Below are 144,179 nucleotides of genomic sequence, written 5' to 3'. Positions count from 1 at the left end.
GAAATGTGAAAAAGTAAACAGTCACTATATTCTGTTGTTACTTTGATGGGATTTCTGATATACCTTCAGCATTGCCAAAACGTGAATACTTGAACAGTTTTTCCAGACCAAGCTCCACTACTTGCTCCAAATCCGTTCCATGAACCTCTGCCTCAACATATTGTACATTTACGTATGCCACCTCATCATAATTCTGAAATGAGAGTAAAAATGTCACTGTATGGTATAAACTGTACTCCCACCAAAGTACATCAATGCTGAGAGAACTGTCCCAAGTGTCCAGGTGTGGAAGAGCTTTCATGTTCTGGAGGGACTGAGTCTGAAACAGAGTTTGGAGTTTTTAATGGGATTCCTGACAGCAGCACTTCCTGATTCATTCCCTTTCTCTTTCACTGTTGGAACCTGGGTTGAAACCCATCAGGGCAGATGATAGAATTTAAATTCAAGGTGGCACGGTGGCTCAATGGTTAGCACTGCTGCCTCACAACACCAGGATCCCAGGTTCGATTCCAGCATCGGGAAACTGTCTGTGTGGAGTATGTACATTCTCCCCATGTCTGCGTGGGTTTCCTCCAAGTGTTCCGGTTTCCTGCCACAGTCCAAAAATGTGCAGGTTAGGTGAATTGGCCATGCTAAATTGACCAAAATGTTAGGGGTAAATGTAGGGGGGTGGGTTGCTCTTCGGAGGGTTGGTGTGGATTTGTTGGGCTGGAAGGGCCTGTTTCCACACTGTCGGGTATCCAATCTATTCTTTAAAAAAAATATGGAGTTGAGGGGATTCCACTCACAACCAGACTTGGCCTCTTCCACATTGAACACAGAGATCTTCAGCCTGTGATCAGCTGCCTTTCAGAAACAGGGTTAGATTGAGTGAAGACAGGAGCAGTAGGAGAGCTCCCTGACTCTACACTCCTTGTGTTGATCCCCACCAGCCCCCTCTCTGTGAGCACACTGACCCCTCCCTTCACCTGCTGCTGGAGATGGAAGAACTGATATTCTTCTTACTGCACAAGCTGACAGTGGGAGCCAGGCAGTGATGGCAGCTCATGTAGAAAGTGTTAATGAGGCCCGAGGAGTAATTTCAGTCCAGCCTCATGGTTCAGGGTTGGGATGTGCACTGTCGGTGCACTGCAGGTTAGGGACTAAAAAAAACATCGAATAATTTCCACTGGTACAAACACAACAGAACAGAGGAAACTCTCAGCTATACTGACCGTGTCCTCGATGACTTGTTCTGGCTCGGGACAGTCAACACCCTCACAAAAGTCGATCACCTCCTGCTCTGGGTCCTGAGCAGCAATTTGATGCCCTAAGAGGACAGACATAGTTAAGAAGATTCTCAGCATCTTGGTGTTCTCTCAGATCACTGGTGAACGCACTGACTGACTCTCAGCACCTTCAGGTGGATCTGCAGTTTGAGCACAGAGTTATACTCGTTATATACTCTTTGATAAAGATGGTTTTGAATACAGCTTATCCTTAGGTAGGAACGTCATGGTGGAGGAACATTCCAGCTAATTAATTATGGAAATTTCTCTTAGCTCTGACTTTACAATGGATTCAGAAATCCTTAACTCTCTGTGTGCTGGCTCCTGGGAACACTGAACACTTGGGAAAGCTGTTTTTGTAATTGCTACCCACTCACATGGTCAGGGTTGTCACTCTTCCCGGTTTGGGAATGCACTGGATTGGAAGATTGATCTCCCAGTCACTGGTGATGAGGAGAAAACAATTTCACCTTTGGGGTTCAATTTTGTACATCTTCATTTCCTGGGTTTCCTGCAGCTTTCCCTGCAGTCAGTTTGAACACGGGGGCTATTCTGCTCCCTGACCATGGACTGACCACGTTTACTCACAGTAGCAGGGTAAGGCCGGTGGGCTGTTCACTGCTCAATGATTGCAACATCTCAGAAAGAAGGAGAAAGTGAGGACTGCAGAAACTGGAGATCAGAGCTGCAAAATGTGTTGCTGGAAAAGCGCAGCAGGTCAGGCAGCAGCTAAGGAGCAGGAGAATCGACATTTCGGGCATAAGCCCTTCTTCAGGAATAAGGAGGGTGTGCCAAGCAGGCTAAGATTAAAGGTAGGGAGGAGGGTCTTGGGGGAGGGGCATTGGGAATGCGATAGGTGGAAGCAGATTATACAGGCCAGATTCGAGACTGCACTGACTCACCCTCTGGACAAACAAATCTCAATAAACATCACAATTCTGCTGTGTAATGGAATATTCCCAATTTCCTGGGTGTGTGTTCCCACTCCAGAAAGTTGACACAACAGACCTCAATAAATCAATCCCCTTGACCCCAGAATCCCATCCATTATCTTCAGTACTCCATTTTCTCCTCTGTTGGTATATTGCATGTCAGTCTGTTCTTGCTACAGGATGGACTGCAGTGAGTTACTGCAGCTTCGTCAGTTGCTCATTCTCATTCCATAATGTTCACACTCAAAGGACAAATGCAGCAGGTAGATGGGAACGCCATCACCTCCAAGTCCCCCTCTGAGACATTACTCTCCATTGTGTCACCATCACTGGCTTCATAGCCTGGAACTGCCACCTTATCAATGCTGGTGTGCAGACCCCAGATAGAATCATGGAGATGTACAGCATGGAAACTGTCCCTTCGGTCCCTTCGGTCCACCTTGCCCATGCCCACCAGATATCCCATTCCGGTCTAGTCCCACCTGCCAGCAACCTGCCTAGATTGCTCCAAACCCTTCCAATTCATGTACCCATCCAGATGCCTTTTAAATGTTGCGACTGTACTAGCCTCCACTACTTCCTCTGGCTGCTCATTCCATACACGTACCACCCTCTACATGAAAACTTTGCCCCTTAGGTCCCTTTTATATCTTTCCCCTCTCACCCTCAACCTATGCCCTCTAGTTCTGGACTCCCCCACCCTACGGAAAAGACTGTGTCTATTTATTCTATCCATACCCCTCATGATTTTATAAACCTTTATAAGGTTGCCCCCCAGCTTCTGACTCTCCACGGAAAATAGCCCCAGCCTGTTCAATCTCTCGTTTTAGCTCAAATCCTCAAATCCTGGCAACATCCTTGTTAATCTTTTCTAACTCCTTTCAAGTTTCACAACATCCTTCCGATAGGAAGGAGACAAGAATTGCATGCGATATTCCAAAAATGCCAAAGCAGCCGTACAGCTGTAACATGATCTCCCAACTACGGCACTCAATATCCTACCTGCGACTCTACTTTCAAGGAGCTATGAACCTGCACTCTAAGGTCTCTTTGTTCAGCAACACTCTCTAGGACATTACCATGAAGTATATAAGTCCTGCTTCGATTTGCTTTCCCAAAATGCAGCACCTCACATTTATCTAAATTAAATTCCATCTGCCACTCTGATACTCAGTGCTCTGATCAACAAAGGAAAGCATACCAAATGCCTTCTTCACTATCCTATCTACCTGTGACTCTATTTTCAAGGAGCTATGAACCTGCACTTCAAGGTCTCTTTGTTCAGCAACACTCCCTAGTACCACTCAGTGTGTAAGACCTGCTAAGATTTGCTTTCCCAAAATGCAGAGCCTCACATTTATCTGAATTAAACTCCATCTGCCACTCCTCAGCCCATTGGCCCATCTGATCAAGATCCTGTTGTAATCTGAGGTAACCTTCTTTGCTGTGCACTACACTTCCAATTTTGGTGTTAATTGCAAACTTACTAACTATACCTCCTATGTTCATATCCAAATGACGAAACATGGTGAACTCAGCACGACTCCTTGTGGTACTCCTCTAGTCAAAGGCCTCCAGTCTGAAAAACAACCTTCTACCTTTGAGCAAAAAAATAACTAGTTCTCCCTCTTTTCCATGGGATCTAACCTTGTTAACCAGTCTCCCATAAGAAACCTTGTCGAATGCCTTCCTGAAGTCCATATAGACCATGTCTACCGTTCTGCCCTCATCAATCCTCTTTGTTACTTTTTCAAGAAACTCAATAAGTTGGTGAGACATGATTTCCAATGCACAAAGCCATGTTGACTATCCCTAATCAGTCCTTGTCTTTCCAAATATATGTAAATCCTGTCCCTCTGGATTCACTCGAACAACTTGCCCACCACCGCCATCAGGCTCACGGATCTATCGTTTTTTCGCTTGTCTTTACTACCTGTCTTAAATAATGGCACCACGTTAGCCAGCCTCCAGTCTTCTGGCACCTCACCTGTGACTATCGATGTTACAGATATGTCAGCAAGACGCCCAGCAATCACTTCCCATCTTCCCACAGAGTTCTAGGGTGCACCTTATCAGGTCCTGGGGATTTATCTACCTTTATGCATTTCAAGGCACCCAGCACTTCCTCCTCTGTAATATGGACATTTTTCAAGATGTGACCATCTCTGTCCCCACATTCTATATCTTCCATGTCCTTCTCCACAGTAACCACTGCTGCACAATACTCGTTTAGTATCTCCCCCATCTCATGCAGCTTATCACAATGGCCACCTTGCTGATCTTTGAGGGGCTGCATTCACTCTCTAGTTACCCTTTTGTCCTTAATGTATTTGTAAAGACCCTTTGGATTCTCCTTAACCCTATTTGCCAAAGCTATTTCTTGTCCCTTTTTGCTCTCCTGATTTCCTTCTTTTTCTTAACCAAAACCTCAATTTCTCCAGTCATCCAGTATTCCCTACACCTACCAGCCTTTTCCTCTCAACCTTATAGAAATACACTGTCTCCGGACTCTCGTTATCTCATTTCTGAAGCCTTCCTATTTTCCAGTGGTCCCTTTACCCGTGAACATCTGCCCCCAATTATCTTTTGAAAGTTATTTCCGATTGAGGTCAAAATTAACCTTCCTCCAATTTAGAACTTCGACTGTTAGACCTTGTCTATCCTTTTCCATCACTATTTTAAAGCGAATAGAATTATGGTCGCTGACCCCAAAGTTTCCCCCACTGACACCTCAGCCCCCTTCATGCCTTATTTCCCAAGAGTAGGTCAAGCTTTGCACCTTCTCTAGTTGGTACATCCACACACTGACTCAGAACATTTACTTGGACACTCTTAACAAACTCTCTCCATCGAAACCCTGAACACTATGGCAGTCCCAGACTTTGTTTGGAAAGTTAAAATCCACTTCCATAACCACCCTATTATTCTTACAGATAATTGAAATCTCCTCACAAATTTGTTTTTCAATTTCCCACTGACTATTAGGGGGTCTATAATACAATCCCAATAAGATAGCCATGCCTTTCTTATTTCTCAGTTCCACTCAAATAATTTCCCTGGATGTATTTCCAGGAATATCTTCCTTAAGCACAGCTGTCATGCTATCCTTTTTCAAAAATGCCACTCCCTCTTCTCTCTTGCCTCCCTTTCTATCCTCCCTATAGTATTTGTATTCTGGAACATTAAGCTGCTCGTCCTGTCCATCCCTGAGCCACGTTTCTGTAATTGCTATGATATCCTAGTCCCATGTTCCTAACCATGCCCTGAGTTCATCTGCCTGCCCTGTTAGGCCTCTTGCATTGAAATAAATGCAGTTTAATTTATCAGTCTTACCTTGTTCTCTGCTTTGTTCCTGCCTGCCCTGACTGTTTGACTCACTTCTTTTCTCCACTGTACCAGTCTCAGACTGATCTCTTCCCTCGCTATCTCCCTGAGTCTCACCCCTCTTCCCCCCATTACTGATTTAAATCCTCCTGAGCAGCTCTAACAAATCTCCCTGCCAGTATATTAGTCCCCTTCCAATTCAGGCACAATCCAGCCTTCTTGCACAGGTCACTTCTACCCCAGAAGAGATTCCAATGATCCAAAACTGTGAATTCTTTTCTCATACACCAGCTCCTGAGCCACGCATTCACCTGCTCTATCCTCCTATTCCTACCCTCATTAGCTCATAGTACCGAGAGTATTCCCGATAGTACTACCCTCGAGGATCAACATGAATATAAGCCAGTACCAATGAAAAATATTGCCAACTTGATTAGAAACAAAGTTACAACAACCTTTAATACTAAACACACAACATCAAATCCTATTTGGCTCCTAAGGTTCCAATACTTCCTGAGTTTCTTGGAGATTTACACAATTGCTCTCCCTCTCTGGGTGTGTGAAGCTGCTTTCTTCCTCTCTCTCTCTCTCTCTCTCTCTGGATGGTCAGTTGGTCTTTGCCTCTTACCATGCTGGTCTCCTCAAGAGGCCTCCAGAAGATTCCAAGAACAACGTCTATAGGTGAAGCCTGTTTTTATATCTTTTAGATGGTTTTCTGGAACTTTCTATTGTTCTGGCCAATCAGGGAGATACCCTTAGTGGTTTGAAACAGAGTCAATCATTTGGATGGATTGCTGGTGTTAGTTTATTTTTGTGTAGAAGGGCCCAGCACTGTACCTTGCTGTCAGGGCCCTCCTTTGTTCAGTAAATAAGTTGTTGGGAGTACGTCTGTTCTGCATAAATGTTGTCTTTTACATTAGTAAATGTCATGAGCACCTGACTCCTGTGTTTGTACTGTGTTTAGTGTGTGGACTTTGTGATTTTAGAGCTTTACTTTGCCAATGTATCCAGCATCCCTTGCTGTTTGGACAAGTTAGCAATCTCTCTGCGTTTTAGCAGCAGGAGGCTGCTGAGGTACACACTGTATTAATCTAGAGTACTGTGCATATTTCTGATCTCTTTAAAAGAAAGATATACCCTTATACCTACCTTCCAGTAATACAATGACTGTTCATGAGTTTGGTTATGTATACGTGCCCATATTGGAAATTTGAACAATTCCATCAAAGTCCCATTTTAGGAATTCTGTGATCCTGTTTATAAACACTGCTCTCTACTAGCAGTCAATAATTTTAACTCCAACCAAGAATACTGTACAGCATTTATTCTCAGTTGAACATTATTCAGCTGCATTAACATCAGCAGGAAGCATTTCATTCCCATTTACACTCACTGTTCCCACTGGTTTATTAGTTCAATGAGTCTGATCAATGGCTTTATCCAAGTTTCTCACTTCATTGGCCTTGGAATTCTGATCAGGAGTCAGTCATTGTCACCGACACACTTCCCCCGTTCCCCCTGACCTGACACCGTCCCCGTAATGACCATGTCAGACCGGACAGACCCCCCTCAACCTGACAACCATGACCTGGATTGACCCAAAACTCCCTCACTTTCCCACCAACCCCAGGAGCCTACAGATCCCTCATCACTGACCCACTACTCCCCTTCTCCCCAAATACACCCCCATTGGAACGGTCACCTCCCCCCACCCTATCACCAGCAAAACAACAACCCCGTCTTTTCATTAGACTTGATACCTATTTGACCCAAAAGTGACCCCTGCTCCTGCCAATGGGATTGGAACTACAACCACCCGCATCACCCATCCTCACCCAATACCCACCCAACCCCACCGTCACGAACCTGAAACCCAACCCAAAGTGACCCAGGTGGTACTGACCCCACCTTCCAGACCTGGTAGCACCACTCCCCATCCCTAAAGCCTCTGGAGCTGACACTGCCCCTTCAACAGATAGAATCAAAGAGTCATACAGTATAGAAACAGACCCTTTGTTCCAACTATAATCCCAAACTAACCCGTCCCACCTGCCTGCTCCTGACCCATATCCCTCCCAACCTTTCCTGTTCGTGTACTTATCCAAATGTCTTTTAAACACTGTAATTGTTCCCACATCCACCACTTGCTCCGGAAGTTCAGTCCACACACACAAACCACCCTCTATGTGAAAAAGTTTTTAAAGCTCTTTTCTCTAACTTTAAAAATGTACCTCCTTGTCTTGAAATCCTCCATCATAGGGAAAAGACAACTATTTATTCCTCTCATTATTTTCTAAACGTCTATCAGATCACTGCTCAACCTTCTACGCTTCAGTGAAAAACATCCCAGTTTATCTCACCTTTCTTTATAACTCAAACCGTCCATACCCAGCACCATCCTGGTCAATCTCTTCTGAGCCCTCTCCAGCTTGATAATAACCTTCCTATAACAGGGCAACCAGAACTGCTCACAGTTTCCCAGAAGAGGTCTCACCAATGTCCTGCACAACCTCAACATGAGGTTCCCAACTCCTATACTCAAAGGACTGAGCAATGAAGGCAAGCGTCCCAAATGCCTTTTTAACCACCCTGTCTTTATGTGACACAAACTTCAAAGAATTATGTACCTGCAGCTGTAGTCCCTCTACTCTACAACACTACCTAAGGCCCTTCCAATTGAATTGAATAAGCCCTACCCTTGTTTGTTGGACCAAAATGCAATGCCTCACATTTTTCCAAATTGAACTCCATTTGCCAGTTTTCAGCACATTGGCCCATCTGATCAAGATCTCTTTGTGATCTTCGAAAACCTTCTTCACTGTCTGCTATGTCACCACTAATCATGCCTTCTACATGCTCATCCAAATCATTTCTAATAATGACAAACAAAAGAGGACCCACAACCAATCCTGTGGCAACACCGCTGGTCACAGGCCTCCAGTCTGAAAAGCATTACTCTCCACCATTACTCTCTGTGTCCTGCCATTAAGCCAATTCTGTATCCAATTGGCAAGCCAATTGGCAATCCCATGTGACCTAACTTTACTCATTAATCTACCATGGAGAAGCTTGTCATAGGCTTTACTAAAACCCAAATAAACAACGCTTAACACTCTGCCATTATCAATCATGACAATATTGGACCAAGTTTGTGAGACACAATTTTCTTCACACACCATGCCAACTATCTTTAATCAATTTGTCCCTCTCTAAATGTCCATAAATCCTATCTTTTATAATCAGTTCCAACAATTTACCCACAACCACAGTCAGACTCACAGGTCTACCATTACCCAGTTTCTCTTTAAACCCTTTGTTAATCCAAGGTACAACATCAGCCACTCTCCAGTCATCAGGCACCTCGCCCATAGTTACAGATGTTGCAAATATTTCTGCAAGGGGTCTTGTAATTTCCTCTCTTCCTCCCTCCAACTGTCTGAGATTCGTTAGATCAGTCCCCAGAGATTTATCCACCTTTATGTTCTCTAAGACCTCCCAAACTATCTCCTCGAACATAGAACATAGAACGTTACAGTGCAGTACAGGCCCTTCGGCCCTCAATGTTGCACCAACCTGTGAAATTAATCTGATGTCCATCTAACCTACACCATTCCATTATTATCCATATGTATGTCCAATGCCCATCTAAATGCCCTTAATGTCGGTGAGTCTACTACAGTTGCAGGCAGGCTATTCCATGCGCTTACTACTCTCTGAGTGAAGAGACTACCCCAATATCTGTCCTAAATCTATCACTCCTCAATTTAAAGCTATGACCCCTCGTGTTAGTCTTCATCATCTAAAGAAACAGGCTCTCCCTGTCCACCCTATCTAACCCTCTGATAATTTTCTATGTCTCGATTAAGTCACCTCTCAACCTTCTTCTCTCCAATGAAAGCAGCCTCAGTTCCCTCGAACCTTCCTCATAAAACCTTTCCTCCATACCAGACAACATCCTAGTAAATCTTCTCCGAACCCTTTCCAAAGCTTCCACATCCTTCCTGTAACGTGGTGACCAGAACTGCATGCAATACTCCAGGTGCAGCCTTACCAGTGGCTTGTACAGCTGAAGCATGGCTCTGAAACTCAATCCCCCTGCCAATAAATACCAATACACCATATGTCTTCTTAACAACCCTATCAACTTGGATGACAACTTTGAAGGATTTATGCACCTGGACACCGAGATCATGTTGCAGTTGTATAAGACTCTGGTGCGGCCACATCTGGAGTATTGTGTGCAGTTTTGGTCGCCATACTATAGGAAGGATGTGGAGGCACTGGAACGGGTGCAGAGGAGGTTTACCAGGATGTTGCCTGGTATGGTAGAAAGATCGTATCAGGAAAGACTGAGGCACTTGGGGTTGTTTTCATTGGAGAAAAGAAGGTTTAGGGGTGACTTGATAGAGGTGTATAAGATGATTAGGGGTTTAGATAGGGTCGACAGTGAGAATCTTTTTCCAAGTATGGAGTCAGCTATTACAAGGGGGCATAGCTTTAAATTAAGGGGGGGTAGGTATAGGACAGATGTTAGGGGTAGGTTCTTTACTCAGCGAGTCGTGAGTTCATGGAATGCCCTGCCAGTAGCAGTGGTGGACTCTCCCTCACTATGGGCACTTAAGCGGGCATTGGATAGGCATATGGAGGATAGTGGGCTAGTGTAGGTTAGGTGGGCTTGGATCGGCGCAACATCGAGGGCCGAAGGGCCTTTACTGCGCTGTATTCTTCTATGTTCTATGTTCTATCTCTCTGTTTATCTACACTGCCAATAATTTTACCATAATCCCAGCGCTGTATTCCTGTTACTTCTTCCAAAGTGAAGTACTTCACACTTTTCTGCATTTAACTCCATTTGCCACTTCTCAGCCCAACTCTGCATGTTATCTGTGTCCCTCAGTAACCCATAACATCCTTCGGTATGATCCATATCTCTGTCTACCCTCATGTGTCTGCAAATTTACTCACCCATCCTTCTACATCCTCCTCCAGATCATGTATAAAATGACAAACAGCAGTTGCCCCAAAACAGATCCTTGCGGCACACCACTGATAGCTGATCTCCAGAATGAACATTTCCCATCAACCACCACCCTCTGTCTTCTTTCAGTGAGCCAATTTCTGATCCAAACCGCTAAATCACCTCCAATCCTGACACTTCGTATTTTGTGCAATAGCCTACCGTGTAGAACCTTATCAAAGCCTTACTGAAGTCCAGATACACCTTACCTTCATCCACCTGTGCCACTTTCTTGAAGAATTCAATAAGGTTAGTGAGGCACGACCTACCCTTCACAAAACCTAATCAAATGAATCCTTTCCAGATGACTATAAATCCGATCTCTTTTAATCTTTTCCAATATCTTACCCACCACTGAAGTAATGCTCATGGCCTATAATTATCAGGGTTGTCCCGACTCCCCTTCTTAAACAAGGGAACAGCATTTGCTATCCTCCAATCTTCGGGCACTACCCCTGATGACAACGATGACATAAAGATCAAAGCCAAAGGCTCAGCAATCTCCTCCCTGGCTTCCCGGAGAATGTGAGGATAAATCCCATCCGGCCCAGGGGTCTTAAGTATTTTCAGATTTTCCAAAATTGCTAAAACCTCCTCTTTGTCAACCGCAATCCCATCGAATCTTATAGCCTATATCCCTATGTTCCCATTAACATTGCCCTTTTCCAATGTGGATACTGCCAAAACTTATTCATTAAGTGCTTCCACTATGTCATCAGATTCCACACACAACTTTCCACTACTATCTTTGATTGGCCATAATCTTACTCTAGTCATTCTTTTATTCTTGATATACCTGTAGAAGACCTTAGGGTTTCCTTGATCCTATCTGCCAATGACTTCTCATGTTCCCTCTTGGCTCTTCTTAGCCCTCTCTTTAGATCTGTTCTGGCTAACTTGTAACTCTCAAGCCCCCTAACTGAGCCCTCTCGCTTCCTCCTCACATAAGCTGCCTTCTACCTCTTGACAAGAGATTCAACTTCTTTGATAAACCATGGCTCCCTCTCTCGACAACTACCTCCCTGCCTGACAGGGATATACTTATCAGGGATCCGCAGTTGCTGTTCCTTGAATAAGCTCCACATTTCAACACTGTCTATCCCCTGCAGTTTCCTTCTCCATCCTATGCATCCTAAATCTTGCCTCATCACATCATACTTGCCTTTCCCCCAGTCATACCTCTTTCCCTGCAGTATGTACCTGTCTCTGCCCGTTGTTATTGTAAACATAACCGAATTATGGTCACTATCACCAAACTGCTCAACTGCCTCCAAATCCAACACCTGGCCATGTTCATTCCCCAGTACCAAATCCAATATGGCATCGCCCCTTGTTGGCCTGTCTACACACTGTGTCAGAAAACCCTCCTGCACACAATGAACAAAAACTGGCCCATCTAAACAACTCGAATTATAGCATTCCCAGTCAATATTGGGGAGTTAAAGTCCCCCAAACCGACTACCCATTTACTCTCGCTCCTATTGAGAATCATCTTTGTTATCCTTTTCTCTACATCCCTGGAACAATTCAGAGACCTATAGAAAACTCCCAAAGGGGTGACCTCTCCTCTCCTGTTTCTAACCTCAGCCCAAACTACCGCAGTGGATGAGTCCTCGAACGTTATCTCAGCTGCTGTAATCCTACCCTTGATTAACAATGCCACACCCCCGCCTCTTTTACCATCTTCTCTGATCTTGCTGAAACATCTAAATCCCGGAATCTGCACCAACCATTCCTGTTCCTCCTCTAGCCATGTCTCTGAAATGGCCACAACATTGAAATCCCAGGTACCAACCCATGCTGCAAGGTCATCCACCTTAATCTGGATGCTCCTGGCATTGAAGTTCATACATTTCAACCCAACACCCTGCTTGCCGGTGCCCTCCGCGACTTTGTAAACCCATCCCTGACCTCACTACCCTTAATCTCCTGTATTCTGTAACTATAATTCAGGTTCCCATCTCTCTGCTATATTAGTTTAAACCCCCCCTCCCCCCAGAGAGAATTAGCAAATTTTCTCCCCCAGGATATTGGTACCCCTCTGGTTTAGGTGGAGACCATCGTGTGTGTACAGGACCCACCTTCCCCAGAAAAAGCTCCAATTATCCAAGAATCCAAAACCCTCCCTCCTGCACCATTCCTGCAGCCAAGTATTCAGCTCCACTCTCTCCCTGTTCCTCCCTTCACTAGCACGTGGCACAGGCAACAAACCAGAGCTAACAACTCTGTTTGTTCTAGTTCTGAGCTTCCACCCTCGCTCCCTGAATTTCTGACTTAGATCCCCACCTTTCCTCCTACCTATGTCGCTGGTGCCTATGTGGATCACAACTTGGGGCTGTGCCCCCTCTCCCTCAAGAATCCCAAAAGCAAAGACATCACAATCCCTGGCACCTGGGAAGCAACACACCAATCATGAATCGCTCTTGTTCCCACCAAACCTCCTCTCTGTACCCCTAGCTATGGAGTCCCTAATGACTAAAGCTCTGCTCTTCTACCTGCTTCCCCTCTGAGCAACAGGGACAGACTTTGGGCCAGAGACCTGTGCCCCATTGCTCATCCATAGTAAGTAGTCCCCCCTCAACAGTATCCAAAACGGTATATTGTTGTTGAGGGAAACCATCACAGGAGATCCCTGCACTGCTTACCGGCTCCCTTCCTGCTCCTGACAGTAACCCCTTTACCTTCTTCTCACAGCTGTGGAGTAACTATCTCTCTGTAACAACTGGTGATGGAGAGGGATAAGTGCGCACTGCAGGGCAAGAGTTATAGCTGGGGGCAGGGAAATTATGATGCGGTGAGGCATGACTTAGGATGCGTGGCTTGGAAAAGTAGGCTTCAAGGCAAGGGCGTAATTGATATGTGGAGCTTGTTCAAGGAGCAACTATTGAGTGTCCTTGATAAGTATGTACCTGTCAGGCAGGGAGGAAAAGGTCATGTGAGGGAGCCGTGGGTTAAGGAATTGGAATCCCATGTTAAACGGAAGAGGGCGGCCTATGTAAAGATGAGGCATGAAGGTTCAATTGGGGCGATTGAGAGTTATAAGGTAGCCAGGAAGGATCTGAAGAGAGAGCTAAGAGCAGCAAGGAGGGGACATGAAAAGTCCTTAGTTGGTAGGATTAGGGAAAACCCAAAGGCTTTCTATAGGTATGTCAGGAATAAAAGAATGACTAGGGTAGGAATAGGTCCAGTCAAGGATAATAGTGGGAAGTTGCGTGTGGAGGCTGAAGAGATTGGAGAGATACTAAATGAATACTTTTCGTCAGTATTCACTCAGGAACAGGACATTGTTGCAGATGTGAATACTGAGTCACAATTAATTAGAATGGACGGCTTTGAGGTATGTAGGGAAGAGGTGTTGGAAATTCTGGAAAGGATGAAAATAGGTAAGTCCCCTGGGCCTGATGGCATTTATCCTAGGATTCTCTGGGAAGCAAGGGAGGAGATTGCAGAGCCACTGGCCTTGAGTTTTATGTCCTCGTTGTCTACAGGAGTAGTGCCAGAAGACTGGAGGCGAGCAAATGTGGTTCCCTTGTTCAAGAAGGGGAGTAGGTATAACCCTAGTAATTATAGGCCGGTGAGTCTCACTTCTGTTGTGGGCAAAGTCTCAGAGACAATTGTAAGGGATACGATTTATGAACATCTGGATAGGAATAATGTGATCAAGGATAGTCAGCATGGTTTTGTGAAGGGCAGGTTGTGCCTCACAAACCTTATTGAATTCTTCGCGAAGGTGACTAAGGAGGTGGACGAGGGGAAAGCGGTAGATGTGGTGTATATGGATTTTAGTAAGGCATTTGATAAGGTTCCCCATGGTAGGCTACTGCAAAATGGCATTGAGGGGGCGTTGGAGGTTTGGAATAGGAATTGGCTGGCTGGAAGAAGACAGAGGGTAGTAGTTGATGGTAAAGGTCATCTTGGAGTGCCGTTACTAGCAGTTTTCCGCAGGATCTGTTTTGGGACCATTGCTGTTTGTCATTTTTATAAATGACCTGGAGGAGGGGCTAGAAGGATGGGTGAGCAAGTTTGCGGATGATACGAAAGTCGTTGGAGTTGTTGACAGTGAGGAAGGATGTGTCAGGTTACAGCGGGATATAGATAAGCTGCAGAACTGGGCAGAAAGGTGGCAAATGGAGTTCAATGTAGATAAGTGTGAGGTGATTCACTTTGGTAAGAGTAACAAAAAGATGGGGTACTGGGCTAATGGTCGGATACTTGGTAGTGTGGATGAGCAGAGGGATCTTGGTGTCCATGTACACAGATCTTTGAAAGTTGCCACCCAGGTAAATAGTGCGGTGAAGAAGGCATATGGCGTACTGGCTTTTATTGGTAGAGGAATTGAGTTCCGGAGTCCTGAGGTCATGTTGCAGTTGTATAAGACTCTGGTGCGGCCACATCTGGAGTATTGTGTGCAGTTTTGGTCGCCATACTATAGGAAGGATGTGGAGGCACTGGAACGGGTGCAGAGGAGGCTTACCAGGATGTTGCCTGGTATGGTAGGAAAATCGTATGAGGAAAGGCTGAGGCACTTGGGGCTGTTTTCATTGGAGAAAAGAAGGTTTAGGGGTGACTTGATAGAGGTGTACAAGATGATTAGGGGTTTAGATAGGGTTGACCATGAGAACCTTTTTCCACGTATGGAGTCAGCTATTACGAGGGGGCATAGCTTTAAATTAAGGGGTGGTAGGTATAGGACAGATGTTAGGGGTAGATTCTTTACTCAGCGAGTCGTGAGTTCATGGAATGCCCTGCCAGTAGCAGTGGTGGACTCTCCCTCTTTATGGGCATTTAAGCGGGCATTGGATAGGCATATGGAGGATAATGGGCTAGTGAAGCTTAGGTGGGCTTGGATCGGCGCAACATCGAGGGCCAAAGGGCCTGTACTGCGCTGTATTCTTCTATGTTCTATGTTCTAACTCTCAATAACCATCTTTGCGAATGATCCAAAGTTTCTCCAGCTTCAGTTCCCTAACACAGTTCGCGAGGAGCTGGTGTTGGGTGCACTTCCCACAATTGAAGTCAGCGGAGACACTAGAGGTGACCCTTACCTCCCACATACTGCAGGAGGAATGTTCAACTGCCCTAACCTCCATTCCCGCTATTCTAAATTCGCAAATAGGCCGCTGAAAAAAACATGTAACATGACCGAAAACACTTATCACCATACACAGTGACGTACAGAACTATTTTTTTGGTTAGAGGAGAAGGATGGGTGGGAGACACTACCCGGGTAGTGTTTCGGGTTAGGCAACGGCCCAAATATGTAACCTCGTGACCTCTCTGACTGCCTCCAGGAACTGAAGAAAACCGGAACTAAAAGCTAATTTAAACTGTACACTCACGTATCCCAACAGGCTCTGCTGTTCCCTGGTGACCTCGTGACCTCTCCAATTACCTCCAGACCTTTATCACTGTGGTAGCCCCCATCAATGTTTGGAAAATTAAAATTCCCCATTATTACAACCTTATTGTGCATTTATATATGAGATCTCCCATATATTTGTTTTTCATTTTCTCTCTTAATATTGGGAGTCCTACAGTACAATCCCATCAAAGTGATCTTTCCATTTTTATTTTCAATTTCTATCCATATATTTTCGCTTGATGATTTTTCAGAAATATCTTCCCCAGTTCCATGTTATTGATGGTTATGTCTGCAGGAAGTGGATTTGGTTGTGAATCCTATCAGATCGCATGGATCAGTTGTAGCAGCAGTTAGAGGCAATGAGGAATTTACAGGAGTTAAGGGTGTGATGGATGGCAGTTATAGGCAGGGAGAAAAAACCGCAGATACAGTCAGGTAGATGGGTTAGTTCCAAGAAAGGTAGGAGAAGGAGGCAGGTGATGCAGGAGTCTCCTGTAGCTAGTCCTATCTCAAACATGTATGCTGTTGTTGAAAAGGTCGGGGGTGACAGACTCTCAGTAGAATGTAGCATGAACAGCCAGGTTTCTGGTACCGAGACTGGCTTGCATGTAATGAGGGGTACGTCAGGTTCCAAGTGATCGATTGTGATCGGGGACACTTCAGTCAGAGGCATAGCCAGACATTTCTGTGGCCAAGATAGAGACATCAGTTGCCTCCCTGGTGCCAGGATCAAGGATATCTCAGAGAAGGGGCAGAATATTCTCAAAGGAGAGAGAGAGAGAGAGACCAGCAGGGGGTCATTGGACACATTGGGACTAACGACATAGGAAGACAAGTAGATGAAATTCTGAGAAGAGAATATAGGAAATGAGGCAGGAATTTAAAACATAGGCCCTTAAGGGTAATATTAGCTGGATAGTCCTAGTGAGAGAAGGAATAGAATGGCTGAGGAGCTGGTACGGGGAGAAGGGTTCACATTTTTGGATCATTGTAATTTTTTCTGGGATAGAGGTTACTGTGTAAGAAGGACAGATTGCACCTGAATTAGAAGGGGACTAATATATTGGCGGGGAGACTTGCTGAAGCTGCCCGGGAGGAGTAAAGTGGGGTCACATGGGACCAAGGGAGACAGTGAGAAAGCAGATCAGTCTGAAACTGGTACAGTTGAGCAAAGGAGTGAGTCAAACAGACAGGGCAGGCAGGAACAAAACAGAAAATGAGGTAGGACTGATAAATTAAACTGCATTTATTTCAATGCAAGAGGCCTAAGGCTGATGAACTCAGGGTGTGGTTAGGAACATGGGACTGGGATACCATAGCAATTACAGAGATGTGGCTGAGGGATGGACAGGACTGACAGCTTAATGTTCCTGGATACAAATCCAATGGGAAGGATAGCAAGGGGGGCCAAGAGAGGAGGGGGAGTGGCATTTTTGGTTAGGGATAATGTTACGGCTGTACTTTGGGAGGATATTCCTGGGAGTACGTCCAGGGAAGTTATTTGGGTGGAACTGAGAAATAAGAAAGGGATGATCACCTTAGACCCTCCAATAATTGGCGGAAAATTGAGGAACAAATTTGTAAGGAGATCTCAGTTATCTGTAAGAATAATGGAGTGGTAATGGAAGGGGAATTTAACTTTCCAAATATAGACTGGGACTGCCATAGTGTTAAGGGCTTGGATGGAGAGGAATCTGTTGAGTGTGAACAAAAAAAGTTTCTGATTCAGTATGAGAATGTACCCACTAGAGAAGGAGCAAAACATGACCTACTCTTGGGATATAAGGCAGGGCAGGTCACTGAGGTGTCAGTGGGGTAGTATTTTGATTTGATTTGACTTATTTATTATCACATGTACCTAAGTACAATGAAATGCTTTGAGTACAAGTAATACAAACAGAGGAGAAAGTGAGGTCTGCAGATGCTGGAGATCAGAGCTGAAAATGTGTTGCTGGAAAAGCGCAGCAGGTCAGGCAGCATCCAGGGAACAGGAGAATCGACGTTTCGGGCATAAGCCCTTCTTCAGGATTCCTGAAGAAGGGCTTATGCCCGAAACGTCGATTCTCTTGTTCCCTGGATGCTGCCTGACCTGCTGCGCTAATACAGACAGATCACAGTAAGCAAAGACATACAGATCATAGCGATAAAAAAAACTTGAATAGAAGCATACAGGTTAAATGACACAGGGCGTATACCAGGCAAGATTAACATTAGCAAGCTCAGCATGATTTGAAGGTAGTGAGTCCATTCATCAGTCTAATAACAGCAGTGCAGATGCTGTTCCTGGTCCGGTGGTGCCTGTGTTTAAGCTTCTGTATCTTCTGCCTGATGGAAGAGGTTGGAGGAGAGCATTGCTGGGGTGTGATGGGTCTTTGATGATGTTGGAAGCCTTTCCGTGGCAACAAGCCGTGTAAATGGATGGAAGATTGGTTTCTGTTTTCGGGCCAGTGACCATAATCCTATCAGTTTTAAACCACTGATGGAAAAGAATAAAGTGGATCTAAAAGAATTGGAGGAAGGCCAATTTTGATGACATTGAGCAAGTACTTTTAAAAGTTGATTGGAAGCGGATGTTTGCAGGTAAAGTGGCTGGAAAATAGAAATCCTTCAAAGATGAGAAAACAAGGGTCCAGAGACAGTATGTTCCTGTTCGGGTGAAGGGCAAGGCTGGTATGTGCAGGGAATGCTGGATAACTAGAGAAATTGAGGCTCTGGTCAAGAAAAAAAGGAAGCATATATCAGGTAAAGGCAGCAGGGATTGAGTGAATCCCTAAGGGAGTATAAAGGCAGTACAACTATACACAAGGGGTCAATCAGGAGGGCAAAAAGAGGGTTTGAGACAGCAACTAGGGTAAAGGAGAATCCAAAGGGATTCTACAAACACAGTTAATGGTAAGGTACTGGGGAGTGTTGCTGAACAAAGAGACCTTGGAGTGTAGGTTCATAATTCCTTGAAAATGAAGTCGCAGGTAGATAGGATAGTGAAGAAGGTGTTTGCTATGCTTGCTTTTCTTGGTCAGTGCGTTGAGAACAGGAGTTGGGAAGTCATGTTGTGGCTGTACAGGACATTAGTTCGGCCACTATTGGAATGTTGCATGCAATTCTGATCTCCCTGCTATAGGAACGATTGTGTGAAACGTAAACGGGTTCAGAAAAGATTAACAAGGACGTTGCCAAGGTTGGAGGCTTTGAGCTATAGGGAGACGCTGACTAGGCTGGGGCTGTTTTCCCTGGAGCGTCAGCGGCTGAGGGGTGACCTTAGAGAGGTTTATAAAATCATGAGGGGCATGGTTGGGTGAATAGCCATGGTCTTTTACTGGAGTCAAAAACAGAGGGCATAGGTTTAAGGTGAGAGGAGGAAGATTTAAAAGGGCCCCAAGGGGCAACTTTTTCACACAGAGTGGTGCATGTGTGGAATGAGCTGCCAAAGGAAGTGGTGGAGGCTGGTACAATTACAGCAATTAAAAGGCATCTGGATGGATATATAAATGGGAAGGGTTTAGAGGGTGTTCTGTACGAGGCGTCTTGCAAAATTCAACTACATCCTTGTGTAGTCCAGGCCAGTAAAAATATCTTAGTCTGTGTTTCCCTCACCCCGAAATGGGCCTCCAAGTGGTAACTCATGCGCCACTTGCAGCATTTCCTTCCTATACCCTGCTGGCAAAACAATTTGATGAATGTCTGCCCACTTCTCATCTGCTTGAATGTGTGATGGTCTGCATTTCCTTCATTAAGACGTCATTTGTTAAGTAATAACACACAGTGATGCATTCATTCTCCTCTGTAAATGTCTTTTGACATAACTGTTTTAAGTTCTCATCTTTCTGCTGAAACTTGATCAGCCTAGCAGGGCAAAAGATACTTGCATGTTTACCTATTTGTCCTGCTCTGTCCCACTTATCTAATCAAAAAAGGTCTCAGATAAAGCTATGTCAGCGTCCTTAGCTGTGCCTTTTGATCTCTCCTGTTTCCAAACATGTGCCTCCGTGACCTCGTTAAGACACAATCTGGGACATTTCCAAATAAGACTCCTGCAGGGCTTCAGTTGCTTGAGTCTCCACTGGTTTTTCAATGAGAGTATGCAGCACACCTACCGGTGAATCAGTTATGTCAGTTGCAAGGACAAATTGTATTCCTGGAGCTGAGAGTTTGCCCAGTACTCCTACCACAAATTCTCCACCCTTCTCTGGACTCTCTCGCCTCACTTTACATAACTGAGCACTTTTTCTCTCAACATGAATTCCTGCAACCAGTACCTTTTCTGGCAATAGTCTCTCAGGAGTACATTTCTCCTCATCCTTCAGCATTACACACTGAAAGCATCCTGTGTCCCTTAATATTGTAACCTCCTGACCGAGTTCTCCTGTCCAATGTGAATAAACTTTACCCTTGCATGTATATTTTTTAAGCAGATCTGGCACTTCCTCCTTAATCAATCTCTGATCATCTTGTCCACTCTGAGGCAGTTGTCTAACTTCCCTTGTGCTTTTTGTTACTAGTCCAACAAAACTCCCAGGCTTGTCTGGTTTTCCTGCATCTGGCTTTCTCCTCGCCCACCAACTCTGTGATTTTGTGTGGCCCACTTTATTACAATGAAAACACCAGAGCTTTTATACTTCTTTGTCCCCCTCAAGGGTTTCTTTTTTACCCTGTGGTAAGTTATCCTTATAACCTTCACGGAGATCTACCTTTCCCTTTCCACGTGTGGATTTCTTTTTGTCCCAGTTTCTATCCTTCATGGACTGAAATTGATTCTGGAAACCAAACTGAGTTTTATGAAGCAGCTCATAATCATCAGCCACTTCAGCTGCTAACCTTACCATTTTAACTCTCTGCTCTTTCTCATGAGTTCGCACTACTTCAGGTAATGAATTTTTGAATTCCTCCAAAATAATTACCTCTCTCAGGGCACCATAGATTTGCTTCATATTTAAAGCTCTTACCAATCTATTAAAATTACTCTGTTTGAGCCTTTCAAACTCAATATAGGTTTGACCAGGGTCCCTCCTTAGATTCCTGAAACGTTGTCTATCGGCTTCTGGTACAAGCTCAGATGCACTTAAAATGGTTTTTTTCACCTCCTCATACTCCCCAGATCCCTCCTCTGATCGTGATGTGAATACCTCACATGCTCTACTTACATGTTTCATTTGGATCAACAAAACCCACATTGCCACTGGCCACTGCATTTGTTTAGCCATTTTTTCAATTGAGGTGAAAAAGGCTTCCACATCCTTCTCATCAAATTTAAGCAATGCTTGAACATACTTAAACGTTTTCTCACTAGGCTTCTGACCACCAGGGGCTTGCTCCTCCTCACTCTCTTCCTCACTGAGCCTACCCTCAGCCTTTATCTCCAGCCTTTTAAGCTGACTTCCCTTTTTAAGTGTCAGGTTTTGAAGTTCAAAATTTCTCTCTTTTTCTCTCTGTTCTGCTGCTCTCTCTTCTTCCCTCTCTTCTCCTTTTAATCATAACTCAAACTGTCCCATTTCTGCTGCCCTTTCCTTATCTCTTGCCTCTCGCTCAAGCTGCTTCAATTGCAATTGAATTCTGGCCATCTCTGTAGATTCTGATGGTCTCTCCAGCAAGTTTAAATTCTGAGCTACTGCTGTAATTCTCGCTCCTTTCCTCACAGAAGCAGGCAGTTCCAATTCCAGCTTGTCTGCAAATTCCTGCAGCTTGGTCTTATTCACCTTTTGCAAAAACTTCCAAAGTCACCACATTCACATCCAGAAAACCTTTGGTGACTGAACGAGCCATTACTATCCCAAGCTGTGTCTCCCCAACCAAACCACCACCAGGAATAAAGACACTAGTGCTGACCACTCGCTGTTTAAAATCCCACAAAGAGCCCCTAATCTGTTATGGACTAGACCAGACCACTCAAAACATTCTTAAGCAGGCAGCCCAGACCACAACTTTACAATTTGTTTTGGTAGGTGTACAGTGAAAATTACCCAGAGTGAGGTAGCTAGGTTGACTACCAGGTTTTAAAACAGATAAAAATTCATTCACAAGATTATACAATGAAACACAAAGAACAGAGTAAAGGACCCCTACAGAACTCAGTCTATCCAAAATAGACTTAATTATGTGGCTCCGAATATTCACAACAGTCCTAATAAACAAACCCCCTTAAAACACTGTACAAAAATGAAACAAGTGATTACAGGTTGAAGTTAGAAGGGCAGAAAAAGAGAGAGAGCCTGTTCACACAGTCCCCTGCTGAACTCCCAACTAGTTCTGGACTGATCTCAACTGCTCAGTGAGAGGAAGCCCATTCCTGATGAAGGCGATTTGCCTGAAATGTCAATTTCCCTGCTGCTCAGATGCTGCCTGAGGACCTATTGTACATGTCCAGCACCACACTCTCGACTCTGCTCAGTTCGAGAGCTGACCACTCCCCTTCCATTATACAGGTCACTTCTGAAACATGACCACTTTGGCCTAAAGTCTCATCTGTTTGTATATAAACAAAAAGGCCTCGCAATACCACTTGATCACTGTACCAAACCAGTTTAATCAGCACCGGAAGCGTTTAAAAAACCAAAAACATAGTATCCTTGAGAAAAGGAACAGCTTTTAACAAAAGGGAACCAGCTTTGTGACAAGGGATATGGGCCAAATGTTGGCAAATGGGACGAGATTAGTTTAGGATATCTGGTTGGCATGGAAGGGTCTATTTCTACACTGTACAGCTCTGTGACTATAATAGTGGCCCCTCCAGCTGTGAAGTCATCCAGGGGGCTCACTATTATTTTTGTCACTGATCTGACTGTCTTTGAGCAATTTATTGCTGCGTTTTCATAAGATATGAGGTCTGTGTGAAGCAGGATAAACTGTTTATCATGTCCATTGCCTTCAAACCTGTTGACTGCCTTGAATGGCTGACCTCTTTACAGAGTTCTGTTATTGTGAACTGTTCAGATTTCTTTCAGTGGTTTTGAGTTAGCTTCACTTGGCCATTCTCCTTCCCAGCATGCATCAGAAACTTCCCTGACCAGCCATTTTAGGCTATGAACAGTTCAAGAAGGAAGTCCACCTTCTCAACAGCAACAAGGAATGGGCAATGAACAGTCTCCCAGCCAGCCACACCCACATCCTGGGAGTGAACTAAAAATAACTCCTGATGTAACCACAGGATTCTCACTGTTTGTGTAAAGCAAACTCTGTCCCTGTCAATCTCACTTTAATGCAGCACTTCTCAATGGTTTAATCTGCTCTCCCAGTCTTTCCAGTACAACGGCACCCCCTGGTGTTTGTACTGCTTCAGATAAAAATTCCAATCACAAGAACCAGACATTAACCACAGCTTGTATCTCAAGACCATGACCTTATTAACATTGAACCCTTTTGTGACTGTGTTCCCTCCTCTGTCACCAGGGCCTGGGCAGCATCCTTCTCATTTGTAAAGACAGATGCAAAGTGTTCATTTCACACCTCAGCCATACCTCCTGCCTCTGTGTAAATCCCCTTGTAGGTCCCTAATCAGTCCTGCTCCTCTGTTAATCACTCAATTATTATTTATATGTCTACAGAAGACTTTGGGATTCCCTTTCATGTTAGATTAGATTAGATTACCTACAGTGTGGAAACAGGCCCTTCGGCCCAACAAGTCCACACCGACCCTCCGAAGAGCAACCCATCCAGATCCATCCCCCTACACCTAACACTATGGGCAATTTAGCATGGCCAATTCACCTAACCTACACATTTTTGGACTGTGGGAGGAAACCGGAGTACCCGGAGGAAATCCACGCAGACATGGGGAGAATGTGCAAACTCCACACAGACAATTGCCTGAGGCGGGAATTGAACCTGGGCCTCTGGCGCAGTGAGGCAGCAGTGCTACCCACTGTGTCACCGTGCTGCCTGTTGCTGGTCTGTTCTCATAATTCCTCTTCACTTCAGTTATTTACTTATTCCCCTCACATCTGAACCTTCAATATTCATACAGGTTCACAATTGTATTTTCTGCCTTGCACCTTGTCAGCGTGCAGTCCATATACACATCCATTCCCCACAGGAAAGGCCTGAGGCCCTCTGCTTCTTCCTCTCCCACAGACACAACCAGTCTCCCTTCACCAACACCCTCCTCCGCCTCACTGAGCCAGTCCTCACCCTCAACAACTTTTCCGTTAACTCTCCTATTTCCTCCAAACCCCAGGGGGTGGCCATGAGCACCCAGATGGGCCCCAGCTATGCCTGCCTCTTTGTTGGCAATGTCAAACAGTCCGTCTTCAGTACGTACTCAGACACTGTGCACCAACTCTTCCGCCGTTACATCGATGACTGAATTGGTGCAGCATCGTGCTCCCAGGATGAACAGGAGCAGTTCATCAACTTCACCCACAACTTCCACCCCGCTCTCAAATTCACTTGGTCCATCTCGGACACCTCCCTCTTCATTTTTGACCCAACTATTTCCATCTCCGGTGACAGTCTCCAGACAGATGTTTACAACAAACCCACACACTCCCATAACGACCTGGACGACACCTCCTCCCACCCAGTATCCTGCAAGAACTCCATCCCATTCTCCCAACTCCTCCACCTCCACCGCATCTGCTTGGACGAGGAGATATTCCACTCATGAGCATCTCAGACGTCCACCTATTCCAAACCCGGTGCCTTTCCTCCTTCTGTCATCCAGACAGCCCTCCACCACACCACCCCCATTCCCCACTACACTGCTCTAAACCACCCCCTCAACACAATAAAGACAGAGGCCCCCTTGTCCTCACCTACCACCCCGCCAGTCTCTGCATCCAATGCATCATCCTTAAATATTTCTGCCAACTTCAACTAGACCCCGTCACCAAGAACACCTTCCCCTCCCCCATCCCTCTCTGCCTTCTGCAAGGACTGTTCCCTTCGACAATTCTTGGTTTACGCCACTTTCCCCACCAACACTCCCCCGCACCCCCAGGTACCTTCCCATCCAACCGGAAAAGATGCAAAAACTGTCGGCACACCACTCCCCTCACGTCCATCCAAGGTCCCAAACAGTCCTTCCAGGTGAGACAGAGGTTCACCTGCCTCTCCTCCAGCCTAGTTTACTACATCAGGTGCTCCCGGTGTGGTCCTCTCTCCATTGGGGCGACCGAGCGTAAACTGAGGGTACATTCACCGAGCATCGCAGCTGGCCCTGCAGGGGCTGACTGGACTTCCCAGTAACCTCCTATTTCACTTCGTCCTAACCACTCCCTTTCTGACATGACCATCCTTGGCCTCCTCCATTGTCACAATGAACCACACCGCAAATTGGAGGAACAGCACCTTATCTTCCGCTTGGTCAGCCTACAGCCCAGAGTTCTCCAATTTCAAATAACCCCACTTCCCATTCCCCAACTCTCTTCCCAGCCCCTTCCCGTCCCTTCCACTGCTCCCCAGCCACCAACCAGATTCATTCCTCCCATTGACCAACCAGGTCGTACCCTCTGCCTGCCTTCACCTCTCCCCACTTCACCACCCTGCCCCTCGCCACCCCCTTTATCTGCAGCTCCCCTTACACCCACCCCCTGTCCTGAAGAAGGGATACACCCGAAACGTCGTCATCTCCATTTCCTGATGCTGCCTGGTTTGCTGTGTTCCTCCAGCCTCCTGCCTGTCTCCTTTAGCTCCTCCCATGGGGGCAACTGTCTGTGTGGAGTTTATGCATTCTCCCTGTATTTGTGTGAATTTCCTCTGGGTTACCCAGTTTCCTCCCACAGTCCAAAGGTGAATAGTTTAAATTGCCCAGAGTGCCCAGGGATGTGCAGGTGAGGTAGATGAGCCATGTTAAATGGAGGGTTACAGGGGTAGGTAGGGGGTGTGTCTGGGTGGGATACTGTTCAGGGGGTTGTTGTGGTCTCAGTGGGCTAAAAGGCCTGCTTCCACACTGTAGGGATTCTGTGGTACTTCTGATAGACAACTTGTCACAGTATCCTCTCACCTGTTTCATTTATTACCTCCACCTTTATGGATTCTACATCTTCTGATTCCAGATCATTTTGTACTATCCTTACTATTCTATCACACGCCAACAATGCTACCCCATCATATTCCCCCTCACCCCTTGCCTGAGGCCTGCTGACCCTCCGGTATAACTCTGCACCAGCAGCCACCTCTGTCTAATGGGAGAGAACAGCCTCTGGGACGATGGTGACTTTCCCTGTAACTACAATACCATGGGAAATAGGAACAGGAGTGGGCCATTCAGCCCATCGAGCCTGCTCTCCCATTCCAAAGGATCAGGGATTTGTCGATGACATGACAATTGATGGGAAAGTAGGCTGTAATGAAAAAAAATAGAAATTTACAAATGAATGGCTAAAATTTCACAGATTGGAATTTACCTTGGATTAGTGAGAGGTTACTCACCGTGATTGGATGAATAGAAAGGCAAGTCATCGACTAAATGGGAAGAAAGATCAGTGAGCTTCATTGCAGAGGGATCTGGGTGTCCTAATGCATGAATTACAGGAACGAGTGTGTAGATACAAGAAAAGGAATTTTGGCATTAATTCCAGGAGAAAGGCAGGATGAAAGGAGGTGATGAAACTTTACGAGGCATCAGGGAGACTGCACCTGGAGTGTTGTGAAACTGAAAGCCATTCCACACACATTAATCATTGAACCACACATGTAACTCCATGATTTTATATCCCCAATCTCACCTTGCCCATGGCTCATGCACACAGTGGGCCAAATGCCCTCCATTAATGTGGGCTCATTTTCTGAAATAGAATTATTACTTTTAATCTTCAATACTTTGACACATTCATTTCACTGAAATGTGGAAGGCTGTATCTAATGTTAAAATTGTGATGTGAGCAGTGACCCTGATTTCCCTCAGAGTGAGAATTGAACAGGAGACTGAGTGTTGTGATGCATCACCCTCTTTATTTCACAGTGAGAATACATTCCCAGCAGTTAGAAATACACAGACGAACTTAACTCGAAGACAATGGCTTCTTCATTCCACACGAGAAGCCTGTGAATGAACGGCCTGTTAACAGGAATCATATTGGAATAGATCATTTCTCCAATCACACATTCAGTCAGTCTATATATGGGTGGGAGCTCCCAGTGTGGGGTGAGGAGATCTGAAGCTGAATTTTATTATCTCATTGGTCTCTGGATTCTGATTTCACTTGGGATTCTTTCTCCTTTTTAGGGACCAGTTTGAAGCTGCTTCATTCTTTCCTCCAGGCTCCACTCTACATCCCGTTTCCTCCTCTCACTGAACCCTCCTAGACCTGAGCCTCAATGAAAGCTCCCACTCTCCTGCCCCCTTCCCTTGTGCTGCAGAGTTCAACAAGTGAAACTTCTGACCCCAGACACCATAGCACAAAGCTGACTGATTCTCATGTGTCACTAACTTTCAGATGAAGGTGGGACATCATTCCAAAAGGGTCACAACAATGAGTATTGATGGAATACAAATCCATTCCATGTAGGAATACTCCACAGGGCAGTTCCAGCACTGACCAACCTCAAACAACCAGGCTCTGTAATCCCTCCCACTGTCAATGAGCTCTGACCACATCAACGTGAAACATTCTGACCCAGCATGACTGAGATTAAACAGAAGTATAATCCATCACCAGGACCATCCCTGTCTCAGGCTGTACACGATTCATTCATTTCAAACAAGATTAGAGAAAAGAACATTTAATCCCTGCTTCCCAGTGAAGGACCCAGCTCCCCATCTACAATTGAATTTAACCCTCTGTATGTGCTGGAAGAAGTCTTTAAACTGATGTCACCAATGCCCAAATGAATCTGAAACATGGAGCAATAATTTAGTTTTGAAGAGAAATCCTCACTATAAAGGATATTAAAAGGAACATGAGCATCCAGGACAGCTCTGTCAGGGACAGTCAGAGCGACCAGAGCTGGAACCTGATGTCTGGTTAATGTGTGGCAGGAAGACCACATGGTTCCTCCAAATGGGTTTGAGGGAGGGGGCAGGAACTGGGCAGATGGGATAGAATTTGGGGAAATGTGATGGTAGCCAAATATGGAAAAAATATCCCAGGGCAATGTTTAGAATTGGTGAGTGACTGGAAAATGGTAGCATTCAGAATGACCTGGATGTTCTTCAAACATCAAACACAGAGCGTTAACGGACAGGTTCAGCAAGCTACTGGAGAAACAAACAGTATCTTATCCTTTATTACAAAGGGAGTGAAGAGTACAAAAATCTCACTTCAGTTGTAGCAGTGGATGACGTCAGTTGTTTTACTCTCCGTACCCAAGAGTGAATTACAGTGAGTGCAATGACATCTTTGGACAGATTATCCAATCGAGGGACAGTGTGGGAAAGTGGGTTTGAAGGAGAAGATCAGCAATGATCTCATTGAATGGTGGATCTTCTTTTTTATGACCCGGGGGAAAGACAAGATGGTACAGCCCCCAGGACAGCTGAAAACCATCGTGCGGAGGTGAGAGTGGACGGAAGTGTGGAGGGTGAATGATGGGCAGGAGGGGGTGGGGCTGCAGGTGGGTGAGGAAGGTAGAGGACCAGGGTAGTGGGAAAGAATGGTGCCAGGGTGGAGGGGTATATTGTCAGGTAAGTGAGAGAACCTTTGGGGTCTGACAAGAGATCAGGTTGGTGTAGAGGGGGCATGTTGGTTTTGCTGGGATCAGAATGGAGTGGAATGGGATTAATGGATCTGCTGGGATTGTATGGAGGGTGGGGATATGCCAGGTCCTGATGGTTTAGGGATGGGGTGCGGGGCTACCTGGTCAGGACGGAGGGTCGCTTCCACCTGGGTCACTTTGGGTGGGGTTTGAGGTTCGTGAGGCAGGGGCTGGGTGGGTGTTGGGTGGTGATGGGTGATTGCAGTTGGCTGTCAGTCCCAATCCCATTGGCAGGAGCAGGGGGTGTCTGTTCAGGGGCAGCTTTCCAGTCCAGTGTGGTTGGGCTGAATGGGGTGTGAAGGCTGGTGAAAGGGAGGGGCTGTTGTTTTGCTGGTAATGGGGTGGTTGGGGCGAAGGGGAGTAGTGGGTCAGTGATGGGGTTCTGTAGAATCCCGGGGTTGGTGAGGAGGTGAGGGAGTTTCGGGACCAACTGGGTCATGGGTGTCAGGTGGAGGGGGTTTGTCCAGTCTGACACGGTCATGTCGGGTGTGTTGTCGGGTCAGGGGGAATGGGGGAAGTGTGTCGGTGACGACGACTGAACCTGATCAGAACTCCGGGGCCAATGAAGTGTAACTTGGATAATTCCATTGATTGGAATCATTGGACTAAAGAACCATTGGAAACAGTGACTGTAAATGGGGAACAAAATACTCCCTTTTGATGTTAATGCAGCTGAATAATTTTGAATTAAGAATAAATGCTTGTATTCTTAATTGGAAATACAATAACTGACTGCCAGTAGAGGGCAGTATTTATAAACAGGACACCGGGATTTCTGAGATAGGACATTGGTGGAATTGATCAAATTCCCAATGTGGGCACATGTCCATAATATGTCTAAGGAACAGTCACTACATTCACTGGAAGTGAGGGAGAAGGGTATATCTTTCTCGAGATACGGAGACCAGAGTTATGCACAGCAGTCTAGGTTAATGCAATGTGTAGTTTGGGGAAGACAAAACAGTTTTAGAATTAAGCACATCTCACTGTTCAGAATGTATAAAGGTAACAGAACCTTCTAGAAAAGTTTCATTTCAATTCCTTTTCTAAAGCTATTTGTGTTAGTCCATCTTTCTTATACCAAACAATAACAAATTTCCCATTAAGTATTCTCTTGTCTTCTTCCAAGTCTCTCAGGAAATCAAGGATCAGTTCTTCATATTGTTTCCCATCAGTTATGTTGGGAATAGTCCTGCAATGGAATTAAGAATATAAACAAAACCTGTCTGAATCAGAGTAGGTTACAGGGCAATAGCAACAGGAGTCAGGCTTTCAGCCCATTGGGAACCCTCCATCATTCCGTTCCATCATGATTACAGGAACAGAATCGAAAAGCAATCAGAATGGACAGTCCCGTGGCCGATAAGGGGATACAGTTTTGGTGAGGAATTCTGAGAGTCAACATAAACTTAACAGCACTGTTCAAAACATTGCATGGCAGAGGGACAGGGAAATCTTGGTGCACTGATCTTTTTTGAGAGAGTGAATAGCAAAGCAAACAGGGCCTTGAGTTTATAACGAGATGATTGATTCCTCAATCGAGGAAGTTTTGCTGAACCCCTATGAAATTCTGTTATGACCATTGTGGCCATTGATGATCACATTTTAGGGAATACATGAGTCTCCTTAAGAGGTTGCAGAGAGTCCTCACTAGAATGGTTCCACAAAGGAGGACCATGAAACTTGTAAGGAACAGGAGAATTGAATATGAATGTAATCCATAAAAATCAAAATCGGACTGCAAAAGCTTCCACTGGTGACGATTTGGCTAAAATGGATGTGGGTCCATTCCAGACAGAGTGGGACGGATTTATTTTCAGGAATAGAGAAGTGGTCGAGAAGCTGAATGAATATGTTGTGTCTGTTTTCACTGAAGTGGTGGATCCAGTGACTGTGATGCCATTGAATGTCAGTGGGTGATGTTTACCTTCTCTCTTGTTGGAGATGGTCAGTGCCTGACAGTTATGTGGTGCAAACCAAATTGGTGCAGTTATGGACAGTGAGGAAGGTTGTCAACGGATACAGCAACAAATAGAGATCGCTTGGAAAGATGGGCAATGAAATGGCATGTGGTGTTTAATCCAGGCTATGATGCACTTTGGAAGGTCAAATGGAAGAATTCAAAATTATACAATAAATGGCAAGAATTGATCTGCAGAGGGATCTTGGTTCAAGTCAATAGCTCCCTGAAAGTGGCAATACAAGTGGAGAAGGTTGTAAAGAAGACATGTGGCATGTTTGCCTTCATCAATCTGGGGCTTGAGAATAAAAGTTGCAATGTCGAGCTGCAGATTACAGGAAGGATGTGGGGGCCTCGGACATGGTGCTAAAGAGATTTATCAGGATGTTGCCTGGATTGGCATGTATTCACTATAAGGAGAGTTTGGGCACACTCGGATTGTTTTCACGAGAACATCAGAGGCTGAGGGGGGGCCTGATGGAAGGATATTAAACAATGAGATGCATGGAGAGGGTGGATAGTCAGAGTCTTTATCCCAGGGTGGAAATCTCAAACACTAATGGGCATAGGTTTATGGTGAGAGGAGAGTGTGCGAGGGGAGGTTTTTATACACAGTGTGGTCGGTGCCTGGAATGTGCTACCCAGGGCACTGGAAAAGTAGATAAGGGAGTAAAGTTTAAGAGACGTTTAAGGGAACAGAGGCATATTGACCTTGTGCAGACATATAGGATTAGTTTAGAATGGCAGCATGGTCAGCACAGCTATGTTGGGCTGAAGGGCCTGTTTCTGTGCTGCACTCTTGTATGTTCTATGTTCTCCATTCTAAATGTCACCTACCACCTGTCAGCCCAATCCCAGATATTGTCCAGGTCTTGCTGAATCTCTGGAGACAGAAGCAGAGTTAGTGATTCATGTTCAGTGGGACTCTTCTTCAGAGATTTATTTGGGCTGGTGTTCCTTAACACCTGAAAGGGACAGAAAATATTTCTCAGGAGGGGTCAATTGAGATGAAGAATGAAATGAAACTGATAACAGAGACAGCTTCGAGACGGATTCAGTTAGTCCCATTGAAGAGGGAGGTGGTTCGTGAGCATGTGCCAGGTATGACTCCAACCAGTGGAAATTCTTCCCAGTTCCCATTGATTCCAGTTTTGCTGGAACTCCTTAATATCACATTTGTTCAGACACAGCCTCGATGACAGGGTGGTCTCTCCCACCTCAGCCCCGGAAATCAGCTCCTTTGGAAATATCTCCTCCCACCATCAACACACAAAGTTAACAATGTGTACCATCTACAAGATACACTGCAGTATCTCACTGAACCCTGTCCACCATCGACAAGGCACGGGTCAGGAGTGGGATAGACTATACACCATTTGCCTGTATAGGGAAGGCTGGAAAATCCCTCAGATTGTATTGCTGTCTTCCTGTTTGTCCTATATAGTGTTTTGTGCAGTCCTTACATGGGATTTTGTGCACTACATTAGTTTTGCTCATGCTGGGTATCAGGTCCTTCGTTCTGGTGAGTTGTTGTCTGAGTGTGGCTGTTGGTTTGTGTGCTGTTATAAGTCCTAATGGTCGCAGTAGTCTGGCTGTCAGTTCAGAGATGTTCTTGATGTATGGTAGTGTGGCTAGTCCTTTGGGACCCAATATACCGGCCACTACAGTGGACAGCTGAAACTGACAACCAGAAGCGGCAGGGACAGGCCACTATAAATGCCGGAGGAAACACCACAGAAGCGCTTCACAGGAGGCTCCCAAGCACTGAAGATGTCACCTAGACAGGGGACGAAACGTTTGCAACAAAAACTTCCAGCTCGGCGAACAGAACCACAGCAATCCATATCAGGATTTTTGATTAGGTTAAGACAACTGGTAACATTGGTTTAACCTTTAATGAGATGCTGAGACACTCATTAATGATGATGTAACTATGCAAAAACACCTACTATTTAAAGCCCAATTGGACTTCAAACAGGGACTACAACTGGCTTTATCGTTGGCAAATGTGGTGAGTGGAGCATATAAGTTGCGGGATATTCCGATGGAAGTGGACATCCTCACCAGTCTAAGTGAGTTTGGGGAACACCACTTGAGTGAAGGCAATTGCAAAGTCTCACTCAGGACATACACTGAACAGAGAGCCACCAGGTCAGATCACATCAAAACCCCAACACATAGACAAGCCTTGACCAAAGGGTTAAAATTTTCTTCGGGATCCGGGCCAGCAAGCAATTGTAGTTGCTTCCGGTATTAGGACTTGTGACAGCAAAAGTATCCCACTCGACCGAAATTGAATAAGGAAAATTATCGGTCAGTATCCAGGCGAGTGCACACCCTGGAAAGTCCACTCACATCTGGTTTGGAACAGTTACATTTTTTAACAACTTCCAAATTCGAAGGAATTAAAATAAACATGCAGTTAAATGGGCACCTGGTTCTAATGGAGGTTGAAACCAGCCTGGCCATTTCAGTGATCACAGATCGCAAAATTGACTCAGAACTCCAACACTTGTTTACTCAAGACCTCGGCTAGATTGAGGACCCACAGCACAGAACATTTACAGATTACCGATCCAACTTTGGTTGTGTCTCTTATAAGCTGGTTCAGGTACCGCTGATTGTGCTAAAAGGCTTGGGCCCAAGCTTGATGGGGCAAACCTTTTTGACTAGAAAATGGCTACCTGAGTGAAGTTCTAATTAAATACCTAGAAGTTTTTCAGGAAGGTCTAGGGATTATCAAGGGATAGTTGGCCAGGAAGCAATTCCACAATCTTGGAAAGCTCTCCCACAGCCATTTGCCTTACGGGCAAAAGTCGAGGCAGAAATCAGGAGGCTGGAATGTGATGGAATCATCAGAGCGGTCCAGTTTGGGAAATTGGCAGCACCAATCGGGCTGATTGTGAAACTAGATTGTGAAACTAGATGGGTTGGTTCACCTTTGTGGGGATTTTAAACAAATGGTAAACCGCTTCTTGCGGCTGGATAAATACCCAATCCCTCACCCAGGTGGTTTATATGCAAAGCTGGCAGGAGCCAGTCCTTCACAAAGCTGGGCATGAGCCACCTATACTTGCAATTGGAGTTAGATGAGCATTCCCAGAAGTATACTACAGTCAATACCCATTTGGGATTGTACCAGTATATGGGACTGCCATTTGGGTATTGTCAGCCTGTGTAACTTTTCAGCGGATGATGGAGAACATTTTCCACCATGGCACGCTAATAGCAGGGAAGACCAATACAGAACTCTTCGAGAACTTTAGCATATTCTTTAGACATTTCTCCCAGGTGGGTATACAACTTAGAGTGGAAACAAAAGTGTGTTCAGGCACCCCCAAGTGACCTACTTGGGACACAGCGTTGACAAGACCAGGTTACACCTGTTGGAAGATAAAATGAGGGCGATCAAAGGTGCCCCGGCTCCCATGTCTGTATGGGAGCTTAGGTCCTTGCTTGAGCTGGTGAATTATTACGGAATGCTCGTGTATAACCGAGCCTCCTTCCCAGCACTTTGCATCAATTCTTAGAAAAGGGTTAGCTTGGAAATGAGAATGTAGCCAAGGCACAGTTTTCAGGGAAGTGAAGAAACAGCTATCATCCCAAGTGAGATTTGCTATTGACATGTGATAGCAATCAGGCTCCCATTGGCTGGTAGGTGGCACAATGGAGAGCAACGCCCAATAGCGTACGCATCCAGGACACTGGCTAATGTAAGGCGTAAACATGCCCAGATAGAGAAGGAAGGTTTGATGGTCATAGTTTGGAGTCAGGAAGTTCCACCAATACCTTTCTGGATGTAAATGTGTAATAAGAATAGACCCCCAAACCCCTTCTGGTCTCCTTAAAGAGGACAAGGCAGTGCCGGCCCTAGCTTCAGGCTGACTCCCATGGTGGGCTATGATACTAAGTGTGTATAATTACAAGTTGGAACACCATCAGGAAGGCCAAGTAACAAATGCAGATAGATTGAGCCGCCTCCTAATGGCAGATACACCACTGGTGGTAGTACCACTGGAAGAGTCCGTCGTGGTTTGAAATGTTATGGACACACTTCACAGCTGATCATATTAGACTTTAGACACAGAAAAATCTGGTCCTGGCAGAACTAAAACAGCTGGTGGTGATGGGTGAAACCAAAGGACCATCACAACCAGACCTGAAACCTTTGTGGACCTGGCCGGACCAGATCACAGTAGACAATGGCGATTTGTTATGGGGAGCAAAGGTCACCACCAGATACTGGCTGAACTCCATCAGGGTCATCCAGGGGTTTTCAAAATGAAGATTTTGGCAAGAACTTACATCGGATGGCCAGGATTAGATGCAGACATCACCACATTTGTGGGGCAGTGCCCAGAGTGCCAAAAAGGGCAACAATTACAACCAGCAGCTCCCCCACATTCTTGGGAATGGCCGGTATACCCTGGACTCGGTTACACATTGATTCTGCAGGCTCCTTTCACAGGCTCAATGTTCTTAGTCATTGTAGGCGCCCACAAAAAGTGGATGGATGTGCATAGAGTACATTCATCAAACATGGGGACGACAATAGAAAAGCTGCATCTTTTGCACTACACGCCCTCCCAGTACTGTTGGTCACAGATAAAGGGCCATCAGTTACCAGCAGAGAATTGGAGAATTACTTAAAGTCAAATGGCATTTTACATCATGACAGCTCCACACCATCCACCATCCAATAGTGTGGCAGAAAGAACAGTACAAGCTTTGAAGACATGCTTAACGAACAGCCAATGGCTTCATTAGTTACCAAACTGTTATGGCTCCTATTTGAGTACAGGACCACCCCGCTTACAACTATAGGGATACATCCAACAGAGTTACTAATGGGGAGAAGATGCCACACCAGGTTAAACCTGATCTTCCCAGACCTGCATGGGGTGGCGTGGCGTGGGGTGGGGGTGAGGGGGGGATGTCAGTGGCATTGGGATCGTCAATGCCGGACACAAGACTCTGCTCAACAAAAGACACTTTACTTCAGGGGACAATGTTTAGTGTAGGAACCACAGGATGAGCCCTGAATGGGTAAGAGGCATGGTCAGTGCAAGGTCAGGTCCAGTGATGTATAATGTTCATGTTGGTCCGACATTCCTGAACAAGCACATGGTCCACATGAAAGCTGCAAATACGCAAACAGTGCGGAATCCAAACTGACCCGAGAAACCAGACACATCAGAAGGGCTGACAGAGGCCGTGGGTTCTCCCTGTCCATCAAGCGATGAAGAGACCTCGGAATCTGAGATGGACATGGCGGGTGTCACCACCTTGATGCCATTGTCACCTGAAGATCAGAATGAACGTCTTCAGAGATGCTCCAGGGGTAAGAGGCAAGTTACTGCCAATCACAAGCTGCCCCTCTCAGGGGCAGTGTTAAAGGTACCTGACCCGATGCTCAAACACCCCAGGAGCAGCTACAAAAGAAAAAGGCCAGGCCTCTGGTCTCGGATTCAGAGAGGGCAGGATGCAGTGATTGTAATGAGGTCAGCCAGGTAGACCTCATATGAGTTATGCAATATACGTGCGGCATGGTGGCTCAGTGGTTAGCACTGCAGCCTCACAGCACCAGGGATCCGCGTTCGATTCCAGCCTCGGGTGACTGTCTGTATGAGTTTGCACATTCTCCCCCTGTCTGCATGGGTTTCCCCCCACAATCCAAAGATATGCAGGTCAGGTGAATTGACCATGCTAAATTACACCATAGTGTTAGGTGCTTTAGTCAGAGGGAAATGGGTCTGGGTGGGTTACTCTTAGGAGGGGCAGTGTGGACTTGTTGGGCCGAAGGGCCTGTTTTCACTCTGTAGGGAATTTAATCAATTAAAAGTAGAGTCTTTTGTAATGTTGTACAACAGGGTGACCCAATGGTTCAGATACATAATTCCTTGAAGTTTGCATCAAATGTAGACAGAGTGGTTAAGAAGGCGTTGAGCACACTTGCCTTCATTGCTCAGATGTTTGAGTATCAGAGTTGGGACACTGTTTTGAGGTTGCACAGGAGATTGGTGAGGCCTCTTCTAGAGTAATGTGTCCAGTTCTGGTCACTCTGTTATAGGATGGGCATTTTTAAAGCTGGAGAGAAGTTTCAGAAGAGATTGCCGAGGATGTTTCTGGGAATGAAGGATTTGAGCGAAAAGGAGAGGTTGGATAGGCTGGGATGTCTTTCACTGGAGCAGAGGAGGTTGAAGGGTGACCTTACAGAGGTTTATAAAATCGTGAGGGATATAAATATGGTGAATGGCAGGTGTCTCTTCCCTCGATTGGGGAATTAAGACAAGGGGGAATATGTTGAAGGCGAAAGGAGAAAGATTTAAAAAAGACATGAGGGGCGACTTTTCGACACAGACTGATTTGTGTGTGGAATGAACATCCAAAGAAAGTGGTGAATATGGGTACAGTTACAATGTTTAAGGGACATTTGGATAAGAACATGAATAAGAAATGTTTGGAGGGACATGGGCCAAGCCCAAGCAGGTGGAACTAGTTTAGTGTGGGATTATGGTCAGCATGGACTGGTTGGACCGAACAGTCTGTTCCCGTGCTGTGTGACTCTATGACTCGACCATAACAGCATCAATAGGAATGGGAATATTGTGGGAATATTTCATTAAAGTGGATAATCTGCCATGACCTAGAAGGGTGAAGCTGACGAAAGGGTCTGCTTCAAAGACCCTTTGTTCAAATGAAGTGAAAGCCTTCTGTGAAAAATGTGAACCATGCTGCAGATGAGAATTTCAGAATCCAGAGCCAGCTCTGTGTGAACTGGAGTAATGTGAATGTGGAGGACTGGCTGTGTTCTCAGGAGGTGGAGCTGCAGATTGTGAGATATGAACCACTCCACAACACCATTCATATTGACCAATGTCCCAGTGTAACTGGATGGACCTGTTAATCTCAGTCTTACCCTGACTAGAATGATTTGGAGATGCCGGTGTTGGACTGGGGTGTACAAAGTTACAAATCACACAACACCAGGATATAGTCCCACAGGTTTAATTGCAAGCACTCGCTTTCGGAGCACCGTTCCTTCATCAGGTGGTTGTGGAGTACACAATTGTCAGACACAGAATTTATAGCAAAAGTTTACAGTGTGATGTAACCGAAATTATATATGGAAAAATACCTTGATTCTTTTTTAAGTCTCTCATCTGTTAGAATGACCATGATAGTTTCACTTCTTTCATATGCAAATCACAAATTTTTTTTAACAAGTTACATTCTCAGGTTAACTGTAACAATTGGTGTCAGCCCAAATAAGATGTTGAGATATTGAAGGTGTTAGCCCCCTGTGGTCCCTGTCTGTGTCGTCGTGTTTAGACTGATTCGATCCTAAAAAGTGAGCTAACAGAGTCTTACATGGATTCATGCAGTTTTTTTAGCAAAGTACAATGTAACTCTGCAAGTACAAATTCACCCCCAAACGTGTATGTGTGCATGTGTGTGTCTGTGTGTGTGTCTGTGTGTGTGTATATAAAGTGGTCTAAGTCTGTAAGAGGGTGCATGTGTGAGTGTGGGAGTGTGTGTGTGTGTGTCTGTGCGTGTCTTCTCCTGATGAAGGAGCGGTGCTCCGAAAGCTAGTGCTTCCAATTAAACCTGTTGGACTATTACCTGGTGTTGTGTGATTTGTAATGTTGTACACCCCACACTGGAATGATGGTGACATAAAGTCATAGAGTTGTAGAGATATACTGCATGTAAACAGACCCTTCGATCCAACCCGTCCATTCCGACCAGATATCCCAACCCAATCTAGTCCCACCTGCCAGCACCCATATCCCTCCGAACCCTTCCTATTCATATACCCATCCAGATGCCTCTTAAATATTGCCCCCACCACTTCCTCTGCCAGCTCATTCCATACACGTACCACCCTCTGTGTCAAAAAGTTGCCCCTCAGGTCTCTTTTACATCATTCCACTCTCACCCTAAACCTATGCCCTCTAGTTCTGGACTCCCCGACCCCAGGGAAAAGACTTTGTCTATTTATCCAATCCATGCCCCTCATAATTTTGTAAACCTCTATAAGGTCACCTCTCAGCCTCCGAAGCTATAGGGAAAACAGCCCCAGCCTGTTCAGCCTCTCCCTATAGCTCAAATCCTCCAACCCTGGCAACATCCTTGTAACTCTTTTCTGAACCCTTTCAAGTTTCACAACATCTTTCTGATAGAAAGGAGACCAGAATTGCATGCAATATTCCAACAGTGGCCTAACCAATGTCCTGTACAGCCACAATATGACCTCCCAACACCTGTACTCAATACTCTGACCAATAAAGGAAAGCATACCAAATGCCTTCTTCACTATCATATCTACTTGCGACTCCACTTTCAAGGAGCTATGAACCTGTACTCCAAGGTCTCTTTGTTCAGCAACACTCCCCAGGACCTTACCATAAAGTGAATAAGTCCTGCTAAGATTTGCTTTCCCAAAATGTAGCACCTCACATTTATCTGATTAAACTCCATCTGCCACTTCTCAGCCCATTGGCCCATCTGGTCAAGATCCTGTTGCAATCTGAGGTAACCCTTTTCGCTGTCCACTACACCTCCAATTTTGGAGTCATCTGCAAACTTGCTAACGTACCTCTTATGCTCGCATCCAAATCATTTATATAAATGACAAAAAGTAGAGTGCCCAACACCGATCCTTGTAGCACTCCACTGGTCACAGGCCTCCATCTGAAAAACAATGCTCTGCCACTACCCTCTGTCTTCTACCTTTGAGCCAGTTCTGTATCCAAATGGTTAGCTCTCCCTGTATTCCATGAGATCGAACCTTGCTAATCAGTCTCCCATGGGGAACCTTGTCGACCGCCTTACTGAAGTCCATATAGATCACATCTACTGTTCTGCCCTCATCAATCCTCTTTGTTACTTCCTCAAAAAACTCAATCAGGCTGTGAGACATGATTTCCAATACAAAAAGCCATGTTGACTATCCCTAATGAGTGTTTGCCTTTCCAAATACATGTACATCCTGTCCCTCAGGATTCCCTCCAACAACTTGCCCACCACCGATGTCAGGCTCATTGGTCTATAGTTCCCTGGCTTGTCCTTACTGCCCTTCTTAAACAGTGGCACCACATTAGCCAACCTCCAGCCTTCTGGCACCTCACCTGTGACTATCGATGGTACAGATATCTCAGCAAGAGGCCCAGCAATCACTTCTCTAGCTTCCCACAGAGTTCTAGGGTACACCTGATCAGGTCCTGGGGATTTATCCACCTTTATCCATTTCAAGACATCCAGCACTTCCTCCTCTGCAACATGGACATTTCGCAAGATGTCACCATCTATTTCCCTACAATCTATACCTTCCATAACCTTTTCCACAGTAAATACTGATGCAAAATATTCATTCAGTATCTCCCCCTTTTTCAGCAGCTCCACACAAAGGCTGCCCTGCTGATCTTTGAGGGGCCCTATTCTCTCCCTAGTTAGCCTTTTGTCCTGTATGTATTTGCAAAAACTCTTTGGATTCTCTTTAATTCTATTTGCCAAAGCTTTCTCATGTCTCCTTTTTTCCCTCCTGATTTCCCTCTTAAGTACACTCCTACTTCCTTTATACTCTTCTAAGGATTCACTCGATCTATCCTGTCTATACCTTACATATGGTTCCTTCTTTTTCTTAACCAAACACTCAATTTCTTTAGTCATCCAGCATTCCCTATACCTACCAGTCTTTCCTTTCACCCGAACAGGAATATACATAAAGAAACATTAATCACAATATTGCAACATCAAAACTCACCTCACAAAGAACCGACCCAAAAAGAACGATCTTGGTTTAATTGTTTGATCTGTAGGTGTGGGCGGACTGTTAACTTCAGGAACAATGGCCACACCTACATTGAATCTCTGTGGAAATGTTCCATTTACCAAGTATCCAGTGAGGACCCAAGGTGCAGTGATAGGAACTATTGTTTCTGTAGAAAGGGAAAAACTCTGTTATAACATTTTACTCGGTGATCATTTGTGGTGTCACTGACAGTGAGTCAGAGGTTACAGGTGAGGGGTCAGGGTGACATTGCTGAAGTGGGGCAGACACTGATGTGACAGATTGAATAATAGCCTCACAGAGTGATACAGCGCTGGGGGAGGGGACTCCTGTGCTGGCTGTTTGGTTGATGTAACCAGCTCATTACACTGACCTGCTCTCTTTCCAAACATCCACATCTTTTCTCTCATTATTTAGATGTTCATCTTTGAATGCTGTGATTGAAGTTGCTTCCTTCCCTATTCCAGGCAGTGAATTCCACATCACACAGGAACACACGTGGACACAAACATACAAACGGAGAGCAGGAAAAGGCCATTCAACTCCTCACACCTGAACCACTGATCCCACAGCATTTCCTTCTCTTTTGCAAATTTGACAATTTTTAATTAGGGGCTCTGCTGACGCCTCAGCTAAAAAATGTAATTGTACAGACCTGTAAATAGGAATGATTACTTTGTTTCGGTATGCAAAGAAATGGAATGTTTACATATGTATGGCATGTCCAACTGTACAGGCCACCAAATTATTTTATGAATAAAGTATATTTTTGAAATTAAAAAAATTAGGTTTCTTCCTTGCGATCCTAAATGTTAATTGCGAAGCTTCAGGAACAATCTCCTAAATATTGAGCACTGTGTCTTTGACTGTGTTGTACTCTGCAGTTCTACTCCGCTTGTCCCTCTGACAATCTGACACACTCAGTCAGAGCTGTACCTGCCAAAACACACTTTCCTGTTCAGGTCCAGATCTCTTGAAGCCACATCCTCTGTTCAACAACCTTTTCAGATGAGGCACAAGACCTTTTGACTCCATTGTCAGTAAATGTAAGGATTCTGAGTAGATCCTTTAAGGAAATCCCTGATTGGAACCAGAATCATCCTCCAAGCTCCTCCCTCTTTCTTTCTTCATTTTCCCACTGAAGCTTTTCTTTCACTCCTCCAGTTCTCAGAGTTCCTGGCTCTTTAGAATTCAAGTTATCTTTCTTTCAGATTCCTTGGTTTCACCTTGCTTCCATTTTAATTTTTCTTACCTTTTCCTCCCATTCTATTACAACTTTCTCTGAACTCTCTTTCCCTTATTTCTGTTCGTCTCCAAACTGAAAGCCTGTCATTTCTATCTCTAGCTGAGTTACTTTCACCTGTGACATCATACTTTCATTTTCCTTTCTTCACCTGGGGGGACGTCATGGTCTCATGGTATTATTGCTCATGTATTAATCCAGAGAGCTCGGTAATGTCCTGGGGACGCTGGTTCAGATCCTGTCAGGATAGAATTTGAGTTCAAAGGTGAACAAAAATCTGGAATTAAGTATCCGCTGATAGCCATGTAACCATTGTTAGGGATAAAGCACCATTCTGGTTCAGTAACATCCCTTTGGAGACAGAAACTGCTGCCCTTGCCTGGACTGGTCTATATGTGACACTAAAACTGCAGAAAAGTGGTTGACTTTTAACAGCCGTCTAGACAGGGAGGGATGGGTAATAAAGGCTGGTGTAGCCAGCAATGCCAACACCCCAGGAATGAATGAAACACATTCTCATTGTTGGATCATTACTTGAACAATCTCATCTGCATGAGATCCTACTTTGCATTGTACCTTCCATTTATCTGATAATTCCCTAGTTTTAATTTTGATCAAATAACCCACTGTTATTACTTTAACTCCCACAAAGCTGTCAGCAACATTAAACTGTGCAACAAACATCACCACAATGCTGCTGTTTTAGGTCCCGAGGCACCGCCAAGTTGTGACTTTAAAAAGAAAGACATAGATCTTTCTTAAATGCAGTAATTTTTTAAAAAATTATGTCCAGAAATCCAAACATTATGATCTCAGCTGATGGTATTACAGCCCAAATCAGATCCCAGATGGGACTGTGACTTGATCGATCATATTTTGAAATGTTCTTATTTCAGAGAGAGACCAGTCACAAAAACCACAAGCACTCAAACGTGCAGATTGCTTTGAACAATAAAGCAGACAATGTTTATAAGGAGTGAAAATAAAACAGATTGAAGTGAATTATTTTCATAGATCGTACATTTAAAGATTTCAAAACACAACCCAAAAGTATTTGTATTCCAAAAACACCTTTGACATTCTCTATCATCTCCTACAGAGCTTCAGCAAACTTTAGTTTCTCTTTCTATCTTGAGCAACTGTTTTACACATCTGCCATCAGTGAAGGACACTGCAGAAAATCCCCAAATAGAAGCTAAATCATAAGACCATAAACCAACCCCATTTTTTCCCAAATGACAGGGGTTTTGGCCCACCAGCAAAATCCATCCTTGATCTTCTAAGCGAGAGCACAATACACATCTGTTTCCCCTGTTCACTCATAAAAGTTTCCCAATGTGACCAAAAACTCATTTGTGCAGAAATTAAATTCGATGCTGAAAGGGGAGAATGTGCTGAGCTATGAGGAGAAGGTGGAGAAGTGGCATTTTGTGAGTGGTCCTTCAGAGAGCTGGCACAGGCATGATGGGCTGAATGGCCTCTTACAATGTAGTAAACAGGTTTTCTCTCTGTTCGATTTCCCCACCGTCAAATAGATCACATTGTGAGAGGCAGAACAAAGAAATTATGTTTTACACTTTGGTTCACAACAGCTGTTTCAGGAAAGAATTAGGCCTTCCCTAAATGGTGAAATAATCGATTTGCAGTGGTTACAATGCTGAGATTACTTTTGTCATCTTTAGAAGGAGAGCCCAGAGACCACAAGGAAACTGTTCACAAGACAAATACCGTACCAACAGGACAGCAGTATAGTTTTGGACAGTGTCCAAGCCATCAGAGCTGGAAAGAGGACCTCAGCTGTTTTAATTGTCTTAAAACATTCAATGTTAAAGACATGTCAGTGAGTGACGCTGTTTGTGGGTCTTTGGGAGATTTGGAGGGAATCGCAGATGGTGAATGTGCAGTGTGTCACCTTCCACAAGGACTCCAACAGTGGGTTTCATGCCTGGCAGGGAGCCTTTATTTGTGTGAGGACAATTCAGCGATCATGGCTGAAGTCAGACAGTGAGATTGAAATCCCACTCCCACCACAAGAGGGAAACCTTCCCAGATTCTGGGATCATAAAGTCAAATATCAAAAGAGGGTGACACTTTGACTAAATAGCAGCATGTGACCAAGGGATCCCCAGGGATTGACAATTGTGGAATGTTTTGTCAATGTGTTTGTCAATGTAGAAAGTATTAAGCAAGAAATGTGAAAGAGTGAACAGTCACTATATTCTGTTGTTACTTTGATGGGATATCTGACATACCTTCAGTATTGCCAAAATGTGAATAATTGAACAGTTTGTCCAGACCGAGCTCCACTACTTGCTCCAAATCCGTTCCATGAACCTCTGTTTCAACCCATTGTGCGTTTACGTATGTCACCTCATCATAATTCTGAAATGAGAGTAAAAAATGTCACTGTATGATATAAACTGAACTCCCACCAAAGTACATCAATGCTGAGAGAACTGTCCCAAGTGTCCAGGTGTGGAAGAGCCTTCATGTTCTGGAGGGACTGAGTCTGAAACAGAGTTTGGAGTTTTTAATGGGATTCCTGACAGCAGCACTTCCTGATTCATTCCCTTTCTCTCTCACTCTCTCATCTTTCGTGTTGTCCTGTTCTGTCCCTTTGGGTTATCAATAACAACATTGAGATAATGTTATTGAAATGCTTCTACATTGAGCCAATGTTAATGCCCACATGTCCCGGTGTTGTGCATCTCTCTGTATGTCTTAACACATTATTGAAACAGAGAAATTCTTTGAGGTATGAGGAATGATCACCAAATGGGATTTATCACAAGAGTATTAATCCAGAGACCCAGGTCATGTTCTGGAGACCTGGACTGAACCCCACCAGGGCAGATGATAGAATTTGAATTCATTGAAACAAATATGTGGAATTAAGGGGCAATCCAGGGTTGGGGTTGAGGGGATTCCACTCACAACCAGACTTGGCCTCTTCCACATTGAACACAGAGACCTTCAGCCTGTGATCAGCTGCCTTTCAGAAACAGGGTTAGATTGAGTGAAGACAGGAGCAGTAGGAGAGCTCCCTGACTCTACAGTCCTTGTGTTGTCCCCCACCAGCCCCCTCTCTGTGAGCACACTGACCCCTCCCTTCACCTGCTGCTGGAGATGGAAGCCCTGATATTCTTCTTACTGCACAAGCTGGCAGTGGAAGCCAGGCAGGCGATGGCAGCTCATGTAGAAAGTGTTAATGAGGCCCGAGGAGTAATTTCAGTCCAGCCTCATGGTTCAGGGTTGGGATGTGCACTGTCGATGCACTGCAGGTTAGGGGTTAAAAACAACATGGAATAATTTCCACTGGTTCAAACATGACAGAACAGAGGAAACTCTCAGCTGTACTGACCTTGTCCTGGGTGACTTGATCTGGCCCGACACAGTCAACACCCTTACAGAGGTCGATCACCTCCTGCTCTGGGTCCTGTGCAGCAATTTGATGCCCTAAGAGGACAGACACAGTGAAGAAGATTCTCAGCATCTTGGTGTTCTCTCAGATCACTGGTGAAAGCACTGACTGACTCTCAGCACCTTCAGGTGGATCTGCAGTTTGAGCACAGAGTTACACTCGTTATATATTCTTTGATGAAGATGGTTTTGAATACAGCGTATCCTTAGGTAGGAACGTCATGGTGGAGAAACATGCCAGCTGATTTTTTATGGAAATTTCTCTTAGCTCTGACATTACAATGGATTCACAAATAATTAACTCTCTGTGTGCTGGCTCCTGGGAACACTGTTTTTGTAATTGCTACCCACTCACATGGTCAGGGTTGTCACTCTACCCGGTTTGGGAATGCACTGGATTGGAAGATTGATCTCCCAGTCACTGGTGATGAGGAGAAAACAATTTCACCTTCGGGGTTCAGTTTTGTACATCTTCATTTCCTGGGTTTCCTGCAGCTTTCCCTGCAGTCAGTTTGAACACGGGGGCTATTCTGCTCCCTGACCATGGACAGACCACTGTTTACTCACAGTAGCAGGGTAAGGCCGGTGGGGTGTTCACTGCCCTATGATTGCAGCATCTCATAAAGATCCTGTTTGTGTCTTTCCCTCCTTCCCTGAGATATACTGAGACTGGCTGAATGATTCCCACACCCCCTTCAAAACTACTCCCACTGATATCCAGCTCCTGACACAACCTGTCACTGGAGTACACCTCCCCTGGCACTGTTTATCACTGCATTAGTGTTCACATGGCATTGGCTCCGGTGGGGTCACTCTTTCATTGACATTGTCTCTCACTGAATCAGCATTTTCCTGGCACTGACATTCATTGCATTACCATTTCCCTGACACTGACTCGCACTGGATTACCATTTCCCTGGCATGGAATCTCACTGGATCACTGTTGTCCTGGCACTGACTGTGATTGGAAGAATGCTTCCCAGGCACTGACTGTCACTGGGTCACCACTGCCATGGCATTTACTCTCCAATGTTTCCTGATTCTGGCAAATGGCCTAATTATGATCTTAATTCATATGTTTGTAAATAATTGTTTACAAGTAATCAAGGGCTACAGGGAAAAGGCAGGAGGATGGTGTTGAGAAACTTATCAGCCATGATGGAATAGCAGAATAAACTCAATGGGCTGAATGGACAAATTCTGCTCCAATGCATTATGGACTTACAATTTAATTCCTTGGAAGAAGGGGTAGAATGTGTTGTATCTGTACTGGCTGATGGCCCGAAAGATAGTCGGAAAAGCAAATGAGGTGGAAGTCATAGCCACGTGAATGCAGCTGTAAAATTCAGTGATGGAGAAACAGAATTTGGTCACATTCTTCCAATATCTCACTTTTCAAATATCCATAAAACCAGCTGCTTTCAGCAACTTGAGGTTATGCAGTAAAGCCCTCTGTATTCCTGAACAGCTCCCGAGGGGATCAGAACACTGCTCACAGACTAGATCACTGAACTGCTTCTTAAACATCATGTAATTTCACCATTGAGTGCTTAAAGTAGCACTGATTATCAATGCATTTATCAATTTATTCCAGAAGAGGTTTACCAGGATGTTCCCAGGAATGGAGAATTTGGGTTATAATGAAATGCTAGACAGGCTGAGAATGTTTTCACTGGGGTGTCGGAGGGTGAGAGAGGACCTTATAGAAGTTTATAAAATCATGAGGGGTATAGACAAGGTGAATGGCAGGTGCCTGTTCCTTCGGGTGGGTGATTTCAAGACAAGAGGACATATGTTTCGGATGAGAGGAGAAAAAATTAATGACGACATGAGATGCAAGTTTTTTACACAGAGTGGTTCATGTGTGGAATGAACTTCCAAAGGAAGTGGTGGATGCAGCTACAGTTACAACATTTAAAAGACGTTGTGATAACCACATGAATAAGAATTGTTTGGAGGGATATGGGCCAAGCGCAGTCAGGTGGGATGAGTTTAGTTTGGGATGATGGTCAGCATGAACTGGTTTGACCAAAGGGTCTGTTTCCGTGCTGCATGACTTGATGACTCTCATCCCAGTTTCAGAAACAACTATCCAGGTTTGGTGGTGTGAAACAGTTTTCTTCAAGATCAGACACCCAAGAGATTGGAGTCAGTTTCAGGTTCTCCCATTTACAAACACTTTGTCTCAGAAGATAACACATGTCTTGGCTGGTCAAGGCCAAGTCTCTAACAGGCAAATCCCAATGGGACGTCTGTAAATTTCCATTAATACACATTTAGAGATATGGAAGGTGTCTGGGGGAATTGAAAGGAAGCTGCCAGCAGAAAGAGTTAACTCACTGTGGGTCTGAGACAGGGGGGTGGGGCCAACTCACTGAGTGATGTTGTTGTAATTATACTTTGTTCAGGAAAACTGCTGCAATCTGCTGTTCATTAACTTTTTCAAAAGCTGAGTTCAGTTTGATATTTGCCAAATGATAGTTTATCGAGATTGTGAGAACAACCTGAGGGTGTAAAGCACAAAATCTTGTTTTTAATTAGAATCAAAAACATACACTTCACTCTATTCCCAAAGATTTGAAATTCATTATTAATCCAATTTTGAATCTTTGATGTTGTGCATGAACAACAGCCTAATTTTCAGTGAGCCCTCTTTAACTATGGGGTGAGTTCCCACCTCCGTGCAGTGTAGTGAGGTACACAGCTGTGATTCAGTATACGGGGTGTCCCTGTCTACTGCCCATTTTTCAGCTGTTTCTACCTTATCCTCATCGACACCTGCTGCAGCCACTGACTCACCGTTTCTTCTTGTTTCAGTATTAACTCATCTACACAACTGTAAATATCAAGTGGTGATGATCACTTCCCCTTTCTGATCTTTATCATTCTTCAAACCATCCATGAGCATTTTCCCCTGGGGTGGGGATGGCCCGATGGGTTGAACCCATCTCTCAGCATTCCCTTCATCAATTTTGACTGTTGTTCTGCTGTAAACCCGGTGACGGAGCCCTCTGACATTCAATCAAAGTTTACAGCCTTTTCCTCATTCCCCTCCCTGACTGCATTTTTCAATCTACACCAACGAAATGTTTTTCCTCCCTACAGATGTGATTATAACCACTGACACAGGCAGTGAGACTGTGACTCCTCTTGTGAGATCTGTCAGCTCAAACCTGATGTATTTTCACATTTTGGTGAGTGAAGCCCAGCTAAAGGTTAGGATTTAATGTTTGAAATTTATTTCCTGAGTAAAGATGGCAGAATAGGATATTCAACCCCTCGAGACTGTCCCTCCATTCCCACCCTCTGGTCTGTCCAAGTGTCACTCCAGCTCCCACTCCCATCTCTTCACCATTCCGTGCTCCAGGCTTCTCTTCCCCTTCCCCAGTTGTAATCTCTCCCAGACCTTTTCCTGGACCACTTTCCCAATGCCAGGGATCATTCCCTCCAGTCTCAGGTGGTGTCCCCGTGCCGTGTGGTATCACTCTCCCACCCACCACCCACCTCCTCGTTCCTGCTTGGTTCAGGTTTTACCACAAGGTTTGTCACTGTTCCAGGGAGTAAAGAGCCTGCGAGAATTACAGGTACATTTTGTGTCTCATATTGTCCAATTTGCAGTTCGTCAAATTCAGGGATTTGGATGGTCCTGGTGTGGGTGAAGTCACTTTATGTCTCGTAACAATATTTCTTTGCATGTCTCATGGTTCAATGTTAAAATGTTGTATCGCCATGGAGACATTATTGTGAAATGGGCCAAATGGTGACTTGCGTGTCTGTTTATGCAAAGTAATAAAATTAGCTCAGTATCTCACTCATGAACAGCAATGGTGTAAATGTTGGTCAAATCAGGACCACACAATATTCACTGAAAGAAAGACAGACCCAAACGGCAGACCTGAGGCGAAGTTTCAATTGTCCATCTGTACATTTACAGGGTCTGTATTTCAGAGCAATGGGTGAAGCTGGCATTTATCTTTATATGAGTGGTTCAAGTGCTCTTCATTCACATTAAGAAATAAAAAATGTCAAACAAAGTCAGAACCCGCAACAGTACTTCAGTTCAGTCATTTCACTTTGCAGACACACAGTATTTCCTGTTGCCTCCCGGTGTGCAGGAGATTCTGACAAGGTGGGTTTTTATTGCTCATTCCTTCTTGCCCGAAGATGGTGGTGAGCCCTGTTTTTGAGTTGCTACAGTCCATGTCTTTTATCTAGTAATGTGTGTTTCTAAGAGCCTGCAGACTCCTCGACCAGTGTTCACAATATTTATTTACCCAGGATCCTTAGCGTGTATCAGGTAAGGACAACACAGCATGAGACTGCAGTCAGTCAGCCAAGTCCCAACTTTATTTGAGACAACAAAGGGAAAAACTACACTCAACAATTTTACCAACTCTATTTCTAACGATCCAATTCTTTTGAATATTAAAACACTTCCCAGACCTTTTGCTGCTCTGTTGAATTGTTCCATCTGTACCTCTCTTCATGAGTTGATTCTCTCTCTGGTCGGAGGGTGAGCTGCTCTGCCCACTGCTGTATCCTGACCTGCCTGTAGGTCGGCTGGAGAGTGGAGTCCGGTAAAGTTCTGCCAGGCCGGTTCTTATACCCTCCTGGCTACATTCTGGAACCTTCCAAGGACTTGCTAATCAGGGGAATCAAACTCATTGGTTTTATCACCTTGAAATGCTGCTAATGGTTCTCGATGGCTTGCTAACAGTGACCCGTTCGATGTGTCTGCCTTGGGCCTGGAAGTCTGGTTTCGTCCCCGAATACACACCTGGTCTTGTGCCTCACTGAGGCATGTACCATGCATCTTGTGATGTTGTTTGACACACTTTGTAATGTGCTCTGTTGCCTCTCCAGTTTTCAATTGTCCGGGCGGAAATCTTGCAAGGACTTTCCCTGGGCAGAATTGTCTCTTGTGTGTCTGTCTTGGCTCAGGATTCCCAGCATACTTTGCTTTTTGGCCAATTTTTGTGCCCTGTTTATTCCAGTTGCTGTTCCTGTATTTCTGCCCTCCCTTCTGAATGGTTTTTATTTCACCTGAGCAGTCGCAGGCATTTACAATGCTCCACCGCCAAACCCTGGTCACCCGACTCCTGGAGAAAGAACGCCTCATCTTTCACCTTGGAACCCTCCAACCACACGGGATCAATGTGAATTTCATCAGCTTCCTCATTTCCCCTCTCCCCACCTTATCCCAGATCCAACCTTCCAACTAGGCACCACCCTCTTGAACTGTCCTGCCTGTCCATCTTCCTACCTACCTATCTGCTCCACATTCCTCTCTGTCCTACCACCTTCACCCCCACCTTTCACAATCGCAGCTACCTTCACCCACACCTCATCCCCCTCCCATTTATCTCTCAGCCCCCTTAGGCCACAAGCCTCAATTCTGATGGAGGGCTTATGCCTGAAATGTCGATTCTCCCACTCCTGGGATGCTGCCTGACCGGCTGAGCTTTTCCAGCACCACACTCTTTGACTCTGATCTCTAGTATCTGCAGTCCTCACTTTCTCCTCCCTGCTACAATGTGGTGTCAGTACCCCAGCATTGTTCAGTGGGCAGTTCCAGGATTTGAAGACAGTGACGGTCACACAATGGAGAGGGGGCTCTGAGGTGATGGCGTTCCCATCCACGTGCTGCCCTTCTCCTTCCAGTGGCCCTTATCCTTCCAGTAAGTTGATGTTTGGATATAACAATGTTAATAAGATGGAAACAACAAAGAACAATTCATCACAGGAAGTAGCCCTATGGCCCACCAAGCCTGTGCCAACAGATGATACATTTCTAAACTAAAAGCCTTTTGTCTCTGTGCAGTCCATGCCCCTGTTTTCCTGTCCATTCATGTTTCTGACAATATGCTTCTTAAATGTTGCTGTTGTATTCTCTGACAGCACACTCCGGGCATTTACCACCCTCTGGGTAAAAATCTTCCCTCTCACATCTGCTTTAAAAGTTCACCTTTTCACCTGAAATCTATCTCCTCTAGTGAGTGACATTTTTATCCTGAGATAAAGATTCCATCTGTGCATTCTCTCCATGCCTCTCATAAATTTGAAAATTTCTGTCAGGTAGCCCCTCAGCCTCTGACATTAGTTGAAAATAGAACCTAGAAGAATACAGTACAGGAACGGGCCCTTCGGCTCACGATGTTGTGGTGAAAATGACGTCAATTTAAATGAATCCCTTTTGCCTGCCCCTTGTCCATATCCCTCCATCCCTTACATAACCATGTGCTTATCTAAAAGTCTCTTGCACGCCCCGATTGTATCTGCTCCCTCCACCATCCTTGGCAGTGCCTTCCAGACCCCTATCACTCTTGGTGTAAAATACTTACACCTCACAACTCCTTTGAACTTTGTCCCTTTCACCTTAAATGCATGCTCCCTGACTTTAGATATTTCATCTCTGGGTAAAACCCTATCTATGAATCTCACAATTTTATAAACTTCTATCAAATCTCCCTTCAGTCTCCTCCACCCCAGAGAAAACAACCCTAATTTTTGTCGTCTCTTCTTATAGCTCATACCCTCTAATCCAGGCAACATCCTGGTAAACCACTTGCAACCTCTGCAAAGCCTCCACATCCTTCCTGTGAAGTGGTGACCAGAACTGAACGCAATACCCTCAGTGTGGCAAGACCAAAGTCTTATAAAGCTGCAACATGAAATCCTGACTCTTGTACTTAATTCCTCAACCAATAAAGGCAAGCATACCATACACCTTCCTTACCATCCGATCTACTGGTGTGGCCACTTCAAGGAAGCTATCGAATTGAACCCCAAAATCCCTTTGTACAGCAATACTGTTCAGGGTCCTGCTATTAACTGTATACATTTCCTTAACATTTGAATTCCCAAATGCAGCACCTCACACTTACCCAGATTAAACTCCATCTATCATTTCTCCACCCATATCTGCACTGATCTATATCCTGCCGAATCTTTTGACAACATTCCACACTATCCACAACTCCACAGATCCTTGTATCATCTGCAGACTTACTAAACCACACATCTACATTTTCATCCAAGTCATTTTATAGATATCCCAACCAGCAGAGATCCCAGTACAGATCCCTGTGGAACACCATTAAGTCACGGAACTCCAGCTTGAAAACACCCTTCTACCACTACCCTCTGCCTTCTATGGGCAAGGCAATACTGAATCCATGTGGCCAAGTCACCGGGGATCCCATCCTACTGAGATCTTAATCTTCTGGATGAGCCTACCATGAGGAACCTTACTGAAAGACTTACAAAAATCCATGTAGCCAACATCCGCTGCTCTACCCTCATCAGTCACCATTGTCACCTTTTTGAAAAATGCAATCACTTTCGTCAGGCACGATCCGTGCTTCACAAAGCCATGCTGACCGTCCCAAATTAGGCCTGGCTTTTCCAAATGTGTGTAAATCCTATCCTATTTCCTATCCCAACCATTAATGTGAGACACACCGGTCTATAGTTTCCTGGATTATCCCTATTTCCCTTCTTGAACAGAGGAACAACATTAGCTACTCGCTAGTCCTCCAGGACCTCTCTGGTGGCTAATGAGGACACAAACATCTTGGTCAAGACCCAAACAATCTCTTCTCCTGCCTCTCTCAGTAACCTGGGGTGGATAGCATCATGCCCTGGGGACTTATCCATCTTAATGCTCTTTAAGAGACCCAACACCACTTCTTTCCTGATCTCAAAATACCGTAGCATGTTAGCATGCTCCACCCAAATCTCACTATCCTCCATATCCTTCTCCTGGGGGAATACTGATACAAAGTACTCATTTAGGATCTCACCCACATCCTCAGTCTCCAAGCACAAGTTCCCTCCTTCCTTGAGTGGTCCTACTTTCTCCCTAGTTAGCCTCTTGTTTGTAATGTATGTATAGAATGCCTTCGGATTCTCTTTAACCCGACTTGCCAAGGTCATTTCATGTCCTCTTCTTGCTGTCCTCATTCCCTGCTTGACTTCTTCCTGCTTTTTTAACATTCCTCACAGGCCCTGTCCGATTTTAGCTTCCTGAACCTTAAATATGCTTCTTTTTGCCCCAGTCAATAAGCCCTCCAGTATGTCCTCTCTGAGTACCGATGTACCATCCTCGCTGATTAGTAACCCTGCACCAGCTCCTTAGCCACACATTCATCTCTCCGATCTTTCTATTCCTTGCCTCACTAGTACATGATACTGGCAATATCCTTGAGGGTCGTAAACAAAACAAGTTTGTTCAATCTCTACTCATAGCTAATCCCCTCGAAACCAGGTGACATCCTGGTAAACCTTTTCTGTTCATTGTCCAAAGCCTTCAAATCTTTCTAGTTTTGTGGTGATGAGAACTAAATTCAACATTCCAAATGTGGCCTAACTAAAATTCAATACAACTGCAACATAAATTGTAAAGTTTTACACTTTGTGCCCGATCGATGAAGGCAGGGATGGCATACACCTTCGTGACCACCTTAACTATTTGTGCTGCCACTTTCAGGGAACTGTGGGCCTGTGTACCTTGACCCTCTGCACGTCAATGCTTCCAAATATTCTGCCATTTATTGTACACTTCCTTCAGACATGACAATGTCATTAATGCATCACCTCACATTTGTCTGGATTAAATTCAATCTGCTATTTCTGCACCCATGTCACCACCATATCGAAATCCTGCTGCATCCTCTGGCAATCCCACTTACTATCCACAGCTCCCCCAATCTTTGCGTCATCCACAAACTTACAAATCAGACCTAATTTTATAAGATGCCATCAGGTACTATTCTGGAAATTATATGGAAATCAAATTTGAACAAATGTGTGAGGGAGGGCATTAGATATGTGGATCATTGGGATACCTTGTGAGGAAAGTGGGACCTGTACAAGGAGGACGGGTTTCACCTGAACTGGAGGGGTACCAATATCCTGGGTGGGAGGTTTACAAGAGTTCTTCCAGAGGGTTTAAACTAGTTTGGCAGAGGGATGGAACCAGAGCTACTGATCAGAGAATGGGGTAGCTAGTGAACAAGTGCATATAGTATGCAGAGAGTGTGTGAGGAAAGATTGACAGTTGATAGGGCAAAGCTGCAGTCAGGGTGCTGGGTTGAAGAGTGTCTATTTTAAGTCAAGAAGTGTCAAGAATAATCGTGATGAACTTAGAGCATGGTTCAGTGCCTGGAGCTACGATGTTGTGGCCATTACAGAGACTTGGATAACACAGGGATAGGAATGGTTATTGGATGTTCCAGGGTTTAGATGTTTCAAACGGAATAGGGAGGGAGGTAAAAGAGATGGGGGAGTGGATCACCAATCAGGGATATATCACAGCTGCAGAAAGGGAGGTCATTGAGGAAAGTTTGTCCACTGAGTTAGTATGGATGGAAATCAGAAACAGGAAAGGAGCAGTCACTTTATTGGGAGTTTTCTCTAGCCTCCCCCCAATAGCAACAGAAACACGGAGGAGCAGATTGGGTGGCAGATTTTGGAAAGGTGCAGTAGTAACAGGGTTGTTATCATGGGTGACTTCAACTTCCCTCATATTTATTGAAGCTTCCTCAAGCAGATTTTGTCAGCTGTGTCCAGGAAGGATTCCTAACTTAATATGTAGATAGGCTGAATGTGAGGAGGCCATATTGGATTTGGTCTTAAAAATGTGTTGCTAGACAAACGCAGCAGGTCAGGCAGCATCCAAGGAGAAGGAGAATCAACATTTCGGGCATAAGCCCTTATGCCCAAAATGTCGATTCTCCTTCTCCTAGAATGCTGCCTGACCTGCTGCGCTTTTCCAGCAACACATTTTTAAGCTCTGATCTCCAGCATCTGCAGTCCTCACTTTCTCCTATATTGGATTTGGTGCTTAGCAATGAACCAGGTCAGGGTTCAAATCTCTTGGTGATCACAATTCCCTGACCTTGACTATAGTCATCGAGCAGAATAGGAGCAGACGGTATGGGAAAGTATTTAACTGGGCAGGGGGTATTACAATGCTATTAGGCAGGAACTATGGAGAATACATTGGGAATAGATGTTCTCAGGGAAATGCAGGACAGAATGTAGAGGTTGTTTAGGGAGCACTTGTTGCAAGTGCTGGATAGGTTTGTCCCAGTGAAGCAAGGAAGGGATGGTAGGGTGAGGGAACCTTAGATGTCAAGAGATGTGGAAGAGGGAAGGGAGGCCCTCAAGGAATACTTTGCTTCAGTATTCACCTGTGAGAGGGACTTTGTCGTTTGTGAAGACAGCATGAAACAGACTGATATGCTCAAACAGATTGATGTTAAGAAGGAGGATGTGCTGGACGTTTTGAAAAACATGAGGAATGATAAGTCCCCTGGGCCCCAGATGGGATTTATGCATCAGGTTGCTACGGGAAGCGAGGGAAGAGATTGCTGCGACTTTGGTGATGATCTTTGCGTCCTCACTGTCCACTGGAGTACTACCAGATGGTTGGAGGGTGGCAAAAGTTGTTCCCTTGTGCAAGAAAGGGAATAGTGATAACCCTGGGGATTATAGGGCAGTCAGTCTTGCACCAGTGGTGGGTAAAAGTATTGGAGAGGATTCTGAGAGACAGGATTTATGATTATTTGGAAAAGCATAATTTGATTAGAGATAATCAACATGGCAGCTTGTCTGCAAATTCCTGCAGCTTGGTCTTATTCACCTTTTGCAAAACATCCAAAATCCCCACATCCACATTCAGAAAACCTTTGGCGACTGAATGAGCCATTACTATCCCAAGCTGTGTCTCCCCAACCAAACCACCAGCAGGTTATGCCACATAAGCCTTATTGAATTCTTTGAGGATGTAGGGAAAGCTGGATGATGAGAGAAATTGAGGGTTTGGTGAAGAAAAAGAAGGAAGCATGTCAGGTACACACAGGATGGATGGAGTGGATCCTTAGAAGAGTATAAAAGGCAATAGGAGTATAGTTAAGAGGGAAATCAGGAGGCAAAAGGGGGACATGAGAGAGCTCTGGCAAATAGGGTTAAAGAGAATGCAAAGGGATTTTACAAACACCTTAAGGACAAAAGGGTGACTAGGGAGAGAATAGAGCCCCTCAAAGGTCAGCAAGGTGGCCTTTGTGTGGAGCCGCAGGAGATGGAGGGGGGAGATACTAAACATGTATTTTGCAACAGTATTTACTGTGGAGAAGGAGATGGAAGATATAGAATGTGGGGAAATAGATGGTGATATCTTGAAAAACATTACTATTACAGAGAAGGAAGTGTTGGACATCTTGAAACGCAAAAAGGTGGATAAATCCTCAGGACCTGATCAGGTGTACCCGAGAACACTGTGTGAAGCTGAGAAGTGATTGCTGGGTCCCTTGCTGAGATATTTGTATAATTGTTAGTCACAGGTGAGGTGCTGGAAAACTGGCAGTTGGCTAACGTGGTGCCACTATATTAGAAAGGTGATAAGGACAATCCAGGGAACTATGGACTGGTGAGCCTGACGTGGGTTGTGGCAAGTTATTGGAGGGAATCCTGAGGGATAGGATGTACATGTATTTGGAAAGGCAAAGACTGATTAGGAATAGTGAACATGGCTCTGTGCGTGGGAAATCATGCCTCACAAACTTGATTGAGTTTTTTGAAGAAGCAACAAAGAGGATTGATGAGGGCAGAGTGGTGGACGTGATCTATATGGACTCCAGTAAGGCATTCAACAAGGTTTCTCATGGGAGACTGATTAGCAAGGTTAGATCTCATGGAATACAGTGAGAACTAGCCAGTTGGATACAGAACTGGCTCGTAGGCAGAAAACAGAAGGTGGTGGTGCAGGATTGTTTTTCAGACTGGAGTCCTGTGACCAGTGGAATGCCACAAGGATTGGTGCTGGGTCCACACTTTCTGTCATTTATATAAATGATTTGGATGTGAGCATAAGAGGTAGAGTTAGTAAGTTTGCAGATGACACCAAAATTGGAGGTGTAGCGGACAGCAAAGAAGGTTACCTCAGATTACAACGGGATTTTGATCAGATGGGTCAATGGGTTGAGAAGTGGCAGATGGAGTTTAATTCAGATAAATGTGAGGTGCTGCATTTTGGGGAAGCAAATCTTAGCAGGACTTATACACTTAATGGTAAGGTCTCAGGGAGTGTGGCTGAACAAAGAGACCTTGGAGTGCAGCTCCTTGAAAGAAGACTCGCAGGTAGATAGCATTTTGAAGAAGGTGTTTGGTATGCTTTCCTTTATTGTTCAGAGTATTGAGTACAGTAGTTGGAAGGTCATGTTGTGGCTGTACAAGATGTTGGTTCGGCCATGTTTGAAATATTGCGCGCAATTCTGGTCTCCGTCCTATCGGAAAGATGTTGTGAAAGTTGAAAGGGTTCAGAAAAGATTTACAAGGATGTTGCCAGGGTTGGAGGTTTTGAGATATAGGGAGAGGTTAAATAGGGTGGGGCTATTTTCTCTGGAGTGTCAAGGGCTGAGGGGTGACAATAATGAGGTTTATAAAGTCATAAGGGTTGTGGATAGGATAAATAGACAAAGTCTTCTGGCCTCCCCCACCCCAGGGAAAACTGGAGAGCATTGGTTTAGGTTGAGAGGGCAAAGATATAAAAGAGACCTAAGGGGCAGCATTTTCACACAATGGGTGGTGCATGTGTGGAATGAGCTGCCAGAGGAAGTACAATTGCAACATTTAAAAGGCATCTGGATGGGTATATGAATGGGAAGGGTTCAGAGGGATATGGGCCATGTGCTGTCAACTGGGACTAGATTAGGTTCATATATCTGGTTGGCATGAACGAGTTGGACCGAAGGGTCTGTTTCCATGCTGTACATCTCTATAACTCTGTGTGACTAAGCACAGTGTTGTAGATAGAGCAGTGAATCATAGAATCTCTACAGTGTGCAAACAGGCCCTTCAGCCCAACAAGTCCACACTGACCCTCTGAAGGCTAACCCACCCAGACCCATCCCCATACCAATTATGCTATATTTTCCCCTGACTAATGCATTGAACCTACACATCCCTGAATGGATTATGGGTAATTTCCCATGGCCAAATCACCTAACCTGCACATCGTTGTATTGTGCGAGGAAACCAGAAAACCCAGAGGAAACCCACGCAAACAAGGAAAGATTGTTCAAACTCCACACAGACAGTTGCCTGAGGCTGGAATCAAACCCAGGTCCCTGGCACTGTGAAGCAGCAGTGCTAACCACTTGAGCCACCATGCCACCCCATGGATGTGTTTATATGGATTTTAGCAAGGCTTTTGATAAGGTTCCGCACGGTAGGTTCATTTAGAAAGTAAGGATTCGTGGGATCCAGGGAAGTTTGGCTGTTTGGATACAGAATTAGCTGGCTCATCGAAGGCAGAGGGTGGTAACAGGTGGAAAGTATTCAGTCTGGCACTCGGTGACCAGTGTGTTACGCAGAGTTCTGTTCTTGGACCTCTGCTCTTTGTGATTCTTACAAATGTCTTGGATGAGGAAGTGGAAGGGTCGGTTAGTACATTTGCTGATGTCACAAAAGTTGGTAGAGTTGTGAATAGTGTGGAGGGCTGTTGAAGATTGCAACAGAACATTGACAGGATGCAGAGTTGGGCTGAAAGTGGCAGATGGAGTTTAACCTGGAGAAGTGTGAAATTCATTTTGGAAGGTAGAATTTGAATGCAGATTACAGGGATAAAGGCAGGAATCTTGGCAGTGTGGAGGAACAGAGGGATTTTTGGGGTCATGTCCATATATCCCTCAAAGTTGCCAAGCAAGTTGATAGGATTGTGAAGAATGCGTATGGTATGTTGACTTTCATTAGCAGGGAGATTGAGTTGAAGAGCCGTAGGGTTATATTGTAGCTCTGTAATGCCCTGGTTAGACCACACTTGGAATATTATTTCAGGTCTGGTTTCCTCATCATAGGAAGGATGTGGAAGCTTTGGAGAGGGTGCAGAGGAGATTTATTAGGATGCTGCCTGGAGTCAAGGGCATGTCTTATGAAGAAAGGTTGAGGGAACTTGTTCATTTCTCATTGGAATGAAGAAAGATGAGAGATGACTTGATACAAGATGATGCAAGTCAGAGGTAAAGTGGATAGCCAGAGACTTTTTCCCAGGGTGGAAATGGCTATCACGAGGGGGCATAATTTTAAGGTGATTGGAGGAAGGTTTAGGGGAGATGTCAGAGATAGGTTCTTTACACAGAGAGTGCTGGGTGTGTGGAATACACTGCCAGCAGTGGGAGGAGAGTCAGATACATTACAGACATTTAGTGAGTATTGGATCAGCACTTGGATGGCAGCAAAATGAGCAGTATGTAAATTAGTGTGATCTCAGAGTTGAACAATTGATTCTGGAAAGAATCATCATCAAACACACCCTGACAAGCTGCCTCTCTCTGACACGAGTGATAATGAACTGGCCCAAAACAGGGCAGCAAACAGTGAGCTCCTGACGAGACTGAATTTGAATGAAATGTGCCCCAAGGACTGAAGGCAGGAAACTTCATGACAGAAATCAGCTGCCTCTTGATCAGCTCCTGTTCCTACAATTATCATCCTGAGGACGACAGACAGAATGAAGCAAAAACTCAAAATATCGATGTCCCCTCAGATCGGTGAATTCACGGCTGGATTCTCAGCATCTTCAGGTGGATCTGCAGTTTGAGCAGTGAGCTCAGATATTTACATACTGTTTTTGGACCTGTTTTTGGAATAAATTACTCAAACATGAAACACAGGAGGCAAATAGCAATTTGCTTCTGGAACAGTTTCCTTCATTCCAACTTTGAGGCGGATTTTGAAATAATTAACTCACTGAGTGCTGGCTCCAGGGAGGTCTGAAGGTCCCCAGCAGCATTTGCTTTCAGCTCCCACAGTGTCAGGCTGAGAGTTTCCCTGGTAATACAGAAAGTACAGCGTTGTCAGAGTAGTTTGTCAGAGTAGATGAGATAAATCAACTTTACTCAACAACCTTCCCTTGCTCTCAATGCTCCCATTAAGGAAGTCACACTCCAGGGTATTTAAATGGCTGGTAATCTACAGTCTGTGCTGGGTTAGACAATCTCACCCAGGTTGCAGGAAGGTCAGAACAGGAAGTTTAACCTCCTGGTGTCAGGAAGGTGAGAAACCACACGAGTTACCGGGAGAGACACCCTGATGTCTCGGTGAAATACAGGGCCAGCTCCTTCCTGCAGTGACGAGTGTTACAGTCTGGTATGGCAGGAGCACTTACTCTGTCAATGTCTTTCTGAATTCTGCTTCCTCAATGGCGAACACAGAGTTAAATAATCCCCTCAGTGGGGCTGTTCTCTGCTGACTGGGGTCTTCAGATTCTTTCTTTATTCCTCAGATTCTGAAGCAGTTCATGCACACACACAGCAATTCAGAGTGTGACAACATTGATGCCCAGATGGCAAGTGAAATCCATGCGGTGAAAGTGCCAGGCAGTGGCCATGTCTGATCATATTAACATTATTGGGTCCAAGTTTCAAACTCCTGGTCATGCTCATTGGCCAGAAAGTGAACTGGACCACCCACATCAAGGAGGAGAATGTGAGGACTGCAGATGCTGGAGATCAGAGCTGAAAAATGTGTTGCTGGAAAAGCGCAGAATGTCAGGCAGCATCCAAGGAGCAGGAGAATCGACATTTCGGGCATAAGCCCTTCTTCAGGAATGGGGAGGGTGTGCCAAGCAGGCTAAGATAAAAGGTAGGGAGGAGGGACTTGGGGGAGGGGCATTGGGAATGCGATAGGTGGAAGGAGGTTATACAGGCCAGATTCAAGACTGCACTGACTCACCCTCTGCACAAACAAACCTCAATAAACATCACAATTCTGGTGTGTAATGGAATATTCCCAATCTCCTGGGTGTGTGTTCCCACTCCAGAAAGTTGACACAACAGACCTCAATAAATCAATCCCCTTGACCAGAATCCCATCCATTATCTTCAGTACTCCATTTTCTCCTCTGTTGGTATATTGCACATCAGTCTGTTCTTGCTATAGGATGGACTGCAGTGAGGTACTGCAGCTTCTTCAGCTGCTCATTCTCATTCCATAACGTTCACACTCAAAGGACAAATGCAGCAGGTAGATGGGAACGCCATCACCTCCAAGTCCCCCTCTGAGACATTCCTCTCCATTGTGTCACCATCACTGGCTTCATATCCTGGAACTGCCACCTTAACAATGCTGGTGTACAGACCCCAGATAGAATCCTGGAGATGTACAGCATGGAAACTGTCCCTTCGGTCCCTTCGGTCCATCTTGTCCATGCTCACCAGATATCCCATTCCGGTCTAGTCCCACCTGCTAGCAACCTGCCCAGATCGCTCCAAATCCTTCCAATTCATGTACCCATCCAGGTGCCTTTTAAATGTTGCGACTGTACCAGCCTCCACTACTTCCTCTCGCTGCTCATTCCATACACGTCCACCCTCTACATGAAAAAGTTCCCCCTTAGGTCTCTTTTATACCTTTCCCCTCTCACCCTCAAACTATGTCCTCTAGTTCTGGACTCCCCCAACACACGGAAAGGACTGTGTCTATTTATTCTATCCATGCCCCTCATGATTTTATAAACCTTTATAAGGTTGCCCCTCAGCTTCTGACTCTCCAGGGAAAAAAGCCCCAGCCTGTTCAACCTCTCCTTTTAGCTCAAATCCTCCAATCCTGGCAACATCCTTGTAAATCTTTTCTAACTCCTTTCAAGTTTCACAACATCCTTCCGATAGGAAGGAAACCAGAATTGCGTGCGATATTCCAAAAGTGCCAAAGCAATGTCCTGTACAGCCGTAACATGATCTCCCAACTACGGTACTCAATATCCTACCTGCGACTCTACTTTCAAGGAGCTATGAACCTGCACTCTAAGGTCTCTTTGTTCAGCAACACTCTCTAGGACATTACCATGAAGTATATAAGTCCTGCTTCGATTTGCTTTCCCAAAATGCAGCACCTCACAATTATCTAAATTAAATTCCATCTGCCACTCCTCAGCCCTTTGGCCCGTCTGATCAAGATCCTGTTGTAATCTGAGGTAACCTTCTTCGCTGTCCACTACATGTCCAATTTAGGTGTCATCTGCAAACTTACTAACTATACCTCTTATGCTCACATCCAAATCATTTATATAAATGACAGAAAGTAGTGGACCCAGCACTGATCCATGTGGCATTCCCTGGTCACAGGCCTCCAGTCTGAAAAGCTCCACTACCACCCTCTATCTTCTACCTTCGAGCCAGTTCTGTATCCAAATGGCTAGTTCTCCCTGTATTCCATGAGATCTAACCTTGCTAATCAGTCTCCCATGAGAAACCTTGTCGAATGCTTTACTGAAGTCCATATCGATTACATCTTCTGCTCTGCCCTCATCAATCTTCTTTGTTACTTCTTCAAAACACTCAATAAAGTTTGTGAGACATGATTTCCCTCACACCAAGCCATGTTGACTATACCGAATCAGTCCTTACGTTTCCAAGTACATGTACATCTTGTCACTCAGAATTCCCTCCAACCACTTTCCCACCACCGACGTCACGCTCACCAGTCTATAGTTCCCTGGCTTGTCCTTACCACCTTTCTGAAATAGTGGTACCACATTAACCAACCTCCAGTCTTCCAGCACCTCACCTGTGATTATTGTTGGTACAAATATCTCAACGAGTGTCCCAGCAATCACTTCCGTAGCTTCCCACAGAGTTCTAGAGTACACCTGATCAGGTCCTGGGGATTTATCCACTTTTATGTGTTTCAAGACATCCAGCATTTCCTGCCCTGTAATGTATTAACATTTATCAAGATGTCACCACCTATTTCCCCACATTCCATATCTTCCATGTCCTTTTCCATAGTAAACACTTCTGCAAAATACTCCTTTAGTATCTCTCCACATCTCCTGTGACTCCACACTAAGGCCACCTTGTTGATCTTTGAAGGGCCCTATTCTCTCCTGAGTTATCCTTTTATCCTTAATGTATTTGTAAAAACCCTTTGGATTCTCCTGAACCCTATTTGCCAAAGCTACCTCATGTCCCCTTTTTGCACTCCTGACTTCCCTCTTAGGTATACTCCTACTGCCTTTATTCTCTTCTAAGGATTCACTCCATCTATCCTGTCTATACCTGACATATGCTTCCTTCTTTTTCTTAACCAAACCCTCAAATTCTGTAGTTATCCAACATTCCCGATGCCTACCAGCCTTCCTTTCACCCGAACAGGAATACACTGTCTCTGGACCCGCGTTATCTCATTTCTGAAGGCTTCCCATTTTCCGGCGGTCTCTTTACCTGCGATCATCTGCCCCCAATCAGCTTTTGAAAGTACTTGCCTCATACCATCAAAATTAGACTTCTTCTAATTTAGAACTTCAACTTTTAGATCTAGTCTATCCTTTTCTATCACTATTTTAAAACTAATAGAATTATGGTCGCTGCCACAAATGCTTCCCCACAGACAGCTCAGGTGCTTGCCCTGCCTTATTTCCCAAGATTAGGTCAAGGTTTCGCAGTTTCTCTTGTAGGTGAATCAGAAAATTTTCTTGTACACACTTAACAAATTCCTCTCCATCTAAACCCTTAACACTATGGCAGTCCCAGTTGGACGACAGCAATTCATACAGAGGACTGACCACCATCTTTGGGCATCAAGGAATGGTCAATAAAAAAACAATCTTATCAGAATCTCTCACACCCCAAGAAGGAATAAACAACACTGAGTGTCTGCAATGTGAAATTCCTAAACCAATCATGTTTCTGTTCATGTGTTTTCCAGCTTCATTTTTTTGATGTCAATGAGGAGCACCTGAACTACCTCTAAAGATGAACATCAGCTCCAGCCATTGCTCTGAAAGGCAGACCCTGTAAATGTCTGATGGACGTGTGGAATTTAGCTTCAGGTCTGCCTTTTGAGTTTGACTTTACTTCAGTGAATATTGGGTGGTCCAGATTTGACCAACATTTACACCATTGCTGTTCATGAGCGAGATACTGAGCTAACTTTATTACTTTGCACCAACAGACACACAAGCCACCAATTGGCCACGTTTCTCGTTAATGTCTCCATGGTGACAGAACATTTTAATGTTGAATCATGATCGATGCAGAAAAACATCATTCCGAGCCCTAAACTGACTTCATCCACACCCAGACCATCCAAATCCCTGAATTTGACTAACTGCAAATTTTACAACATGAGACACAAAATGTACCTGTCATTCTCCCAGGCTCTTTACTCCCTGGAACAGTGACAAATCTTGTGGTAAAACCTGAACCAAGCAGGAACGAGGAGGTGGGTGGTGGGTGGGAGAGTGATACCACACGACATGGGGACACCATCTGAGACTGGAGGGAATGATCCCTGGCATCAGGAAAGTGATCCAGGAAAAGGTCTGGGAGAGATTACAACTGGGGAAGGGGAAGGGAAACCTGGAGCAGGGAGTGGGGAAGAGATGGGAGTGGGAGCTGGAGTGACACTTGGACAGACCAGTGGGTGAGAATAGAGGGACAGTCTCGAGGGGTTAAATACTCTCTTCTACCATTTCTACCCAGGAAAAATATTTTAAAACACTAAAGCCTTACATTTAACTGGGCTTCTTCTAAACAAAATGCAAAACCACGTCAGGTTTGTGCCGATAGATCTCACAAGAGGAGTCACAGTCTCAATGTCTCTTCCAATGGTTAAAACCACATCTAAAGGAGAAAAGTATCATCATAGAATGTGTAACAATGCAGTCAGGGAGGGGAATGAGGGAAGGGCTGTAAACTTTGATTGAATGTCAGAGTGCTCCATCACCGGGTTTACAGCAGAACAACAGTCAAAATTGACAAAGGGAATGTTGAGAGATGGGTTCAACCCACAGGGCACCACGTCCCCAGGGGAAAATATTCATGGATGGTTTGAAGAATGATAAGGGTCATAAAAGGGGAGTGATCATCACCACTTTATATTTACAGTTGTGTAGATGAGTTAATACCAATACAAGAAGAAACGGTGAGTCAGTGGCTGCAGCAGGTGTCGATGAGGATAAGGTAGAAACAGCTGGAAAATGGGCAGTAGACAGGGACACCCCGTATACTGAATCACAGCTGTGTACCTCACTACACTGCACGGAGGTGGGAACTCACCCCATAGTTAAAGAGGGCTCACCGAAAATTAGGCTGTTGTTCATGCACAACATCAAAGATTCAATATTGGATTAATAATGAATTTCAAACCTTTGGGAATAGAGTGAAGTGAACTTTTTTGATTCTAATTAAAAACACATTTTGTGCTGTACACCCTCCGGGTTGTCACACCATCTAGATAAACTATAATTTGGCAAATTTCAGACTTAACTCAGCCTTTGAGAAATGTTGAAGAGAAACATGGAAAATGTAAAGGTGAGAGATAAATGCTTCTGCTGTGAAGTTGATCTTAAAAATAGGAAAGGGATCAGAGACAATTGAAGGCAAAGTGTAAAACTAAAGGAAGGATTATCAAATTCATAAGGTCAGTTTGAAATGGACAGCAAATTTCAGCAGTGTTCTTGAACATAGACCCATTCAGATGCCTTTTAAATGTTGCAATTGTACCAGCCTCCACCACTTTCTCTGGCAGCTCATTCCACACACGGAACACCCTTGGCATGAAAAAATTGCCCCGTAGGTCTTTATTATATCTTTCCCCTCTCATCCTAAACCTATCCACTCTAATTCTGGACTTCCCCACCTCGGGAAAAGACTTTGTCTATTTATCCTATCCAAGCCCCTCATGATTTTATAAAGCTCTATAAGGTCACCCCTCAGCCTTCGAAGTTCCAGGGAAAACAACCCCAGCCTATTCAGACTCGCCCTGTACCTCAAATCCTCCAACTCTGACAACATTCTTGTAAATCTGTTCTGAACCCTTTCAGATTCACAACATCCTTCTGAGAAGAAGGAGAACAGAATTGCACATGTTCCAAAAGTGGCCTAACTAACATCCTGTACAGCCGCAATATGACATCCCAGCTCTGATACTCAGTGCTCTGATCAACAAAGGAAAGCATACCAAATGCCTTCTTCACTATCCTATCTACCTGTGACTCTATTTTCAAGGAGCTATGAACCTGCACTTCAAGGTCTCTTTGTTCAGCAACACTCCCTAGTACCACTCAGTGTGTAAGACCTGCTAAGATTTGCTTTCCCAAAATGCAGAGCCTCACATTTATCTGAAATAAACTCCATCTGCCACTCCTCAGCCCATTGGCCCATCTGATCAAGATCCTGTTGTAATCTGAGGTAACCTTCTTCGCTGTGCACTACACCTCCAATTTTGGTGTTAATTGCAAACTTACTAAGTATACCTCCTATGTTCATATTCAAATGATGAAACGTGGTGAACTCAGCACGAATCCTTGTGGTACTCCTCTAGTCACAGGCCTCCAGTCTGAAAAACAACCTTCCACCACCACCCTCTGTCTTCTACCTTTGAGCCAGTTTGGAATGAAAAAAAATGACTAGTTCTCTCTCTATTCCATGGGATCTAACCTTGCTAACCAGTCTCCCATAAGAAACCTTGTTGAATGCCTTCCTGAAGTCCATATAGACCAGGTCTACCACTCTGCCCTCATCAATCCTCTTTGTTACTTTTTCAAAAAACTAAATCAAGCTCGTGAGACATGATTTCCAATGCACAAAGCCATGTTGACTATCCCTAATCAGTCCTTGCCTTTCCAAATATATGTAAATCCTGTCCCTCTGGATTCCCTCGAACAACTTGCCCACCAATGCCGTCAGGCTCACGGATTTATAGATTCTTTGCTTGTCTTTACTACCTGTCTTAAATAATGGCACCACATTAGCCAGCCTCCAGTATTCTGGCACCTCACCTGTGACTATCGATGTTACAGATATGTCAGCTAGGCGCCCAGCAATCACTTCCCATCTTCCCACAGAGTTCTAGGGTACACCTTATCAGGTCCTGGGGATTTATCGACCTTTATGCATTTCAAGACATCCAGCATTTCCTCCTCTGTAATATGGACATTTTTCAAGATGTGACCATCTCTGTCCCCACATTCTATATCTTCCATGTCCTTCTCCACAGTAACCACTGCTGCAAAATACTCATTTAGTATCTCCCCCATCTCATGTAGCTTCACACAATGGCCACCTTGCTGATCTTTGAGGGGCTGCATTCACTCTCTAGTTACCCTTTTGTCCTTAATGTATTTGTAAAGACCCTTTGGAATCTCTTTAACCCTATTTGCCAAAGCTATTTCTTGTCCCTTTTTGCCCTCCTGATTTCCTTCTCTTTCTTAACCAAAACCTCAATTTCTCCAGTCATCCAGCATTCCCTACACCTACCAGCCTTTCCTCTCACCCTTAAAGGAATACACTGTCTCCGGACTCTCGTTATCTCATTTCTGAAGCCTTCCTATTTTCCAGTGGTCCCTTTACCCATGAACATCTGCCCCCAATTAGCTTTTGAAAGTTATTTCCTATTGAGGTCAAAATTAGCCTTCCTCCAATTTAGAACTTCGACTGTTAGACCTGGTCTATCCCTTTCCATCACTATTTTAAAGCTAATAGAATTATGGTCGCTGACACCAAAGTGTCCACACACTGACACCTCAGCCCCCTTCATGCCTTATTTCCCAAGAGTAGGTCAAGTTTTGCACCTTCTCTAGTTGGTACATCCACACACTGACTCAGAACATTTTCTTGGACACTCTTAACAAACTCTCTCCATCGAAACCCTGAACACTATGGCAGTCCCAGACTTTGTTTGGAAAGTTAAAATCCACTTCCATAACCACCCTATTATTCTTACAGATAATTGAAATCTCCTTACAAATTTGTTTTTCAATTTCCCACTGACTATTAGGGGGTCTATAATACAATCCCAATAAGGTAGCCATGCCTTTCTTATTTCTCAGTTCCACTGAAATAATTTCCTGGATGTATTTCCAGGAATATCTTCCTTAAGCACAGCTGTCATGCTAATCCTTTATCAAAACCTCCACTCCCCTTCCTCTCTTGCCTCCCTTTCTATCCTCCCTATAGTATTTGTGTTCTGGAACATTAAGCTGCCAGTCCTGTCCATCCCTGAGCCATGTTTCTGTAATTGCTATGATATCCTAGTCCCATGTTCCTAACCATGCCCTGAGTTCATCTGCCTGCCCTGTTAGACCTCTTGCATTGAAATAAATGCAGTTTAATTTATCAGTCTTACCTTGTTCTCTGCTTTGTTCCTGCCTGCCCTGACTGTTTGACTTGCTTCTTTTCTCCACTGTACCAGTTTCAGATTGATCTCTTCCCTCGCTATCTCCTTGAGTCCCACCCCACTTCTTCCCTCTACTGGTTTAAATCCTCCTGAGGAGGTCTCGCAAATCTCCCTGCCAGTATATTAGTCCCCTTCCAATTCAGGCACAATCCATCCTTGTTGTACAAGTCACTTCTGCCCCAGAAGAGATTCCAATGATCCAAAACTGTGAATTCTTTTCTCATACACCAGCACCTGAGCCACGCATTCACCTGCTCTATCCTCCTATTCCTGCCCTCATTAGCTCATAGTACTGAGAGTATTCCCGATAGTACTACCCTCGAGCATCAACATGAAAATAAGCCAGTACCAATGAAAAATATTGCCAACTTTATAGAAACAAAGTTACAATAACCTTTAATACTAAACACACAACGTCAAATCCTATTTGGCTCCTAAGGTTCCAATAATTCCCGAGTTTCTTGGAGATTTACACAATTGCTGTCTCTCTCTCTGGGTGTGTGAAGCTGCTTTCTTCCTCTCTCTCTCTCTCTCTCTCTCTGTATGGTCAGTTGGTCTTTGCCTCTTACCATGCTGGTCTCCTCAGGAGGCCTCCAGAAGATTCCAAGAGCAACGTCTGTAGGTGAAGCCTGTTTTTATATCTTTTAGATGGTTTTCTGGAACTTTCTATTGTTCTGGCCAATCAGGGAGATACACTTAGTAGTTTGAAACAGAGTCAATCATTTGGATGGATTGCTGATGTTAGTTTATTTTTGTGTAGAAGGGCCCGGCACTGTACCTTGCTGTCAAGGTCCTCCTTTGTTCAGTAAATAAGTTGTTGGGAGTATGTCTGTTCTGCATAAATGTTGCCTTTTACATTAGCAAATGTCATTAGCACCTGACTGCTGTGTTTGCACTGTGTTTGGTGTGTGACTTTGTGATTTTAGATCTTTACTTGGCCAATGTACCCAGCATCCCTTGCTGTTTGGACAAGTTAGCAATCTATCTGCGTTTTAGCAGCAGGAGGCTGCTGAGGTACACACTGTATTAATCTAGAGTACTGTGCATATTTCTGATCTCTTTAAAAGAAAGATATATCCTTATACCTACCTTCCAGTAATACAATGACTGTTTATGAGTTTGGTTATGTATACGTGCCCATATTGGAAATTTGACCAATTCCATCAAAGTCCCATTTTAGGAATTCTGGGATCCTGTTTATTAACACTGCTCTCTACTAGCAGCCAATAATTTTAGCTCCAACCAAGAATACTGTACAGCATTTATTCTCAGTTGAAAATTATTCAGCTGCATTAACATCAGCAGGAAGCATTTCATTCCCCATTTACACTCACTGTTCCCACTGGTTCATTAGTTCAATGATTCTAATCAATGGCTTTATCCAAGTTTCTTACTTCTTTGGCCCTAGAATTCTGATCAGGAGTCAGTCATTGTCACCGACACACTTCTCCCGTTTCCCCTGACCTGACACCGTCCCTGTAATGACCATGTCAGACCGGATAGACCCCCTCAACCTGACAACCATGACCTGGATTGACCCAAAACTCCCTCACTTTCTCACCAAACCCAGGAGCCTACAGAACCCTCATCACTGACCCACTACTCCCCTTCTCCCCAAACACAACCCCATTGGAATGGTCACCTCCCCCCACCCCATCACCAGCAAAACAACAACCCCGCCCTTTCATTAGACTTAATACCCCATTTGACCCAATTGTGGCCCCTGCTCCTGCCAACAGGATTGGAACTACAACCACCTGCATCACCCATTGCCACCCAACACCCACCCAGCCCCTCTCTCACTGACCTTAAACCCCACCCTAAGTGACCCAGGTGGTACTGACCCCTCCTTCCAGATCTGGTAGCACCACACCCCATCCCTAAAGCCTCTGGACCTGACACTGCCCCTTCAACACAGAGAATCACAGAGTCATACAGCATAGAAACAGACCCTTCGTTCCAACTATAATCCCAAACTAACCCGTCCCACCTGCCTGCTCCTGACCCATATCCCTCCCAACCTTTCCTGTTCGTGTACTTATCCAAATGTCTTTTAAACACTGTAATTGTTCCCACATCCACCACTTCCTCTGGAAGTTCAGTCCACACATACAAACCACCCTCTATGTGAAAAAGTTTTTAAAACCATTTTCTCTAACTTTAAAAATGTACCTCCTTGTCTTGAAATCCTCCATCATAGGGAAAAGACAACTATCTATTCTTCTCATTATTTTCTAAACGTCTATCAGATCACTGCTCAACCTTCTACGCTTCAGTGAAAAACATCCCAGTTTATCTCACCTTTCTTTATAACTCAAACCGTCCATACCCAGCACCATCCTGGTCAATCTCTTCTGAGCCCTCTCCAGCTTGATAATACCCTTCCTATAACAGGGCAACCAGAACTGCTCACAGTTTCCCAGAAGAGGTCTCACCAATGTCCTGCACAACCTCAACATGAGGTTCCCAACTCCTATACTCAAAGGACTGGGCAATGAAGGCAAGCGTGCCAATGCCTATTTAACCACCCTGTCTATATGTGACACAAACTTCAAAGAATTATGTACCTGGAGCTGTAGTCCCTCTACTCTACAACATTACCCAAGTGAAAAAGTGAGGACTGTAGATGCTGGAGATCAGAGCTGAAAATGTGTTGCTGGAAAAGCGCAGCAGGTCAGGCAGCATTCCTGAATCATTCCTGAAGAAGGGCTCATGCCCAAAACGTCAATTCTCCTGCTCCTTGGATTCTGCCTGACCTGCTGCGCTTTTCCAGCAACACATTTTCAGCACTACCCAAAGCCCTACCAATTGAATTGAATAAGCCCTACCCTTGTTTGTTGCACCAAAATACAATGCCTCACATTTATCCAAATTGAACTCCATCTGCCATTTTTCAGCACATTGGCCCATCTGATCAAGATCTCTTTGTGATCTTAGAAAGCCTTCTTTACTGTCTGCTATGTCACCAATTTTGGTGTCATCCACAAAACTACTAATCACACCTTCTATATTCTCATCCAAATCATTTCTAGTAATGACAAACAAAAGAGGACCCACAACCAATCCTGTGGCAACACCGCTGGTCACAGGCCTCCAGTCTGAAAAGCATTACTCTCCACCATTACTCTCTGTGTCCTGCCATTAAGCCAATTCTGTATCCAATTGGCAAGCCAATTGGCAATCCCATGTGACCTAACTTTACTCATTAATCTACCATGGAGAAGCTTGTCATAGGCTTTACTAAAACCCAAATAAACAACGTTTAATGCTCTGCCATCATCAATCATGAAACTACTCGACCAAGTTTGTGAGACACGATTTTCCTCACATACCATACCAACTATCTTTAATCAATTTGTCCCTCTCTAAATGTCCATAAATCCTATCTTTTATAATCACTTCCAACAATTTACCCACAACCACAGTCAGACTCACAGGTCTATCATTACCCAGTTTCTCTTTACACCCTTTGTTAATCCAAGGTACAACATCAGCCACTCTCCAGTCATCAGGCACCTCGCCCATAGTTACAGATGTTGCAAATATTTCTGCAAGGGGTCTTGTAATTTCCTCTCTTACTTCTCACAGCAGTCTGAGATTCATTAGATCAGTCCCCAGAGATTTATCCACCTTTATGTTCTCTAAGACCTCCCGAACTATCTCCTCGAACATAGAACATAGAACATTACAGCGCAGTACAGGCCCTTCGGCCCTCAATGTTGCACCAACCTGTGAAATTAATCTGATGTCCATCTAACCTACACCATTCCATTATTATCCATATGTATGTCCAATGCCCATCTAAATGCCCTTAATGTCGGTGAGTCTACTACAGTTGCAGGCAGGCTATTCCATGCGCTTACTACTCTCTGAGTGAGGAGACTACCCCAATATCTGTCTTAAATCTATCACTCCTCAATTTAAAGCTATGACCCCTCGTGTTAGTCTTCATCATCTAAAGAAACAGGCTCTCCCTGTCCACCCTATCTAACCATCTGATTATTTTCTATGTCTCGATTAAGTCACCTCTCAACCTTCTTCTCTCCAACGAAAGCAGCCTCAGTTCCCTCAAACCTTCCTCATAAAACCTTCCCTCCATACCAGACAACATCCTAGTAAATCTCCTCTGAACCCTTTCTAAAGCTTCCACATCCTTCCTATAATGTGGTGACCAGAAATACACGCAATACTCCAGGTGCAGCCTTACCAGTGGCTTGTACAGCTGAAGCATGTCCCCATGGCTCTGAAACTCAATCCCCCTGCCAATAAATACCAATACACCATATGCCTTCTTAACAACCCTATCAACCTAGATGACAACTTTAAGGGATTTATGCACCTGGACACCGAGATCTCTCTGTTTATCTACACTGCCAAAATTTTTACCATAATCCCAGCGCTGTATTCCTGTTACTTCTTCCAAAGTGAAGTACTTCACACTTTTCTGCATTTAACTCCATTTGCCACTTCTCAGCCCAACTCTGCATGTTATCTGTGTCCCTCAGTAACCCTTAACATCCTTCGGTATGATCCACATCTCTGTCTACCCTCATGTTGTCTGCAAATTTACTAACCCATCCTTCTACACCCTCCTCCAGATCATTTATAAAAATGACAAACAGCAGTTGCCCCAAAACAGATCCTTGTGGCACACCACTGGTAGCTGATCTCCAGAATGAACATTTCCCATCAACCACCACCCTCTGTCTTCTTTCAGTGAGCCAATTTCTGATCCAAACCGCTAAATCACCTTCAATCCTAACACTTCGTATTTTGTGCAATAGCCTACGGCATAGAACCTTATCAAAGCCTTACTGAAGTCCATATGCACCACATCAACCACCTTACCTTCATCCACCTGTGCCACTTTCTTGAAGAATTCAATAAGGTTAGTGAGGCATGACCTACCCTTGACAAAACCTAATCAAATGAATCCTTTCCAGATGATTATAAATCCTATCTCTTTTAATCTTTTCCAACATCTTACCCACCACCGAAGTAATGCTCATGGCCTATAATTACCAGGGTTGTCCCGACTCCCCTTCTAAAACAAGGGAACAGCATTTGCTATCCTCCAATCTCTGGCACTACTCCTGATGACAATAATGACATAAAGATCAAAGCCAAAGGCTCAGCAATCTCCTCCCTGGCTACCCGGAGAATGTGAGGATAAATCCCATCCGGCCCAGGGGTCTTAACTATTTCCAGATTTTCCAAAATTGTTAAAACTTCCTCTTTGTCAACCGCAATCCCATTTAATCCCCATGTTCTCATTAACATTGCCCTTTTCCAATGTGGATACTGTTGAGATGTATTCATTAAGTGCTTCCACTATGTCCTCAGATTCCACACACAACTTTCCACTACTCTCTTTGATTGGCCATAGTCTTACTCTAGTCATTCTTTTATTCTTGATATACCTGTAGAAGACCTTAGGGTTTTCCTTGATCCTATCAGCCAATGACTTTTCATGTTCCCTCCTGGCTCTTCTTAGCCCTCTCTTTAGATCTGTTCTGGCTAACTTGTAACTCTCAAGCCCCCTAACTGAGCCCTCTCGCCTCATCCTCACATAAGCTGCCTTCTTCCTCTTGATAAGAGATTCAACTTCTTTGATAAATCATGGCTCCCTCTCTCAACAACTACCTCCCTGCCTGACAGGGATATACTTATCAGGGGCCTGCAGTTGCTGTTCCTTGAATAAGCTCCACATTTCAAGACTGTCTATCCCCTGCAGTTTCCTTCTCCAAACTATGCATCCTAAATCTTGCCTAATCGCATCCTAATTGCCTTTTACTCCAGTTATACCTCTTTCACTGCGGTATGTACCCATCTCTGCCCATTGTTATTGTAAACATAACCAAATTATGGTCACTATCACCAAACTGCTCAACTGCCTCCAAATCTAACACCTGGCCAGGTTCATTCCCCAGTACCAAATCCAATATGGCATCGCCCCTTGTTGGCCTGTCTACACACTGTGTCAGAAAACCCTCCTGCACACATTGAACAAAATCTGGCCCATCTAAACGACTCGAATTATAGCATTCCCAGTCAATATTGGGAAGTTAAAGTCCCCCAAACCGACTACCCATTTACTCTCGCTCCTATTGAGAATCATCTTTGTTATCCTTTTCTCTACATCCCTGGAACAATTCAGAGACCTATAGAAAACTCCCAAAGGGGTGACCTCTCCTCTCCTGTTTCTAACCTCAGCCCAAACTACCGCAGTGGATGAGTCCTCGAACGTTATCTCAGCTATTGTAATAGTACCCTTGATTAACAATGCCACACCCCCGCCTCTTTTACCATCTTCTCTGATCTTGCTGAAACATCTAAATCCCGGAATCTGCACCAACCATTCCTGTTCCTCCTCTAGCCATGTCTCTGAAATGGCCACAACATTGAAATCCCAGGTACCAACCCATGCTGCAAGGTCATCCACCTTATTCCGGATGCTCCTGGCGTTGAAGTTCATACATTTCAAACCAACACCCTGCTTGCTGGTGCCCTCCCACGACATTGTAAACCCATCCCTGACCTCACTACCCTTAACCTCCTGTATTTTGTAACTACAATTCAGCTTCCCATCTCTCTGCTGTATTAGTTTAAACCCCCCCTCCCCCCAGAGAGAATTAGCAAATTTTCTCCCCCGGGATATTGGTACTCCTCTGGTTCAGGTGAAGACCATTGTGTGTGTACAGGTCCCACCTTCCCCAGAAAGAGCTCCAATTATCCAAGAATCCAAAACCCTCCCTCCTGCACCATTCCTGCAGCCAAGTGTTCAGCTCCACTCTCTCCCTTCACTAGCACGTGGCACAGGCAACAAACCAGAGCTAACAACTCTGTTTGTTCTAGCTCTGAGCTTCCACCCACGCTCCCTGAATTTCTGCCTTAGATCCCCACCTTTCCTCCTACCTATGTCGCTGGTGCCTATGTGAACCACAACTTGGGGCTGTGCCCCCTCTCCCTCAAGGATCCCGAAAACTGAGACATCACAATCCCTGGCACCTGGGAAGCAACACACCAATCATGAATTGCTCTTGTTCCCACCAAACCTCCTCTCTGTCCCCCTAGCTGTGGAGTCACGAATGACTAAAGCTCTGCTCTTCTACCCGCCTCTCCTCTGAGCAACAGGGACAGACTTTGTGCCAGAGACCTGTGCCCCATTGCTCACCCATGGTAAGGAGTCGCTCTTCAACAGTATCCAAAACGGTATATTGTTGTTGAGGGGAACCACCACAGGAGATCCCTGCACTGACTACCGGCTCCCTTTCCTGCTCCTGACAGTAACCCCTTTACCTTCTTCTCACAGCTGCGGAGTAACTATCTCTCTGTAACAAGTCTCAATAACCCTCTTTGTGAATGATCTGAAGTTTCTCCAGCTCCAGTTCCCTAACATGGTTCGCGAGGAGCTGGTGTTGGGGGCACTTCCCACAATTGAAGTCAGCGGAGACACTAGAGGTGACCCTTACCTCCCACATTCTGCAGGAAGAACCTTCAACTGCCCTAACCTCCATTCCCACTATTCTAAATTCCCAAATAAGCCGCTGGAAAAAACATGTAACATGACCGAGAACACTTATCACCAGACACAGTGACGCACAGAACTTTTGTGTTGGTTAGAGGAGAAGGATGGGTGGGAGACACTACCCAGGTAGTGTTTTGGGTTAGGCAACAGCCCAAATATGTAACCTCGTGACCTCTCTGACTGCCTCCAGGAACTGAAGAAAACCGGAACTAAAAACTAATTTAAACTGTACACTCACATATCCCAACAGGCTCTGCTGCTCCCTGGTGATCTCGTGACCTCTCCAACTACCTCCAGACCTTTAGCACTGTGGTAGCCCCCATCAATGTTTGGAAAATTAAAATTCCCCATGATTACAAACTTATTGTGCATGTATACATGAGATCTCCCATATATTTGTTTTTCATTTTCTCTCTTAATATTGGGGGGCCTACAAAACAATCCCATCAAAGTGATCTTTCCATTTTTATTTTCAATTTCTATCCATATATTTTCGCTTGATGATTTTTCAGAAATATCTTCCCCAGTTCCATGTTATTGATGGTTATGTCTGCAGGAAGTGGGTTTGGTTGTGAATCCTATCAGATCGCATGGATCAGTTGTGGCAGCAGTTAGAGGCAATGAGGAATTTACAGGAGTTAGGGGTGTGATGGATGGCAGTTATAGGCAGGGAGAAAAAACCGCAGATACTGTCAGGTAGATGGGTTAGTTCCAAGAAAGGTAGGAGAAGGAGGCAGGTGATGCAGGAGTCTCCTGTAGCTAGTTCCATCTCAAACACATATGCTGTTGTTGAAAAGGTCGGGGGTGACAGACTCTCAGTAGAATGTAGCATGAACAGCCAGGTTTCTGGTACCGAGACTGGCTCGCATGTAATAGGGGTACGTCAGGTTCCAAGTGATCGATTGTGATTGGGGACATTCCAGTCAGAGGCATAGCCAGACATTTCTGTGGCCAAGATAGAGACATCAGTTGCCTCCCTGGTGCCAGGATCAAGGATATCTCAGAGAAGGGGCAGAATATTCTCAAAGGAGAGAGAGAGACCAGTAGGAGGTCATTGTACACATTGGGACTAACGACATAGGAAGACAAATAGACGAGATTCTGAGAAGAGAATACAGGAAGTTGGGCAGGAATTTAAAACATAGGTCCTTGAGGGTAGTAATATCTGGATACTCCTGGTGCCACACCCTGGTGAGAGAAGGAATAGCATGGCTGAGGAGCTGGTGCAGGGGAGAAGGGTTCACATTTTTGGATCATTGTAATTTTTTCTGGGATAGAGGTTACTGTGTCGAAGGACAGATTGCACCTGAATTAGAAGGGGACTAACATATTGGCGGGGTGACTTGCAAAACATGACCTACTCTTGGGATAAGGCAGGGCAGGTCACTGAGGGGCCAGTGGGGTGGCATTTTGATTTGATTTGACTTATTTATTTTCACATGTACCTGAGTGCAGTGAAACGCTTTGAGTACAAGTAATACAGACAGATCATAGTAAGCAAGGGCATACAGATCATAGCGATAAAAAAATACTTGAATAGAAGCATACAGGTTAAATGACACAGAGTGTGCGCCAGGCAAGATTAACATTAGCAAGCTCAGCGGTATTTGAAGGTAGTGAGTCCATTCATCAGTCTAATAACAGCAGTGCAGATGCTGTTCCTGATCCGGTTGGTGCCTGTGTTTAAGCTTCTGTATCTTCTGCCTGATGGAAGAGGTTGGAGGAGAGCATTGCTGGGGTGTGATGGGTGTTTGATGATGTTGGAAGCCTTTCCGTGGCAACAAGCCGTGTCAATGGATGGAAGATTGGCTTCCGTTTTCGGGCCAGTGACCATAATGCTATTAGTTTTAATACACTGATGGAAAAGAATAAAGTGGATGTAAAAGAATTGGAGGAAGGCCAATTTTGATGACATTGAGCAAGTACTTTTAAAAGTTGATTGGAAGCGGATGTTTGCAGGTAAAGTGGCTGGAAAATAGAAATCCTTCAAAGATGAGAAAACAAGGGTCCAGAGACAGTATGTTCCTGTTCGGGTGAAGGGCAAGGCTGGTATGTGCAGGGAATGCTGGATAACTAGAGAAATTGAGGCTCTGGTCAAGAAAAGAAGGAAGCATATATCAGGTAAAGGCAGCAGGGATTGAGTGAATCCCTAAGGGAGTATAAAGGCTGTAGAAATATACACAAGAGGTCAATCAGGAGGGTAAAAAGAGGGTTTGAGACAGCAACGAGGGTAAAGGAGAATCCAAAGGGATTCTACAAACACAGTTAATGGTAAGGTACTGGGGAGTGTTGCTGAACAAAGAGACCTTGGAGTGTAGGTTCATAATTCCTTGAAAGTGAAGTCGCAGGTAGATAGGATAGTGAAGAAGGTGTTTGCTATGCTTGCTTTTCTTGGTCAGTGCGTTGAGAACAGGAGTTGGGAAGTCATGTTGTGGCTGCACAGGAATTGGTTCGGCCATTATTGGAATGTTGCATGCAATTCTGATCTCCCTGCGATAGGAACGATTGTGTGAAACTTAAACGGGATCAGAAAAGATTAACAAGGATGTTGCCAGGGTTGGAGGCTTTGAGCTATAAGGAGAGGCTGACTAGGCTGGGGCTGTTTTCCCTGGAGCATCAGCGGCTGAGGGGTGACCTTAGAGAGGTTTATAAAATCATGAGGGGCATGGTTGGGTGAATAGCCATGGTCTTTTACTGGAGTCAAAAACAGAGGGCATAGGTTTAAGGTGAGAGGAGGAAGATTTAAAAGGGCCCCAAGGGGCAACTTTTTCACACAGAGTGGTGCATGTGTGGAATGAGCTGCCAAAGGATGTGGTGGAGGCTGGTACAATTACAGCAATTAAAAGGCATCTGGATGGATATATAAATAGGAAGGGTTTAGCGGGTGTTCTGTACGAGGCGTCTTGCAAAATTCAACTACATCCTTGTGTAGTCCAGGCCAGTAAAAATATCTTAGCCTGTGTTTCCCTCACCCCGAAATGGGCCTCCAAGTGGTAACTCATGCGCCACTTGCAGCATTTCCTTCCTATACCCTGCTGGCAAAACAATTTGATGAATGTCTGCCCACTTCTCATCTGCTTGAATGTGTGATGGTCTGCATTTCCTTCAATAAGACATCATTTGTTAAGTAATAACACACAGTGATGCATTCATTCTCCTCTGTAAATGTCTTTTGACATAACTGTTTTAAGTTCTCATCTTTCTGCTGAAACTTGATCAGCCTAGCAGGGCGAAAGATACTTGCATGTTTACCTATTTGTCCTGCTCTGTCCCACTTATCTAATCAAAAAAGGTCTCAGATAAAGTTATGCCAGCTTCCTTAGCTGTGCCTTTTGATCTCTCCTGTTTCCAAACATGTGCCTCCGTGACCTCGTTAAGACACAATCTGGGACATTTCCAAATAAGACTCCTGCAGGGCTTCAGTTGCTTGAGTATCCACTGGTTTTTCAATGAGAGTATGCAACACACCTACCGGTGAATCAGTTATGTCAGTTGCAAGGACAAATTGTATTCCTGGAGCTGAGAGTTTGTCCAGTACTCCTACCACAAATTCTCCACCCTTCTCTGGACTCTCTAGCCTCACTTTACATAACTGAGCACTTTTTCTCTCAGCATGAATTCCTGCAACCAGTACCTTTTCTGGCAATAGTCTCTCAGGAGTACATATCTCCTCATCCTTCAGCATTACAGACTGAAAGCATCTTGTGTCCCTTAATATTGTAACCTCCTGACCGAGTACTCCTGTCCTATGTGAATAAACTTTACCCTTGCATGTATATTTTTTAAGCAGATCTGACACTTCCTCCTTAATCAATCTCTGATCATCTTGTCCACTCTGAGGCAGTTGTCTAACTTCCCTTGTGCTTTTTGTTACTAGTCCAACAAAACTCCCAGGCTTGTCTGGTTTTCCTACATCTGGCTTTCTCCTCGCCCACCAACTCTGTGATTTTGTGTGGCCCACTTTATTACAATGAAAACACCAGAGCTTTTATACTTCTTTGTCCCCCTCAAGGTTTTTTTTTTACCCTGTGGTAAGTTATCCTTATAACCTTCACGGAGATCTACCTTTCCCTTTCCACGTGTGGATTTCTTTTTGTCCCAGTTTCTATCCCTCATGGACTGAAATTGATTCTGGAAACCAAACTGAGTTTTATGAAGCAGCTCATAATCATCAGCCACTTCAGCTGCTAACCTTACCATTTTAACTCTCTGCTCTTCCACATGAGTTTGCATGACTTCAGGTAATGAATTTTTCAATTCCTCCAAAATAACTACCTCTCTCAGGACACCATAGGTTTGCTCGATATTTAAAGCTCTTATCCATCTGTTAAAATTACTCTGTTTGATCCTTTCAAACTCAATATAGGTTTGACCAGGGTCCCTCCTTAGATTCCTGAAACGTTGTCTATCGGCTTCTGGTACAAGCTCAGATACCCTTAAAATGGCTTTTTTCACCTCCTCATGCTCCCCAGATCCCTCCTCTGATCGTGATGTGAATACCTCACATGCTCTACTGACATGTTTCATTTGGATCAACAAAACCCACATTGCCACTGGCCACTGCATTTGTTTAGCCACTTTTTCAATTGAGATGAAAAAGGCTTCCACATTCTTCTCATGAAATTTAAGCAATGCTTGAACATACTTAAACATTTTCTCACTTGGCTTCTGACCACCAGTGGCTTGCTCCTCCTCACTCTCTTCCTCACTGAGCGTAGCCTCAGCCTTTGTCTCCAGCCTTTTTAAGTGTCAGGTTTTGAAGTTCAAACATTTTCTCTTTTTCTCTCTGTTCTGCTGCTCTCTCTTCTTCCCTCTCTTCTGCTTTTAATCATAACTCAAACTGTCCCATTTCTGCTGCCCTTTCCTTATCTCTTGCCTCTTGCTCAATCTGTTTCATTTGCAATTGAATTCTTGCCATCTCTGTAGATTCTGATAATTTCTCCAGCAAGTTTAAACACTGAGCTACTGCTGTAATTCTCTCTCCTTTCCTCACAGAAGCAGGCAGTTCCAATTCCAGCTTGTCTGCGAATTCCTGCAGCTTGGTCTTATTCACCTTTTGCAAAAACTTCCAAAGTCACCACGTCCACATCCAGAATACCTTTGGCGACTGAACGAGCCATTACTATCCCAAGCTGTGTCTCCCCAACCAAACCACCACCAGGAATAAAGGCACTAGCGCCGACCACGCGCTGTTTAAAATCCCACAAAGAGCCCGATATCTGTTATGGACTACACCAGCCCACTCAAAACATTCTTAAACAGGCAGCCCAGACCACAACTTTACAATTTGTTTTGGTAGGTGTACAGTGAAAGTTACCCAGAGTGAGGTAGCTAGGTTGACAAACAGGTTTTAAAACAGACAAAAATTTATTCACAAGATTATAAATGAAACACAAAGAACAGAATTTAAAAACCCCTACAGAACGCAATCTATCCAAACTAGACTTAATTATGCGGCTCCGAATATACACAACAGTCCCAATAAGCAAACCACCTTAAAACACAGTGCAAAAAATGGAACAGATGCTTACATGTTGAAGTTAGAAGGGCAGAAAGAGAGAGAAAGTCTGTTCACACAGTCCCCTGCTGAACTCCCAACTAGTTCTGGACTGAACTCAACTACTCGGCTAGAGGAAGCCCATTCCTGATGAAGGCCTTTTGCCTGAAATGTTGATTTTCCTGCTGCTCAGATGTTGTCTGAGGACCTGCTGAACATTTCCAGCACCAAACTCTCGACTCTGCTCAGTTAGAGAGCTGACCACTCCCCTTCCATTATACGGGTCTCTTCTGAAACATGACCACTTTGGCCTGAAGTCTCACCTGTTTGCATATGAACAAAAAGGCCTCTCAATACCGTTTAATCTCTGTACCAAACCAGTCTAATCAGCACCGGGAGCATTTACGGCCCCTCTTTAAAAAACCAAGGACATAGTATCCTTGAGAAAAGGTACAGCCTTTAGAAAAAAGGAACCAGCTTTGTGACAAGGGATATGGGCCAAATGTTGGCAAATGGGACGAGATTAGTTTAGGCTATCTGGTTGGCATGGAAGAGTTGGACGGAAGGGTCTATTTCCATACTGTACAGCTCTGTGACTGTAATCGTGTCCCCTCCAGCTGTGAAGTCATCCATGGGGCTCACTAGTAATTTTGTCACTGATTTGACTGTCTTTGATGAATTTAATGCTGTGTTTTCACAAGATGTGTGTCCTGTGTGAAGCAGGATAAACTGTTTATCACGTCCATTGCCTCCGAACCTGTCAACTGCCTTGAATGGCTGATCTCTTTACAGAGTTCTGTTGTTGTGAACTGTTCAGATTTCTTTCAGTGGTTTTGAGTTAGCTTCACTTGGCCATTCTCCTTCCCAGCATGCATCAGAAACTTCCCTGACCAGCCATTTTAGGCTATGAACAGTTCAAGAAGGAAGTTCACCTTCTCAACGGCAACAAGGAATGGGCAATGAACAGTCTCCCAGCCAGCCACACCCACATCCTGGGAGTGAACTAAAAATAACTCCTGATGTAACCACAGGATTCTCACTGTTTGTGTAAAGCAAACTCTGTCCCTGTCAATCTCACTTTAATGCAGCACTTCTCGATGGTTTGATCTTCCCAGTCTTTCCAGTACAACGGCACCCCCTGGTGTTTGTACTGCTTCAGATAAAAAATCCAATCACAAGAACCAGGCATTAACCACAGCTTGTATCTCAAGACCATGGCCTTATTAACATTGAACCCTTTTGTGACCGTGTTCCCTCCTCTGTCACCAGGGCCTGGGCAGCATCCTCCTCATTTGTAAAGACAGATGCAAAGTGTTCATTTCACACCTCAGCCATACCTCCTGCCTCTGTGTAAATCCCCTTGTCAGTCCCTAATCAGTCCTGCTCCTCCATTAATCACTCAGTTGTTATTTATATGTCTACAGAAGACTTTGGGATTCCCTTTCACGTTAGATTAGATTAGATTACCTACAGTGTGGAAACAGGCCCTTCGGCCCAACAAGTCCACACCGACCCTCCGAAGAGCAACCCATCCAGACCCATTCCCCTACACCTAATACGATGGGCAATTTAGCATGGCCAATTCACCTAACCTGCACATTTTTGGACTATGGGAGGAAACCGGAGCACCCGGAGGAAACTCACACAGAAACAGGGAGAATGTGCAAACTCCACACAGACAATTGCCTGAGGCGGGAATTGAACCCGCGTCTCTGGCACTGTGAAGCAGCAGTGCTAACCACTTTGCCACCGTGCTGCCTGTTGCTGGTCTTTTCTCATAATTCCTCTTTGCTTCAGTTATTTACTTATTCCCCTCACGTCTGAACCTTCAATATTCATACAGGTTCACAACTGTATTTTCTGCCTTGCACCTTGTCAGCGTGCAGTCCTTATACACATCCATTCCCCACAAGAATGGCCTGAGGCCCTCTGCTTCTTCCTCTCCCACAGACCAATCCAGTCTCCCTCCACCAACACCCTCCTCCGCCTCACTGAGCCAGTCCTCACCCTCAACAACCTTTCCGTTAACTCTCCCATTTCCTCTAAATCCCAGGGGTTGGCCATGGGCACCCAGATGGGCCCCAGCTATGCCTGCCTCTTTGTTGGCAATGTCAAACAGTTGGTCTTCAGTACGTACTCAGACACTGTGCACCAACTCTTCTGCCGTTACATCGATGACTGAACAGGTGCAGTGTCCTGCTCCCAGGATGAACTGGAGCAGTTCATCAACTTCACCCACAACTTCCACCCCGCTCTCAAATTCACTTGGTCCATCTCGGACACCTCCCTCTCCTTTCTTGACCCAACCATTTCCATCTCCGGTGACAGTCTCCAGACAGATGTTTACTACAAACCCACAGACTCCCATAACTACCTGGACTACACCTCCTCCCACCCAGTATCCTGCAAGAACTCCATCCCATTCTCCCAACTCCTCCACCTCCACTGCATCTGCTCGGACGAGGAAACATTCCGCTCGCGAGCATCCCAGATGTCCACCTATTCCAAACCCGGTGCCTTTCCTCCTTCTGTCATCCAGACAGCCCTCCACCACACCACCCCCATTCCCCACTACACTGCTCTAAACCACCCCCTCAACATAATAAAGACAGAGGCCCCCTTGTCCTCACCTACCACCCCACCAGTCTCCGCATCCGACACATCATCCTTAAATATTTCTGCCAACTTCAACTAGACCCCACCACCAAGAACACCTTCCCCTCCCCCATCCCTCTCTGCCTTCTGCAAGGACTGTTCCCTTCGACAGTTCTTCGTTTACACCACTTTCCCCACCAACAACCCCCGCACCCCCAGGTACCTTCCGATCCAACCGGAAAAGATGCAAAAACTGTCGGCACACCACTTCCCTCACATCCATCCAGGGCCCAAAATAATCCTTCCAGGTGAGACAGAGGGTCACCTGCCTCTCCTCCAGCCGAGTTTACTACATCAGGTGCTCACAGTGTGGTCTTCTCTACATCGGGAAGACCGAGCGTAAACTGAGGGTACATTCACCGAGCATCGCCGCTGGCCCTGCTGGGGCTGACTGGACTTCCTAGTAACCTCCTATTTCATTTCGTCCTAACCACTTCCTTTCTGACATGACCATCCTTGGCCTCCTCCATTGTCACAATGAACCACACCGCAAATTGGAGGAACAACACCTCATCTTCTGCCTGGTCAGCCTACAGCACAGAGGACTCAATGTTGAGTTCTCCAATTTCAATTACCCTCACTTCCCATTCCCCAACTCCCTTCCCAGCCCCTCCCCATCCCGTCCACTGCTCCCCAGCCACCAACCAGATTCATTCCTCCCATTGACCAACCAGGTCATACCCTCTGCCTGCCTTCACCTCTCCCCACTTCACCACCTTGCCCCTGCCACCCCCTTTAGCTGCAGCTCCCCTTACACCCACCCCCTGTCTTGAAGAAGGGCTGCACCCGAAACATCGACATCTCCACTTCCTGATGCTGCCTGGTTTGCTGTGTTCCTCCAGCCTCCTGCCTGTCTTCTTTAGCTCCACCCATGGGAGCAACTGTCTGTGTGGAGTTTACGCATTCTCCCTGTATTTGTGTGAATTTCCTCCGGTAACCCAGTTTCCTCCCACAGTCCAAAGGTGAATAGTTTAAATTGCCCAGAGTGACCAGGGATGTGCAGGTGAGGTAGATGAGCCATGCGGATAGAAGAGGGACAGGAATGGTTGTTGGAGGTTCCTGGTTACAGATGTTTCAGTAAGATTAGGGAGGGTGATAAAAAAGGGGGGGTGGCGTTGCTAATTAGAAATGGTATAATGGCTGCAGGAAGGCAGTTCAAGGGGGATCTGCCTTTGGAGGTAGTATGGGCTGAAGTCAGAAATAGGAAAGGTGCAGTCACCTTGTTGGGTGTTTACTATAGGCCCCCCAATAGCAGCAGAGATGTGGAGAAACAGATTGGGAAACAGATTTTGGAAAGGTGCAGAAGCCACAGGGTAGTAGTCATGGGTGATTTCAACTTCCCAAACATTGATTGGAAGCTCTTTAGATCAAGTAGATTGGATGGGGCGGTGTTTGTGCAGTGTGTACAGGAAGCTTTTCTAACACAATATGTAGATTGCCCGACCAGAGGGGAGGCCATATTGGATTTGGTACTTGGTAACGAACCGGGACAAGTGATGGGCTTGTTAGTGAGTGAACATTTTGGTGATGGTGACCACAATTCTGTGACTTTCACCTTGGTTATGGAGAGAGATAGGTGCATGCAACAGGGTAGGTTTTACAATTGGGGGAAGGGTAAATACGATGCTGTAAGACAGGATCTGAGGAGCATAAGTTGGGAGCATAGACTGTCAGGGAAGGATGTTGTGGAAATGTGGAACTTTTTCAAGGAACAGATACGACGTGTCCTTGATATGTATGTACCTGTCAGGCAGGAAAGAGATGGTTGTGTGAGGGAATCTTGGCTGACGAGGGAGGTTGAATGTCTTGTAAAGAGGAAGAAGGAGGCTTACATAAGGTTGAGGAAACAAGGTTCAGACAGAGCATTGGAGGGATACAGGATTGCCAGAAGGGAGCTGAAGAAAGGGATTAGGAGAGCTAAGAGAGGGCATGAAAAATCTTTGGCGGATAGGATCAAGGATAACCCAAAGGCATTTTATGCGTATGTGAGAAACATGAGAATGACGAGAACGAGGGTAGGTCCGATCAAGGACAGTAGTGGGAGACTGTGTATTGAGTCGGAAGAGATAGGAGAGGTCTTGAATGAATACTTTTCTTTAGTATTTACAAACAAGAGGGACCGTATTGTTGAAGAGGAGAGAGTGAAACGGACTGGTAAGCTGGAGGAGATACTTGTTAGGAAGGAAGATGTGTTGGGCATTTTGAATAACTTGAGGATAGACAAGTTGTGGATAGTGAGGAGGGCTGTTGTCGGCTGCAAAGGGACTTAGATATGATGCAGAGCTGGGCTGAGGAGTGGCAGATGGAGTTCAACCCTGCCAAGTGTGAAGTTGTCCATTTTGGAAGGACAAATAAGAATGCGGAATACAGGGTTAACGGTAGGGTTCTTAGTAAGGTGGAGGAGCAGAGGGATCTTGGGGTCTATGTTCATAGATCTTTGAAAGTTGCCACTCAGGTGGATAGAGCTTGTAAGAAGGCCTATGGTGTATTAGCGTTCATTAGCAGAGGGATTGAATTCAAGAGTCGTGAAGTGATGTTACAGCTGTACAGGACTTTGGTTAGGCCACATTTGGAGTACTGTGTGCAGTTCTGGTCACCTCACTTTAGGAAAGATGTGGAAGCTTTGGAGAGGGTGCAGAGGAGATTTACCAGGATGTTGCCTGGAATGGAGAATAGGTTGAGAGTGCTAGGCCTTTTCTCATTGGAACGGAGAAGGATGAGGGGTGACTTGATAGAGGTTTATAAGATGATCCGAGGAATAGATAGAGTAGACAGTCAGAAACTTTTCCCCCGGGTACAACAGAGTGTTGCACGGGGACATAAATTTAAGGAGAAAGTGAGGTCTGCAGATGCTGGAGATCAGAGCTGAAAGTGTGTTGCTGGAAAAGCGCAGCAGGTCAGGCAGCATCCAGGGAACAGGAGAATCGACGTTTCGGGCATAAGCCCTTCTTCAGGACATAAATTTAAGGTGAAGGGTGGAAGGTATAGAGGAGATGTCAGGGGTAGGTTCTTTACCCAGAGAATGGTGGGGGCATGGAATGCACTGCCTGTGGGAGTGGCAGAGTCAGAATCATTGGCGAACTTTAAGCGGCAATTGGATAGGTACATGGATGGGTGCTTAAGCTCGGACAAATGTTCGGCACAACATGGTGGGCCGAAGGGCCTGTTCTGTGCTGTATTGTTCTATGTTCTATGTTAAATGGAGGGTTACAGGGGTAGGTAGGGGGTGTGACTGGGTGGGATACTGTTCAGGGGGTTGTTGTGGTCTCAGTGGGCTAAAAGGCCTGCTTCCACACTGTAGGGATTCTGTGGTACTTCTGATAGACAACTTGTCACAGTATCCTCTCACCTGTTTCATTTATTACCTCCACCTTTATGGATTCTACATCTTCTGATTCCAGATCATTTCGTACTATCCTTGCTATTCTATCACACACCAACAATGCTACCCCATCATATTCCCCCTCACCCCTTGCCTGAGGCCTGCTGACCCTCAGGTATAACTCTACACCAGCAGCCACCTCTGTCTAACGGGACAGAACAGCCTCTGGGAAGATAGTGACTTTCACTGTAACTGCAATACCATGGGAAATAGGAACAGAAGTGGGCCATTCAGCCCCTCGAGCCTGCTCTCCCATTCCAAAGGATCAGGGATTTGTCGATGACATGACAATTGATGGGAAAGTAGGCTGTAATGAAAAAAATTAGAAATTTACAAATGAATGGCTAAAATTTCACAGATTGGAATTTACCTTGGATTAGTGAGAGGTTACTCACCATGATTGGACGAATAGAAAGGCAAGTCATCGACTAAATGGGAAGAAAGATCAGTGAGCTTCATTGCAGAGGGATCTGGGTGTCCTAATGCATGAATTACAGGAACTAGTGTGTAGATACAGGAAAAGGAATTTTGGCATTAATTCCAGGAGAAAGGCAGGATGAAAGGAGGTGATGAAACTGTACGAGGCATCAGGGAGACTACACCTGGAGTGTTGTGAAACTGAAAGCCATTCCACACACGTCAGTCATTGAACCACACATGTAACTCCATGATTTTATATCCCTAATCTCACCTTGCCCATGGCTCATGCACACAGTGGGCCAAATGCCCTCCATTAATGTGGGATCATTTTCTGAAATAGAATTATTACTTTTAATCTTCAATACTTTGACACATTCATTTCACTGAAATGTGGAAGGCTGTATATAATGTTAAAATTGTGATGTGATGAGTGACCCGGATTTCCCTCAGAGTGAGAATTGAACAGGAGACGGAGTGTTGTGATGCATCACCCTCTTTATTTCACAGTGAGAATACATTCCCAGCAGTTAGAAAAACACAGACAAACACTGACTCGAAGACAATGGCTTCTTCACTCCACACGAGAAGCCTGTGAATGAACGGCCTGTTAACAGGAATCATATTGGAATAGATCATTTCTTCAATCACACATTCAGTCAGTCTATATGTGAGTGGGAGCTACCAGTGTGGGGCGAGAGATCTGAAGCTGAATTTTATTCTATCATCAGACTCTGGATTCTGATTTCACGTTGGGATTCTATTGCCATTTTAGAGATCAGTTTGAAGCTGCTTCATTCCTTCCTCTAGGCTCCACTCCACATCCCTCTTCCTCCTCTCACTGACCCCTCCTGGTCCTGAGCCTCAATGAAAGCTCCCACTCTCCTGCCCCCTCCCCTTGTGCTGCAGAGTTCAACAAATGAAACCTCTGACCTCAGACACCACAGCACAAAGCTGACTGATTCTCATGTGTCACTAACTTTCAGATGAAGGTGGGACATCATTCCAAAAGGGTCACAAAAATGAGTATTGATGGAATACAAATCCATTCCATGTAGGAATACTCCACAGGGCAGTTCCAGCACCAACCAACCTCAAACAACCAGGCTCTGTAATCCCTCCCACTGTCAATGAGCTCTGACCACATCAACGTGAAACATTCTGACCCAGCATGACTGAGATTAAACAGAAGAATAATCCATCACCAGGACCATCCCTGTCTCAGGCCGTGCACAATTCATTCATTTCAAACAAGATTAGAGAAAAGAACATTTAATCCCTGCTTCCCAGTGAAGGACCCAGCTCCCCATCTACAATTGAATTTAACCCTCTGTACGTGCTGGAAGAAGTCTTTAAACTGATGTCCCCAATGCCCAAATGAATCTGAAACATGGAGCAATAATTTAGTTTTGAAGAGAAATCCTCACTATAAAGGATATTAAAAGGAACACGAGCATCCAGGACAGCTCTGTCAGGGACAGTCAGAGCGACCAGAGCTGGAACCTGATGTCTGGTTCATGTGTGGCTGGAAGACCACATGGTTCCTCCATATGGGTTTGAGGGTGGGGGCAGGAACTGGGCAGATGGGATAGAATTTGGGGAAATGTGATGGTAGCCAAATATGGAAAAAATATCCCAGTGGAATGTTTAGAATTGGTGAGTGACTGGAAAATGGTAACATTCAGAATGACCTGGATGTCCTTCTACGACAAGCACAGAGCGTTAATGGACAGGTTCAGCAAGCTACTGGAGAAACAAACAGTATCTTATCCTTTATTACAAAGGGAGTGAAGAGTACAAAAATCTCACTTCAGTTGTAGCAGTGGATGACATCAGTAGTTTTACTCTCCGTACCCAAGAGTGAATTACAGTGAGTGCAATGATATCATTGGACAGATTACCCAATCAAGGGACAGTGTGGGAAAGCGGATTGGAAGGAGAAGATCAGCAATGATCTCATTGAATGGTGGACCTTCTTTTTTATGACCCAGGGGAAAGACAAGATGGTACAGCCCCGAGGACAGCTGAAAACCATCGTGCGGAGGTGAGAGTGGAAGGAAGTGTGGAGGGTGAATGATGGACAGGAGCGGGAGGGGCTGCAGTTGGTGAGAGGCTGGGAAGGAGGATGGACAGAGTGGCAGGTGGGTGAGGGGTTTTAATGGAATGTGTGTGAGGAAGGTAGAGGACCAGGATAGTGGGAGAAAATGGTGCCAGGGCGGAGGGGTATATTGTCAGGTAAGTGAGAGAACCTTTGGGGTCTGACAAGAGATCAGGTTGGTGTAGAGGGGGCATGTTGGTTTTGCTGGGATCAGAATGGAGTGGAATGGGATTAATGGATCTGCTGGGATTGTATGGAGGGTTGGGATATGCCAGGTCCTGATGGTTTAGGGATGGGGTGCGGGGCTACCTGGTCAGGACGGAGGGTCATTTCTACCTGGGTCACTATGGGTGGGGTTTCAGGTTAGTGAGGTAGGGGCTGGGTGGGTATTGGGTAGTGATGGGGGAATGCAGTTAGCTGTCAGTCCCAATCCCATTGGCAGGGGCAGGGGGTGTGTGTTCAGGGGCAGCTTTCCGGTCTAGTGGGGTTGGACTGAGTAGGGTGTGAAGGCTGGTGAAGTGGAGGAGCTGTTGTTTTGCTGGTAATGGGGTGGGTGGGGGGAGGTGTCCTGTTCCAATGGGGCTGTGGTTGGGGTGAAGGGGAGTTGTGGGTCAGTGATGAGGGATCTGTAGACTCCGGGGGTTGGTGAGAAGGTGATGGAGTTTCGGGACCAGCTAGGTCATGGGTGTCTGGTGGAGGGGGTTTGTCTGGTCTCACATGGTCATGTCGGGGGTGTTGTCAGGTCAGGGGGAATGGGGGAAGTGTGTCGGTGACAACGACTGAACCTGATCAGAATTCCGGGGCCAATGCAGTATAACTTGGATAATTCCATTGATTGGAATCATTGGACTAAAGAACCAATGGGAACAGTGACAAATGGGGAACAAAATACTCCCTTTTAATGTTAATGCAACTGAATAATTTTGAATGAAGAATAAGTGCTTGTATTCTTGATTGGAAATACAATAACTGACTGCCAGTAGAGGGCAGTGTTTATAAACAGGACACCGGGATTTCTGAGATAGGACATTGGTGGAATTGCTTAAAAATGTGTTGCTGGAAAAGCGCAGCAGGTCAGGCAGCATCAAAGGAGCAGGAGAATCAACGTTTCGGGCATAAGCCCAAAGTGGGCACATGTCCCTAATATGTCTAAGGAACAGTCACTACATTCACTGGAAGTGATGGAGAAGGGTATATCTTTCTCGAGATACGGAGACCAGAGTTAGGCACAGTAGTCTAGGTTAATGCAATGTGTAGTTTGGGGAAGACAAAACAGTTTTAGAATTAAGCACATCTCACTGTTCAAAATGAATAAAGGTAACAGAACCTTCTAGAAAGGTTTCATTTCAATTCCTTTTCTAAAGCTATTTGTGTTAGTCCATGTTTCTTATACCAAAAGATAAGAAACATCCCATGAAATATTCTCTTGTCTTTTTCCAAGTCTTTCAGGAAATCAAGGACCAGTTCTTCATATTGTTTCCCATCAGTTATGTTGGGAATAGTCCTGCAACAGAATTAAGAATATAGACATTTAATTCTCATTCCTCGCGACAAAACCTGTCTGAATCAGAGTAGGTTACAGGGCAACAGCAACAGGAGTCAGGCTTTCAGCCCATTGGGAACCCTCCATCATTCCGTCCCATCATGATTACAGGAACAGAATCGAAACGCTCTCAGAATGGACAGTCCCGTGGCCGATAAGGGGATACAGTTTTGGTGAGGAATTCTGAGAGTCGACATAAACATAACGGCACTGTTCGAAACATTGCATGGCAGAGGGACAGGGAAATCTTGGTGCACCGATCTTTATTGAGAGAGTGAATAGCAAAGCAAACAGGGCCTTGAGTTTATAACGAGATGATTGATTCCTCAATCGAGGAAGTTTTGCTGAACCCCTATGAAATTCTGTTATGACCATTGTGGCCATTGATGATCACATTTTAGGGAATACATGAGTCTCCTTAAGAGGTTGCAGAGAGTCCTCACAAGAATGGTTCCGCAAAGGAGGACCATGAAACTTGTAAGAAACAGGAGAATTGAATATGAATATAATCCATAAAAATCAAAATCGGACTGCAAAAGCTTCCATTGGTGATGATTTGGCTAAAATGGATGTGGGTCCATTCCAGCCAGAGTTGGATGGATTTATTTTCAGGAATAGAGAAGTGGTCGAGGAGCTGAATGAATATGTTGTGTCTGTTTTCACTGAAGTGGATCCAGTGACTGTGATGCCATTGAATGTCAGTGGGTGATGTTTACCTTCTCTCTTGTTGGAGATGGTCAGTGCCTGACAGTTCTGTGGTGCAAACCAAATTGGTGCAGTTATGGACAGTGAGGAAGATTGTCAACGGATACAGCAACAAATAGAGATCACTTGGAAAGATGGGCAATGAAATGGCATGTGGTGTTTTCCCGGTTCCCACTGATTCCAGTTTTGCTGGAACTCCTTAATATCACATTTGTTCAGACACAGCCTCGATGACAAGGGCGGTCTCTCTCACCTCAGCCCCGGAAATCAGCTCCATTCGATATGTCTCCTCCCACCATCAACACACAAAGTTAACAACGTGTACCATCTACAAGATACACTGCAGTATCTCACTGAACCCTGTCCACCATTGACAAGGTTCAGGTCAGGAGTGGGATAGACTACACACCACTTGCCTGTACAGGGAAGGCTGGAAAATCACTCAGATTGTATTGCAACCAATCAGCTTGCTCCTTTGGCATCAACATCCAAATCTGTGCTCTCTGCTCCCTAGAAGGACTAAGGGCAGTAATTACATGAGAACACCACCTCCTGCAAGATCCCCTCCAAACCACACACAACCCTGACTTGAAAATATATCACCGTTCCTTCAGTGTCACTGGATCAAATACCTGGAACTCCCTTTCTGACAGCATTGTGGATGCCCAAGGACCCAAAGGATGCCAGCAGTTCATGAACTCAGCTCACCGTCGCCATCTCCAGGGCAATTAGGGATGGGTCAAACCCAAATCTCATGAATGAAGAAGAAAATAAACCAACATCAGGATCTGGCCATTAGAGGGACCCACACTCCTGCCCTTTCTACTGACCCACCTCACCCACACCACATCCCCATGACAGTGTCCTGTGATCCTCTACCTGGTATCACACACCTATCAGCCTGAGAGTCAGTGCTGATGCTAGGTCTCTCAGGTACAGTGCCATCAGCAGCCAGGAGCCAGCAGTGCTTGAGGGTCATTGAATGCAGCAAGCTTTCCCTGAGAGGGCTGATGTGGGGCCCTTATCAGCTCTCCAGTCAGTGGGCGAGACACTGATCACCTCCATTCAATTACCGCCTGTGAACTACCGACTCACAATCGCATCTATTAGAACTACACCCTTTGGGATAAAGAATCCCTCAGCTGTATCCTTTCTGTTACAAAATCTGATTTACAAAGGGATATTATCAGACATTTATTTGAAATCAAACAAAATTCCCACAGGACTCACTGTTTTCTTCCCGGGTTATAGAGAGTTTTCTGGGAACTGAGAGGGTGTTCCTCATGGGACTGACATCTCAAACTCTGACATCACCCTCTGTCCTTATAACGGGTACATTTTCACTTCCTCAGATATCAGACATCTCAAAGAAGTAAGATGTTTGGGGTTGTCCACTGAAGTTAAATAACAATTATGCTGTGTCTGCATTCAGAAAGGGAGATAAAATAATCTCTCGAAAATAACAGAAACCCAAGGGACTGGTGAGAATAGGGAGTTGGAGAAGATTAGTCTTAGTGAACAAATAGTATTGCACAAATTGATCGGATGAAATCTGACACAACTCTGGACCTGACTATCCATATCCCATCATATTGATAGAGTTGGCTAGAGAGATGTGGATGTATTGGGTTTTACTCTGAAATCTTCACAGTTTTATTAATTCTGGAAGGCTGCCTGCTGAACTGTGGAAGCTCAGTCACTGAGTCTGATCAGACAGATATTGATACAGTTTGAAATAATATAGAGGGCATGGTTAGTAAGTTTGTGGATAGCAGTAAAATTGGTGGTGTAGTGGACAGTGAAGAGGTTTATGTAAGATTGCAAAGAGTTATAGATCGATTGGGTCAATAGGCTGAGGAGAGGCGTATCAAGTTTAATTTGGATAAATTATGCTGTTGCATTTTGGTAAAACAAGCAAAAGCAGGACTTAGATCATAGAACATACAACATAGAACATTGCAGCGCAGTACAGGCCCTTCAGCCCTCGATGTTGCATCAGCCTGGGAAACCAATCTGAAGCCCATCTAACCCACACTATTTCATTCTCGTCCATATGCCTATCCAATTACCATTAAATACCCTTAAATTCGGCGAGTCTACTTCTGTTGCAGTCAGTGCGTTCAACGCCCCTACTACCCTCTGAGTCAAGAAACAATCTCTGACATCTGTCCTATATCTGTCACCCCTCAATTTAAAGCTACACACCCTCATGCTAGTCATCACCATCTGAGGAAAAAGGCTCTCAGTATCTCTCTATCTAAACCTCTGATTATCTTGTCCGTCTCAATTAAGTCACCTCTCAATCTTCTTCTCTCATTAAAAACAGCCTCAAGTCCCTCAGCCTTTCCTTGTAAGACCTCCCCTCCATACCAGGCAGCATCCTAGTAAATCCCCTCTGAACCCTTTCCAAAGCTTCCACATCCTTCCTATAACGCGGTGACCAGTGCTGTATGCAATACTCCAAATGGGGCCATAACAGCTTTGTACAGCTGCAGTATGATCTCATGGTTCAGAAATTCAAATTGATGAACAGATGAATAGGCAGAGAACAAAGGAATACTGACAGTGGAGAAGCAAAATGGTTTTAGTTTAGAAAGGCATCTCGTGGTAGCACAGTCTGGTGGGCTAAAGGGCTGTACTTCTCTTGGTTCACTCCAAACTTGCCTCATTAACTGGGTAATAGTCCCCTCTCGTCTGATGCTAGCCCAATTCTCTCTGTAGACAGAAGTACCCTCCACTGTGGAGATATCCTGGGATCCCGAGCACAGGCACCATATTTAAAGGCCATTATGCATCTGGACAAGCGCAGTCAGTCCCTGACTGCCCACTTCCATATATTTGGCATGGAATCAGACAAGGAGAAATCAGCACCTCACTTTATAGACAGCGACCTTGAGATCCTTGTGGATCGGGCAGAGCAGAGGAGGGACATCCTGTTCAGAAGGGAAGGGTGGAGAAGAGCAGAGCAATAGTTATTGGGGACTCGATAGTCCGGGGCACAGATAGGCGGTTTTGTGGGGGCGAGAAAGACTCACGTTTGGTATGTTGCGTTCCAGGTGCAAGGGTACGTGACGTCTCTGATCGTGTTTTCCGGGTCCTTAAGGGGGAAGGGGAGCCGCCCGAAGTCGTGGTCCACATTGGCACCAACGACATAGGTAGGAAGAGGGCTGAGGATGTTAGGCAGGCTTTCAGGGAGCTAGGTTGGAAGCTCAGAGTTAGAACAAACAGAGTTGTTGTCTCTGGTTTGTTACCCGTGCCACGTGATAGAGAGTCGAGGAATAGGGTGAGAGAACAATTAAATGCGAGGCTACAGGGATGGTGCAGGAGGGAGGGATTCCAGTATTTGGATAACTGGGGTTCTTTCTGGGGAAGGTGGGACCTCTATAAACAGGATGGTCTACACCTGAACCTGAGGGGCACCAGTATCCTTGGTGGGAGGTTTGCTAGTGCTCTTGGGGGGGGTTTAAACTAACTCTGCAGGGGCATGGGAACTTAGACTGTAGCTTTAGGATGCAGGACCTGGAGTGTAGGGAGGTTAGGAACATGGCATCAATCTCAAAGGAGGGTGCCTGTAAACAGGGAAGTGGCTTGAAATGTGTATACTTCAATGCAAGAAGTATACGAATTAAGGTCGGTGAACTTGCAGCGTGGGTTGGTAACTGGGACTTCGATGTTGTGGCTATTACGGAGACATGGGTAGCACAGGGACAGGATTGGCTGTTGCAGGTTCCAGGGTTTAAATGTTTTAGTAGGGTCAGAGGTGGGGGTGAAAGAGGGGGAGGTGTAATTGCTTCTCAAAGATAGTATTACAGCGGTGGAAAGGACGATGGATGAAGACTCGCCATCAGAGGTAGTTTGGGCTGAGGTTAGGAATAGGAAAGGTGAGCTCACCCTGATGGGAGTTTTCTACAGGCCTCTTAATAGTCCTAGAGATGTAGAAGAAAGGATTGCGAGGATGATTCAGGAGAAGAGTGAAAGTAATAGGGTGGTTGTTGTGGGGGCTTTAACTTTCCAGATATTGACTGGGAAAGCTATAGCTCGAGTTCGTTAGATGGGTTGGTGTTTGTCCAATGTATGCAGGAGGGTTTTCTGACACAATATGTAGACAGGCCAACAAGAGGTGAGGCCATACTGGATTTGGTTCTGGGTAATGAACCAGGCCAGGTGTTAGAATTGGAGGTAGGTGAGCACTTTGGGGACAGTGACCACAATTCGGTGACTTTTACTCTAGTGATGGAGATGGATAAGTGTGCACTGCAGGGCAAGAGTTATAGCTGGGGGCAGGGAAATTATGATGCGGTGAGGCACGACTTAGGATGCGTGGCTTGGAAAAGTAGGCTTCAAGGGAAGGGCGCAATTGATATGTGGAGCTTGTTCAAGGAGCAACTATTGAGTGTCCTTGATAAATACGTACCTGTCAGGCAGGGAGGAAAGGGTCGTGTGAGGGACCCGTGGTTTAATAAGGAATTGGAATCCCTTGTTAAACGGAAGAGGGCGGCCTATGTAAAGATGAGGCGTGAAGGTTCAATTGGGGCGATTGAGATATAAGGTAGCCAGGAAGGATCTGAAGAGAGAGATAAGAGCAGCAAGGAGGGGGCATGAAAAGTCCTTGGTTGGTAGGATTAGGGAAAACCCTAAGGCTTTCTATAGGTTTGTCAGGAATAAAAGAATGACTAGGGTAGGAATAGGTCCAGTCAAGGATAGTAGTGGGAAGATTCGTGTGGAGGCTGAAGAGATTGGGGAGACACTGAATGAATACTTTTCGTCAGTATTCACTCAGGAACAGGACATTGTTATCAATGTGAGTACTGAGTCACAATTAAGTAGAATGGATGGCTTTGAGGTATGTAGGGAAGAGGTGTTGGAAATTCTGGAAAGGGTGAAAATAGTTAAGTCCCCTGGGCCTGATGGCATTTATCCTAGGATTCTCTGGGAAGCAAGGGAGGAGATTGCAGAGCCACTGGCCTTGATTTTTATGTCCTCGTTGTCTACAGGAATAGTGCCAGAAGACTGAAGGATAGCAAATGTGGTTCCCTTGTTCAAGAAGGGGAGTAGGGATAACCCTAGTAACTATAGGCCGGTGAGTCTCACTTCTGTTGTGGGCAAAGTCTTAGAGAGAATTGTAAGGGATAGGATTTATGAACATCTGGATAGGAATAATGTGATCAAGGATAGTCAGCATGGTTTTGTGAAGTGCAGGTCGTGCCTCATAAACCTTATTGAATTCTTTGAGATGGTGACTAAGGAGGTGGACGAGGGTAAAGCAGTAGATGTGGTGTATATGGATTTTAGTAAGGCGTTTGATAAGGTTCCCCATATTGCATAAAATACGGAGGTATGGCATTGAGGGTGAGTTGGAGGTTTGGATTAAGAATTGGCTGGCTGGAAGAAGACAGAGGGTAGTAGTTGATGGTAAAGGTTCATCTTGGAGTGCAGTTACTAGCGGTGTTCCGCAAGGATCTGTTTTGGGACCATTGCTGTTTGTCATTTTTATAAATGACCTGGAGGAGGGGCTAGAAGGTTGGGTGAGCAAGTTTGTGGATGATACGACAGTCGGTGGAGTTGTTGACAGTGCGGAGGGATGTGGCAGGTTACAGCGGGATATAAGTAAGCTGCAGAGCTGGGCAGAAAGGTGGCAAATGGAGTTCAATGTAGGTAAGTGTGAAGTGATTCACTTTGGTAAGAGTAACAAGAAGATGGGGTACTGTGCTAATGGTCAGATACTTGGCAGTGTGGATGAGCAGAGGGATCTTGGTGTCCATGTACATAGATCTCCGAAAGTTGCCACCCAGGTAAATAGTGCTGTGAAGAAGGCGTATGGCGTACTGGCTTTTATTGGTAAAGGAATTGAGTTCCGGAGTCCTGAGGTCATGTTGCAGTTGCATAAGACTCTGGTGTGGCCGCATCTGGAGTATTGTGTGCAGTTTTGGTGGCCATACTATAGGAAGGATGTGGAGGCACTGGAACGGGTGCAGAGGAGGTTTACCAGGATGTTGCCTGGTATGGTAGGAAGATCGTATGAGGAAAGGCTGAGGCACTTGGGGCTGTTTTCATTGGAGAAAAGAAGGTTTAGGGGTGACTTGATAGAGGTGTACAAGATGATTAGGGGTTTAGATAAGGTTGACCATGAGAACCTTTTTCCATGTATGGAGTCAGCTATTACAAGGGGGCATAGCTTTAAATTAAGGGGTGGTAGGTATAGGACAGATGTTAGGGGTAGATTCTTTACTCAGCGAGTCGTGAGTTCATGGAATGCCCTGCCAGTAGCAGTGGTGGACTCTCCCTCTTTATGGGCATTTAAGCGGGCATTGCATAGGCATATGGAGGATAGTGGGCGAGTGTAGGTTAGGTGGGCTTTGATCGACACAACATCGAGGGCCAAAGAGCCTGTACTACGCTGTATTTTTCTATGTTCTATGTTCTCATGGCACTGCCAGAGGAAGGCACAACACCTGACCTTGCCAGCCTGGTCAGTGGCAGACACTGGGTTAGTGTAGAGGAAGGTCAATGACCTTTGCTGCTCCACCAGGTTAAATGCCACCCTCTTCTCACTGATCCTTCACACAGGGTGGTCAGGATCAGAGGTTCTGTATCTCTTCAATCTGAGGTGTGGACCATATGCTGCGCTTTGGATTCAGTCCTCACAAGACTGGAGAGATCATGTCATCAACACCCCTTCAGAATGTGTTCAGGTCGGGAATTCTGAGATGGTTCGGTGATCAGTGACAAATGGCCAAGTCAGAATGATGCATGAGTAGGAGAGGAATTTGGAGGTGAAAGTGAAGTGAGTGGGTTCTGTTTATAAAATCATGAGAGGCATAGATATGGAAAATAGCCAAGGTTTTCTCCCCACAGTGGGGGAGTCCAAAACTAGAGGGCATAGGTTGAAAGGTGAGAGGGGAAAGCTTTAAAAGGGACCTGAGGGGCAACATTTTCTTAGATGGTGGTGTGTGCATGGAATGACCTGCCAGAGGAAGTGGTAGAACTGACTACCATTACAATATTTAAAAAACATTTCCATGGGTACATGGATAGGAAAGGTTTAGCGGGACACGCAGGCAAATCGGACTAGTTCAGTTTAGGACACCTGGCTGGCATGGACGAGTTGGACTAAAGGCCTGTCTCCATGCTGTACAATTCTATTATGATATCACTGCTCATGTGACTCTCAGTAGTAAAGGTCATTGGGAGTGTTGGTATCAGGCACAAAGTCAATTTGGCAAACAATATCCTTATAAGTTATACATTAATGCAGTCTTGATGTGCCAGTGACTGAGAGGATGGACTTCACTGGTGGTAACAGCGACACTGTTCCAATGCAGTGCTGAGTCCTGGCTAGCACTGAGCTTCATGAATCTTGTTGCACCTGTCCAGCTGGGTAGTAGACCACATTTCTGACTGGCCATGTAAATAACGGTGAGGTTTGGAGGATTTACCAAAATGGTGAACTGATCATTAAAGAGTACCTGACCTCTGCATTGGCCCCAAGCATTTCTGAACATCCGACAAACTGAATCAGGAGTTTTCATATTAAAGAGAAAGGCACAAGATACCTATGAATGTACAGTAAAAGAAATTGGTAAAATGAGGGAATCAACCCAAGTTCAGAGCTGCTGAAACAAATAGCTTACACTGATTGTTTTTCTTTTCCAGTGAATTCAGTGGAACCCTGACTTGTTCTGCTCAAAACACACCTTAATGAATGACTACATGCTATATTTGTGTACTCGTAACAAGCTGCACATTTTAGAATTTACTACCTCTCAGAATCTTTATCAGGCAACAACCTTTAGCAAGCAAGTCCATTTACTGGCTGCTGTGCTGGGGAAGGATTGCAGAGGGGAGGATATCTATCAGGATTGTAACAAGGTCAGCCAGATAGAGTTCAGAGAATAGGAGTTCCTTGATTGGACCAGATTAACATCCTCCAATTAGGGAGCCCTGGCTGACAGACAAGGACAAGAGTATCAGACATTCTCACACTCTGGGATGGTTCTGAGGAAGCTGGATCAGTGTCAAAGGACTTTCCATGATTAAATAAAGGGTGACTTGGTGACGGGATACTGGCCTGGATGAAGTTGAGTGGTGACGAGAGCAAAGTGTGCTCCTGGAGAAGTTTGCTTGCAACAGGTGCCTTTGAGCTGGGGTGAGCATTTCTGGCATCATGCTGTTATTTGGAAAGTTTGATTTGTTCGATCTTGCCAATGACTGGACCCAGTATGTGGACAGAATGTGTCCTTGTTTTATTTTTAAATGGGCAAATGACATTGGGACAGATGTAAAGCTATGACTAATTCTCCTGACAGCTTTTGGACCTGCCGCTTTTTCAGATATTAGGAGCCTAACCCGGCCTGAAGAACCAGATACTAAAACCTTTCACGAGTTGATGGATTTAGTTAAGGAATATTACAAAGCCAAGCCTCATCTAATTCTGAATTGCTATCGTTTTTACTCAGCAATTTGAGAACTGGGGAATCCATATCAGTATTTTTGATTAGGTTAAGACAACTGGCAGAGGCAGGTCACCTTGGTTTAACCCTTAATGAGATGCTGAGACACTCATTAATGATGATGTAACTATGCAAAAACACCTAATATTTAAAGCCCAATTGGACTTCAAACAGGGACTACAACTGGCTTTATCGTTGGCAAATGTGGTGAGCGGGGCATATAAGTTGTGGGATATTCCGATGGAAGTGGATATCCTCACCAGTCTAAGTGAGTCTGGGGAACACCACTTGAGTGAAGGCAATTGCAAAGCCTCACTCAGGACATACACTGAACAGAGAGCCACCAGGTCAGATCACATCAAAACCCCAAGACATAGACAAGCCTTGACCAAAGGGTTAAAATTTTCTTCGGGATCCAGGCCAGCAAGCAATTGTAGTTGCTTCCGGTTTTAGGACTTGTGACAGCAAAAGTATCCCACTCGACCTAAATTGAATGAGGAAAATTATAGGTCAGTATCCAGGCGAGTGCACACCCTGGGAAGTCCACTCACATCTGGTTTGGAACAGTTACATTTTTTAACAACTTCCAAATTCGAAGGAATTAAAATAAACATGTAGTTAAATGGGCACCTGGTTCTAATGGAGGTTGAAACCAGCCTGGCCATTTCAGTGATCACAGATCGCAAAATTGACTTGGAATTCCAACACTTGTTTACTCAAGACCTCGGCTAGATTGAGGACCCACAGCACAGAACATTTACAGATTACCGATCCAACTTTGGTTGTGTCTCTTATAAGCTGGTTCAGGTACATGCTGATTGTGCTAAAAGGCTTGGGCCCAAGCTTGATGGGGCAAACCTTTTTGATTAGAAAATGGCTGCCTGAGTGAAGTTCTAATTAAATACCTAGAAGTTTTTCAGGAAGGTCTAGGGACTATCAAGGGATAGTTGGCCAGGAAGCAATTCCACGATCTTGGAAAGCTCGCCCACAGCCAACTGCCTTACGGGCAAAAGTCGAGGCAGAAATCAGGAGGCTGGAATGTGATGGAATCATCAGAGCAGTCCAGTTTGGGAAATTGGCAGCACCAATCGGACTGATTGTGAAACTAGATTGTGAAACTAGATGGGTTGGTTCACCTTTGTGGGGATTTTAAACCAATGGTAAACCGGTTCTTGCAGCTGGATAAATACCCAATCCCTCACGCAGGTGGTTTATATGCAAAGCTGGCAGGAGCCAGTCCTTCACAAAGCTGGACATGAGCCACCTATACTTGCAATTGGAGTTAGATGAGCATTCCCAGAAATATACTACAGTAAATACCCATTTGGGATTGTACCAGTGTATGGGACTGCCATTTGGGCATTGTCAGCCTGTGTAACCTTTCAGCGGATGATGGAGAACATTTTCCACCATGGCACGCTAATAGCAGGGAAGACCAATACAGAACTCTTCGAGAACTTTAACATATTCTTTAGACATTTCTCCCAGGTGGGTATACACCTTAGAGTGGAAACAAAAGTGTGTTCAGGCACCCCCAAGTGACCTACTTGGGACACAGCGTTGACAAGGCCAGGTTACTCCTGTTGGAAGATAAAATGAGGGCGATCAAAGGTGCCCCGGCTCCCATGTCTGTATGGGAGCTTAGGTCCTTGCTTGGGCTGGTGAATTATTACGGAATGCTCGTGTATAACCGAGCCTCCTTCCCAGCACTTTGCATCAATTCTTAGAAAAGGGTTAGCTTGGAAATGAGAATGTAGCCAAGGCACAGCTTTCAGGGAAGTGAAGAAACAGCTATCATCCCAAGTGAGATCTGCTATTGACATGTGATGCCTCCCCATATAGCAATCAGGCTCCCATTGGCTGGTAGGTGGCACAATGGAGAGCAACGCCCGCTTGTGTACGCATCCAGGACACTGGCTAATGTAAGGCGTAAACATGCCCAGATAGAGAAGGAAGGTTTGATGGTCATACTTTGGAGTCAGGAAGTTCCACCAATACCTTTCTGGATGTAAATGTGTAATAAGAATAGACCCCCAAACCCCTTCTGGTCTCCTTAAAGAGGATAAGGCAATGCCGGCCCTAGCTTCGGGCTCACTCCCATGGTGGGCTATGATACTAAGTGTGTATAATTACAAGTTGGAACACCATCAGGAAGGCCAAGTAACAAATGCAGATGCATTGAGCCGCCTCCTAATGGCAGATACACCACTGGTGGTAGTACCACAGGAAGAGTCCGTCGTGGTTTGAAATGGACACACTTCACAGCTGATCATATCAGACTTTAGACACAGAAAAATCTGGTCCTGGCAGAACTAAAACAGCTGGTGGTGATGGGTGAAACCAAAGGACCATCACAACCAGACCTGAAACCTTTTTGGACCTGGAGACAATGGCGATTTGTTATGGGGAGCAAAGGTCACCACCAGATACTGGCTGAACTCCATCAGGGTCATCCAGGGGTTTTCAAAATGAAGATTTTGGCAAGAACTTACATCGGATGGCCAGGATTAGATGCAGACATAACCACATTTGTGGGGCAGTGCCTAGAGTGCCAAAAAGGGCAACAATTACAACCAGCAGCTCCCCCACATTCTTGGGAATGGCCGGTATACCCTGGACTCAGTTACACATTGATTCTGCAGGCTCCTTTCACAGGCTCAATGTTCTTAGTCATTGTAGGTGCCCACAAAAAGTGGATGGATGTGCATAGAGTACATTCATCAAACATGGGGACGACAATAGAAAAGCTGCATCTTTTGCACTACACGCCCTCCCAGTACTGTTGGTCACAGATAAAGGGCCATCAGTTACCAGCAGAGAATTGGAGAATTGCTTAAAGTCAAATGGCATTTTACATAATGACAGCTCCACACCATCCACCATCCAATAGATGAAAGAACAGTACAAGCTTTGAAGACATGCTTAACGAACAGCCAATGGCTTCATTAGATACCAAACTGTTATGGCTCCTATTTGAGTACAGGACCACCCCACTTACAATTATAGTGATATATCCAATAGAGTTGCGAATGGGGAGAAGATGCCACACCAGGTTAAACCTGATCTTCCCAGACCTGCGTGGGGTGGGGTGGGGTTGGGGGGTTGGTGGGGATGGGGGGGGTGTCAGTGGCATTGGGAATGTCGATGCCAGACACAAGACTCTGCTCAACGAAAGACATTTTACTTCAGGGGACAATGTTTAGTGTAGGAACCACAGGATGAGCCCTGAATGGGTAAGAGGCATGGTCAGGCAAGGTCAGGTCCAGTGATGTATAATGTTCATGTTGGTCCGACATTCCTGAACAAGCACATGGTCCACATGAAAGCTGCAAACGCGCAAACAGTGCGGAATCCAAACTGACCCGAGAAGCCAGACACATCAGAAGGGCTGCCAGAAGCCGTGGGTTCTCCCTGTCCATCAAGCGATGAAGAGACCTTGGAATCTGAGATGGGCATGGCGGGTGTCACCACCTTGATGCCATTGTCACCTGAAGATCTGAATGAACGTCTTCAGAGATGCTCCAGGGGTAAGAGGCAAGTTACTGCCAATCACAAGCTGCCCCTCTCAGGGGCAGTGTTAAAGGAACCTGACCCGATGCTCAAACACCCCAGGAGCAGCGACAAAAGAAAAAGGCCAAGCCTCTATTCTTGGATTCAGAGAAGGCAGGATGCAGTGATTGTAATGAGGTCAGCCAGGGAGACCTCATATGAGTTATGCAATGTACATGCGGCATGGTGGCTCAGTGGTTAGCACTGCAGCCTCACAGCGCCAGGGATCCGGGTTCGATTCCAGCCTCGGGTGACTGTCTGTATGAGTTTGCACATTCTCCCCCTGTCTGCATGGGTTTCCCCCCACAATCCAAAGATATGCAGGTCAGGTGAATTGACCATGCTAAATTACACCATAGTGTTAGATGCTTTAGTCAGAGGGAAATGGGTCTGGGTGGGTTACTCTTCGGAGGGGCAGTGTGGACTCGTTGGGCCGAAGGACCTGTTTTCACTCTGTAGGGAATTTAATCAATTAAAAGTAGGGTCTTTTGTGATGTTGTACAACAGGGTGACACAATGGTTCAGATCCATAATTCCTTGAAGTTTGCATCAAATGTAGACAGAGTGGTTAAGAAGGCATTGAGCACACTTGCCTTCATTGCTCAGCTGTTTGAGTATCAGAGTTGGGACACAGTGTTGAGGTTTTACAGGAGGTTGGTGAAGTCTCTTCTGGAGTAATGTGTCCAGTTCTGGTCACTCTGTTATAGGATGGGCATTATTAAAGCTGGAGAGAAGTTTCAGAAGAGATTACCGAGGATGTTTCCGGGAATGAAGGATTTGAGCGAAAGGAGAGGCTGGATAGGCTGGGACGTCTTTCATTGGAGCATAGGAGCTTGAAAGGTGACCTTACAGAGGTTTATAAAATCGTGAGGGATATAAATATGGTGAATGGCAGGTGTCTCTTCCCTCAATTGGGGAATTAAGACAAGGGGGAATATATTGAAGTGAAAGGAGACAGATTTAAAAAAGACATGAGGGGCGACTTTTAGACACAGACTGATTTGTGTGTGGAATGAACATCCAAAGAAAGTGGTGAATATGGGTACAGTTACAATGTTTAAGGGACATTTGGATAAGAACATGAATAAGAAATGTTTGGAGGGACATGGGCCTAGTCCAAGCAGGTGGAACTAGTTTAGTGTGGGATTATGGTCAGCATGGACTGGTTGGACCGAACAGTCTGTTCCCGTGCTGTGTGACTCTATGACTCAACAATAACAGCATCAATAGGAATGGGAATATTGTGGGAATATTTCATTAAAGTGGATGATCTGCCATTACCTAGAAGGGTGAAGCTGACTAAAGGGTCTGCTTCAAAGACCCTTTGTTCAAATGAAGTGAAAGTGTTCTGTGAAAAATGTGAACCATGCTGCAGATGAGAATTTCAGAACTCAGGAGCCAGCTCTGTGTGAACTGGAGTAATGTGAATGTGGAGGACTGGCTGTGTTCTCAGGAGGTGGAGCTGCAGATTGTGAGATATGAACCACTCCACAACACCATTCATATTGACCAATGTCCCAGTGTAACTGGATGGACCTGTTAATCTCAGCCTTACCCTGACGAGAATGATTTGGAGATGCCGGTGTTGGACTGGGGTGTACAAAGTTACAAATCACACAACACCAGGGTATAGTCCCACAGGTTTAATTGGAAGCACTCGCTTTCGGAGCAATGCTCCTTCATCAGGTGGTTGTGGAGTACACAATTGTCAGACACAGAATTTACAGCAAAAGTTAACAGTGTGATGTAACTGAAATTATATATGGAAAAATACCTTGATTCTTTGTTAAGTCTCTCATCTGTTAGAATGACCATGATAGTTTCACTTCTTTCATATGTAAATCACAAAATCTTTTTAAAAAGTTACATTCTCAGGTTAACTGTAACAATTGGTGTCAGCCCAGATAAGATGTTGAGATATTGAAGGTGTTAGCCCCCTGTGGTCCCTGTCTGTGTCGTCATGTGATTCTATCTTAAAAAGTGAGCTAACAGAGTCTTACATGTTTGCACGTTCTCCCCGTGTCTGCGTGGGTTTCCTCCGGGTGCTCCGGTTTCCTCCCACAGTCCAAAGATGTGCAGGTCAGGTGAATTGGCCACGCTAAATTGCCCGTAGTGTTAGGTAAGGGGTAAATGTAGGGGTATGGGTGGGTTGCGCTTCGGCGGGTCGGTGTGGACTTGTTGGGCCGAAGGGCCTGTTTCCACACTGTAATGTAATGTAATCTACATGGATTCATGCAGTTTTTGAGCAAAGTACAATGTAACTCTGCAAGTACAAATTCACCCCACATACATATATGTGTATGTGTGCATGTGGGTTAAGTCTGTGAGAGAGTGCATGTGTGAGTGTGAGAGTGTGTGTGTGTCTGTGTGTCTGTGTGTGTCTTCACCTGATGAAGGAGCGGCGCTCCGAAAGCTAGTGCTTACAATTAAACCTGTTGGACTATTACCTGGTGTTGTGTGATTTGTAACATTGTACACCCCACACTGGAATGATGGTGACATCAAGTCATAGAGTCATAGAGATATACAGCATGCAAACAGACCCTTCGGTCCAACCCGTCCATTCCGACCAGATATCCCAACCCAATCGAGTCCCACCTGCCACCACCCGGCCCATATTCCTCCAAACCCTTCCTATTCATATACCCATCCAAATGCTGCAATTCTACCAGCCTCCACCACATCCTCTGGCAGCTCATTCCATACACGTACCACCCTCTGTGTCAAAACGTTGCCCCTCAGGTCTCTTTTACATCATTCCCCTCTCACCCTAAACCTATGCCCTCTAGTTCTGGACTACCTGATCCCAGGGAAAAGACTTTGCCTATTTACCCTATCCATGCCCCTCATAATTTTGTAAACCTCTACAAGGTCACCTCTCAGCCTCCGAGGGTCCAGGGAAAACAGCCCCAGCCTGTTCAGCCTCTCTCTGTAGCTCAAATCCTCCAACCCTGGCAACATCCATGTAAACCTTTTTTGAACCCTTTCAAGTTTCACAACATCTTTCTGATAGGAAGGAGACCAAATTGTACGCAATATTCCAACAGTGGCCTAACCAATGTCCTGTACAGCCATAATATGACCTCCCAACACCTGTACTCAATACGCTGACCAATAAAGGAAAGCATACCAAATGCCTTCTTCACTATCCTATCTACCTGTGACTGCACTTTCAAGGAGCTATGAACCTGTACTCCAAGGTTTCTTTGTTCAGCAACACTCCCCAGGACCTTACCATTAAGTGTACAAGTCCTGCTAAGATTTGCTTTCCCAAAATGCAGCACCTCGCATTTATCTGAATTAAACTCCATCTGCCACTTCTCAGCCTCTTGGCCCATCTGGTCCAGATCCTGTTGTAATCTGAGGTAGCCCTCTTCTCTGTCCACTACACCTCCAATTTTGGTGTCATCTGCAAACTTACTAACTGTACCTCTTATGCTCGCATCCAAATTATTTATGTAAATGACAAAAAGTAGAGGACCCAGCACCGATCCTTGTGGCACTCCACTGGTCACAGGCCTCCAGTCTGAAAAACAACCCTCCGCCACTACCCTCTGTCTTCTACCTTTGAGCTAGTTCCGTATCCAAATGGCTCGTTCTCCCTGTATTCCGTGAGATCTAACCTTACTAATCAGTCTCCCATGGGGAACCTTGTCGACCGCCTTACTGAAGTCCATATAGATCACACCTACTGCTCTGCCCTTATCAATCCTCTTTGTTACTTCCTCAAAAAACTCAATCAGGTTTGTGAGACGTGATTGCCCATGCAAAAAGCCATGTTGACTATCCCTAATAAGTGTTTGCCTTTCCAAATAAATGTACATCCTGTCCCTCAGGATTGCCTCCAACAACGTGCCCACCACCGACGTCAGGCTCACGGGTCTATAGTTCCCTGGCTTGTTCTTACCACCCTTCTTCAAACAGTGGCACCACGTTTGCCAACCTCCAGCCTTCCGACACCTCACCTGTGACTATCGATGATACAAATATCTCAGCAAGAGGCCCAGCAATCACTTCTCTAGCTTCGCACAGAGTTCTAGGGTACACCTGATCAGGTCCTGGGGATTTATCCACCTTTACCCATTTCAAGACATCCAGCACTTCCTCCTCTGCAACATGGACATTTTGCATGATGTCACCATCTATTTCCCTACAATCTATACCGTTCATATCCTTTTCCACATTAAATACTGATGGGAAATACTCATTTAGTATCTCCCCCTTTTTCAGCAGCTCCACACAAAGGCTGCCTTGCTGATCTTTGAGGGGCCCTATTCTCTCCCTCGTTACCCTTTTGTCCTGTATGTTTTTGCAAAAACTCTTTGGATTCTCCTTAATTCTATTTGCCAAAGCTTTCTCATGTCTCCTTTTTTCCCTCCTGATTTCCCTCTTAAGTACACTCCTACTTCCTTTATACTCTTCTAAGGATTCACTTGATCTATCCTGTCTATACCTGACATATGGTTCCTTCTTTTTCTTAATCAAACACTCAATTTCTTTAGTCATCCAGCATTCCCTATACCTACCAGTCTTTCCTTTCACCCAATCAGGAATATACATAAAGAAACATTAATCACAATATTGCAACATCAAAACTCACCTCACAAAGAACTGACCCAAAAAGAACGATCTTTGTTTAATTGTTTGATCTGTAGGTGTGGGCGGACTGTTAACTTCAGGAACGATGGTCACACATACATTGAATCTCTGTGGAAATGTTCCATTTACCAAGTATCCAGTGAGTACCCAAGGTGCAGTGATAGGAACTATTGTTTCTGCAGATAGAGAAAAACCCTGTTATAACATTTTATTCGGTGATCATTTGTGGTGTCACTGACAGTGAGTCAGAGGTTACAGGTGAGGGGTCAGGGTGACATTGCTGAGTGGGGCAGACACTGATGTGACAGATTGAATAATAGCCTCACAGTGAGACACAGCGCTGGGGGAGGGGACACCTGTGCTGGCTGTTTGGTTGATGTAACCAGCTCATTACACTGACCTGCTCTCTTTCCAAACATCCACATCTTTTCTCTCATTATTTAGAGGTTCATCTGTGAATGCTGTGATTGAAGTTACTTCCTGCACTATTCCAGGCAGTGAATTCCACATCATACAGGAACACACGTGGACACAAACATACAAACGGAGAGCAGAAGAAGGTCATTCAACCCCTCACACCTGAACCACTGATCTCACAGCATTTCCTTCTCTTTTGCAAATTTGACAATTTTTAATTAGGTTTCTTCCTTGCGATCCTAATTGTTAATTGCGAAGCTTCAGGCATAATCTCCTAAATATTGAGCACTGTGTCTTTGACTGTGTTGTACTCTGCAGTTCTACTCCGCTTGTCCCTCTGACAATCTGACAAACACAGTCAGAGCTGTACCTGCCAAAACACACTGTCCTGTTCAGGTCCAGACCTCTCGAAGCCACATCCTCTGTTCAACAACCTTTTCAGATGAGGCACAAGACCTTTTGACTCCATTGTCAGTAAATGTAAGGATTCTGTGTAGATTCTTGGTTTAAGGAAATCCCTGATTGGAACCAGAATCATCCTCCAAGCTCCTCCCTCCTTCTTTCTTCATTTTCTCACTGAAGCTTTTCTTTCACTCCTCCAGTTCTCAGAGTTCCCTGGCTCTTTAGAATTCAAGTTATCTTTCTTTCAGATTCCTTGGTTTCACCTTGCCTCCATTTTAATTTTTCTTACCTTTTCCTCCCATTCTATTTCAACTTTCTCTGAACTCTCTTTCCCTTATTTCTGTTCTTCTCCAAACTGAAAGCCTGTCATTTCTATCTCTAGCTGTGTTACTTTCACCTGTGACATCATACTTTCATTTTCCTTTCTTCAACTGGGGAGACGTCATGGTCTCATGGTATTATTGCTCATGTATTAATCCAGAGAGCTTGGTAATGTCCTGGGGACTCCGGTTCATATCCAGTCAGGGTAGAATTTGAGTTCAAAGGTGAACAAAAATCTGGAGCTGATAGCCATGTAACCATTGTTGGGGATAAAACACCATTCTGGTTCAGTCACACCCCTTTGGAGACAGAAACTGCTGGCCTTGCCTGGACTGGTCTATATGTGACACCAAACGTGCGGAAAAGTGGTTGACTTTTAACAGCCGTCGAGACAGGGAGGGATGGGTAATAAAGGCTGGTGTAGCCAGCAATGCCAACACCCCAGGAATGAATGAAACACATTCTCATTGTTGGATCATTACTTGAACAATCTCATCTGCATGAGATCCTACTTTGCATTGTACCTTCCATTTATCTGATAATTCCCTAGTTTTAATTTTGATCAAATAACCCACTGTTATTACTTTAACTCCCACAAAGCTGTCAGCAACATTAAACTGTGCAACAAACATCACCACAATGCTGCTGTTTTAGGTCCCGAACCACCGCCAAGTTGTGACTTCAAAAAGAAAGACATAGATCTTTCTTAAATGCAGTAATTTAAAAAAATCATGTCCAGAAATCCAAACATTATGATCCCAGCTGATGGTATTACAGCCCAAATCAGATCCCAGATGGGCCTGTGGCTGGATCGATCAGATTGTGAATTGTTCTTAGTTCAGAGAGAGACCAGTCACAAAAACCACAAGCACTCAAACGTGCAGATTGCTTTGAACAGTAAAGCAGGTAATATTTATCAGGAGTGAAAATAAAACAGATTGAAGTGGATTATTTTCATAGAGCGTACATTTAAAGATTTCAAAACACACCCCAAAATTATTTGAATTCCAAAAACACCTTTGACATTCTCTATCATCCCCTACAGAGCTTCAGCAAACTTTAGTTTCTCTTTCTGTCTTGAGCAACTGTTTGACACATCTGCCATCAGCGAAGAACACTACAGAAAATCCCCAAATAGAAGCTAAATCATAAGACCATAAACCAATCCCATGTTTTCCCAAATGACAGGGGTTTTGGCCCACCAACAAAATCCATCCTTGACCTCATAAACGAGAGCACAATACACATCTGTTTTCCCTGTTCACACATAAAAGTTTCCCAATGTGACCAAAATCCGCTTTGTGCAGAAATTGAATTCGATGCTGAAAGGGGAGAATGTGCTGAGCTATGAGGAGAAGGTGGAGAAGTGGCATTTTGTGAGTGGTCCTTCAGAGAGCTGGCACAGGCATGATGGGCTGAATGGCCTCTTACAATGCAATAAACAGGTTTTCCCTCTGCTCGATTTCCCCTGCGTGAAATAGATCACATTGTGAGAAGCAGAACAAAGAAATTATGTTTTAAACTTTGGTTCACAACAGCTGTTCCAAGAAAGAATTAGACCTTCCCTAAATGGTGAAATAATCGATTTGCAGTGTTTACAATGCTGAGATTACTTTTGTCATCTTTAGAAGGAGAGTCCAGAGACCACAAGGAGACAAGACAAATACTGTACCAACAGGACAGCAGTATAGTTTTGGACAGTGTCCAAGCCATCAGAGCTATTTTAATTGTATTACAACATTCAACGTTAAAGAGATGTCAGTGAGTGAGACTGTTTGTGGGTCTTTGGGAGAGATGGAGGGAATCGCAGATGGTGAATGTGCGGTGTGTCACCTTCCACAAGGACTCCAACAGTGGGCTTCATGCCTGGCAGGGAGCCTTTATTTGTGTGAGGACAATTCAGCGATCATGGCTGAAGTCAGACAGTGAGATTGAATTCCCACTCCCACCATAAGAGGGAAACCTTCCCAGATTCTGGGACCATAAAGCCATGTATCAAAAGAGGGTGACACTTTGACTAAATAGAAGCATGTGACCAAGGGATCCCCAGGGATTGACAATTGTGGAATGTTTTGTCAATGTGTTTGTCAATGTAGAAAGTATTAAGCAAGAAATGTGAAAGAGTGAACAGTCACTATATTCTGTTGTTACTTTGATGGGATATCTGATATACCTTCAGCATTGCCAAAACGTGAATACTTGAACAGATTGTCCAGACCGAGCTCCACTACTTGCTCCAAATCCGTTCCATGAACCTCTGTCGCAACATATTTTACATTTATGTATGCCACCTCATCATAATTCTGAAATGAGAGCAAAAAATGTCACTGTTAGGTATAAACTGTACTCCCACCAAAGTACGTCAATGCTGAGAGAACTGTCCCAAGTGTCCAGGTGTGGAAGAGCCTTCATGTTCTGGAGGGACTGAGTCTGAAACAGAGTTTGGAGTTTTTAATGGGATTCCTGACAGCAGCACCTCCTGATTCACTCCCTTTCTCTCTCACTCTCTCATCTTTCGTGTTGTCCTGTTCTATCCCTTTGGGTTATCAATAACAACATTGAGATAATGTTATTGAAATGCTTCTACATTGAGCCAATGTTAATGCCCACATGTCCCGGTGTTGTGCATCTCTCTGTCTGTTTTAACACATTATTTAAACAGAGAAATTCTTTGAGGTATGAGGAATGATCACCAAATGGGATTTATCACAAGGATATTAATCCAGAGACCCATGTCATGTTCTGGGGACCTGGACTGAACCCCACCAGGGCAGATGATAGAATTTGAATTCATTGAAACAAATATGTGGAATTAAGGGGCAATCCAGAGTTGGGGTTGAGGGGATTCCACTCACAACCAGACTTGGCCTCTTCCACATTGAACACAGAGTCCATCAGCGTATGAACAGCTGCCTTTCAGAAACAGGGTTAGATTGAGTGAAGACAGGAGCAGTAGGAGAGCTCCCTGACTCTACAGTCCTTGTGTTGTCCCCCACCAGCCCCCTCTCTGTGAGCACACTGACCCCTCCCTTCACCTGCTGCTGGAGATGGAAGCCCTGATATTCTTCTTACTGCACAAGCTGGCAGTGGGAGCCAGGCAGGTGATGGCAGCTCATGTAGAAAGTGTGAATGAGGCCCGAGGAGTAATTTCAGTCCAGCCTCATGGTTCAGGGTTGGGATGTGCACTGTCGGTGCACTGCAGGTTAGGGACTAAAAACAACATGGAATAATTTCCACTGGTACAAACATGACAGAACAGAGGAAACTCTCAGCTATACTGACCGTGTCCTGGATGACTTGATCTGGCCCGACACAGTCAACACCCTTACAGAGGTCGATCACCTCCTGCTCTGGGTCCTGTGCAGCAATTTGATGCCCAAAAAGGACAGACACAGTTAAGAAGATTCTCAGCATCTTGGTGTTCTCTCAGATCACTGGTGAACGCACTGACTGACTCTCAGCACCTTCAGGTGGATCTGCAGTTTGAGCACTCTTTATATACTCTTTGATAAAGATGATTTTGAATACAGCTTATCCTTAGGTCGGAACGTCATGGTGGAAAAACATTCCAGCTGATTAGTTATGGAAATTTCTCTTAGCTCTGACATTACAATGGATTCACAAATAATTAACTCTCTGTGTGCTGGCTCCTGGGAACACTGAACACTTGGGAAAGCTGTGTTTGTAATTGCTGCCCACTCACATGGTCAGGGTTGTCACTCTTCCCGGTTTGGGAATGCACTGGATTGGAAGATTGATCTCCCAGTCACTGGTGATGAGGAGAAAACAATTTCACCTTTGGGGTTCAATTTTGTACATCTTCATTTCCTGGGTTTCCTGCAGCTTTCCCTGCAGTCAGTTTGGACACGGGGGCTATTCTGCTCCCTGACCATGGACAGAACACTGTTTACTCACAGTAGCAGGGTAAGGCCGGTGGGGTGTTCACTGCCCAATGATTGCAGCATCTCATAAAGATCCTGTTTGTGTCTTTCCCTCCTTCCCTGAGATATGCTGAGACTGGCTGAATGATTTCCCCCCCAACTTCAAAACTACTCCCATTGATATCCAGCTCCTGACACAGCCTGTCACTGGGGTACACATCCCCTGGCACTGTTTATCACTGCATTAGTGTTCACATGGCATTGGCTCCGGTGGGGTCACTCTTTCACTGACATTGTCTCTCACTGAATCAGCATTTTCCTGGCACTGGTTCTCATGGGATCACCATTTCCCTGACACTGACTCACACTGGATCACCATTTCCCTGACACTAACTCGCACTGGATTGCCATTTCCCTGGCATGGAATCTCACTGGATCACTGTTGTCCTGGCACTGACTGTGATTGGATCAATACTTCCCAGGCACTGACCGTCACTGGGTCACCACTGCCTTGGCATTTACTTTCCAATGTTTCCTGATTCTGGCAAATGGCCTAATTATGATCTTAATTCATATATTTGTAAATCATTGTTTACAAGTAATCAAGGGCTACAGGGAAAAGGCAGGAGGATGGTTTTGAGAAACCTATCAGCCATGATGGAATAGCAGAGTAGACTCAATGGGCTGAATGGACAAATTCTCCTCCAATGCATTATGGACTTACAATTTAATTCCTTGGAAGGAGAGGTAGAATGTGTTGTATCTGTACTGGCTGTTGGCCCGAAATATAGTTGGAAAAGCAAATGAGGTGGAAGTCATAGCCACGTGAATGCAGCTGTAAAATTCAGTGATGGAGAAACAGAATTTGCTCAATTTCTTCCAATATTTCACTTTTCAAATATCAATAAAACCAGCTGCTTTCAGCAACTTGAGGATATGCAGTAAAGCCCTCTGTATTCCTGAACAGCTCCCGAGGGGATCAGAACGCTGCTCACAGACGAGATCACTGAACTGCTTCTTAAACATCATGCAATTTCACCATTGAGTGCATAAAATAGCACTGATTATCAATGCATTTATCAATTTATTCCAGAAGAGGTTTACCAGGATGTTCCCAGGAATGGAGGATTCGGGTTATAATGAAATGCTAGATAGGCTGAGAATGTTTTCACTGGGGTTTCGGAGGGTGAGAGATGACCTTATAGAAGTTTATAAAATCATGAGGGGTATAGACAAGGCGAATGGCAGGTGCCTGTTCCTTCGGGTGGGTGATTTCAAGACAAGAGGGTAAATGTTTAGGATGAGAGGAGAAAGATTTAATAACGACATGAGATGCAAGTTTTTTACACAGAGTGGTTCATGTGTGGAATGAGCTTCCAAAGGAAGTGGTGGATGCAGCTACAGTTACAACATTTAAAAGACGTTGCGATAACCACATGAATAAGAATTGTTTGGAGGGATATGGGCCAAGCGCAGGCAGGTGGGATGAGTTTAGTTTGGGATGATGGTCAGCATGAACTGGATTGACCAAAGGGTCTGTTTCCGTACTGCATGACTTGGTGACTCTCATCCCAGTTTCAGAAACAACTCTCCAGGTTTGGTGGTGTGAAACAGTTTTCTTCAAGATCAGACACCCAAGAGATTGGAGTCAGTTTCAGGTTCTCCCATTCACAAACACTTTGTCTCAGAAGATAACACATGTCTTGGCTGGTCAAGGCCAAGTCTCTTACAGGCAAATCCCAATGGGATGTCTGTAAATTTCCATTAATACACATTTAGAGATATGGAAGGTGTCTGGGGGATTTGAATGGAAGCTGCCAGCAGAAAGAGTTAACTCACTGTGGGTCTGAGACAGGGGGGTGGGGCCAACTCACTGAGTGATGTTGTTGTAATTATACTTTGTTCAGGAAAACTGCTGCAATCTGCTGTTCATTAACTTTTTCAAAAACTGAGTTCAGTTTGATATTTGCCAAACGATAGTTTATCGAGATTGTGAGAATAACCTAAGGGTGTAAAGCACAAAATCTTGTTTTTAATTAGAATCAAAAACACACAGTTCACTCTATTCCCAAAGGTTTGAAATTCATTATTAAACCAATTTTGAATCTTTGATGTTGTGCATGACCAACATCCTAATTTTCAGTGAACCCTCTTTAACGATGGGGTGAGTTCCCACCTCCGTGCAGTGTAGTGAGGTACACAGCTGTGATTCAGTATACGGGGTGTCCCTGTCTACTGCCCATTTTTCAGCTGTTTCTACCTTATCCTCATCGACACCTGCTGCAGCCACTGACTCACCGTTTCTTCTTGTATTCGTATTAACTCATCTACACAACTGTAAATATAAAGTGGCGATGATCACTCCCCCTTTCTGATCTTTATCATTCTTCGAAACCATCCATGAACATTTTCCCCTGGGGTGGGGGTGGCCCGATGGGTTGAGCCCATCTCTCAGCATTCCCTTCATCAATTTTGACTGTTGTTCTGCTGTAAACCCGGTGATGGAGCCCTCTGACATTCAAGCAAAGTTTACAGCCTTTTCCTCATTCACCTCCCTGACTGCATCTTTAAAAGTTTGTTTCATACTCAGTGCAGATCCCACCGGCATGGTCCTTCTTCAGCCCCTACACAGATTCTTCCTGCTTGGATTTTGTCTCCCTCCTGGCTCCTGCACAGCTTCGTCCAGTCCGGATACAGCCGACTTTATTCTTGGTCCCTCATTCACCTCCCTGACTGCATTTTTCAATTTCCTCAAACGAAATGTTTTTCCTCCCTACAGATGTGATTATAACCACTGACACAGGCAGTGAGACTGTGGGATCTGTCAGCTCAAACCTGATGTATTTTCACATTTTAGTTGGGGAAGCCCAGCGAAAGGTTAGGATTTAATGTTTTGAAATTTATTTCCTGAGTAAAGATGACAGAATAGGATATTCAACCCATCGAGACTGTCCCTCCATTCCCACCCTCTGGACTGTCCAAGTGTCACTCCTGCTCCCACTCCCATCTCTTCCCCACTCCCTGCTCCAGGCTTCTCTTCCCCTTCCCCAGTTGTAATCTCTCCTAGACCTTTTCCCGGACCACTTTCCCAATGCCAGGGATCATTCCCTCCAGTCTCAGGTGGTGTCCCCATGCCGTGTGGTATCACTGTCCCACCCACCACCCACCTCCTCGTTCCTGCTTGGTTCAGGTTTTACCACAAGATGTGTCACTGTTCCAGGGAGTAAAGATCCTGCGAGGATTACAGGTACATTTTGTGTCTCATGTTGTAAAATGTGCAGTTCGTCAAATTCAGGGATTTGGATGGTCCTGGTGTGGGCGATGTCACTTTATGCCTCGTAACAATATTTCTTTGCATGTCTCATGGTTCAACATTAAAATTTTGTATCGCCATGGAGATATTATTGTGAAATGGGCCAAATGGTGACGTGTATGTCTCTTTATGCAAAGCAATAAAGTTAGCTCAGTATCTCACTCATGAACAGCAATGGTGTAAATGTTGGTCAAATCTGGACCACACAATATTCACTGAAAGAAAGACAGACCCAAACGGCAGACCTGAGGCTAAGTTTCAATTGTCCATCTGTACATTTACAGGGTCTGTATTTCAGAGCAATGGGTGGAGCTGACATTTATCTTTATATGAGTGGTTCAAGTGCTCTTCATTCACATTGAAGAAATGAAAAATGTAAAATAAAACCTGAACCCGCAACAGTACTTCAGTTCAGTCATTTCACTTTGCAGACACACAGTATTTCCTGTTGCCTCCCGGTGTGCAGGAGATTCTGACAAGGTGGGTTTTTATTGCACATTCCTTCTTGCCCGAAGATGGTGGTGAGCCCTGTTTTTGAGTTGCTACAGTCCATGTCTTTTACCTAGTAATGAATGTTTCTAAGAGCCTGCAGACTCTTTGACCAGTGTACACAATATTTATTTACCCAGGATCCTTAGCGTGTATCAGGTAAGGACAACACAGCATGAGACTGCAGTCAGTCAGCCAAGTCCCAACTTTATTGGAGACAACAAAGGGAAAAACTACACTCGACAATTTTACCAACTCTATTTCTAACGATCCGATTCTTTTGAATATTAAAACACTTCCCAGACCTTTTGCTACTCTGTTGAATTGTTCCATCTGTACCTCTCTTCATGAGTTGATTCTCTCTCTGGTCAGAGAGTGAGCTGCTCTGCTCACTGCTGTATCCTGACCTGCCTGGAGGTCAGCTGGAGAGTGTGGTCCAGTCAAGTCCTGCCAGGCCTGGGTTCTTATACCCTCCTGGCTACATTCTGGAACCTTCCAAGGACTTGGCTAATCAGGGGAATCAAACTAATTGGTCTTATCACATTGAAATGCTGCTAATGGTTCTCGATGGCTAGCTAACAGTGACCCGTTCGATGTGTCTGCCTTGGGCCTGGAAGTCTGGTTTCATCCTCGAATACACACCTGGTCTTGTGCCTTACTGAGGCATGTCCCATGCATCTTGTGATGCTTGTTTGACACACTTTGTAATGTGCTCTGGTGCCTCTTCAGTTTTCAATTATCCGGGCGTAAATCTAGCAAGGACTTGTCCCTGGGCAGAATTGTCTCTTGTGTGTCTGTCTTGGCTCAGGATTCCCAGCATACTTTGCTTTTTGGCCAATTTTTGTGCCCTGTTTATTCCAGTTGCTGTTCCTGTATTTCTGCCCTCCCTTCTTAATGGTTTTTATTTCACCTGAGCAGTCGCAGGCATTTACAATGCTCCACCGCCAAACCCTGGTCACCCGACTCCTGGAGAAAGAACGCCTCATCTTTCACCTTGGAACCCTCCAACCCTCTCCCCACCTTACCCCAGATCCAACCTTCCAACTCAGCACCACCCTCTTGAACTGTCCTCCCTGTCCATCTTCCTTCCTACCTATCAGCTCCACCCTCTTCCCTGCCCTATCCCCTTCACCCCCACCTTCACCTACCTATCACAATCCCAGCCATCTTCCCCCCCATCTCATCCCCCTCCCATTTATCTCTCAGCCCCCTTGGGCCACTAGCCTCAATTCTGAAGAAGGGCTTATGCCTGAAATGTTGATTCTCCCACTCCTGGGATGTTGCCTGACCGGCTGAGCTTTTCCAGCACCACACTCTTTGACTCTGATCTCCTGTACCTGCAATCCTCACTTTCTCCTCCCTGCTACAATGTGGTGTCAGTACCCCAGCATTGTTCAGTGGGCAGTTCCAGGATTTGAAGACAGTGACGGTCACACAATGGAGAGGGGGCTCTGAGGTGATGGCGTTCCCATCCACGTGCTGCCCTTATCCTTCCAGTAAGTCGATGCTTGGATATAACAATGTTAACAAGATGGGAACAACAAAGAACAGTACATCACAGGAAGTAGCCCTTTGGCCCACCAAGCCTGTGCCAACACATGATACATTTCTAAACTAAAAACCTTTTGTCTCTGTGCAGTCCATATCCCTTTTTTCCCGTCTATTCATGTTTCTGACAATTTGCTGCTTAAATGTTGCTGTTGTATTCTCTGTCAGCACATTCCAGGCATTTACCACCGGCTGGGAAAAAATCTTCCCTCTCACCTCTGCTTTAAAAGTTCACCTTTTCACCTGAAATCTATCTCCTCTAGTGAGTGACATTTTTATCCTGAGGTAAAGATTCCATCTGTACATTCTCTCCACGCCTCTCATAATTTTGAAAATTTCTATCAGGTAACCCCTCAGACTCTGACGTTAGTTGAAAATAGAACCTAGAAGAATACAGTACAGGAACGGGCCTTTCGGCCCAGGATGTTGTGGTGAAAATGACGCCAATTTAAATGAATCCCTTCTGCCTGCTCCTTGTCCATATCCCTCCATCCCTTACATAACCATGTGCTTATCTAAAAGTCTCTTACACATCTCTATTGTATCTGCTCCCTCCACCATCCTTGGCAGTGCATTCCAGACCCCTATCACTCTCTGTGTAAAATACTTACACCTCACATCTCCTTTGAACTTTGCCCCTTTCACCTTAAATGCATGCTCCCTTACTTTAGATATTTCATCTCTGGGTAAAACCCTGTCTATTTATCTCACAATTTTATAAACTTTTATCAAATCTCCCTTCAGCCTCCTCTCCCTTCCCCAGAGAAAACAACCCTAATTTTTGTCAACGCTTCTTATAGCTCATACCCTCTAATCCAGGCAACATCCTGGTGAACCACTTGCAACCTCTGCAAAGCCTCCACATCCTTCCTGTGAAGTGGTGACCAGAGCTGAATGCAATACCCTCAGTGTGGCCAGACCAGAGTCTTATAAAGCTGCAACATGAAATCCTGACTCTTGTACTTAATTCCTCAACCAATATCCTGCCGAATCCTTTGACAACCTTCTACATTATGCCCAACTCCACAATATCATCTGCAGACTTACTAAACCTCCCATCTACATTTTTATCCAAATCGTTTTTATAAATATCACAAACAGCAGAGATCCCAGTACAGATCCCTGTGGAACACCATTAAATCACGGACCTCCAGCTTGTAAAACACCCTTCTACCACTACCCTCTGCCTTCTATGGGCAAGCCAATTCTGAATCCATGTGGCCAAGTCACCGGGGATCCCATCCTACTGAGATCTTAATCTAATAGATGAGCCTACCATGAGGAACCTTATTGAAAGCCTTACAAAAACCTATGTAGCCAACATCCACTGCTCTACCCTCATCAGTCACATTTTTAAAAAATGCAATCACTTTAGTCAGGCATGATCCGTGCTTCACAAAGCCATGCTGACCGTCCGTAATTAGGCCTGGCTTTTCCAAATGTAAATCCTATCCTCTTCCCTATCCCAACCATTAATGTGAGACACACCCGTCTATAGTTTCCTGGGTTATCCCTATTTCCCTTCTTGAACAGAGGAACAACATTAGCTACTCGCCAATCCTCCAGGACCTCTCTGGTGGCTAATGAGGACACAAACATCTTGGTCAAGACCCAAACAATCTCTTCCCCTGCCTCTCTCAATAACCTGGGGTGGATAGCATTATGCCCTGGGGACTTATCCATCTTAAAGCTCTTTAAAAGACCCAACACCACTTCTTTCTTGATCTCAAAATACCGTAGCATGTTAGTATGCTCCACCCAAATCTCAGTATCCTCCATGTCCTTCTCCTGGGTAAATACTGATACAAAGTACTCATTTAGGATCTCACCCACATCCTCAGTCTCCAAGCACAAGTTCCCTCCTTCCTTGAGTGGTCCTACTTTCTCCCTAGTTAGCCTCTTGTTTGTAATGTATGTATAGAATGCCTTCGGATTCTCTTTAACCCGACTTGCCAAGGTCATTTCATGTCCTCTTCTTGCTGTCCTCATTCCCTGCTTGAGTTCTTTCCTGCTTTTTTGACATTCCTCTCAGGACCTGTCCAATTTTAGCTTCCTAAACTTTACATATGCTTCTTTTTCTCTTTTGACTAAATTCATAACCTCCCTTATTATTCAAGGGTCCCTGACCTTGCCATCCTTGTCCTTCTTCCTTACGAGAACATGCAGGTCCTGAACTCTCATCAGCAGGTCTTTAAACAATTCCCACATGTCAAATGTGGACTTGTCTGATAACAGTCATTCCAATTAACACTTTCTCACTCCTGCCTAATACTGACATAATTTTCCCATCTCCAATTTATCAGCTTGCCACAAGGTCCTGACTAATCCTTACTCATTGCTATCTTAAAACTGAAGGAATTGTGATCACTGTTTCCAAGCTGCTCTCCCATTGAAAGGTCAGTCACTTTGCCAGGGTCATTTGCCAGCACAAGGTCCAGTATCGCGCCCCCATCCTCTAATTGGACTATCCACAAACTGTTTCAAGAAGCCCTCTCTGATATACTTCACAAATTCTGCCCAATCTAAACCTTTTGCTGCAAGGGAGTCCCTGTTGATATTGGGGGAAGTTAAAGTCACCCAGTGTGAAAACACTTTTTATTGCATATTTCCATAATCTGCCTTATATTTGTTTCTCTGTGTTTCGTTGGCTGTTAGGGGGCCTATAGTATAATCCTGTCAGCGTGATTACACCCATCTTATGTTTGAGATTTTCCATATTGCCCTCATAGATAAGCCCTCCAGTATGTCCTCTCTGAGTATGGATGTAATGCAACTCCTCCACCTCTTTTAACTTCCTCTCCATCTCATCTAAAACAATGAAACCCTGGAATGTTAAGCAGCCAGCCCTGTCCCTCTCTCAATCAACTCTGTAATAGCTGCAACATCACAGTTCCATGTAGGTCCAGGCTGTATGCTCATCTGCCTTACCTTTAATACCTCTTGCATTGAAATAAACACACTTCAGCCCATTCGTACCATCGTGTATATTTACCTGTCTCTGCCTATCGTTTCTTTCTGATTTACTGGTCCTAACATGTATCTTCCCCTTAATCCTTGAGGAGAAAGTGAGGTCTGCAGATGCTGGAGATCAGAGCTGGAAATGTGTTGCTGGAAAAGCGCAGCAGGTCAGGCAGCATCCAGGGAACAGGAGAATCGACGTTTCGGGCGGTCCTGAAGAAGGGCTAATGCCCGAAACGTCGATTCTCCTGTTCCCTGGATGCTGCCTGACCTGCTGCGCTTTTCCAGCAACACATTTCCAGCTCTTCCCCTTAATCCTTCCACTTGGTGACCTGCTGCTCTGGTTTCCATCCTCCTGCCACCCTAGTTTAACCTAACCGAGTAGCACCACCTATGAGGATATCAGTTCCCCTCCAGTTTAGGTGCAAACTGTCCCTCTTGTACAGGTCACCCCTTCTCCAGAAGAGATCCCATTGATCCAAGAACCTGAAACCCTGCCACCTGCACCAGCTCCTTAGCCACACATTCATCTCTCCGACCTTTCTATTCCTTGCCTCACTAGCACGTGGCACTGGTAATAACCCAGAGGTTACTATCCTTGAGGGTCGTAAATAAACAAAGTTTGTCCAATCTCTCCTCATAGCTAATACCCTCCAAACCAGGTGACATCCTGGTAAACCTAGTTTTGTGGTGACCAGAACTAAATTCAAAATTCCAAATGTGGCCTAACTAAAATTCAAGGTAAAAACAATGACTGCAGATGCTGGAAACCAGAGTCTAGATTAGAATGGTGCTGGAAAAGCACAGCAGTTTAGGCAGCATCCGAGGAGCAGTAAAATCAACGTTTCAGGCAGAAACCCTTCATCAGGAATACAGGCAGAGAGCCTGAAGGATGGAGAGATAAATGAGAGGAGGGTGGGGGTGGGGAGAAAGTAGCATAGAGTACAATAGGTGAGTTGGGGAGGGGATGAAGGTGATAGGTCAGCAAGCGGGGGTGGAGTGGATAGATGGAAAAGAAGATAGACAAGTAGGACAAGCCATGGGGACAGTGCTGAGCTGGAAGTTTGGAATTGGGGTGAGGTGGGGGAAGGGGAAATAAGGAAACTGTTGAAGTCCACATTGATGCCCTGGGATTGAAGTGTTCCGAGGCGGAAGATGAGACGTTCTTCCTCCAGGCATCTGGTGGTGAGGGAGCAGCGGTGAAAGAGGCCCAGGACCTCCATGTCCTCGGCAGAGTGGGAGGGGGAGTTGAAATGTTGAGCCACAGGGCGGTGTGGTGGATTTGTGTGGGTGTCCCAGAGATGTTCCCTAAAGCACTCGGCTAGGAGGCGTCCAGTCTCCCCAATGTAGAGGAGACCGCATCGGGAGCAATGGATACAATAAATGATATTAGTGGATGTGCAAGTAAAACTTTGATGGATGTGGAAGGCTCCTTTAGGGCCTTGGATGGAGGTGAGGGAGGAGGTGTGGGCGCAGGTTTTACAGTTCCTGTGGTGGCAGGAGAAGATGCCAGGATGGGAGGGTGGGTTGTAGGGGGGCGTGGACCTGACCAAGTAGTCACGGAGGGAACGGTCTTTGCGGAAGGCGGGAAGCGGTGGGGAGGGAAATATATCCCTGGTGGTGGGGTCCGTTTGGAGGTGGCGGAAATGTCGGCGAATGATTTGGTTTATGCGAAGGTTGGTAGGATGAAAGGTGAGCACCAGGCTCAAACAGATTGATGTTGAGAAGGAGGATGTGCTGGACATTTTGAAAAACATGAGGATGGATAAGTCCCCTGGGCCCAGACGGGATATATGCAAGGTTGCTACGGGAAGCAAGGGAAGAGATTGCTGCGACTTTAGTGATGATCTTTGCGTCCTCACTGTCCATTGGAGTACTACCAGATGGTTGGAGGGTGGCAAAAGTTGTTCCCTTGTGCAAGAAAGGGAATAGTGATAACCCTGGGAATTATGGGGCAGTCAGTCTTGTGTCAGTAGTGGGTAAAATTATTGGAGAGGATTCTGAGAGACAGGATTTATGATTATTTGGAAAAGCCTAATTTGATTAGAGATCGTCAGCATGGCTTTGTGAGGGGCAGGTTATGCCACATAAGCCTCATTGAATTATTTGAGGATGAAGGAAGCATGTCAGGTATAGACAGGAAAGATTGAGTGAATTCTTAGAATAGGATAAAGGCAGTAAGGGTATACTTACATTGGAAATCAGGAAGATAAAAAGGGGGCATGAGATAGCTTTGGCAAATAGGGCTAAAGAGAATCCAAAGGGATTTTACAAAAAAGTTAAGGACAAAAGGGTAACTCGGGAGAGAATAGGGCCCCTCAAAGATCAGCAAGGTGGCCTTTGTGTGGAGCCATAGGAGATGGGGGGAGATACTAAAGGAGTATTTTGCAGCAGTGTTTGCTATGGAGAAGGACCTGGAAGATGTAGAATGTGGGGAAATAGATGGTGACATCTTGAAAAATGTTAATATTACAGAGGAGGATGTGCTGGATGTCTTGAAACACATAAAGATGGATAAATCCCCAGGGCCTGATCAGGTGTACCCTCAAACTCTGTGAGAAGCTAGTGAAGTGATTGCTGGGCCCCTTGCTGAGATATCTGTATCATCGATAGTCACAGGTGAGGTGCTGGAAGACTGGAGGTTGGCTGCCGTGGTGCCACTATTTAAGCAAGGTGGTAAGGAAAAGCCAGGGAACTATAGACCAGCGAGCCTGACGTCAGTTGTGGGCAAGTTGATGGAGGGAATCCTGAGGGACAGGATGTACATGTATTTGGAAAGGACTGATTAGGGATAGTCAACATGGCTGTGTGCATGGGAAATCATGTCTCACAAACTTTATTGAGTTTTTTGAAGAAGTAACAAAGAGGATTGATGAGGGCAGAGCAGTAGATGTGATCTGTATGGACTTCAGTAAAGCATTCGACAAGGTTCCTCATGGAAGACTGGTTAGCAAGGTTAGATCTCATGGAATACACGGAGAACTAGCCATTTGGATACAGAACTGGCTCAAAGGTAGAAGACAGAGGTGGTAGTGGAGAGTTGTTTTTCAGACTGGGGGCCTGTGACCAGTGGGTGCCACAAGGATCGGTGCTGGGTCCACTGCTTTTTGTCATTTATATGAATGATTTGGATGTAAGCATAAGAGGTATGGTCAGTAAGTTTGCAGATGAACCAAAATTGGAGGTGTAGTGGACAGTGAAGAAGGTTACCTCAGATTACAGTGGGATCTTGATCAGATGGGCCAATGGGCTGAGGAGTGGCAGATTGAGTTTAATTTAGATAAATGCAAGGTGCTACATTTTGGGAAAGCAAATCTTAGCAGGACTTATACACTTAATGGTAAGGTGTGTTGCGGGAGTGTTAATGGTAAGGGAGTGTTGCTGAACAAAGAAACCTTGGAGTGCAGGTTCATAACTCCTTGAAAGTAGAGTCGCAGGTAGATAGGATAGTGAAGAAGGCATTTAGTATGCTTTCCTTTATTGGTCAGAGTATTGAGTACAGGAGTTGGGAGGTCATGTTGCGAATGTACAGGATTTTGGTTAGGCCACTTTTGAAACACTGCCTGCAATTCTGGTCTCCTTCCTAGCGGAAGAATGTTGTGAAACCTGAAAGGGTTTAGAAAAGATTTACAAGGATGTTGCCAGGGTTGGAGGATTTGAGATGTCGGCAAAAGGTTGAAAGGTGTTAGGTGAATTTATAATTGTAGAGTTACATTGTACTTTGCTCAAAAACTGCAAAAATTCATATAAGACTCTGTTAACTCATTTTTTAGGTTAAAATCAGTCTAAACATTATGGCACAGACTGAGAGCACAGGGGGCTAACACCTTCAACATAGGTAAAAACAATGACTGCAGATGCTGGAAACCAGATTCTGGATTAGTGGTGCTGGAAGAGCACAGCAGTTCAGGCGGCATCCAAGGAGCTTTGAAATCGACGTTTCGGGCAAAAGCCCTTCATCAGGAATAAAGGCAGTGAGCCTGAAGCGTGGAGAGATAAGCTGGAGGAGGGTGGAGGTGGGGAGAAAGTAGCATAGAGTACAATGGGTGAGTGGGGGAGGGGATGAAGGTGATAGGTCAGGAAGGAGAGGGTGGAGTGGATAGGTGGAAAAGGAGATAGGCAGGTAGGACAAGTCCGGACAAGTCATGGGGACAGTGCTGAGCTGGAAGTTTGGAACTAGGGTGAGGTGGGGGAAGGGGAAATGAGGAAACTGTTGAAGTCCACATTGATGCCCTGGGGTTGAAGTGTTCCAAGGCGGAAGATGAGGCGTTCTTCCTCCAGGCGTCTGGTGGTGAGGGAGCGGCGGTGAAAGAGGCCCAGGACCTCCATGTCCTCGGCAGAGTGGGAGGGGGAGTTGAAATGTTGAGCCACAGGGCAGTGTGGTGGATTGGTGCGAGTGTCCCGGAGATGTTCCCTAAAGCGCTCTGCTAGGAGGCGCCCAATCTCCCCAATATACAGGAGACCGCATCGGGACCCACGGATATTAGTGGATGTGCAAGTAAAACTTTGATGGATTTGGAAGGCTCCTTTAGGGCCTTGGATAAAGGTGAGGGAGGAGTGTCGGCGCAGGTTTTACAGTTCCTGCGGTGGCAGGGGAAAGTGCCAGGATGGGAGGGTGGGTTGTCGGGGGGCGTGGACCTGACCAGGTAGTCATGGAGGGAACGGTCTTTGCGGAAGGCGGAAAGGGGTGGGGAGGGAAATATATTCCTGGTGGTGGGGTCTGTTTGGAGGTGGCGGAAATGTCGGCGGATGATTTGGTTTATGCGAAGGTTGGTCGGGTCGAAGGTGAGCACCAGGAGTGTTCTGTCCTTGTTACGGTTGGAGGAGTGGGGTATGAGGGCGGAGGTGCGGATGTGGACGAGATGCGTTGGAGGGCATCTTTAACCACGTGGGAAGGGAAATTGTGGTCTCTAAAGATGGAGGCCATCTGGTGTGTTCTGTGGTGGAACTGGTCCTCCTGGGAGCAGATACGGTGGAGGTGGAGAAATTGGGAATTGGGAATACGGGATGGCATTTTCGCAAGAGGTAGGGTGGGAAGAGGTGTAATCCAGGTAGCTGTGGGAGTCGGTGGGTTTGTAAAAAATGTCGGTGTCAAGTCGGTCGTCATTAATGGAGATGGAGAGGTCCAGGAAGGGGAGGGAGGTGTCAGAGATGGTCCAGGTAAATTTAAGGTCAGGGTGGAATGTGTTGGTGAAGTTGATGAATTGCTCAACCTCCTCGCGGGAGCACGAGGTGGCGCCAATGCACTCATCAATGTAGCGGAGGAAGAGGTGGGGAGTGGTGCCGGTGTAATTACGGAAGATCAACTGCTCGACGTAGCCAACAAAGAGACAGGCATAGCTGGGGCCCATACGTGTGCCCAAGGCTACCCCTTTGGTCTGGAGGAAGTGGGAGGATTGAAAGGAGAAATTGTTAAGGGTGAGGACCAGTTCGGCCAAACGAATGAGAGTGTCGGTGGAAGGGTACGTCTGGATAGGCAAAAACGGAGGGCTTGGAGGCCCTGGTCATGGCGGATGGAGGTGTAGAAGGATTGGATATCCATGGTGAAGATGAGGCGCTGGGGGCCAGGGAAACGGAAGTCTTGGAGGAGGTGGAGGGTGTGGGTGGTGTCTCGAATGAATGTGGGGAGTTCCTGGACTAGGGGGGATAGGACAGTGTCGAGGTAGGTAGAGAAGAGTTCAGTGGGGCAGGAGCATGCTGAGACAATTGGTCGGCCAGGGTGGTCAGGCTTGTGGATCTTGGGAAGGAGGTAGAACCGGGCAGTGTGGGGTTCCCGGACTATGAGGTTGGAAGCTGTGGGTGGGAGATCTCCTGAGGTGATGAGGTTCTGTATGGTCTGGGAGATGATGGTTTGGTGATGGGAGTGGGGTCATGGTCGAGGGAGCAGTAGGAAGAGGTGTCCTCAAGTTGGCGTTTGGCTTCAGCAGTGTAGAGGTCAGTGCGCCAGACTACCACTGCACCCCCTTTATCCGCTGGCTTGATGGTGAGGTTGGGATTGGAGCAGAGGGATTGGAGGGCTGCGCATTGTGAGGGTGAGAGGTTGGAGTGGGGGAGGGGGGGTAGACAGGTTGAGGCAGTTAATGTCCTGGCAGCAATTGGAAATGAAGAGGTCGAGGGCAGTTAATAGGCCAGCGCGGGGTGTCCAGGTGGATGCAGTGTGTTGGAGGTGGGCGAAGGGGTCCTCGGAAGGTGGGCGGGAATCATAATTGTGAAATTAAGCTCAGAGGCGGAGGTGACGGAAGAATTGTTCGACGTCACGGCGTGTATTAAATTCATTGATGTGTGGACGGAGGGGGATGAAGGTGAGTCCTTTGCTGAGGACTGATCGTTCGTCCTCAGTGAGGGGGACGTCAGGAGGGATGGTGAAAACTAGGCAGGGCTGGGAGCTGGGATCTGGTGTGGGTGTAGAGCTGGGAGTGGGGGCAGAACCTGTAACTGGAGTGGGTGTGATGGTGGGGGGGATGGGGGTGGAGTCATGAGCAGGGGTAGTGTTCCCCTCGGGGTTCTGGGGGCTGGGGATAGTGACAGTGGGATCTTTAGGGGGCATGTCAGCAGAATGCAGGTGAGTGGCGCTGGTGGGGGCAGAAGTGGTGGTGACCACGGCAGTAGGGGTGGTGGAAGTCACTGAGCATGTGGCATCAGCGATGATATGAGAGGCGGAGTGATGTCACGTGTGATGCATGAGGAATTGTGAGGGGTGGAAGTGGTTGTGGGAGTGGCCATGATGGGGGCAGAAGTGACATCATCAATCAGCGTGGGGGTGGCAGCTGCATCAGCCGCATGGCTAAAGGCATCTGAGTAAACTCCGAGGCCAGGGGAATCTTCTGGAATGTTTGAGGAGCGCTGGTTATGGAGGTGGGTAGATAAAAGTTTGTTGTTCTTACAGTTTTTGATGTTTGAGATGGAGTTGAAATACTGTTGTTGAGAGTATGAATTCTCCTGAGGATGTAGTACAGAGTGGGTCCTTTGCAATTCTGAGAGAGTGTGGCCCTCAGCTGAGGCAGGGCTGAGTATCTGGCCAACACCAATTGTTACAGTTAACCTGAGAATGTAACTTTTAAAAAAAGTTTTGTGATTTACATATGAAAGAAATGAAACTATCCTGGGCATTCCAGCAGATGAAAGATTCAACAAACAGTCAAAGTATTTTTCAATGTATAATTTCAGTTACATCACACTGTAAACTTTTGCTCTGAATTCTGTGTCTTCCAATTGTATCCTCCACAACCACCTGATGGAGCAGCGCTCCGAATGCTAGTGCTTCCAATTAAACCGGTTGGACTATAACCTGGTGTTGTGTGATTTTTAAAAATGAGGGGTATATAGATTAGTTTGATCTCAGAGTAGGATAAAAAGGTTGGCACAACATCAAGGACTGAAGGATCTGTAGTGTGCTATACTGTTCTACGTTCTATGGGGCTTGGTGTATTAAGTCAAGAAACCCAATGAATATTATTTCCTGATTAATTAAATATGAACTTTATCCATATTGCTAATTATGTCTCGCTAACTTGTTGTTGTATCTGTCCCAAATCTCTCCTTTGATGGATAAACTGCAATTGAACAATCAGCTGAAACATCCCTCTTGGAAAAGGGGTTAAATTTTAACGTAATTTCTTAAAGTAGGAATTCTCCCTCTGTGAAAAACATGCTTCACATTTTCCCACAGGACTCAGGAACAAAGATGATCAGCAAACTGATTGTCATCCTTCCATCTGTGAGAGATGGTGGGAAAGCAGCCTCAGTATTTGCTGAGATTATCTGCTGCCCTCCGAATGTCTGAACAATTGATTCTGGAAAGAATCATCATCAAACACACCCTGACAAGCTGTCTCTCTCTGATACAAGTGATAATGAACTGGCCCAAAACAGGGCAGCAAACAGTGAGCTCCTGACCAGACTGAATTTGAATGAAATGTGCCCCAAGGACTGAAGGCAGGAAACTTCATGACAGAAATCAGCTGCCTCTTGATCAGCTCCTGTTCCTACAATTATCATCCTGAGGACGACAGACAGAATGAAGCAAAAACTCAAAATATCGATGTCCCCTCAGATCGGTGAATTCACGGTTCGATTCTCAGCATCTTCAGGTGGATCTGCAGTTTGAGCAGTGAGCTCAGATATTTACATACTGTTTTTGGACCTGTTTTTGGAATAAATTATTCAAACATGAAACACAGGAGGCAAATAGCAGCAATTTGCTTCTGGAACAGTTTCCTTCATTCCAACTTTGAGATGGATTTTGAAATGATTAACTCACTGAGTGCTGGCTCCAGGGAGGTCTGAAGGTCCCCAGCAGCATTTGCTTTCAGCTCCCACAGTGTCAGGCTGAGAGTTTCCCTGGTAATACAGAAAGTACAGCGTTGTCAGAGTAGTTTGTCAGAGTAGATGAGATAAATCAACTTCACTCAACAAACTTCCCTTGCTCTCAATGCTCCCATTAAGGAAGTCACACTCCAGGGTATTTAAACGGCTGGTGTAATCTGCAGTCTGTGCTGGGTTAGACAATCTCACCCAGGTGGCAGGAAGGTCACAACAGGAAGTTTAACCTCCTGATGTCAGGATGGTGACTAGCATCGTTCCAGTTGAGGGAAATAGCCAGTGAGCTCTGCTGCATTGGTGCTGAGTGAGAACAGTGATGTTTAAACAGCTCATCACTTCTAGTGGGATCAGAAATATCTTAGGTGAGAAACCACACGAGTTAACACTTTGGCAGTCCCAGTTGGACGACAGCAATTCAAACAGAGGACTGACCACCATCTTTGGGCATCAAGGAATGGGCAATAAAAACCAATCTTGTCAGAATCTCCAACACCCCAAGACGCAACAATAAACACTGTGTGTCTGCAATGTGAAATTCCTACACCAATCATGTTTCTGTTCAAGTGTTTTCCAGCTTCATTTTTTTGATGTAAATGAGGAGCACCTGACCTATTTCTAAAGATGAACAGCAGCTCCAGCCATTGCTCTGAAAGGCAGACCCTGTAAATGTCTGATGGACGTGTGGAATTTAGCTTCAGGTCTGCCTTTTGAGTTTGACTTTACTTCAGTGAATATTGGGTGGTCCAGATTTGACCAACATTTACACCATTGCTGTTCATGAGCGAGATACTGAGCTAACTTTATTACTTTGCCTAACGAGACACGCAAGTCGCCATTTGGCCACGTTTCTCATTAACGTCTCCATGGTGACAGAACATTTTAATGTTGAATCATGAGCAATGCAGAAAAACATCATTCCGAGCCCGAAACAGACTTCATCCACACCCAGACCATCCGAATTCCTGAATTTGACTAAATGCAGATTTTACGACATGAGACACAAAATGTACCTGTCATTCTCGCAGGCTCTTTACTCCCTGGAACAGTGACAAATCTTGTGGTAAAACCTGAACCAAGCAGGAACGAGGAGGTGGGTGGTGGGTGGGAGAGTGACACCACACGGCATGGGGACACCACCTGAGACTGGAGGGAATGATCCCTGGCATTGGGAAAGTGGTCCGGGAAAAGGTCTGGAAGAGATTGCAACTGGGGGAGTGGAAGAGAAACCTGGAGCAGGGAGTGGTGACGAGATGGGAGTGGGAGCTGGAGTGTCATAGTCATAGAGTCATAGAGATGTACAGCACGGAAACAGGCCCTTCGGTCCAACCAGTCCATGCTGACCAGGTATCCCAACCCAATCTCGTCCCACCTGCCAGCACCCGGCCCATATCCCTCCAAACCCTTCCTGTTCATATACCCATCCAGATGCCTTTTTAGATGAGATTAGATTACCTACAGTGTGGAAACAGGCTCTTCGTCCCAACAAGTCCACACTGACCCTCGGAAGAGCAATCCACCCCCCTACATTCACCCCATTACTAATGTGCTCAACACTACTGGTAATTTAGCATGGCCAATTCACCTAACCTGCACATCTTTGTACTGTGGGAGGAAGCCAGAGCACCCAGAGGAAACCCATACAGACATGGGGAGAATGTACAAAGTCCACACAGACAGTTGCTCGAGCCGGGGAGTGAACCCGGGTCCCTGGCGCTGTGAGGCAGCAGTTCATACACTGAGCCACTGTGCCATTTTAAATGTTGCAATTGTACCAGCCTCCACCACTTCCTCTGGCAGCTCATTCCATACACATACCACCCTCTGAGTGAAAAAGTTGCCCCTTAGGTATCTTTTATATCTTTGCCCTCTCACCCTAAATCTATGCTCTCTAGTTCTGGACTCCCTGACCACAGGGAAAAGACTTTGTCTATTTATCCTCTCCATACCCCTAATAAGTTTGTAAACCTCTGTAAGGTCACCCCTCAGCCTCCGACGCTCCAGGGAAAACAGCTCCAGCCTGTTCAGCCTCTCCCCAGAGCTCAAATCCTCCAATCCTGGCAACATCCTTGTAAATCCAGTCTGAACCCTTTCAAGTTCCATAACATCTTTCTGATAGGAAGGAGACCAGAATTGCATGCAACAGCCACAACATGACCTCCCAACTCCTGTACTCAATACTCTGACCAATAAAGGAAAGCATACCTAACGCCTTCTTCGCTGTCCTATCTACCTGTGACTCCATTTTCAAGTAGCTAAGACCACAGGATGGGAATGGAGGGACAGTCTTGAGGGGTTGAATACTCTATTCTGCTATTTTTACCCAGGAAAAATAATTCAAAACATTACAGCCTTATATTTAACTGGGCTTCTTCTAAACAAAATGCAAAACCATGACAGATCTCACAAGTGGAGTCACAGTCTCAGTGCTTCTTCCAATGGTTAAAATCACATCTAAAGGGGAAAAGTATCATTATAGAATGTGTAAAAATGCAGTCAGGGGGGTGAATGAGGGAAAGGTTGTAAACTTTGATTAAATGTGAGAGGGTTCCATCACCGGGTTTATAGCAGAACAACAGTCAAACTTGACGAAGGGAATGCTGAGAGATGGGTTCAACCCACAGGGCACCACGTCCCCAGAGGAAAATGTTCAAGGTTGGTTCAAAGAATGACAAAGGTCAGAAAGGGGAGTGATCATCACCACTTGATATTTACAGCTGTGTAGATGAGTTAATACTAAAACAAGAAGAAACGGTGAGTCAGTGGCTGCAGCAGGTGTCGATGAGGATAAGGTAGAAACAGCTGAAAAATGGGCAGTAGACAGGGACACCCCGTATACTGAATCACAGCTGTGTACCTCACTACACTGCACGGAGGTGGGAACTCACCCCATAGTTAAAGAGGGCTCACTGAAAATTAGGGTGTTGTTCATGCACAACATCAAAGATTCAAAATTGGTTTAATAATGAATTTCAAATCTTTGGGAATAGAGTGAACTTTTTTTTTATTCTAATTAAAATCACATTTTTGTGCTATGCACACTCTGCGTCGTCTTACAATCTAAATAAACTGTCATTTGGCAAATTTCAAACTGAACTCAGCTTTTGAAAAATGTTTTAGAGAAACATAGAAAGTGTAAAGATGAGAAATAAATGTTTCTCCTGTGAAGTTGATCTTAAAAGTGTAAAAGGGATTGGAGACAATTGAAGGCAAATTGTAAAATTAAAGAAAGGATTATCAAATCCATAAAGTCAGTTTGAAATGGACAGCGGATTTCAGCAGTTTTCCTGAACAAAGTAAAATTACAACAAAATCACTCAGTGACTTGGGCCCCACCCTGTGTATCAGACCCGCAGTGAGTTAATTCTTTCTGCTAGCAGCTTCCTTCTAATTTCCCCAGACACCTTCCATATTGTTATATATTTATCATTCTATATCAACATGGAAGTGGTACCAGCCTGCAGGTGAGACTGAAATTATGCGGTTACAAGTTCCCCCCTCTTCAAGCTATTGAAAACAAAATGGATGAACTCAGATCCAGCTTGGGGAACTGAGAGACTGCTGTGTGCTCTGCTTTACAGAGACATGGCCTACTCCTGCTCTACCTGACTGTGCCTTGGCAGCTGATGGTTTCTCCATGCATCGTATGGACCACATAGCATTCCCGAGATTGCTTTCTAACCAACACCTCCTTGGTGCTTAGATGTAGTGACCCCAGCGAGATATTGCTCCCCGGACCTAGAATATTTTACAGTGAAATGCTGTCCCTACTGCGTGAGTTTACCTCCGCCATCCTGACAGCAGTGGGTGGCACGGTGGCACAGTGGTGTGGGTGGCACGGTGGCACAGTGGTTAGCATTGCTGCCTCACAGCGCCAGAGACCCGGGTTCAATTCCCGCCTCAGGCGACTGACTGTGTGGAGTTTGCACATTCTCCCCGTGTCTGCGTGGGTTTCCTCCGGGTGCTCCGGTTTCCTCCCACAGTCCAAAAATGTGTGATTAGATTAGATTACTTAGATTAGATTACTTATAGTGTGGAAACAGGCCCTTCGGCCCAACAAGTCCACGCCGACCCGCCGAAGCGCAACCCACCCAGACACATTCCCCTACATTTACCCCTTCACCTAACACTACGGGCAATTTGGCATGGCCAATTCACCTAACCTGCACATCTTTGGACAGTGTGGGTTAGGTGAATTGGCCATGCTAAATTGTTCATAGTGTTAGGTGAAGGAGTAAATGTAGGGGAATGGGTCCGGGTGGGTTGCGCTTTGGCGGGTCGGTGTGGAATTGTTGGGCCGAAGGGCCTGTTTCCACACTATAAGTAATCTAATCTAATCTAATCAGTCTACATACTCCCCCTTTCAGATGTGAAGAATGCTCTGGATGAAGTTTACAAATGCACTCCAGATGAAATTCCCCGAAGCCTTATTCATTGTGGCCAGTGACTTCAACCAGGCCAACCCTCAAAATAGGACGACCTAAATACCACCATCACATCCCCTGCCCAACCAGAGGACCGAACATCATTGATCACTGATACACAACCATAAAAAATGCCTATCGCTCCCCCCCCCCCAAATCCATTCACAGCGCTGTTGCGTGTTGGACTGCGTGCCAAAGAAGTCAATCCAGGTGCTTCCCAACCAGGAACCTTGCATGAACCAGGAGATCCACTGCCTCCTGAAGACCAGGCGTGTGGCCTTCAATTCAGGCGATCCAGAACTTTACAGGAAATCCAGATGTGACCTCCACAAGGCCAGTCATGTAGACGCACTGATTACAAAGGCCCAACAATGTCACTTCTTCCTGAGGCAGCTGAGGAAATTTGGCATGATGGCGAATACCCTTGCCAATTCTTATAGGTGTGCCATCGAGAACATTCTGTCTGGATGTATCACTACCAGGTTAGGCAACTGTACCATTCAAGATCTGAGATGGTTACAGAGAGTGGTGAATTCGGCCCGGACAATCACAAAGGCCAACCTCCCAACTATAGAATCCATCTACCAGGCCCACTGTCAAGGAAAGGCCCACGGCATTCTCAAAGATCCATCCTGCCCTGGCAATGTTTTTCTACAACCTCGACCATCAGGGAGAAGGTACAAAAGCCTGAACATACGCACCAGCCGGTTTCGAAACATTTTTAACCCTACTGTTGTTCGAATACTGAATGGACTCACAAACTCTTAATGTTTGCCTGTACCTGTGTTTTTGTTTTTACCGCTGTATACCTATGATATACTTATCTATGCTACTTAACTCTGTGATCTGCCTGTATTGCTCGCAAGACAAAGCTTTTCACTGTGCCTTGGTACACATGACAGTCATTTCCATTTTATTCAATTCAACTCAATTCAATTCATTAGAGATGTCAAGAGATAGTACCAGACCACGTTATGAGCCCAAACTAACCAACCAGACACTCACCACCTGTGGCAAGGCCTACATGACAGAACAGAATACAAAATGAAGCAGAACAAAACAGGAGATAAACCCCATACCTCCCTGATGCACTTAATACTTTCTGTACTCGGTTCAAACAGAATGCTCGCGGTGCGGTGTCACCTGTCCCGACAGCCCTGGATGCACCTGTCCCCTCAGTCACCACTGCAGGTGTTAGGTTGGCTTTCTTCAGAGTAAACCCGAGGAAAGCAACTGGCCCAGACGGCGTCCTCGGCTGTGCACTCAGATCCTGTGCAGACCAGCTGGTGGAAGTATTCACTGACAGTTGTAATCTCTCCTTGCTACGATCTGAAGTCCCCACCAGCATGACCCCAGTACCAGAGAAAACATAAGCAACATGCCCGAATGACTACCGCCTGGTGGCTCTGATCTCCACAATCATGAAGAGCTTTGAGAGGTTAGTGATGGCCTACATCAGGCACCTACTTATCCAATACAGCTCTGCCTTCAACACTATAATCCCAACACTACCATTATAGGGTGGCACGGTGGCACAGTGGTTAGCACTGCTGCCTCACAGCGCCAGAGACCCAGGTTCAATTCCCGTCTGGGCGACTCTCTGTGTGGAGTTTGCACATTCTCCCCGTGTCTGCGTGGGTTTCCTCTGGGTGCTCCGGTTTCCTCCCACAGTCCAAAAATGTGCAGGTTAGGTGAATTGGCCATGTTTCCACATTGTAAGTAATCTAATCTAATCTAAAGCCAAACAGAGAACAGCCAGGGAATTCCTAGAGGCATTCCACAGACTCTATCAACAAACACATCGACCTGGACCCAATATACCGGCCACTACAGCGGACAGCTGGAACTGACAACCGGAAGCGGCAGAGACAGGCCACTATAAATGCCGGAGGAAACAGCACAGAAGCACTTCACAGGAGGCTCCCAAGCACTGAGGATGTCACCTAGACAGGGGACGAAACATTTGCAAGACAAATTCCCAGCTCGGCGAACAGAACCACAACAACTATAATCCCAACCAAACTAATCTCAAAACCCCAAGTCCTAGGTCTCTGCTTGGCCCACAGCTTCCTGACCCAGAGACCGCAATCAGTGAAGATAGACAACAGCACCTCCTCCACAATAATCCTCAACACTGGCGCCCAGTCAGGATGCATACTCAGCCCTCTGCTGTACACCCTGTACACCCACCTCTGTGTGGCCAAATTCCAAACAAACACCCTCTACAGGTTAGCTGACAACACGACCAAATAGACCAGATATCAAACAATGATAAGTGGGAATATAGGAAGGAGATAGAGTGCTTTGTGTTGTGGTGCAATGATAACAGCCTCTCTCTCAATGTCGGCAAAACAGAAGAACTGATTCTTGACTTCAGGAAGAAAGGAGGAGGACATGCCCTATCGACCTCGACGGAGCTGAGGTGGAGAGGGTCGAGAGCATCAAGTTCCTTGGAGTGACAATAAACAACAATCTGTTCTGGATCTCCCACGTAGATGTGACGGTTAAGAAGGCACAATATCACCTCTTATTCCTCAGGAGACTACTCGCAAAACAAAACTTTTCACTGTACTTAGGTACATGTGACAACAATAAGTCAAATCGAATCATGAGTTGTGCGGTTTTGCATATTTAAGACATCCCATCTGGATTTGCATTTTGGAGGCCTGACCTTATCCAGCCTAGACATGTGTTATCTTCAGAGACAATGTGTTTGTGAATTGACTAAACAGGGAGGGGGCTGCTGAAGGAGTTATACATGAGAAATTCATTAAGTATCAAATATTTCGTTCAGAGTTCAAATGATTCCACACAGAGGGAATTCCAGAGTGCTGACAAGTATCAAAGGGAACATATTTGAATTTGGAATATTTTAAGAATGAAATGTCTGAACAAATGTACCAATTGATCTTTAGAAACCTGCGATTCCTAATTGTAAACAAGGAAATTGAAGAACTGGTAGTCACAGAGACATAGAGATGTACAACATGGAAACAGACCCTTCAGTCTAACTCGTCCATGCAGACCAGATATCCCAACCTAATCTAGTCCCACTTGCCAGGCCCATATCCCTCCAAACCCTTCCTATTCACATACCCATCCAGATGCCTCGCCTCCACACTTCCTCTGGCAGCTCATTCCATACACGGACCACCCTTTGCGTGAAAACGTTGCCCCTTAAGTCTCTTTTATATCTTTCCTCTTTCACCCATAACCTATGCTCTCTAGTTCTGGACTCTCCGACCCCAGGGAAAAGATTTTGTCTATTTATCCTATCCTGGTCCCTCATGGTTTTATAAACCTCTATGTGGTCACCCCTCAGCCTCCGACGCTCCAAGGAAAACAGCCCCAGCCTATTCAGCCTCTCCCAGTAGCTCAAATCGTCCAACCCTGGCAACATCCTTGTAAATCTTTTCTGAACCCTTTCAGGTTTCACAACATCCTTCCGATAGGAAGGAGACCAGAATTGCACAATATTCCAAACATGCCTAAACAAGGTCCTGTCCAGCCACAACGTTACCTCTCACCTCCAGTACTCAATAGTCTGACCAATAAAGGAAAGCATACCAAACGCCTTCTTCACTATCCTATTTACCTGCGACTCCACTTTCAAGGAGCTATGAACCTGCACTCCAAGGTCTCTTTGTTCAGCAACACTCCCTAGGACCTTACCATTAAGTGTATACGTCCTGCTAAGATTGCTTTCCCAAAATGCAGCACCTCACATTTATCTTAATTAAACTCCATCTGCCACTTCTCCATTGGCCCATCTGATCAAAATCCCGTTGTAATCTGAGGTAACCTTCTTCGCTGTCCACTACACCTCCAATTTTGGTGTCATCTGCAAATTTACTAACTATACCACTTATGCTCGCATCCAAATCATTTATATAAATGATGAAAAGTAATGGACCCAACACTGATCTTATGGCACTCCACTGGTCACAAGCCTCCCGCCTAAAAAACAACCCTCCAGCACCACCTCACCCTCTGTCTTCTACCTTTGAGCCAGTTCTGTATCCAAATGGCTAGTTCTTGCTGTATTCCATGAGATCTAACCTTGCTAACCAGTCTCCCATGGGAATCTTGTTGAATGCCTTATTGAAGTACATATTGATCACGTCTACCGCTCTGCCCTCATCAATCCTCTTGGCTACCTTTTCAGGAAACTCAATGACGTTCGTGAGACATGATTTCCCATGCACAGAGTCATGTTGACTATCCCTAATCAGTCCTTGCCTTTCCAAATACATGTACATCCTGTCCCTCAGGATTCCCTCCAACAACGTGCCCACCACTGACGTCAGCCTCACTGGTCTCTCGTTCCCTGGCTTGTCCTTACCACCTTTCTTAATAGTGGCACCATGTTAGCCAACCTCCAGTCTTCCAGCACCTCACTTGTGACTATCGATGAAACAGATATGCCAGCAATCACTTCCCTAGCTTTCCACAGAGTTCTTGGGTACACCTGATCAGGTCCTGGGGATTTATCTACCTTGATGTATTTCAAGACATCCAGCACTTTCACCTCTTTAAGTTGACATTTTTCAAGATGTAACCATCTATTTCCCCACATTCTATATCTTTCTTGTCCTTCTCCACAGTAAACACTGATGCAAAATACTCATTTAGTATCACCCCTATCTCCTGCGGCTCCATGCAAAGGCCACCTTGCTGATCTTTGAGGGCAGAAAATGTGTTGCTGGAAAAGCGCAGCAGGTCAGGCAGCATCAAAGGAGCAGGAGAATCGATGTTTCGGGCATGAGCCCTTCTTCAGGAATGAGGAAAGTGTGCCCAGCAGGCTAAGATAAAAGGTAGGGAGGAGGGACTTGGGGGAGGGGCGTTGGAAATGCTAGGTGGAAGGAGGTTAAGGTGAGGGTGATAGGCCGGAGTGGGTGTGGGTGGGGGGGGTGGGGGCAGGGGCGACGAGGTCAGGAAGAAGATTGCAGGTCAAGAAGGTGGTGCTGAGTTCGAGGGTTGGGACTGAGACAAGGTGGGGGGAGGGGAAATGAGGAAACGAGAAATCTGAGTTCATCCCTTGTGGTTGGAGGGTTCCTAGGTGGAAGATGAGGCACTCTTCCTCCAGCCATCGTGTTGCTATGGTCTGGCGATGGAGGAGTCCAAGGACCTGCATGTCCTTGGTGGAGTGGGAGGGGGAGTTGAAGTGTTGAGCCACGGGGTGGTTAGGTTGGTTGGTCCGGGTGTCCCAGAGGTGTTCTCTGAAACGTTCTGCAAGAAAGCGGCCTGTCTCCCCAATATAGAGGAGGCCACATCGGGTGCAGCGGATGCAGTAAATGATGTATGTAGAGGTGCAATTGAATTTGTGGTGCATATGGAAGGATCCCTTGGGGCCTTGGAGAGAAGTAAGGGGGGAGGTGTGGGTGCAAGTTTTGCATTTCTTGCGGTTGCAGGGGAAGGTGCCGGGAGTGGAGGTTGGGTTGGTGGGGGGTGTAGACCTGACGAGGGAGTCGCGGAGGGAGTGATCTTTTTGGAATGCTGATAGGGGGTGGGAGGGAACTATATCCCTGGTGGTGGGGTCCGTTTGGAGGTGGCGGAAATGATGACGGATGATATGATGTATATGGAGGTTGGTGGGGTGGTAGGTGAGGACCAGTGGGTTCTGTCCTGGTGATGATTGGAGGAGCGGGGCTCAAGGACGGAGGAGCGGGAAGTGGAGGAGATGCGGTGGAGAGCATCGTCGATCACGTCTGGGGGGAATTTGCGGTCTTTGAAGAAGGAAGCCATCTGGGTTGTACGGTATTGGAACTGGTCCTCCTGCGAGCAGATGTGGCGGAGACGAAGGAATTGGGAGTATGGGATTGCGTTTTTACAAGGGGCAAGGTGGGAGGAGGTGTAGTCTAGGTAGCTGTGGGAGTCGGTCGGTTTATAGTAAATGTCCGTGTTGATTTGGTCGCCCGAGATAGAAATGGAGAGATCTAGGAAGGGGAGGGAGGAGTCTGAGACGGTCCAGGTAAATTTGAGGCCGGGGCGAAAGGTGTTGGTAAAGTGGATGAACTGTTCAACCTCCTCGTGGGAGCACGAGGAAACGCCGATACAGTCATTGATGTAGCGGAGGAAAAGGTGGGGGGTGGTGCCAGTGTAGCTGCGGAAGATGGACTGTTCCACATATCCTACGAAGAGGCAGGCATAGCTGGGGTCCATGCGGGTGCTCATGGCTACTCCTTTGTTTGGAGGAAGTGGGAGGATTGGAAAGAGAAGTTGTTCAGGGTGAGGACCAGTTCAGTCAGTCGAAGGAGGGTGTCAGTGGAAGGGTACTGGTTGGTACGGCGGGAAAGGAAGAAGCGGAGGGCTTTGAGTCTTTTGTGATGGGGATGGAGCTGTACAGGGACTGGATGTCCATGGTGAAGATAAGGCGTTGGGGACCGGGGAAGCGAAAATCATGGAGGAGGTGGAGGGCATGGGTGGTGTCCCGAACTTAGGTGGGGAGTTCTTGGACTAAGGAGGACTGGACGATGTCAAGGTATGCAGAGATGACGGTGGGGCAGGAGCAGGCTGAGACAATGGGACGGCGGGGCAGTCAGGTTTGTGGATTTTGGGCAGGAGGTAGAAACAGGCGGTGCGGAGTTGTGGGACTGTGAGGTTGGAGGTGGTGGATGGGTGATCCCCTGAGGTGATGAGGTTATGGATGGTCTGGGAGATCTTTGAGGGGCCGATTTGCTCACTAGTTACCCTTTTGTCCCAAATGTATTTGTAAAAACCCTTTGGATTCTCCTTAACCCTATTTGCCAAAGCTATCTTATGTCCCCTTTTTGCCCTCCTGATTGCCCTCTTAAGTCTACTTCTACTACCTTTATATCTTCTAATGATTCTCTCGATCTCTGCTGTGTATACCTGATGTATGCTTCCTTCTCTTTCTTAAGAAATCCCTCAGTTTCTCGAGTCATCCAGTGTTCCCTGCACCGACCTGCCTTTCCTTTCACCCTAACAGGAATACACTGTCTCTGGACTCTCGTTATCTCATTTCAGAAGTCTTACCATTTTCCAGCCGTTCCTTTACCCGAGAACATCTTCCCTCAATCAGCTTTTAAAGGTTCTTGCCTAATACAGGTACAGAATCCTTCATCTGAAACGTTCTAGACCAACTGGTTTTCAGAATGTTTTGAATTTCGGAATAAGTGATGGTTTGACGGTGAAATGTTTTAAAAATCTTACTGAACAGCAGAATCACTGGGAGTACTGTGGGCCCTGAGACAGAATTGAGGCCTGCCAGTACTGGGCCACGCCCATCCACGTTGCATCTGAGTGACATGCATCAAGTGGGTGTGGAGTTGGGTTAACTCTGCCCAAACAGCCTTGTTCATGAGATAAAAAACTTCACAAAAAAAATCTTCGGATTTTGGAGCTTTTCAGATTTCGGGATTTCAGACAAACTGTTAGATCTGGTCTATCCTTTTCCATCACTATTTTAAAACTAATAGAATTATGGTCGCTGGTCCCAAAGTGCTCCCCCACTGACAACTCAGTTACTTGCCCTGCCCTTATTTCCCAAGAGTAGGTCAAGTTTTGCACCTTCTCTGGTCGGTTCATTCACATACTGAATCAGATTTTCTTGTACACTTTTCAAAATGCCTCTCCATCTAAACCCTTAACACTATGGCAGTCAACTCCCCCTCCTCTCTTGCCTCCCTTTCTATCCTTCCTATAGTATTTGTATTCTGGAACATTAAGCTGCCATTCCTGAGTTATGTTTCTGTAATTGCTTTGATATCCCAGTCCCATGTTCCTAACCATGCCCTGAGTTTATCTGCCTTCCCTGTTAGGCCTCTTGCATTGAAATAAATGCAGTTTAATTTATCAGTACTACCTTGTTCTCTGCTTTGTTCCTGCCTGCCCTGAGTGTTTGACTTGCTTCTTTTCTCCACTGTACCAGACTCCGATTGATCTCTTTCCTCACTATCTACCTGGGTCCCCCTCCTTTGCTGGTTTAAATCCTCCTGAGCAGCTCTAGCAAATCTCCCTGCCAGTATATTAATCCCTTTCCAATTCAGGTGCAATCCATCCTTCTTGTACAAGTCACTTCTATCCCAAAAGAGATTCCAATGATCCAACACTGTGAATTATTTTCCCATACACCAGCTCCTCAGCCACGCATTCATCTGCTCTATCCTCCTATTCTTACCCTCACTAGTTCGTAGCACCGGGAGTATTCCAGATATTAATACCCATGAAGATCAATATGAACATAAACCAGTATGAATGAAAAATATTCCCAACTTTATTAGAAACAAAATTACAAAAACCTTTAATACTAAACACACAATCTCAAATCCTATTTGGCTCCTAAGGTTCCAATAATTCCCGAGTTTCTTGGAGATTTACACAATTGCTCTCTCTCTCCCTGGGTGTGTGAAACTGCTTTCTCTCTGTTTCAGCCAGATGGTACTGACCCCTCCTTCCAGACCTGGTAGCACCACACCCCATCCCTTAAACCTCTGGACCTGACACTGCCTCTTCATCACATAGAATCATAGAGTCATACAGCATAGAAACAGATCCTTCGTTCCAACTATAATCCCAAACTAACCCGTCCCACCTGCCTGCTCCTGACCCATATCCCTCCCAACCTTTCCTATTCATGTACTTATCCAAATGTCTTTTAAACACTGTAATTGTACCCGCATCCACCACTTCCTCTGGAAGTTATTTCTGCACACACAAACCACACTCTATGTGAAAAAGATTGTGAAATTCTCTCCTCTAACTTTAAAAATGTGACCCCAAGTCTTGAAGTCCTCCATCCTTGGGAAAAGACAACTACCATTGACTCTATCTATACCTCTCACTATTTTATAAACTTCTTTCAGATCACTGCTCAACCTTCGACACTTCAGTGAAAAACATCCCAGTTTATCTCACCTTTCTTTATAACTCAAACCGTCCAGACCCAGCAACATCCTGGTCAATCTCTTCTGAGCCCTCTCCAGCTTGATAATTCCCTTCCTATAACAGGGCAACCAGAACTGCTCACAGTTTCCCAGAAGAGGTCGCACCAATGTCCTGCATAACCTCAACATGAGGTTCCCAACTCCTATACTCAAAGGACTGAGCAATGAAGGCAAACTTTGCTAAACGTCTTTTTAACCACCCTCTCTATATGTGATGCAAAGTTCAAAGAATTATGTACTTGCACCTCAGCTCTACAACACTACCCAAGGCCCTACCATCAATTGAATAAGCCCTACCCTTGTTTGTTGTACCAAAATGCAATGCCTCGCATTTATCCAAATTGAACTACATCTGCTATTTTTCTGTCCATTGGCCCATCTGATCAAGATCCCTTTGTGATCTTAGAAAACCTTCTTTCCTGTCTGTTATGCTACCGATTTTTGTGTCATCCGTAAACTGACTAACCATTCCTTTTATATTCTCATCCAAATCATTTATATAAATGACAAGCAGAAGAGCGCCCACAACCAATCCCAGGTCACAGGCCTCCAGTCTGAAAAGCATTACTCTCCACCGTTACTCTCTGTCTCCTGCCATTAAGCCAATCTTGTATCCAATTGGCAAGCTCACCCTGAATCCCATGTGACTTA

The sequence above is a fragment of the Chiloscyllium plagiosum genome, unplaced genomic scaffold, assembly GCF_037043375.1.
Source record: "Chiloscyllium plagiosum isolate Xiang-an unplaced genomic scaffold, Cpla_swu_hap1 HiC_scaffold_3, whole genome shotgun sequence".
Lineage (NCBI taxonomy): Eukaryota > Metazoa > Chordata > Chondrichthyes > Orectolobiformes > Hemiscylliidae > Chiloscyllium > Chiloscyllium plagiosum.
Note: the sequence above shows the minus strand (reverse complement) of the source record.